This window comes from Lycorma delicatula, chromosome 7 (genome assembly GCF_047948215.1).
Source record: "Lycorma delicatula isolate Av1 chromosome 7, ASM4794821v1, whole genome shotgun sequence".
NCBI classification, from domain to species: domain Eukaryota; kingdom Metazoa; phylum Arthropoda; class Insecta; order Hemiptera; family Fulgoridae; genus Lycorma; species Lycorma delicatula.
Window position 1 is genome coordinate 95,904,772 of NC_134461.1, and position 144,179 is coordinate 96,048,950.

General features: G+C 30.2%; 3 protein-coding genes across 3 annotated transcripts; 2 read left to right on the forward strand and 1 right to left on the reverse strand.

Moving 5' to 3' along the window:
• Positions 1-6,062: 6,062 nt before the first annotated feature.
• LOC142327632 (uncharacterized) lies at positions 6,063-49,529 on the forward strand. Its single transcript, XM_075370840.1, has 4 exons — positions 6,063-6,330; positions 8,624-8,767; positions 12,989-13,082; positions 36,159-49,529. The coding sequence occupies exons 1-4, from the start codon at positions 6,205-6,207 to the stop codon at positions 37,754-37,756; spliced, it is 1,962 nt and encodes a 653-aa protein (XP_075226955.1). The 5' UTR covers positions 6,063-6,204; the 3' UTR covers positions 37,757-49,529.
• Positions 48,482-72,216, forward strand: LOC142328346 (tubulin-folding cofactor B-like). Its single transcript, XM_075372053.1, has 4 exons — positions 48,482-48,506; positions 58,699-58,890; positions 63,023-63,095; positions 72,099-72,216. The coding sequence occupies exons 1-4, from the start codon at positions 48,482-48,484 to the stop codon at positions 72,214-72,216; spliced, it is 408 nt and encodes a 135-aa protein (XP_075228168.1).
• Positions 72,217-73,300: 1,084 nt separating this feature from the next.
• On the reverse strand, positions 73,301-99,719 carry LOC142328347 (adenylate kinase 8-like; the record flags this gene model as incomplete). The annotated part of the gene is made up of 11 exons (XM_075372054.1): positions 73,301-73,552; positions 74,488-74,686; positions 77,253-77,362; positions 83,352-83,464; positions 85,802-85,979; positions 91,827-91,951; positions 92,829-93,128; positions 95,079-95,171; positions 96,305-96,401; positions 97,133-97,227; positions 99,581-99,719. Coding segments are annotated over 11 exons (1,701 nt in total), but the record flags the coding sequence as incomplete, so codon positions are not given.
• Between the last annotated feature and the right edge of the window lie 44,460 nt (positions 99,720-144,179).

Sequence of the window (144,179 nt, forward strand, 5' to 3'; positions counted from 1 at the left end):
ATTACAATCTCTTTCTTTCTTTTTCCTGTGAAGCCTCCGGTAACTACCGTTTAGATAATACTTCAGAGGATGGTGTGAATGAAGTGTAGTCTTGTACATTCTCAGTTCGACCATACCTGAGATGTGTGGTTAATTGAAACCCAACCACCAAAGAACACCGGTATCCACGATCTAGTATTCAAATCCGTGTAAAAAGTGTGTTACAATCTAACTTCACAGTATTATAACTGTGGAATGCCAAATATTTTAGCAGCAAGAATCGCCTTTATTCTAACATACACAGTGGTGAAATAATGTCGAAAAAAAATTCTGCTAAAAAGAGCAGAATATATAATCATTTACTCACACAAACAAGTGACTGTGGACAAATTGCTGTGGAAAAAGGAGTATTGTCAGGTGAAATACTGATGAGTTTTCATTTTATTTAGGTTTCTAATGAGAAGTGATTGAACTGATAGAAAGAAGTATTGAGCTGAGACTGGTAATTTAACTAGGATAACTCTATACATCTGACATCTAGAATGACTGAAGTGGTTGAATTTTACTACATGATTATCAATTTCATTATCATTGTTTAAGCTAATCTTTTGTCAAAATGAAATGATTGATTGGTGTATTATTTTCATACTACAGTCAATAGTCATTAATTTATAACTGATTACAAAAGGAACTGACCATAACATGAATTATTAATACCTCATAATGTTCAATTTAACTACAAATAGTGTTATCATAATGCCATCTTTTCCTCTTTAGAAAATTTATGGCTCAATTATCATTTTCATCAATTACATATAAGAATAAAGTCAGGAATGTTACATCTTTGATGAAGGCTGAAATATGGAAATTCTGGTTTGAGACATTTTTTTCTGTCTTCAGTCATTTGACTGGATTGATGCAGCTCTCCAAGATTCCCTATCTAGTGCTAGTTGTTTCATTTCTGTATACCCCCTACATCCTACATCCCTAACAATTTGTTTTACATATTCCAAATATTGCCTGCCTACACAATTTTTTCCGTCTACCTGTTCCTCCAATATTAAAGCGACTATTCCAGGATGCCTTAATATGTGGCCTATAAGTCTGTCTCTTCTTTTAGCTATATTTTTCCAAATGCTTCTTTCTTCTTCTATTTGCTGTAACACCTCTTCATTTGTCACTTTATCCACCCATCTGATTTTTAACATTCTCCTATAGCACTACATTTCAAAAGCTTCTAATCTTTTCTTCTCAGGTACTCAGATTCAAGTTTCCAAGTTTCACTTCCATATAAAGCGACACTCCAAACGTATACTTTAAAAAATCTTTTCCTGACATTTAAATTAATTTTTTATGTAAACAAATTATATTTTTAACTGAAGACTCGTTTCACCTGTGCTATTCGGCATTTTGTGTCACTCCTGCTTCATCCATCTTTAGTAATTCTACTAACCAAATAACAAAATTCTTCTACCTCCATAATCTTTTCTCCTCCTATTTTCACATTCAGTGGTCCATCTTCGTTATTTCTACTACATTTCATTACTTTCGTTTTGTTCTGTGGTAGTTCTTGTGTAGGACTTCATCCATGCCATTCATTGTTTCTTTTAAATCCTTTTTACTCTCAGCTAGAATTACTATATCATCAGCAAATCATAGCATCTTTTTCTTTTCACCTTGTATTATTACTCCGAATCTAAATTGTTCTTTAACATCATTAACTGCTAGTTCCATGTAAAGATTAAAAAGTAACGGAGACAGGGAACAGCCTTGTCGGACTCCCTTTCTTATTACGGCTTCTTTCTTATGTTCTTCAATTATTACTGTTGCTGTTTGGTTCCTGTACATGTTAGCAATTGTTCTTCTATCTCTGTATTTGAACCCTAATTTTTTTTAAATTCTGAACATTTTATTCCAGTCTACGTTATCGAATGCCTTTTCCAAGTCTATAAATGCCATGTATGCAGGTTTGTTTTTCTTTAATCTTCCTTCTACTGTTAATCTGAATGCTAAAATTGCTTCCCTTGTCCCTATACTTTTCCTGAAACCAAATTGGTCTTCCCCTAACACTTCTTCCACTCTCCTCTCAATTATTCTGTGTAGAATTCTAGTTAAGATTTTTGATGCATGACTAGTTGAACTAATTGTTCTGTATTCTTCACATTTATCTGCCCCAGCTTTCTTTGGTATCATGACTATAACACTTTTTTTGAAGTCTGACGGAAATTCCCCTTTTTCATAAATATTACACACCAGTTTGTATAATCTATCAATCGCTTCCTCACCTGCACTGCGCAGAAATTCTACAGGTATTCCGTCTATTCCAGGAGCCTTTCTGCCATTTAAATCTTTTAATGCTCTCTTAAATTCAGATCTCAGTATTGTTCCTCCCATTTCATCCGCCTCAACTTCCTCTTCTTCCTCTATAACACCATTTTCTAATTCATTTCCTCCGTATAACTCTTCAATATATTCCACCCATCTATCGACTTTACCTTTCGTATTATATATTGGTGTATCATCTTTGTTTAACACATTATTAGATTTTAATTTATGTACCCCAAAATTTTCCTTAACTTTCCTGTATGGTCCATCTATTTTACCAATTTTCATTTCTCTTTCCACTTCTGAACACTTTTCTTTAATCCACTCTTCTTTCGCCAGTTTGCACTTCCTGTTTATAGCATTTCTTAATTGCCGATAGTTCCTTTTACTTTCTTCATCACTAGCATTCTTATATTTTCTACGCTCATCCATCAGCTGCAATATATCGTCTGAAACCCAAGGTTTTCTACCAGTTCTCTTTATTCCGCCTAAGTTTGCTTCTGCTGATTTAAGAATTTCCTTTTTAACATTCTCCCATTCTTCTTCTACATTTTCTACCTTATCTTTTTTACTCAGACCTCTTGCGATGTCCTCCTCAAAAATCTTCTTTACCTCCTCTTCCTCAAGCTTCTCTAAATTCCACAGATTCATCTGACACCTTCTCTTCAGGCTTTTAAACGCCAATCTACATTTCTTATCAATAAATTATGGTTGCTATCAATGTCTGCTCCTGGGTAAGTTTTGCAGTCAACAAGTTAATTTCTAAATCTTTGCTTAACCATGATATAATCTATCTGATACCTTGCAGTATCGCCTGGCTTTTTTCATGTGTATATTCTTCTATTATGATTTTTAAACTTGGTGTTGGCAATTACTAAATTATACTTTGTACAAAAATCTATAAGTCTGTCCCCTTTTTCATTCCTTTTGCCTAGCCCGTATTCACCCACTATATTTCCTTCCTTGTCTTTTCCAATGCTTGTATTCCAATGTCAAACTATTATTAAATTTTCATCTCCTTTTATGTATTTAATTGCTTCGTCAATTTGTTTGTATACACATTCTACCTCATCATCATCATCATGGGTGCTTGTAGGCTTATAGACGTTAACAATCGTTGTCGGTTTAGGTTTTGATTTTATCCTTATTACAATGATTCTATCGCTATACATTTTGAAATACTCTACTCTCGTCCCTATCTTCTTGTTCATTATGAAACCTACTCCTCACCTGACCAAAAGTCGTTTTCCTCTTCCCACCGAACATCACTAATCCCTACTACATCTATATTTATCCTATTCATTTCCCTCTTTAAATTTTCTAACATACCAACCTTTTTTAAACTTCTAACATTCTACGCTCAGACTCGTAGAATGTTATTTTTTAATTTTCTGATGACCCTCTCCTTAGTCCCCACCCGGAGATACGAACGGGGGACTATTTACCTCCAGAAATTTTACCAAGGAAGGCGCCTCCATCATTGCTATATGAAAATGCAGAGCTACATTTTCTTGGAAAAAAACGCAGCTGTAATTTTCCATTGCTTTCAGCTGCGCAGTATCAGTGAACTGAGTGGTGTTGATATGGCTGTTTAAGTCGTCCTGACCTACGCTCTTAACAACTACTGAAAGAGCTGCTGCCCTTTTTCAGGAATAATTCCTTAGTCTGGCTCTCAACAGATACCTCTCCGATATGGTTGCACCCTCAGTCCAGCTACTCTGTGTCACTAAGCACTCAAGCCCCCTTACCAACAGCAAGGTCTCATGATTCATAGAGGGAGAAAATACGAATTAAGTGTTCAATATTGAAGCAAACTCCAGTGCCACAAAATGAGTGGCTGGGAACTAAATAAAATCATTTTATGCTTGTGACTATAATCGTGAATGTAGTGATGTTTATTTTACTCAAGTCAGATAACAAAAAGAACAGTCATTTTTGCATCACAGGCAGAAATTTACAGACAATTGTAGAAAATTTTTATAGAGATCAGAGATGTTCAAAATAAAAAAATCAGAACACTTCTACTAAAACAGTTTTAGACGTGGTTTTATCCCTACTCTTACAACTGGGCATGCGCTGTTTCATTTTATTTAGTTGTACCACTCATTTAGTGGTGCCAGTTTATGCTTCAAATTTTACCAATTCCAATATATGGGATCTCCACAAAGTTATATAGAGATCAATGTACCATCCTGTTGAAATCACATCTCAGTCAAAAAATTTTTCAAACAATATATCACAAGAATCATAAACTTGATAGTGTTCACACCATTTACTATAACAACATCTCCTTGGTCATTTTTGAAAGCAAAGGCCCAATGATGCCACCAGCTCATAATCCATACCAAACAGTGATTTTTTCAGATGTAATTGTCATCTTCAGATGCAAGTGAGTCATTTGTGAATTGGCATCATGCCAAATATGTAAATTTTGCTTGTTTACAAAGCCATCAAGTAAAAAATGATGTTTTTCTTGATGAAAATTTGGGTTCACTGAGCTGCTCTACAGTCCTGTCAACAAATCATCTACTCAAAGAATGGTCACATGAGTTAATTAAATCTTATATTGGTCTGGACCAACATCTTGGTGTAAAATTCACCATGTTGAAGAAAGGCCCAATTCTTGTGAATAATGTGAAGGCTATAAATTTCGATTTTCATGAACACTTGCACTTATATCAGCAATATTCTATTGACTCCTTACATTTCTTTTGTGAACCTACTTTTTTAACATCAAGTAGAGAAAATTCCCTTCAAATTTTTTAACCAAACTATGAAGTGTTTTTATTTGGCCAATTATGAACATCATATCACGAAGCTGTAACAGATTCCATATTTTGATTATAAATTTTTATGATTTATAAACACTGTTGGGGCGTATAGTGTTCCATAATGATTTGTCATTAACTACTGAAAACAAATGATGCTTGAAAAATTAAAAAAATACATCAACGTTCGTTCCACAATCTGTCAATTTTCGCATTTAAGGAATCATTCTTGTAAAGATGAATGTAATAAAATAGAAGTAATGTTTTGCAGTTATCATTATTGTATTTATTTTACACGTGGCTTTTCATTTATTCACGTATGACCTTTTATCTGATATAAGCAGGCTTTGTTATAAATTTATTTTTAAACTGAAAACAATTCATTAATTAATGAAATGTAACTTTAATGTTGTTTATTTACTACTGCCTATTATCCATGTTGATCCGTTGGTACCTTCGTTTTCCATTGCGGATGGACAAACAAACAAAATTTGCAGTGTTTTTCATAAAGTATAATATTAGAAACAAAATACAATTTAATAAGCAGATATGGTTAAATATTGTATTTAATTTATTAATTGAGCGAAGACTAAATTTATTTTGAACTGCGTCATCTGTTACGAAGTAATATAATCTAAAATAATCATTTATTGATTAGCATATTTATGACGGAAAACGTGTGCATTCAAACTACAAAACGCATTAAAAAGGGTTTTGAAATTTGTACGTACGATATTCTTATCATATGATTTTTATTTGTGAAAGATACAAATAAAAAATTATGCAAACAGCAATTAAACTTTAGTGCTACTTCTTATAATTTATGATATAAATATCTCGACTTATACATTTTAATACATTCGTATTTATACATTTCATGTTAATACATTTTTTAAATCAAAATCTTTATGTATTTTTTTATCTATTTTTGTCTTATTATAAAAATAAGAAGTAATTAAAACATCTAAAACAAGATCGAAGAGGCACTGATTTGACATATCGGGAAATTATGCCACTGGAATATTGTGATTCGGCCATATTGTCAATTTTTTCTGCTTTCTGTCGTATCAAAGCTGTGCTGCATATTTAATTAATGTAGACCTTATTTGTTTGTTATAATTTCGCATTGATCATGGCGACTAAGTATAAAGTCAGTACGGGTGACTTACTGTCTCTTTGGATTAGTACATCGAAGGATGAAAAATGTATTCCAGTGGATAAACGCTACAGTAAAGAATTAACTGTTAAGGAAGTAAAGGTTAGGTTTTTCCATTATTGAATATTGTAATTAGTCGTTTTAATCCTTGCTTTTATAATTTGTTTTATCTTTGTAAATCTAATTTTTACTTGATTTTGCCCTTCATGCCGCGTCCCTACTATTTTTAACACACTCGTACTTATGTGAGCTTACACCGAAATCTTGAATTCACTAACAAATTGAACTCTTGTAACGTGTGACTCGGAACTTAGGTAATCGGGACCAATCTTTGGTTTGAATTCTTGAGGGTGTACCAGTCTTCGGTTTTTTGGCGATAGGCGTAATCCTGATTTGACTTGCATGATTTTCCGTAGCGTCCTTTAACGGCAGAATTTTTATTTAATAGTAATTCATGTATGCGTGAAAGTTAGTATGTTATTTTGCGTCCATATGCAGTTATTAAACAATATACATTTTTACGATGAAGTAATACAGCATTAATTTTTATTTACTTAAGCAATAATATTTGAAAGTTAAAAGTAATTAATATGATTAAAAATATTTTACGTATGCAGAGAAGTTGCAAACATGTCTAACAGATATAGAGTCCTGATTGAATTAAAAGTTGCAGTAAGTTTACTTTAAATGGTACTTTTGTATTGGTCTTCCCTTCTTGACACATCTGTTAATTATTTGCTACCATACTTAATATAAATAAAATTATTACACTATAAGTTCCGCACCAGATCTAATTGTTTTATAAAAACAATGAAGTGTAAGTAATTTTGATGTATTTTAAAATAAGAATATGTTGTGATTTATCACATAAAGTGTAATTGTTTTGTCTTATTTTCAATGAGTTATTAGTACTCAATGAACTTTTGAGGAAGTAATAAAATTATAAATAAAAGATATGTTTTGTAGTGATTAAAATAAATGTTCTTACTGAAGAAAAATGCATTTTTGGATTTAAGTTTTTCTTAAACCGCATATCATTTAAGTGACTAAGCACTATTCTGAAAGTCGTTAAATTTGCAGGTATGTTTATTATGAATTGTTTCACCATGTTTTTTTTCTTAAAACTGTACCTCAGTGATATTATTTCACTCTTAATTGCTTCTGTACATTGATTTTAAATTGAAAATGGCCATTCCTTATGAAACCACCTAGTTTAGAAATGACCTGTATGTTTTAATTGATGACCTGTCTTTTGATTTAATCGTAATTTCTAGTATTCTTCAGCAGAGTGAAACCATAAAGAAAAAATGTTCTGTCGGTCATCATAATGGATGTAGATTTATTAACTGCCAATAGATGAAAATTAACATTCTAGATGAATGCTATAATTTTAAAGATATTTTAGTTTTCCTCATAGAAAGACTTTTCCAAAGTTCAGAAAACATTTTTTAAGTAACAGAATTAAATATTCATTTTCATGTATTATGAAATTACAAATGGCTAAAATCAACTTTTTTATCTTTAGAACCATGGTTAGGTATATATAAAAAAAAAGTAAAATCTCCCTTATTTATTTTTTTTTCTATTTATTTAGTTCCTTGAAGTTGCTTGATGGAATTTCAACTGCTGGTTTCAAGGTCTAATTACTTAAAAGGGAGGGAGGGTGATAAAAATTCAATACTATTGTTTTTAGGGGAGGGGGGAGTGCTTGATTTGCACTTTAGTACTGCTCCTTTTCACAGTTTCTGTTGCAATTTTGTATGTTAATTATAGTATTTAGTTAAATATCACTTTTATTATTAATAATCTGTATTTTTAACTTTAATTAGATGAAGTTAGCAAGGAAAATGAGCATAAGTTTTGTTGATACACATATTCATTAATACATAAAAATCAGCATAATCTAAAACATACCTATGCTTGCTAGCCTTGTCTAATTTACATTTTAAATATACAAATTATAAATAACAATAGTAAACTAAATACAATCATTAACACGGATTGTTACTTTCTTAGTAATTAGCTGATTAATATTATAGTATGATTAACATTTTGAGCTAATATCTTTATGATATATAAATGGGTGAATAAGAAAACCAAATATTAATTGGGTAGGGATAAGAGGGATTTTATAGGTTATTGATCTGTATTACTGCAGTTTTATTCATATAAAAATTGGCACAAGTTAATTTTTGAGTTCATTTTTCATTAATATACAGTTTGCTACTCACAGGATTAACTTAAGATACTGCCTGATGGCTTATCATCATATTTCTTTGAATAGAAATATGAATATATATATATATATATATATATATATATATATACATACAAATTTATCAAATCTTGCCTTAAAGAAATATTTTATTTTTGGTATTTGTTTCATGTTTTACAGAATAAATTGGAGATCACTACAGGAGCTAGCTCTGAAACAATGGTTATTAAAGTGTATGATAGTGAAGATAAATTTGTTTGTGTTCTGGACAATGATGAATCTTTATTGGGTTCTTATCATATTGATGATGGAATGCGACTTCACGTGAGTATTGTTCTTGAATTAGTTTATGCTATGTTGTTAGTCTTTAGTTTTCATAAAAACAGCAAAAAGGTTCCAGTTTATGAAAGCTGAATTATTACAGTTATGTGCTTAAAAAGAAACTGTATTGTTTTAACCTTTAACAAATCACTGTAATGAAAACCAGGTTTTATTCTTAATTAAAGTATTACTTTTTTAGGTTTTTTCTTCATATTAAAGATTTAACTAATAATTAATTTAAATTATGAAATAATTTTTAAAAAATACATAAAATACAGATGTAAAAAATATATTAAATTATAGTTTGAAATTGCATCATTATAATATTATTTTAGACAGTTTTTTTTGTTCAAGGGGTCATTCATACTATAATTAATAAAAAAAAAAAAAAATTCTCTTATGGAAAATGTTTATGCACTGAACAATCAGTTGATACTGTTTGTAAATTGTGTCCTATTTAATATTTAGGCTTTGCATTTTATTTCAGTTATTTTTACGGGAAACTGCAAGTGATTAAATAGAAGCTTTTTTTTGGTTTGTAGACTATAATGTTTTTCTTTACTTTATTGGCTTGAATTTCTATTAATGTTTTATGTTGTTTGTCTTTACAATTTTTTTTTATCTGTAGAAAACATTATGTGTTAAAAATGATATTGAATATTGTCTTTTTAAAAGAATTACTTAATTAAATGACTTATTAATCATTAATTCATGTGATTATGTTGTGATAGAAAAGTTTTTATTCAAAAATGACAAAATGTTTGTTAATAGGTAAACACAACACAGGTTGTTTACAAACTCTCACAGATGGTTGCATTTAAACAGAAAATAAAAACAATTATATTTATTTACAGACTATTTAATACAATTAAATTGAAAATAGAAATGAAATAAAATGAGATCGCGTAATAAAAAAAAAAATCATTTTAATAGACTTGAAATAAATTTAATCTGATTAATTATTCTTCGGTTGACTAAGATGTAATGTGATTACTTCTAAGTAATTATATTAAAATCTTTTTAAAATATAATAAGCCTAGCCACATCAATTATTTTATAAGATGTTTCTAAACTTTATTTCTGTGATAATGTAATCCTTTTCTTCAACAGTACAGAACATTGAGACACAAGCCAATATTTGAAATTTTCTTGTATCTTATAAAATTTATTTTTTTGTAGTAATAAATATATCAAAGGAATAAACCCTTGGCAACTATCATTTTCCAAATGGCATGGCATTTTTATCAATTTTGTATTTGACATTAAAAATGTTATAAAAAATTATAATTTTATCTTTGTTAATTATACTTTTAGTCTGTTGTATGATGTGTAGACATAAACATAAAACTTAAGATAAATGATTATTAATTTTTTCCTTTTTTTTTGAATCTGTAGCCGTTAAATGTAATTAAATATAATCTGTTTTATTATTATAAATTTTTAAATGATTACCTGATGATACTATTTTAATGTTATAGCAAAATCTTAAAAAAACAAACTGATGTTTTGTTAAGTTGGTTTTATTATTATTCTTTTCCCTTTTTTATTTTATTTTATTTTACGTTAGTTTGGTTCTATTTATTTATTTGGTTCCATATTTATTTAAAATTTGCAACTAAAAGGTGAGGAACCTGTGTCTTGGTTTTATTAAAAGAAAAGGATTATATATATATATATATATATATATATATATAGAGAGAGAGAGAGAGAGAGAGAGAGACAACTGCTAATTGATTATAACTTTTTAAAGTTTTTAACTTTAGGTTTTTCTGGAAGGTGTATTGTTTTTTAACTCTTAGTTTTCCTTATAACTTTGTTGAATTTTTATTTGAAAATATCAAAAAGATATCAGGCAATTTATCATTATTTTACAATAATCCAATAATGACTGATAAAAATGAAAAATTGTGTAGTTATACTGAAAATCTTATGCAGGGCCACATCACCAGAGAAATGTTCTCTGTAACATTTAAAAATATTATCAATTGGTCCGTTTAAGAAAATAATAATGGTTCCATTTAAAAAATAAATAAAAAATATTGTACGGCGGTAGTCCCTATTTCTTTTGTTGAATCTATAAATTTTTATTATTCTAACCTCTTTATTGTATACATAAATATAAAAATGTGAATATATAAAAATAAAAAAAAAAATTATATGTAAAAATAAATCTAATGTATACATTAAAAAAATTCATAATCTAATTCAATTTCAAAATTAGTGATCATAATATTATTTAAAGAAAATAAACCTTTTAATTTCACAGTCCCTGGAATATGAAGATAAAAATATTTTATCTTATTTTAAAAGTTAGACATTTTAAAACCAATTATAAAGAAGCGATATTACACTACAAACGTAACCAAGAAACTGCATTCACAGAGCACCTTTTTCCCCAGAGGATATTGCAGGAATAAAAAAGGGGATAAAAATATCACATGCATAAAAAAATTTGTATAATACTATGTTAACATAACTTATATTAACATAAAATATATCTTATTTTCTCTAAAACTAACTTACTAACTTATTTGAACTAACATGAGTTAATGGTAAAAATATGATAATGCATTGGAGTCACTCTGATTTATTATTGCTGCCAGTTGAATGTGGAACATCATTTTGGCAAAGGATTAGTATGTGGGAACAATTAGTTTAAAATATACATTTGAAATTTTTCTTTTAGATTTAAAAAAAATGAATTTGCGCCAAATTTAAAATTATTGAGAAATTCATCAAATCAAACTAAAACCAAAACCACAGGAAAATAATAAAACTTATTTAGAAAAGCTACACTGATCTTGTGTAGATGATAATGAATATTACAGAAGAGTGGCAGTAAATCAATTGTAATTCATTTGTGCAACAACAGCTGTAATAACAGTTGAATTGTAATAACATTTGTTATTATTATTATTATGGTCATTGGTATTTCAGAGAGATATAGGTTGGTACTATTTATGTCATTACAATTCCACTCCTAACAGTTAAACATTAACATCATCGCAAATAGTGATTCTCATTTGCCAAACTTGCTATATGATAGTATTGACCAATTGATATGTGATAGAATAAGTTTTGAATACTTATATTTTGTAATCGAGCAGATCTTTCACAAAAATGTGTTTGTGCATTTGTGGATGTCTATTAGTAAAATCATGTTTTGAGATGTAATACATAGTACAAATTTTTGAATACAGTAGATTATTTTTCATATAATAATGCGCGAATACAATTAATGTGGTTAAAAAAACTGGTTTGTAATTTAATGTATACTTTCAGTTACAACTTCCATGGTAATTATATCTTCTTTTTGTGACATATACTTATCATTAAAGCAGAAATAAATTTGCTTTGATTATATTGGTTGAAAAAAAAATAGTTTTACTATGCAATAAAATTTATTTTTATTCTTATTGTATTGTTTTGATTTTAATATCTATCCAGTCTGGTTTTAAGTAACTAGCTTCATGTCACAACAGGAAAGTTTTTTCAGAAAAATTTGTTACATGTAGGTCATTTTTTGGGGAAAATCTTCATTATATGTATGCACTATTCATATGCATTGTATCTTATATATTGCTTACTCTTTATATGAATGTTAGTTTTGCTAGCTAAGTGGGAACACAACTGAGATTCCCACTGATACTGTGTCTGGTTTTATAATACCATTTCACAAAAAAACAAAAACAAAAAAAACATAACCTCTTAATGAAATAAGCTACAAACATGGGCATTGATCTAGTTTTTGAAAGATGGTTTATTGTCTAAAACTTGGGGGATTAGCAGTGGATAAATGACTTGCATAGGCATTTAGGTTAAAACTTAATACAACAGTTATTTAGTGTAATTCATTATATCAAGCATTACAATTTCTTTTCTGTCTGTTAGGGGTTTAGCATTAAAATAGTATTATCATATCTTGCATATCATTGGTGTTTTGTAATTTTTGGAGTAATGAGGATTGTAAATTTACTTTTATGTGTTATTTTACAAGACTGTAAGTTAGGTTCAATGAATTATGATTTGGATGATGTAATAATGCAATTATTAACTGTTTTAACTTTGTTCATTGTTCTGGATGTCAGGTCAGATAAATCACGTCATTTTACTTTATCTTTGAGTAATTCCAAATTATAACTGGTTGAAGTGAGAGTTTAAACTTACTGAATTTATTTTATTATTTATATTAATGAAAATATTTTTTTTTTTTAAACCTTTTAGATTGAAGATTCATTTGAATTTAGGAAGGCTTTGGAAGATGAATCAGATATTGAGAAATACACAATGTCACCTGAAGAGTATGAGAAACGAGATGGTAAGTCTTTTGTATTATGTACTAATTATAGTTAAATATGAAAAGCAATGCGATATAGTTTTTCATTTTAAAATTAAAAAGCTGTACTATTTATTTTTTATGCTTTTTTACTGAGTTTAAGTTTTTTAATTTTACTTTTGTGACGTGTCCTTTTAAGAGTATAAAAGATCAATAATTGATTGTTTTATCTTTGAAATATACTGGGATTTTGAATACTTAAGGTGGCTAGCAGGGATAGCTGAGTAATATAGAATTAGCAACGTCTGAAATATACTTGCTGAACTTTTAATGGGAAAGAAGTTATTGACGATGAAAAAATTTTGTGATAGGAAAAGACCACTGTAGAGAAAAACTGTGCTCAAGATTTAACATAACATCACTTGATAGTTACAAGGTCTTCTCCATACATTAAGCATGCCATCCTTCTCACAAATTTTAGGAGTTATCTGTGATGGGAGCAGCATATTTCTATTTAGTAATTGGGCAACTTAAACAAATAATGAATAAGATTTCTTTTCTTTCATTCGGTGAATAAAATGGCTGTTTAGAAACAGGGTAAGGCTTGCTTGCCCTTCTGTAGAGTTGGGTGGTATCTTAACTTGAAACTTTTCAGCTAGATCCTGCATAAGAGGGATCCTTACTTATGTAGAATAGCAGAGATAGAATAAATGATAATATGGACAGTCCAATATTATTAGAAACAGAAAGTGTTTTTTTCTGTTCTGAAATGTTATGTTGTGAAATATTATTTATTATTCTTTCAAGTAATGGTTAATATATTGTGGACATCAGCGATAGAATTCCAATAAGATGCAGTTATCCCATCTAAACCCAAATATAAACAAATTGTTTAACCTTTGGAATGTATCGAAAATTTTTTATTTATTTGAAAGCTTTTCCATTCTTCTACACTTCTGTTTTCAAGATTCTGCTCCCTGAGATGTTCCAGTTATTGCAGTGGAACTATTAAGTTGTAGGCAATGTTAACATAACCTGTTGTGTGTGTTTACTTTTATACTGTTGTAAGTATTATATCATTTGGTTCCAGCGCTATGGAAATCTGTAATTAAACATGCCTTCGGCTGCTTTCACTTTATCCTTGCTTTATACTCTTAAATTTCCAGGATGCTATTTCATGAGATAAGGTGTTCCTAGGATTTTGGAACTATCATGTTATTATGGATGGTGTATCCTGACTTAACCAGGATCCTCTTAATCTTATTCAGTGGATTTTTGCCCATTAGGTTACAAATACTACCTGACTATTTGAATTTTTTGCTTTCTGTTAATTTTTTTGTGCATCAATTTTATATTTTTTTGAATATGTAAATTGAAAGTGAATAAATTATTCTCTTAAACAGCTTTTACTTTGTACAAGTGGCCTTAATGTTTATAAGATTATGTAATTTGTCACGTGACATAAACCATTGTGTCATCATTCATTACAGGCAGTAGTCATGATTATTTGTGGTAGGGATTATTTTAAAGTGTGTCTTTAGATTTTAGGATTTGAAGTTAAAATTTATTACTGTTTTGATTAATGAGTTGTGTAGATACATATTCATGAGAGTACTGGATATATGAATTTATACATGGGTGGGAGAAGATATTAACTAGAAAGATAGTGCTGGAGATGACCTATGGTAGTAAATGTCGGAAATTGTTGTAAAAGATTTTTTCATCTGAATTCCCTCAGCCTAAGTTTTGCTGCAAGATGACTTTTATAACCTACATTTTGGAATATTTAAAGCTTGCTTACTGCATATCCAATTTGTTAAAATAATCATTAAATTCTTAGTTTTTTCCTTCTGTAACTAACTGTTTGCATATTGTGTTGAATGTAATGAAAGAGGCAACCTTTCTTATTTGCCTGAGTGCATTTCTTAAATGTCTTTATATTGCTTAGTTGACATTAATACAAATATATAAATAAAAAGGATTTGTGAATTTAATTCTTTAGAATTGTTTGAAGCAATGATGTACAAATGCGCAATTGGTATAAAAAATGTTTCATAAGAATTGTGTTAATGTTTCAACAGACTAAATTGTGATTTGTACTAACAACACTTCTTTTTAATGAGAATTTAATGAGAATGAAAACAGAAAAAAATTACTAATTCCATTTTAGCAGTTAGTAATAAAGGGTTGAGAAATAATGTAAAGAATTTATTTGAAAAGGAAAAAAATAGATAAATAGGACATTGAAAAAAATTTACTTTTAAATTTATAAATAAACCTGTTCTGGGTAGAGTCAGTGTTTATTTTGTTATTTTACAGAAGAGATTACATTGATTTGTGTTTACACTATTTCTTTTCCAGTTTTTTGGTAGTGACATGTTAAAACACCAGAGGTACAAAAGGTACCTGTTGATTGTTTTTCAAAGAGTGATTGATGTTCCCTATCAGCACTGAGGTCATTTATAGGGCTGAATATCACATGTTTTTTGGTGGGCTTGATATGTAGCAACTTCTGCGTTGTAGTTTGTACAACTCAGTAAAGGAAGGTAACAGGAACCCACTTCACTCCTCATTTTCCTGGGATGTGTAAAGTGGACAGCTTGTTAATCTGGAGAATGGGTGTGCCATTTTTCATTTCTGACAGGTATTTTTTCAGTGACTTACAATCATCTGGTGTATGATATCTTAAGTTGTAAACAGATCTGTTTTGAAGAATGCTTTCTAAATTTTCTTATTTTGCCAGTAACTTGTTGAATAAAACTTACTTTTTTCAGGAAGTAGAAAGGTTTTTAAGTAGGGATAAAAGTGCCAATGATCTTTTTCAAAATTATTACTTAAATTATGATGTATTTTGCCTTCTGTAGATCATTGAAATTAAAAACTGTGGAGTATGACACAAAATTTATGATTCCCTCACTTAACCTGATGTCTGCTAGGACCTTTTTTCAAGCCTGAATGTGAGTGAAAAAATATATCTTACCTCATAAGGTGCAAGGAGTTTAATTTAACCCTTAAAGAAAAAACTTTTGAAAGAAGTTGAAAATTAGGTACATTGATTATGATTAATAAAGAAATTATTAAACAGAAATGTATAAAAATTCTGCAAATGCTCAACTATGAACTAGATTGGAGGTTCATATATTAAGGCACTAAGAGTTAGTTACTTTAGAAATGAAAAACAGTGTTAAATTACCAAATGATCAACATGGACATTGTTGTGAGTATATGATGTTGCAAATAATTTGAAGTGAAATATTAAGATATTATTAAAAGGATAAAGATGAATTGAACTAATAATAATAACATAACTAATGATAAAAAGTGGCTCAAAAATGGTTTTCAGGCTTGTTATTTTCATGTCACTTCAGACATATATATTACTATTATTGCTGTTATAGGAAAGTTTATCAGAGTTGTTTCAGAACATTTATTTAAAAAAAAATTATTTGTAAAGCATATAATGCCTTTTTAATTTTTATGATGATTAATTGTGACAAATTTTATATTTGAGTTTTGGTTTAATTGTTTGTTTTACATAAAATAAAGAATGTACTGTAGACTTCCTCTTATATTGTTAACTTCCAGCAGGTTGAGATCTTGTGGGATGATTGTTAGTGTTTGAATACTAAAGATTATTTGTAATCTGTAATCAGTTTATTGTCTGTAGGAAGAATGCCAAAGCCATGCATTTGTCTTATATTATAAAAATTATAATTTTGCATGGAGTGTTACCTTTTTCCTAGAGATAAAGTATTTTAACCCATTCCCATGTAAGTTTCTAAAAGTTTCCGGGCCAAAAATTTTTTCTTTCTAGTAACAACAATAAATAAATTAATAATTAATATAATCCACCTTACCAGCGCATTGATACATTCTCTAGATCTTTCGGCTTACTTGTAAGCCATCATCAGGAGTTAAAATTAATGTATTAAAAATCATAGTAAAAATTTAAAAACAGTCATGACTGCCCTGATCCTACTAGTATACTGAAGGCATATACATAACTCTCACCAGAGTTAGGTATATTCCTTCAGTATACTATAAGGACTGGGACAGTCATGACCATTTTTAAATTTTAACTACGATTTTTAAACTTTGACTTTAATGCAGAAATTTTAACTCTTGATTGTGGCTTTCAAGTAAGCCAAAAGATCTAGAGAACATAACAATATCATGGTAGGGTGGATTATATTATTTGTTAATTTGTTTATTGTAACTTATCAGCGGTACCATGTTTGAAAAATTAACTACACAATATAACATTGTAAACTTTCAACCTGAATATAGAAAATATGACTTAACATTAATTTGTAGCACTTAACTTGTTTCCAAACAACTTTATTTACATTATTTACGAAGTATATTTACAGATTTAGTAATTTAATTTTGTATGGTACTCTTCAAAACAAGTTTTCAGTTGCAAAGGGACTTGACATTTTTTTTACACTGGTACACTGTTTCACTTCTTCCTTGAGCACTACGCACTTCACCTTCCTGATTGTCTTGCCTTGCTTGTAGAAGGTATTCTTTTGATTAAAGTAACCCTAATTACTTGTCTGAAAACGAAGTGGATTATCACTGAATGCCGATTATGCAAATTTGTATTCAAAATTGTTCACATCTAACTCTGTTGATTTTTCAGTTAATTCTGTAGAAATTATTGGATTAATACCAGAATTACCTGAAAATGCAATGTTTTTTACCATGGTAATGGGATAATACAGAGTCTGGCTTTATACAAGGGTAGGGTGAAATGTTCTGGGCCTGGATAAGAAAACCAAGATTTTTCTGGGTACAATGATTTATTTTTTAACATAGTCATCATTAAGGTTTATACACTTAGCATTCCACAAGAGCACTTATTCCAGTTTGGCACATCTATTTATCCTATTCCTTAAAGTAACCATCTACGGGGGCTATAATAATTAACTTCATTATTGGTCAAAAAACTCTTCTCTCCGAGCAAGTTTTTTCAGTTAGGAAATATGGTAGTCACTGGGAGCCAGATCAGGTGCTGTAATTCAAACTGTAATTAGTTGATTTTTGCCATTGTAATGATTGAAGTGTGAGCTGGAGTGTTGTCATGGTGGAAAAGTACTTTTTTTTATCCAAATGTGGTTGTTATTCCTTAATTTCATTGCTGAGATGCTGTAATAGGGTTGCATAATATTCGCCATTTATTTCACACTTTTGAAGATAATCAATGAAAATTATTTCACATGCATCTCAAAAAACAGTTGCCATAACTTTTCCATGCATATACTTGTTTTCACTTTTTTGGAGAAAGTTCACCTTTTTCAAAACCCATTCTTTTGACTGCATTTTGTCTCAATAGTGTAGTGTTAAACCCAAGTCTCTTCAGCCATCACAAGTAAATGTAAAAATTCCTCTGGATTACACTAAAAGAGCTTGAGACAATCACTCAAAATGTTTTTTCAGCCCTGTTTTTGGTCTGGCATGAGCAAATGTGGCACCCATCCAGTGCACAGCTTGTTCATGCCGAAATGTTCGTGCAAAATATTTAGCATGTATTCTGTTAACATGTCTACAGACTCTGGTAACTCATTCATTATCACTTGTCTATCTGCCGAAATGATTTTATGCACACTTTTTTTATCATTTCTAGTGTAGTCACTTCAGAAGGGTATTCACTGTGTAGTTCAATACTAGTGCATGTTTGACCCATTTTAAACTCTGTGACCCAGCATTTAACTATTGTATTTGATGGAGAAGTCTCTCAATTTTGTATCATTTTTCTTTAATTTCCTTTGCACTTTCAGAAAAAGTATCACTGTTGGAATTTTCAGATTTTCCATTTTCAAAAAAAAAAAAAAACACCTAATTCTTCATTTTGACAGACTGTAAATACTGTACTAAGTGATGCAGCGACTTGAAACTCTTACAGTAAACTAATAAACGAAATCACGCGATGCCGTCAAGAAATTAAGCATATTAACACCATCTCTGTGTGAGGCTGTTGTATTACAATTTAAATTATAATTTGAAAGTATGTTTATATTTCAGCAAGTACTATCCATCTGGAGAAATCAACCTGTGTGCAGATTCAGTGATGGTTATACAATTTGACTGTAGGGATTTAGATTGAATGACTGTCCCACACTATGGCTTTCTTTCTTATTCACTTTGTTCTTTTTTATTCACAAAATACAATTTACTTGAGCTGTGTTTTATACTACAAATGGATTTATCTTCACTAACAGACTCTTAACCTATGATAGTCCAGACTATTTATCCTTTGATAGTGCTGTATCACAAAGATATTTTCTTCTTTCATCTTTAAAAGGGGTGAAAAGAGAATTTTTTTAAGGATTAGAAAGTCTAAAAGGGAATGATTAATTATTATTTAATGTTGTTAAATTTCCTTTATTTGGTATGTTTTAGGGATGCTTCCCTAAATTGTAATTTTTCTAATTCTATTATAATAGAAACTTAGATTCAGCAATATGTGAACAGATCCTTTGGAAACATATTTTTAGGTTTCTCTTAAATTATATTTGTAGAGTAAAGTAGGTTCAAGGATATATTAATTGGTTTTATAATTACTATAATGTTAAAATGTTTTAATGTAATAAGTTATCATTAAAATAAACATATTCTTATTTCTAAGAGATTGTAAAGCGATTTCTCATTAAGAAGTGTAAGTAGAAGTATATCGTTAGTTCATTAGGTAATTTTAATACTTGGAAATGTCCTAAAAAAAACTTTGAATTTGCTGGGGATTTGTTATCTGAAAACTCAGAAATTCTGTGAGGATTTTTATAACTGGAATTTTATGAAAGTACTGAAGGATTTATTATTCTGAAAAAAATCTGCAGAGGAACATGACTGGTATTACAATGCTTTCTGGATCCTGTTCTGAGAAATTCTGTTGGGGGAGGGGGAGAAACAGACAGAACATAGTAGAGATCCATTTTATATCCAAATTTTGTAATAAAATTATGTTCTTTGTACTATCTTATAATATGATAAGGGTTATTGCAGAATTTCTGTATTTAGCTCTGTTTAATTAAGTTTTTCTAGCTGGATCATTGAGGACATGAATGTTTTCAAATCAATTATTTTTGCTTTATATATTTGAAATATTTGAGAGCTGTATATTATGTAACTGTTTTACGTACACAGTATTCAGGATAAGACATTCTTCCAAATAGATTCTATAAATAAGATTACTTGAAAATGTCAACTCCCCCCCCCCCCCCCCCCCTTCGCCAGTGATCTATTAATGTTGCTAGTTAGTATTTCGACGTTTGTCACAGTTGTAAAAAAAATAAGAAGTAAAGAGAGATGGCTTCTTAAGACAGTTCGAAAACAGTTGTCTTATATTCAAAACTTGGTTTATTCAAATCTGTTGCTTTCGAATCCAGACCAGTTGGCCACTTTTGTCATTTTGGCATTAATTACATTGGAAGATTTGAATATGTGTTGAGTGTCTGTAAAATTCATTCCGAAATTATCACACCAGCAGAAATAACATCGATTATTTCTGCTGGTCTGATGAAGTAACTCAAGAACTGATTAATTGGGCCTAAACTGACCCAGATTTGTTAAATAAGGTAACAGGCAACAAATCATGGGTTTACGAGTGTGACCTGTAAACTCATGAAGCAAAGACACAATCATCGCAGTGGTTGTGCCCAATTTCACCACAATAAAAAAAGCGCGACATAATCAGTTGAATGTTAAGACAATGTAAGTGGATTTCTTTGATTCTATGGATGTTGTGTATCACAAATTTATCCCTATTAGACACTGTCAATCAGGAATACTATAATACTCATTGTTAGTGTGAAAGTGTGCAGAAGAAAAGGCCTGCATTTTGGTTAGACATGAATTGAGTCCAACATGAGAACACTTGATCACATTGACATTGTGTGTTCTTGATCACAGAAATTTTGGCCAAATTCTAAATTCTTGTGCTGCCGCAACCTGCTTATTCCACTGATTTTGCCCCTGCTGACTTCTAGATTTCCTTAATTGAAATTTTTGCTGAAAGAGAACAGATTGACTTAATTGAAGACATCCTGGCAAATACAAAGATTATTCAACACCCTTAAGAAAGAACATTTTCAGGAATGCTTCCAAAAGTGGAAACGCAGTTTAGTCACTGGGTTCAGTCAGAAGGGGACTACTTTAAAGGAGATTCATCACAATATCCTTAGTACTGCCATTTTGAATTACAAGTCCAGTCTTAAAAACTTCCTAATTGATCATGAAGTATTCAACACCATTTTAAGGACTTCTTATGAGATAAATTGTAAAAATTGAACTTATGTCATAACTATTATATATAAATAAAAGAAAAACCCAAAAGGAGCGGTAAATAGGAAGTATTTGTTCGAATTATATTAATAAACAAAAAAACTGGCTTTTTAAAAAGCCAGTTGTACAGAATTACAAGATTACAGTATTCAGAAATTATTTTTTGTCACCAAAAATATATAACACTTTAATTTACCTAGTACCAGAAAAGTTGTTGCTTAACTTCGACTTGCTTCAGCTTTTGTTCAGCCATTAGGAATCTCAGAACCCATCTTGCACAGACCTATCTTATGTACAGGTGATCATGTGGTGGATATATGTAACATATCCACTATTCTATTCATTGTTATTTGTTGATTTTTTTTTTAAAGAAAATGAGCATAGCTATGTTAATCATGATTTCATTCGCTGCAGTGGCTAGTATGTCCAGATTTTGCTGTTTTCTAATCAAAACATGACTGCTGAAACGTTTTAAACCACCAAAATGATTTTTGCTGATGGATGCAAAATTTCAAATCCATGTACTGTTTAATCCTTTCGGTGCCAATGTCCTGAAATAGGATGTTTTTAATTCTTACTAAAAGTGCCAACATCCTGAAAACAGGATGCTATGAAAAATGTTTTTAAAAAGTCAATTCAAATTGTAGTAATATGGAATATTTTTAGTCATATTAGAAATAGCTTTTTCTATGTTTTAAACATGAATACAATGTCATTAGTCAGTTTTGGGTGCAATTAAATGATTTAGGTTTTGTAATAAATTTTTCGTTTGTATGTTGGCCCACATGTTATTTACATTAGTCAACGTCAGGTGTATTGAGATTCAGTTATTTGTTTGTGTTCATTGTATGTATGGTTAAAGTTATTTTTCAGTAGTAAAAGTTATTATTAGTAAAGTTATTTTTCAATACTTAAATAAAATGAAGCGACCCCAATTGCCTATGGGTGATAATACAGTACAGGAAGTTTTAAATGCTTATTTGAGTGATAGTTTTGCTTCTGTTATTGAAATAGAGTGTTAGAGTTCTGAACCTTTTGATATTGATGATACTGATTCTGATTCAACATATGACCCTCATGTTGATACCAGTGTACACACAACATCAGTTAATCACAAAATGTAATTTACAGTGATTCTGACTCTGATGAAGGAAATAGATACAAATGTTACTGACAGGAGTACAGCGAATATATGTCTAACCTGCTCCTAAGTCTAGGGGCCAACCACGGCAATCTTCTGTCCATCAAATAAATAACCCTAGTGAAGAAGATTGTAGTAATGACTGGGTAGATGCTATAGCAGATGAGGTTACTGCTTACAATCGTAATTTTTCGTTTTTGGAATTGCCTGTGTAAAACATAGTCTTCCAGCTGATTCAGCACTAGCAGCATATTTCAGACTATTATGTACCACTACTTGAAGTATTTGTAAAATATGTCAATTTTGTATGCTGAAAAATTTATTACAGCCAATATGGATCAATTGAAAGCATGAAGCTGTGCAAAAACTGGAAACCTGTTACTGCCCTTGATATGCAAGCTTTTGTTGCGGTTATTATAAATATGGATGTAAATAGAAAGCCCACAATTTTCAGTTACTGGTAGACTAGCAGCGGCCATTACATACCTTGGTTTGGAAGTGTTTTCTAGGAATCAGTTTCAAGCTGAGTTATTTCACATGATTGATACAGCTGACGTACCTACTGCAGGGCAAGTAAACTAATAATCCATGTGCACAGTTCCAACCTCTTATAGATCATGTGAATCATATATCCAAACACTATTTTACTCCAGATTAGTATCTTTCTATTGATGAGAGCATGGTTGGGACTAAAACATACAGTCAATTGCTCCAATACCTGCCAAAGAAACACCTCAGATTTGGTATAAAACTTTGGGTAATATGATGCTGTATCACACTATTGCTTACTTTTTTGTCTACAAAGGTGCCAATGTGTCTGGAAAACAAGAAATTCAAGAAAAAGGATTGGCATTTACTGTTGTATTATTGGAATTATTAAACTTTTTAAATAAAGCATATCATGTTTTTGTACATAATTTTTCTAATTCTATCAAATTGGCTAAGTATTTGTACTAAGTCCACTTTTGTAACTGGTACATTGCATTTGAATTGAAAAGGTACTCCACGAGATGTGAATTATTTCCAGTTTGTACAACCAAGTATAAAAGATATCTCTGCTAATGTTGAGATACAGATAGAAAAAACCCAAAAGAAACAAGTACTGTTACTAACAAACTCCATCGCAGCAAACCAGTGTAAAAGTAAGGGAAGGGAAAAACATGTTTATATTAAAAATAAATCTATAGTGATAAATGAATATTATGCTTTTATGGGAGATGTAGATGGAAATGACTAAAATGCTATGTCAGTTCTTAGATCATGAAACATCAAGTTTTGGAAAAAATTAATGTTTAACATATTTGGATGCTTGTTGCTGAATTCATTTATTAATTCTATATGAGTGTAATTCAACAAAACCACTTTCCAGATTGGACTTTAATGTTTTATTAGTTGAGGAATTATCTAAAGAGTGGCTCCAAGAGAAAGAAGAGACAGACCTAATGTATATTTCTCTCCTGCCAACCAAAGAGCTAGAGAACAAGCTGGTGGGGATTTTATAGGAGCAGATAAATTCTTTGAAAAATTCTTCAAAACAAACAGAACTGCTGTGTCTGCAGTGCGGAAAGTACCAACATTATGTGTAAAAATTGCAAAAAAGGGATTCATATCAAATGCTTTGCATACATGTTAGGGAAATTTTGTATTTATTTATTCTGTAAAGTAATATTGTTAGCTTAACAAATTTTCATACAGATTTTGGTGATAATTATTTCTGTTAATATAATTGTGTATATATAAAGATGAAATACCAGAACATTGGACTCATATTGCTTGTAAATAGTGATAACATTTTAAACTGCTCAATTTTAGGAAAATAACTGTAAATTAGTTATTTGTGGGGTAAAAGGACCAAAAATTGGCTTCTTTATAGAAAATTAAATGTAGTTTAGTGCATTGTGATGTAAAAAAAGGTAACTATGTTTTAAATGAATTTTATGACAACTAAGTGGAAAATTTGGAAAAATATTTTTGTAAAGTAAAGTTTTTCGAAATTTTTTTCTCGTAATTGCATGGAAATATATATTTACTTTCCTATATTTTATTATTGATGAAATAAAAAAAATATATGTAATTCAGACAAAGGAAGTTGTAGTGTTTTAAAAAATAGTCAACATATTGTTGAAATATGGGTTGGCATTCTATGCATACCCAGTTGTATAATAGGCACTTTAACGTAGTATATAAGAAAAATATTGTGGCACTGAAAGGGTTAAAATGAATCAACTCTATTTTCCATGTGCAACTGCAACCATTCATATATTGTTAGCTCAATTCTGTTGGATGCATGCACTTCTTAGTATAAAAGTGCGTATAATATGAATTAGTTTTTTTGGTTGTTTTAATTTATGTAAAAATTATTTTATTTTTATTCTTAATATAATGGATTATTTTGGCTTAATTGAAAATTTAAGTAGTGGAATTTTTTTAGGAAATAAAATTAATATTTTTTCCTGATTATTAATTATAAATTACAATTATAATTCCATTTGTATCAGATTAAATTAATTTGATTATGATGAATGATTATTAATGATATAATACTAGTAATATAAATTGAATAAAACTGTTTTTAATCATTAAATTATTAATACTTTTGACAGAAACATGTTCTAGGTTCTGCTTGTGGCATTAATAATGTTGAAATGTAATTTTAGAATAGATATTGATGTTTTGAGTTTTGATTCTTTCATATTATTTTTTGTTCTCTGGCCACCTTTGAAAATAATAACTGTAACCCTCATTGATCAAACTTGACTGAGGTACTTTATTATGTCTGTAGATAGATACTTTAAGCATTTCATTGATATTTAAAGCAAACATCAGACTGTTTTTTCAAAATTTCATTACATTTTCATAGACACTTAACTTGAAAATTCAGTATTCAGTATCAATGATTCAAAATCTTGATTAAATAAAAAAGAAATATCAAAATTTCATTAACATATACCATACAGCTATCTCATACACATATACACAGTATGTCTGTAAAGCTCCCAAACTAAATTAAATAAAAATACAGATTTAAAGATACATCAGCCCTCTACATAGAACCCTTCTCTAGTTATACCCTCGTTACAGTGCTGGTAGAGCCCATCAAACGCTTTGATCGGAGAAATTGTGTTGTGGGATTGCCTTCAACTCCTCGGTACAAGCCCTTTGGAAGGCCAGAATGTCATTGAAAAAGTAGCCTTTCATCTTCAGCTTGATTTTCGGGAACAGAAACAGTCTGCTGGAGCAAAGTCAGGTGGGATAAGATGGTGATTTGATTTGCAGTGTAATAACGTGTTAAAACTGTTGCCATATGTACCAGGGCATTGTTGAGCAAGAGAGTTCAACTGTCCAGATTCCAGTACTTGGGCTGGATTTGACAAATGCGGCGCATCAGGCATTCATTACTTCCACATTGAATTTAGAAATCATGATTTGACCAGTTGGGACAAATTCATGACGATTCAGGCCCTTTGAGTCTAAGAATGCAATTAACATTGTTTTCTCTCTTGTTTTTGCTGGCTGACTTTCGCCGGTCTTTGTGCTCTAGGACTCAATCAAGCAGCAGATTGGCGCGTTTGCAGATCATAAATGAAGCACCAGCTTTCATCTCCAGTTACAATTGTCTGCAAAAAATTTGGATTGCTATCGATAGTTTCAACAAAGTCTTGAGCGCAAGAAAGGTGCACTTGTTTTTGTTCTTAGGTCAAGAAGTGTGGAACGAAACAAGCGCACATGTTTTGGTGGTACATTTTTTCTATTAGAATTGTATTTACTGCTCTTTATCGATGATTAGCTCTTCTGCTATGACTCGAAGGGTAAGATGAGGTTCGAGCAGGAGCGCATGCACTTTTGCAACATTTTCATCGTGAACAGATGTTGATGGCCTCTTGCTTCATTTGTCGTCATCCAAGAACTCTTTACCGTCTTTAAACTGCTTCCACCACATGTATGATGTAGTACGAGATGCGGCTTCATCACTGAATGCTTGCTGTATCATAGAATAAGTTTCAATGAAAGATTTTTGAATTCAAACACAGAATTTTAACGCACTTCTTTGTTCCATGTAGCGAGCTTGCACAAGGTCACATGAACACAATATATGCGGCTGAATATAACTCGAGACTAGAATGATGAAATGTGATAAAATTTTGAACTCACACTCATCAGACATCATACTACATAGTTCCTTGGTTGTTCGAGAGATGGTGCTATTTATATTGACTACAGAAATTTAGTTCGGGAACTTTTCAGACCTAACGTGTATCATAATATAGACCCCTGCACTAATTGCCTAATGCTCTAATTGCTTCCTGAAGAGTGATGTAAATCAAGATCTTAATATTTTATAATCATACTGTGGCAAACTATTGCAAAAAGATGCTTGTTTGTGAAATTTTCATGCAAAATTAAATTATAGAACCTTAATTAATCAAATTATATATTACAAAAAAAAAATTACATTACATTTTGTGACATTGAAACCAAGCATCCTTTTTTTCTTCAGTTATGTATGTCTGTGATATTTTCAGTAGTGATTGTTTTATCAACATTGAATTTCAAAGCTGAATGTTTAATTTCCATTATCTGTTATTATCTTATGTTAAGATGGTCTTCAGTGACTGAAACATCTCCACTTGTATCTTAATGTATTTTTTTTTTTTAATGTTTTAATTCATTTCTATTTTCTATTTCTAATTTGGACACAGAATGCTTTTTGTAAGTTTCACATCACTGTTTTAACATGTGAAGTGGAAAAATATTTTTGTGAAGAGTGTTGCTAGCTGATAGAAATACAAGGTGATTATATTTGGTAGTTTATCCATTCTGTTAAAACATGTATTTACTTCAAATGTGAAACTTTAATGAGTTCTTAATTTCTTCAACAGCATTGATACAGCACTCAGCACCTCTTTCTTACTTCTTTCAAATATTTCTCCCTAAGTTAGTAATATTTGCAGCTGAAATACTTGTTTTATTATACTACTTGCAGTTGAATGTGGTAATTTCTATTTTGAACTTTCATTAAGTATCTTATAATATATTTTTTATTCTCAGTATTTTGTGATTTTTTCTTAGTAAATCTACCGTTTGTATGGTTTTTTGAAGAGATTGTTTATATGCTTTGTAACCTATATGCCCGTGAAGATTATGGTTATGTTGATAAGTTAACAAAAATAATTGAATGAATATAAAGTAATGTAGAAATATGAAATAATTGCACTCTATTGAAGGCAATGCGAGTGGACAGTAGCAGAAATCTTCAACTAAAATGTTCAGATAGATTAAAGTACTGTAAACAATGATTTTCTTAGCAGGTTAAGCAACATAGAGATTTAAACGATTTTAAATACCTTTGAGACACTACTGTATTCATGTCAGGAAATGTTAGTTATACGTATAAAAATAAAGTAAATGTGAAATGATTAAAACAGTGTTCTAGTGCAAGAGGATTCGTTCATATGGAAGGAGTGTGTGGTTTTTGATCAAGAGAACAATTTTTTAAATATTTTTGCAAGGATACATGTATAGGCAATATTAATTATCCTATTCTTTGTGCAAGCCATCAGTTGCTAAATTTGATCATTTTAGGGGGTAGTGAGTGGTTGTAAATCAAGGATTATTGGTTTACTGTATAAGTAGACATAATAAAAATATAGAAATAGTATTGAAGCAAGATAAGTTTTTTAAGTATTTTTCATAAAAAAAATGAAACTTTAAAAGTAAAAAAATCCTGACTGATTGAGCACAGAAGACAAATAAGTTGTGATAGTGTTACATATCAGTGGAGGTTGTGGTTGTAATGTTTGGTAGTTCCTTCTGAAAATTTGTTCCCATTGTACTTAAAAACATTGGTGAATGTTTTTTTAGAGATGTTTTTATATATAAAATGATTCTGCCACCACATAATTTTCTTGAAAAAATTCATTTAAATCACGTTCAATTGATAAATATATTATGCACATAATTATTTCCATTGGGTGTTAGATATGTGTTTTATTATTTGAATTCAACTGTATTTTGTCTCCTTTTTTTTATTAAGTAAGGCAATTAACATCATTTGTTTTTACAAATTGGAAAATCATATCTCATTCAGTAAAGGGCACTTTGTGTATTGTCTCATTCCTCCATTGTATTCTCTAATGTCTTTTTAACCAATCTTTCTTGTCTTTAGGATATGACTCAATAAACCTGTCCTTTTGTTTTTATACTCCTCTAATTATTATTACATTCTATAAAGTTTTTTATTCATAATTTGTCTTATTATTGACTGTTTTTTTGCAACTGGTGGTGTTGTACAATAGTATTGTACATATTTTGTGACTAGTTGTTATTGAACAAGCAACAGCAGCACAGATATCTTCTTTCCTACTACTATTATACTGCTGTGCTAATGTGTGTTGTCATTACGATTGGGTAAAATAAAAAATTATTGAAGACTAACCAAGATTTAAATATGACTCATTTTTCATAGTTTTTAACTTCCATGATGCTTCAGAATTTGATTAACACGAATTCCAGAAATCTGAATTTTCTCACGATTTTAGGTTATTTTCAAATATTTTGAAAAAATATGTATATCTCGGTCACTAAAGTTAAGTTATTAAAAAAAATTACTGGTTTTGTGAAATAATAATTATTATTTTAAGTGAAAAATTCATAAGTTGCGCTTAATGAATTTATGTTTTTATAGTTTAAATGTTTGAAAGGTAATGAGTATGATCTTTAAATCTTCTGGATTTTGTTTTGTAAACAAATTAAATTCAATAAATGGTTAATTCTATTAATATGTGGTAAGTAGTTTTAAAAGTAATATAAATGAATGAATTTCATTTTATATTCTGATATGTAATTTATATATTAAGTCCTCACTTAAGTGTTATCATTTAGTAAAATTTTTTTTATTAAGTTAGTGGAATTTTTAACATTATTTGATGTATCGAATCTAGTTTATTTAGTATAGTTAACAATTTTTAGGACAACCATTGTTAAAATGTATCATATAAATTGCTGACCATTTTTCTTGGTTTAATGTTTCTCTGTCTCACTGTGACAGTTATAAAATTTAGCTTTGTCACTGATGGAAGATAACATAATCATTTCTTGGGTATTTACAGTAGCTTATATATAAGACTATAATGAATGTTTTGATGAAAAAACCGTATATAGAGAAGTATTTTCAGAAATTTTAATGAATTTTTTATGTTTTTTATGAAGACTGATAGGTTTACTGGCTGTGGGTTTGATTTCTAGCAAGGAGTGGATGTTTTTCATTATTCATTACCATCTTTCTAAAACAAAAGACAGAATTTTGAAGAAAAATAAAACTTAAAAATTTAAATGAATAATGACTGTCAATCTAGTCTGAAGCTGGTAGATATAATTTTACTGTGACGTAAAATATGTCATAATTGCGTAACTAGAACTGTAGATTGTGATATAAGTTTATCTACCTGACAGGTACTTCAGTTTCTAGTTAACTCATCTGTACAAACAGATGAATGAGGTTTCAGTATAAGGCCACAGGTAACCTATCATGCATAGAACCAACAACCATTCAATGCAAAGTTGTTTTAGTGGTTGTTCCTTTAAGAAATACTAAGGTTTTCATTTGAATTTAAATAGCAGTTGTGTTAATTAAATATTAAATGTATGGTATTAATATCTTTTGGATTTGAACAAATTTTCCTTATTTCTAAAGGTCTTTTAGTTCCTGTGTGGTACTCTTTCATTTTTCACTATCTTTCCTATCTGTATCCTTAATCTCTTTCCAGGTTACTCTGGGAATTGAGTGTGATATTCCTTGGGTCACCAAACTTCTTAATAAAGCAAAGTGTGTTGGTGACTACAAACGAACTGGGACTGCAATCCCATTTTCTTCGTTCATACAAAGGGGATATATTAGAAAGTTATTGAGGCTGATTTTACTTAGTAAGCATATCAGCTTCTGTGAAATGGCATTTTGTGTAATCCACAGATAGGACTAAAGAGTTTACAGGTATATAGGCATCGATGAAGTCCCCATAGCCATAGCATAGATCCAATATAACATTTAGTCAGAATCCACAGACCCCCAAAGAGAAAAAAGGATCAAAGATAAGTGATTGTTTATTAATGAAAAATGGACAAGCCATAGAGAGGGACACTCTATATAGATGTTATATCATGGGAAGTGACTCCCTACCACTATCCTAAGGATTGCTTCAAGATCCATGCATTGGTGACTGTGCATCTTCCCTCCCTAATCTCATGGGAGATATACTTTGTTTCAGAACAGCATATTATGATTGACTATTTGACAATTAGTAGCCAAAACAAATGTTATCAGAAATTGCTTTTAACAACAAAGATTAAAAAGCTGACTAAGAACGGAATTATACTTATTTAAGGAAAATCTTCATTCATCTCCCAAGATTGTGTGACGTTTCGAAGTATCGGATTGAACAGGTAAATCATTTAGTTTGATTTCTGTTGAAGAAATTGTGTTGCGCAAAGGGCCCAGTTATTGGCTGAGGTACAATCAGGTAAAGGTGAATTCTAACATAAGTTATAAGTCATTGTTAGGAAAAATTTTATGTTAAATATCTTTAATGATTTTAAGGAAAAGTTATTATCATAGGTTATTATTAGTATTGATTGCAGTTGGATTTGATTTATTTTATTAATGTACTGGAAGTTAATGCATTTATTACATTTTCACTTGCAGATGTATGTAATTCAAATGTATGTATGTACATTAATGAAGTACATTTCCATTTCCATTTAGTTTTATCGTGTAGCTTGCTAAATAATGTTAAATGTATTGTCATTTCTTATTTTGTGGAATCTAAATGTAACCTAAAGTGAGGACTTGTTGTACATGTGTATTTATTACATTTAATGAACAGAGCAGTCAAATAGTTTGTTGATTTTATTTAGGTATTATTATGTATTTCAGTTATTCACAGTATAATTTGGTAAATAATTGATATCTATTTGAAAACTTGTAAAAATTTAAACGATTTGATTTCATTTTAGTTTTTTTGTTTATAAAATATTCAATAATGTGAAGTTAACCTTTTTGTAGATGAAACATTTCTGATATTAGTTTTCTGTGAATTATATTTTATAGATTTGGACCATATTTTTGTATATTTGCAGTATTGTTTGATTTGTTGTATTATATAGAGATTTAAATATAAATATTTTAATAAAATATCTAAATATAGATTTTTTTGAAAAAATTATGGTTTTCGTTAAATTGAAACCATTAAATTAATTAAGTATTATCATTTAAAAAATTACATTATTATTGCAATGGTTATTATCTTTCTCACCTTGACAGCTTCATAGATATATCTGCTCTCTAGGCATATATGACAGACGTAGTATATAGATATTAAATACAGGTGTTTATAAAAGAAGTTTACAAAAAGAGATTTATTACAAAATTATTTTTTTTTATTACTTTCAATGTAATGAATTTATTATATATTTTTTTGTGAATGTAATAATTTTGCCAGATTAACATAGTTGTACAAGTTTTTCTTGGTGTACTGGAATATTAATTACTGGACATGTGCTCCATTGGTAGCATATATATTTATATATAATATATCTAAGCGGTATTGCAACTCTTGCCGATTATGATGGCAGCATGTCACCATTAACACTGGCAAATCCAGTAATTATTTTCACCTTGAAATCTTGGTTAGCTATCCAAGTTGATATATAGACTGCAACAAAAACTTACACAAGTAAATCACAAGGTATTAAGTTTAGTGTCCTTGGTGATTACCTTGATCAAGTCAGGAATCTACCAGGTGGCACACAATGCCAGGTGGCTCATACCGTAATTCTTGAAGTGTGATGCACCTTTTCATGAGGCATATGTGGATTTTCAGAAGCCCAAAACACATTTTGTTTATTAACAACCCCGTCTAGGTGAAAATGTGCTTCATCTTAAAAACCAGACATTGTTCAACAATACGTCTTGGTTAACCAGCCCGTTCAGGGGTAACAAGGGTTCAGTGAATGCCATTCTTTGATGTTTGTTGCCAACCATTAATTTAGGCCACACTGTTATTTTGTATAGATTCAAATGCAAATCAGTTTTTAAAATTTGCTGCACAGATTGTCTAGAAATCCCAGATTGTGCTGATGTTGATTTGCCTGGCTCCTCAGTAACGCTGCTCTGAGAGCTTTGACATTCTGTGGAGAATAGACATTGGTAGGCCATTCATGCTTACTCTCAAGTACTGAATTAATTTACTCATCACTACAAAATTTTTTGTAAAGTCTAGACGTATTGTTTTAAATAAGGGTGATCACCGAGTTTGAAAATGTGCAAGAAACTAATATTCATGAACTGCTATCTCTTTTGCCAACATAAAACACATTAACCTAAACAATTGTTGGGGTCATTAACCCAAATAAATGTTGAATCATTTTGTGTGCCACTCTGTATATAAAAGGTAAGTGGCTTTGACTAGGAAATATTTATTCTAATCTTCTGGATTATTTCAACGAAAATGCATAGTGTGCAAAGTGTTGCTCTGATGAAGCTTGCAGTTTGATAGTTTCTTACCAAAAGGTAAATTTTAAGGTTGAAGCATTAGCTTAATTTAATTTTTATATGTTTAACTGTTGAAAAGTTATTTAAGGGTTCCCATACTTTATTAACATTTATTGCCATGGATCAATATCAATTGGATCATTTCATGCGCCACCTGTATATAACATTAAATCCCAATGTGGTAAAGTTTCATCTTGCAGAAACATAAAATCAGTTAGTAATTTTTGTTGCTGAGGGTATTAAAGTTTCCCAGCACAATGAGGTGATTGTTAGCATTCACAGTGTGTTAGTAAAAAAAAAAAGGGGTTGGACAGTGTCAGTTGTTATAACATTAGAGATGTTAACGTAGGACTGATTTATGTATTTAGCTGTGAAATGCATTTTTTAAACCTCAAATTGTGACAATTTTTTATTTGCCACGCTTAAGATATGAAAAGTAATCATATCAGAAAATGTTATTTTTCTAAGAAACTTTTAATCTTTAAATAGTAATGAATGGTAAGCTAAGTAATTTGGCCATTTTGTCTGATTTCTTATATAATTTGAAGTTTATAAGAATACATTTTTAATGTTACAAATTGTTGTTTTTCTTTTTATAAATTTTGTAGAGTGTTGTTTGAGGTTCCTTTAATTATGTACAGAAGAAAAATGTAGTGGCACCTGTATGCTATTACACAAAATTATTGCTGGACAATTGACAGTCTGTATGAGGTTACAAAAACCATCTATGCTTACTAGTTCTGTGTTCTACCAAGTTTTACCAATCGCATTAAAAGTTTTTTTTTCCAAAAAAAAAAAGAATAAATAAATAAAAAATATAAGATTCATTTTGAACAAATGACATGATTTGTTAGCCACTTCTGTATGTCTTCTTTTTTAGCAGATGAATTTAGGCCTTGTCTACTTGAACATTATGAGTTATTGCTTACTACCAAAACACTTTGCTAGCAAATTTGGCATTAACTCCTTAATGACTATTTTGTATGATTTTGTTAATTCATTTCTTCATTTTAATCGCCAATCATTGAGTTTGATTTCTAAATTATCAAGCAGCTAAGAATGAATCTCACATTTCACAATAGCTTGTACTATTATCCTAGTACTTTTTGAGTAGGGAGCTTTCTAATACAGTAGAGTGACTATTTCCTTACATATTTCTTATTGTCTAAAAGTTTTAACTGCTTATATTATGTATTGTGTTTTGTCATGAACATAGATTGATTCAGTTTTATCTTTTCACACTTTGAACTGATTGATCTAAAACTTCTTTTACTGTCTTTTCCACCATGAAATCAGAACTCTGACTTTTAACTTCTTCAATCCCTTCATGTTTAACTCTAATGTACTTATCTAAGTTGTGATTGATACATTAAAGAATTTTTACTTCTGGAGTTATATAATTAACATTTTTACAGTTAATTTTTTTTTTTACCTAATTTAGATGTTATATTATTTATTTGATCATGTATCTAATTAAAAATGAAATTGTCGACCAGTGCATATAAAATCTAAAAAAAAATTAAAAACAGTTGACCTAAAAGATCATAATAATACAGATTTATAATTTACTCAAAATTACTGATTAGCAATGTTACGTGTATTGATTGATATAAATAATTTCTGAGCAGGTAATATACTAATCAGTAATGTACTTAGTAGCCAAATTTTCTGTTTCAATACTGCAAGAGCCATGAGTAACTTGGCAGTTTAGAGTGAATAATAACCTAAATTAAATTAAATTATAACCTAAATTTAAAAGAGATTAAAATCATTTTTTTATTTCTTTATTTGATGACAGTTTTATATTCTAGTATAGATGAAACTTAAAAAAAAAAAAATTAATTAAATGTTTACAGATTTATAAGATACCTGATGTGGCACATAGATAATGCATAATAAAAGAAAAAAAACAATTTGTCATAATTAACCCCTCTATTAGTTGAAAAAATTCACTGTTCACTACGAATTTTTCCACTTAATCTGTTACACTTCTTGATTTTTCAAAATTTGTTGATGAAACTCACTGAGTGATGTGCTTTAACTAAATTTCTCTAAAATTATTAAATATTTTTCCTAAAAATCTACAGCAGTGATTGACCTTTGTTACAAAAGTCCCAGTGCATTAGGGTTAATAGTGTTTTCTTTAATATGATAATACAGGACAGTGTAGTACTAGATTATTTAAAAAAAAAATATTTCATTAGTGATAATATTGTTTAAATATTGATGCTATTTTCTGTTTTATACCAAACTTAACATTATGTTGTATTCTTTTTCATTCTAACATTTCCAATTTTCTGAATTTGCAGTATTTTTATGTATGAAAATATTTACTCCATAAGGGGATCCTTTTTTAATCATTTTTATCATTATATTCCATTTAATTGTGTATATCATTTTATAAATGACAGATTTAATAGATGAATATTATATTTTGTTTGCATTAACATTTATGTAATTTCTTTTTCTATCTAGACTGTTAAATAATAGAATAGTCTAGTAGTTGTTTCTAATGTATGTTTTTTGTGTCTTTTTCCCCCCCTGTTATTTCTTTTGTGTAGCTTATGTTACTTTTTATATTGCCATGCTAATATTTTGAATTTTGTCATAATTAAATGAAAAAGTTATAATTAATTAATATATATATATATATATATATATATATATATATATATACATACACAACACAGTTAAAAAATAAAAATATGATTAGAAAGGAATGAACGATAATTCAAATTGTGTTATTGTATAAGAATAGTTATGTTTGATTTAGTTAATATTTTTGCAATATTATCATCTTGTAAGTATTAGTTTTTGTGACATTTTATACATTTTATTTATTTATTTTTTTGAATTTACGGTGGTAATAATTATTGACCAATAAATGCCAAGTTTCCCATTTGAAGGAATACACCCAATACAGTTAAATTTTATTTGAATATATGTACCTTTTCATATAACCTAGATTTGATGTTTATTCATCCTTATTTTATCATTTTCTCTTTTATGTTAGAATAAATAAATAAAATATTAAAAAAATGCAATTTTTTATATCATGTTGAGATTTGACAAACATAATTTGACTGCTCAGTTGTTGATTGTAATACTGTTAGGTGTACTGTAAATAAATTGATTAAATTAAATTTTTTAGAAAATGCCGTCAATAGAAAGATACAGTCATCAGCAAGTAAGGAATCCTTGAGTGGAGTATCTAGAGGTCGTGGACATAAAAATAATGTAGAACGATTGAATTCCTTAGATATAAAACCTCCAAGAAGACCTACAGTACAGCTGAATGTGTTAATGCAGGGTGATTGTATAAAACAGAATGATGACGCCGCAGCTATATCATCATCATCATCATCTACTGTTTGTCAGAATATTCAAAATGTCAGTGATAGTTTGTCTTCATTATTGTTAAAGACTGATAAAGAAAATAATGATGTAAACAATGAAATTACTGTAGATATTAATGGCAAAGAGAATAATTTAAATACAAATTTAAATCCCGATGCTAAAGAATTTGTTCCATATTCGTTGAAACAGGATGACCAGCAGATTACTCCTAGGAAATCTGAAATTGAAATAATAGATCCAAATACAGGAGAACATGTTACACTTACAGATTTGATGTCACGAGATGATGCTATTTATGGTACAGATGAATTCAGTGACGATAGTGAATTTCAAGTTGATAAATTGATAGAAGAGGTGTCATATACAGCACTTTTAACTGATAATTCTGAGGGTCATGATGTTAGGTATAAGCAAGAAGTTTCTGATGTTTTAAGTAGTGTTGAAAATCTCTTAACACATAATCCTGGCCTCTTTTCCAGTATTATATCTGCATTAAACAGAATATTTTACCGTTGGGCAGGTTTCAGTAATACTTTGGAGGTGGTTGCTAGTAAAATATTATGTCAGTCGATATCAACAAATACATTTACATATTTTGGTGCAAAAATTTGTACTGCATTGGATAAAATAACAGTAACTACTGGTCGTTGTCCACCGTTTAGAAGTTTCATTTTAGATGAATGTGAATCTGTATTTGAAATTTTACAAGATTCACTGATAAACAATAAGCAGAAAGCATATAATATTATCATGTTTTTTGCCGAATTATACATACAGCTTGAAGTTAAAGGTCAAAGGATTCAGTCATTAGGTGCAGGTTTAATCAGCAGTCTTAATTATTTATTAGATGATCCAAATACAATGAATATCTGTTGTTTGTGTAAAATATTAAAATTAAGCGGATGGGCACTGAGTGAAGATCAGTATGAATGTGTTAAACCATTGGTAGATAAATTAATTGAATTAAAAAGTATGGGTGGACATGATAGTCAGACATTTAATATGATGAATGGCGTTATTAATTTAGCTTCGTCATCTTGGGGTCGCAGTGCAAGTAGTAATAATAACAATAACAGCATGACAGCTACTCCTGGGATCGTTTCATCACATCATGGATCTAATCTATTCAGTAATTACAGTCATACATATGATAAAGATTTTGGTAAAGTATATGGGCCAGACGGAGCAGTTTTAACAGAAGAAGAAAATCAGTTTTTAAATGACAGTTGTAAGCTACAGATGGAATATGATGATCAAGAAGAATATAATGGTATTGATTTTGAAGATGGTGGTGTAAGTGATGATATGGATGAAGAAGCTTGCGAAGCTTACGAAGAATTTTTGTCAATGGTTCCAAATTCTAATCATATTTTAAATGATATTAAAAAATAAATATGTGGCTTTTAGTTAGATTTTTTCCTCAAAATACAGTTTAATGAATGTATCATTATGAACAATTACTTATTAGTTAGGTCATATTAAATGTACATTCTTCTTGTATACTTCTGTAGGAGCATGAATTAAGTATTTTTATCATCTTATGTTTGGTCATAATAGACTACGCATTCTTCTCTTGGTGGTCATTTTTATTTATTTTATTATTTATTGTTGTAATTAAATAATGATAATAAACTAATATTTTTTAAACCTTATTTTTTTTAGCTATCTTTTGTTATTTTATTTATGGTAGAACCCTGATTTTATTTATTGAAGCTATAACAAATTTAATTACAATATTTTTATAAAACACATGTGGTTTTATTATTTTATACAATTAAAATTTTTTTTTTTTTTATTAAAAAATATATGAACATGCACAATATGTATTTTTTACAAAGATATACATAGTGAAAAATATCAGGGTTCTACATAAATTATTAACATTTGACTGAACAATTTTAAAAATGAATTTATGACAAATTTTTCTTCTAATTTTTTTATTTTTTATTTATGCAAGTAGAATTAGAAGTTAATAGTTATGAAAAATTGGTGTTGACAAACTATGTACTTCCAACACATGTTCTCTAAAAATTAAATTTATTGTAAAATTTCTATAATTCATTTATGTTAACAAAATGGGGAACATGACAAATTGTGAAATTCTTGAATGTATTGAATAAATGTGCACTATAACTGTAAGTATAGTAAACTTAGAAAAAGAATGCAAATGTAATCAAATTATGATTTTACTGAAAAATAAAGTTAGTGTGTAATTATTTTATTGTAATATATTAGTAGATCAGTGTGTTACATGATTTTTTTTTCAACTGAAGATCACAACATACAAATAGCTACTGTAAGAAAATTTAAATATGTTGCAGAATATATGAAACTAAAAATATAAGAACACTAACTTTAGCACGATTGTATAAAAGCTTGTATAAAAGTACTGCTATATATATTATCATCATTGTCGTCGTCATCATCTGCTCATTGTCAGAATATGCAAAATATCAATAACATTTTCTTTATTATCAATTAAGACTGACAAATTACATGAACAATGAAATTACTCTTAATATTAACAGCAAAGGGAATAATTTAAATCCTCGTGCTAAAGATTTGTTCTAGATTCAGTGAAACATGATTATAATAAAAATACTTTTTTTTCTGTAATTTATCAGTTATATTTTTTGAGAGTAATTTTCTTTTGTATTAAAGAGACTTAGTGGCAAGCAGACTAATATGTTTTAATTTGTTGTAAATTGGTTACTTCATCTTCTTTTGCTGTTACCGTTCTTATATTTTGTGAGAAATTTCTTTTCTTTAACATTTTACAGTCAAAATTTACAGTTTTCCCTTAAGAGTGTGTCATCATTTCATTTATTCTGTTGACTTTGTTTTCTTTTCATATGTATGTGCAAGCATGGTTAAAAAAATGATTTATACATGTTGAAATGGGTGATGAGTTATGAAAGGTGAGATATATATATATAATTATTATTAGTTTTGTTAACATGATCATACTGATATAGGATGATTAAAAAAAGGTCAGTGAAGATAGATGTAAAAATGGTTTTATTCTTTGTCTATTTGCAATTTTCTTATAAGAAAAAACTTCTCTACTAGTTAAAATATTGAACATGATTTGCTTTACACATTTTGTACATAATCTTTTAACAGTATAAAAAAAAGGATTTTTCCTCCCAAAATGGTGGCCATTTAATATTTAAATGCCAGATTTCTTAAAAGTGAACTAATTAAAAAAAAGTAATTACAAAGTCTCATGCTAAAAAATTTGTTTGTTATTTATTGAAAACATGACCAGCATATTGTTGCACGTAGCTTAACTCTAGAAGATACAAGTTGAGCTAGTTATCCAAATACAGGAGAACCTGTTACAGTTACATATTTCATGTCATGAGATGATGATATTTATCGTACAGATTAATCATTATCTAACTTCACACTTGACAAAATTTCATAATTTTTACTTTTCATATATTACCTAAAAAGTCACATGCAAAATGTGTTAACAAATTTGGATTCAATGTCATGTTTAGAAGGTGAGTTAATTATTTTTCCGGAAAAATTATATAGACTGAGACTAAAAACAAAGGCTTTTATATCTGTGTTTGCTGAACAGTTGTACTTCAGTTTGATATGTCGAATCATTAATTGAAGTTTGGTTTAAGTTTTTGTAAACACTCTTGCGAGTGTGATTTTGTAATAGTAGTGCTAAATCACTAGTTAGCAGTGACTTCAGTAAAGTCACTACTTGTCACTGGTTTCTATGGCAGTTCATTTATTGTATTTAAGGTGATATTGGTTTATTGACTTTACTCTTGCCACCACCTCATTTGATCGCCCTAAAGCATAAGACCAAGTGTCTGTGCTACAAAGGACTACTGTGCCTCAAATGGTTTATGCCACCAGTTTCTTGATGACTAGCTCCTGGAGCTAACCTAATAGTATGAATGGTATAAGCATGGTACAATACACCACCACTTGCTTTTGTGTCCAGCCAATTCACTTGTCATATAGTAAACTAAATGGGTAGGTGAACCCCTCTATACTATAATATATGACTAGGTGCAACTTTGAAATTTAGATCCGGTGCATTAGGCCAATCAAATTAGATTTTTATGTGTCAAAATTAACTTCCGTTAGGCAAGACGTAAAAATAGGAAAAAAATTTGTATAATTGAATGAACTATTTTTCCACTCTCTCAATTTTTTTACATAATTTTCAAAATGGTGTCCATAGTTGGTGAAAAACATTTTTTTTTCGTTTTATAGAAAAACTAGAAGTGTTACAAAAAAAAGTAAACAAAAATTGTAGAACGTTTTGAAACAAAAATTTTATCCCTGCCCAGTGTCAGTTGATCTGCAAATAAATTAGTTATTGCAAAAAAAAGTGCTAAATAATGTTTTCTTCAATTATTAATGTATTTAAAAAGAAAAAAGGTTTTGGACGAAATTTCCTGAATAATGTAGTCATTGGTGAGAAGAATAAGTACCTTTTTTGACTTTAGCAAAATATTCAATAATTTTTATAAAAATCTGAGTTTTTTGAAAAAAATACGTTTTCTTAAAGCTCGAATAACTTAATACTGTAATGCACCTACATGGCCCATCTGGGGTTTAAAATTTTCTTTATGAATTGTACTAACCTGTGCAAATAGTGCGCTTCGTGCAAATACGCGAAAAATCGACCAAAACATCGACTTCGATAGCTGCCAATTTTCTACGAATTTAAAAAAAATCCTTGTATGACTTAACGGAGCCAAGATAGTTTTTTTTTCAAAAAATTTATACGACCTCATTTGTCAATATTAAGGTCTGAAATTTGTACACGTTGTACTCAATACTTGTACTTAAATATAAAAATTTTATTCCGCAGCGATCAATTTAGTTTTCTTCACTGTAAGCTAAATTATATTGGACCCCGTAAAATACTTATTCCATTCAGCACGTTCATGCGTGTGGTGGGTGGAGTGAGACTTCGACTCATTGGTTGCACTTAGGGGCCCTACGTAATGAACTCTGTCTTACATTTTACATTTCAGAAGTTTAATAATTTAAACATAATTAATGATAAGTAGATTAATCATATTAATAATGATAAAAATAAAATTGGTTGGGTCAATAAATAAAAGAGAAATAGATCGAAAAAATGTTAAATTTATTAAAAATACATATATAAATACAAGAAACAGTGCAAGAGGTTTCCCTACCTCTTTGCAATTTCCACGGCAACCTGAACTTTCACCACTAAGTCGATTGGCAGAGCCTTTCCCAATACAGTGGTAGCATTGTAGGAGGTTGTTTTAAAAACACCTAGTGCATACTATCAAGGCTACTTAAATTTAGAATAATATTTTATGCTGGGCACTCCTTAAATTTAGAATAATTGCTCTGTTCCTGTCCAACCTATGCGCCCAAATGGGCGCCGCATAAGTGGTCATACTCTCTTAAGTCACCTGTGTATACCATATACAATTGATGGCCTGACAGCCCTTAGTCCTTCCAAGCAATCCTCCTAAGCTTGTGCATGACAGAGACGGCATCCGCTGCTACTTGTTTAATATGGTTGCTAAACAGCAATTTTTCATCGAACAAAACACGTAGGTACTTATGAATCCTAATTTGGCTGATTACAGAGCCTTTATATTTAATGTGGTGGTTTGGACTCTGGTAAAAAAAATTTGAAGAGATAAATTAATTTGCTACTTAATACTCTCTACTCACTGCAGTCTTAAGATTGTGGTACCTCTCTCTTAAGGTATGTAAAATACTCAAGGTACAAAAGTTACTAGACTTTCCTTGTCAGAGAAAATAGTGTTTGTTATAAGGCATTCTCTGTGGTAAACAGAGTGAAGGTGTTTGGGGTGAATATCACCTATACTCCGTGGATTTTGCTTGCTAATATGCATCAATGCCCATGAGAATTTCATTCCTCATTTCCTCCTGTAAGTCTGGTATGGGATGCTTATTGATAATGGTTGTTATTTTCAAGAGTGACTTTTGATAGATGTTAGATCACCTACAACTTATATGGTGGCATTTAATATATGTACAATGTTATCCAATTTAATTTTTCACTCTTTTTAACTCTAGTAAAAGTTATTGGTATTATCCATGAGTGGTTAAAAAAGATGGTTTCCTGCTAAAGGTAAATCTAATTTTAATAATAAACCTCCCATAAAATTGTTTTTTAGATAGAGTTCAGTAGTAAATTGAAAAAGTTTAAGTAATTAATATTGTATTGATACAATAAATAGTGTGTTGAGTACTTTGGAGAAACTGCAGATTGTTTTTACTAGGCTGATTATGTAGACCTATCAGTCACTTTGTTTTTTGATTTAATTCTTTCATAAATTCATTAGTGGAACTAACCCTAATTTTTTGTATTTTTCGAGTCTGGTTTATTAGTACTCACTCACCTTATTCATACATATATATATATATTAAGTGAAAAAATGCAGAATAAACATTTTATTAATGATTTAACATCTGTTTTGATAATAATAATCTTTAAAAAATTCCTTAGATTCCTACTCTCACTAATTTAACAAAAAAAAAATCTTACCAGTAGCAAAGATATTTATTTATGAAGGAAATGATTAAATTAAATTACTGTTACCAACATAAAAAGGTGGACTAACATTTATGTATAAGTAAACTTAAAAAACTTCCTGCTTGTAATTTTATTGAACTGTTGCAAAGAACCATTTTATTTAATATTGCGATACTTGTAGGTTAACTCTTTTGGGTCTTTTTATGATTAATAAACTATAACCTTTGAAGCTTGTGTATGAAAATATGGAATGTAAATTTTTATAGCATATTAAAAATACTATGCCGAATGTTACAGTAAGTAGATTTTTACACTTATTTAAATGATTGCTTGAAATTTTTTAATGTGTATTGTTTCTACTTTCCTCTTGCCTTAACCAGTGACTTGGTGATAAATTTGTATTTTATATTTGATGAGGAAGAAAAGTCAGTTTTTTATTTTTATTAATATGTAACTCATAATAGGTAGATTTTAGTATATTATTGTATTAAATTATTGAATAAATAATATATGTATAACCTTAAAAATTCTTCACTATCTGTGGGTGATGATTGTTTGCCTGTATGATGATGGAGGTGATTGGGTATATTAAGGCTATAAGCTACTTTTTTATGAGAAAAACTGAAGGCAAATGACAAAACAATTTGTAAAATCTGCAGAAAAATAGAGGCAAGGTTTGATTATGAATTATTCTTTTCTTTTTTTTAATAGCCCTATCATTAGTTTACTAAAGAAAATGAATCATTTGCCCAGTTTTATTTAAAATGTTAATTTTGTTAAATAAAATAGTATTGTAATAGTGTTATTTATGTTTTCTTAACTTAAGGTATTGGATGAGGTTGTGATAAAATTTATATATATGTATTCTTGGTTGTTATGCTGGTGAAATATTGCACCTGTTTTTATCTCAGGTTATTGTTGAGTTTGAAACCATCTCTTCTTTTTGTGTTCGTACTGCAAGGAATTAACCTTGCACACTCGCATTGGTAAATTTGAGATGATCTTTTAGTATTTTTTCTACACTCACAATACTTAAAGTTTTTGTTGAATAAGTTGTCTACTTTGGACTCATGAGCACAATATGAAAATTTTATTTAAATTGAATCTCCATCTTATATGATTAAAAAAAAAATGATTTTCTAGCTTTCTTTTTCTGTCAGAGAATTACATTTATTGTAATATTGGAGGTGTGGGTATAAAAACATTTTGTATCATTTTCAATTTGCAATCGATTAAATTATGCGTGTAAAAATGTCTTATATCATTTTCAATCTGCACATAACTGATTCTTAAAAATATGTGTCATGAATTTTCAGTCCTTGAACTGTTTCTTGTGCATAATTTTTCAGTTTTTATATTTTGTTTACAAATAATTATTTTTATTTATAAACTACTTGATTGTCAATATCCACAGTCATCATAGTTGTGTATTTTATTCAATTTTCATTTTATTTAAATACTGTGGACTTGACCTAGCACTTAATTTTTTTTGATGGTAAGATATGGTTGATGATGGCTATGATAAAATATTGATAATAAATGAAGTGTTTAAATATTAAATAATTGATTTGCTTATAATATCTGTTTTAATTAACCTTTATAGTGTTTTAACTTTATTAAATTTTCATCATATAAAAACTATTGCAATAATTATTTGATTAAAAGAAAGATTTAATTACTACAATTTTTGTTTGGCCTACATAATCAAACCATGTGTATAATGCATTTACCATATTAAGGGGTGCATTAATTTGTTGCTGTGAACTGTCTGCTTTGTTCCTTCAATGGTTCTGATGCATACAAAGCATCTAATGTACCATTGGCTCTAGTCAGAGTTTCTATCTTTTAAAGTATCTTTTAAAGTCTTTTAATCTTTTAAAGTCTGAGGAGCTTATGAACATGAGGTACTTCTTATTCTTGAAGATGACCAGTTGGGTTACCTAGAATCATTACAGTTGAGGCATCTAATGTACATATTATGTATGAGGTGTTCACAACCATAGTGGGCCAAATTCACTTTCAGAAATTTCCCAGAAACTCAGATTAAAGTTTTCTGTAAAAAAATAATTTCTTGTAATTACAGTTATTTTATTATGTTTATCGTAAATCATATATTTGTACTTAAATATATATTTAATATATATATATATTAATATATATATAATATTTTTACTAAGATTAAAAAAAATACACAAAATCTTTTGTAGAAAATAAAAATATTTAATTATAATTAAGCATAATTTCATCATTATCAACTTCTATATCCTCTTCATTAGACTGGTGGTTCATTCTAGTTCCTATTTCTACTGGAAGATTTTTATAGTAGGATTGATAAACTGGAGATTGGACAAAAGATCCACTCACATCCCTTTTGTATTCAAACTCACCCTGCAACAACTTGAATACAGAGGCTGTTGAATAACATTTCCTAAAAAAAAAAGCCTCTCTAGCCATTTTTTTAAATTTATTTTATGGAAAGGTATATTCTCATAGAATGTTTTTTGCAAAACAAACTAAATGGAGAATTTCTGACAGCTCTTATCCATCTTATTTTTAACCAATTTAATTCTTCATTATTTGTATCTTTTTTTTATTGTAATGGACTCAATTTTGATTTAGTTGAAAGGAATTGGTTATGTTTAATTTCGTACTTTAAAATGTGGCTGCTTTCTTTTAGCATTTTTTATAAGATTAATCCAATCATCAAGGGTGAAAATATGCTCCCATAGTCGCAGGTATGTCTGTACTGGTGTTTCAAATGCAAATTAAATTTGGTGGTAAAACATTAAATTTTTTCTTTAGTGGAACTTTATTTCCTGAAACAGATTTTTCCATGTACATTTTACAATTTGAGAGATCTGGGTGTAGCTATTTTCTTTCAGGATTATCCTTCCTGGAATAGTGACTTTGTAAGGACGGGAAAGACCTGATACTGTTGAAGGATATAAGTCGTGTCCAGCTTGTTCGCTGAGTATGTCTTCCTCAGAAGTCTGTCACCCCAAAAACTTTCTCTTTCCTCAAGCATCTATAAAGTCAACCCCTTGCTTATTTGCAAAATACTAAATATATATTTCTTGCACAACACATTACTTTCACTTAATGTAAAATTGTAATTAAAACAGATTTTTTTGTCCCTTCTCCATTTTAGCAGCGAGATGTTGCTGAGTTTTTTTTTACTTTATGTAGGCCTTAGAGGTAAACATTCTGTTAGGAATAATTGCCTAATGTCAAAGAAGATTAAAAAAATATCTTATCAGCAATATTGCCTATCTTGTCAGAGGAGTGTTTCTTACACTAAAATCAAAATTTAACAGGAAAGTCTTAGCAGATTACATTACTTATATATACATTATTATTTGTGGTATTTTTTATAGCTGTTACCTCTGTTTCTAAGGTGCATATAGTATTTTTTGTCCAGTTACTTTCATTTCTCACCCTCTTCTTTTCCCTCTCAGGTTCGTAGGTTTGTGGAACCTTCTCCCTCAAGTTCACTATTACTGGGACCTGCTCTCCGGTTCAGTATTATTGTTACCTTCCCTTTTCGCTTCAGTATTACTGTGGTCTTTCTGTATTAATCAAAACAGCGTCACTTTTATTATTTTCTGAAATAAACGAAAACCCCTCTATTAATGGTATATCTTATTAAATAGAAAATAAACAACTGATCAAGTCACCTACCCACACTTAATTCCCAAGAAAAAAATTACAAGAATGTTAGAGTATGGTTACTAATGGTATTGACACACCAAACCAAACCTAAAAACAATGTTGTGTAACTCATAAGAACCTACACATTTTATTTTAACATTACTGTACTATATTATGAAGAATAATAGACTAGATCTTAAATCCAGAATAAAAAAATAATGAAAAATGAGGTAGCCTCAGTTTTTCATTTTCATTTTTTTGGAAAAGCTTAAACTGCTCTCAAACAATCCTGCTGAATTTTTGAGATTGATTAATCTTACAATTTAGTAATTTATCTACTTTATAGTAACTTTTGAACTGTTACTCAAAATCAGTTTAAATTAGTGTATATTTACAGTTAAAGTAATATTGTTACTTTGAGGTATACTACAATTTCTTAATGTAAAAATTAGTATAAAAAAATAATGGGAAAACATTATTTACCAGAATAGATTTCATCCGATTGTTTAGAAAAAAAATCAGGAACATATTTCTTTTCTAGTTCTAAAAATAAAAAGTTACTTTTTATTTGGTTTGTTATGGCTGGGAATAAAACTAACATTTATCTGTATTAGGAAGCAATAATATAAATATTTTTTTTAAATGGACTTTGTTCACTCTGGTTCTGAATACCACATATTATTACTTAGTTTTTATGAGTTATTTATAATACATTGGATAAGTGGTAAAACAACTGTTATCTAATCATAATCCTTATTTAACATTCACTCCTTGTTAATTTATCCTTAATCTAATTTGACTATATGTTTTTTAAAAATCATCACTTCAGTACTCCCAATTGATGGATGACGACTATTTTGTGATTATTCAGCAGTCATTAACCTGTTTTATATAAGTTTGATGTATCCATCAGTTTAAATTGTTTGAAAAGTGCTATACATATTTAAAAGTAATGGATTTTTATGAATTTTAAGTGTGATTTTTATTCAGGTAATATTTTCAACATTTATTTACAAAACAATTGTGAAGTTGAAGAAAAATTTTAATTGGGGTATTATTAAATTTTACTTTCTTTAATAACACGCATAATGAATTTTTGTGAGGTTGTCACTGTGTTATCATTAGAAATATCATATAAAATTTAGGCTGTGTTGAAATATTTTCAGTGTTGTGAGATAGTGGCTGGGATTTTTGCCTACTTGTATTCAGGTAATTTTAAATCATCTCAAATTTACCTCTTTGTGTAGTCAGTTGTATGTACATTTTTTTAAAAATTTATTACATTAATATTGTAACTTTTTCATCCATAATAACATGTTATGATAATGATACTTTATGATCTTTTGTCTGTAAATTTTAATTTTATAATTGCAGCATAATATTAATTATTATGCACGGTATTTAACAATCATTTGATTTAGATGTTAATACAAATGTTAGTTTATTAATAAAATTAAAAAGAAATTAGTGAATCTGGGTAAAACAAGAATGAGTGGATTCAGATCATTTATGTATTTATTAATACTTAAAACAACTGATTTATGCCCAATTACAGTTGCTGGATGAGGTAGATTAATTTTGTAGCACATGAAAAATGTCAAGCTAACAAGGATTCAAATCCAGAACCATCACTCTGCCATAGAGATTGGCTATTGTCGGTATAATGAGAGCACTTAATTTATTTAACTTTCATCACATAATGTTTTACCCTTGTTACAGGACATATCAATTTATGTGCTGGCTAGTCTTCATGTACAGTATACAGTGATAATCATTAAACTCATGTGTTATAGATCTGTTTTTAAATGATTTTTTTAATATTAAAAGAAATGACAATTTTTTATATTTAGTTAAAGAATTTTATAATTACAAACTTCAACTGATTTATTTATCTCTGTTTATATTTTCCTGTTTAAATATGTAACTAAATGAAGATTTTTGTAGTGTCAATGGCATTGCAGAATGCAAATGAGAGTGAGTGAGAACCATAAAAAAATGTGTTTTGAATATATGCCACCATTTTTTTATATGTTCTATTTTTTAAATTCAGAAGCCAACATTAAGTGCAAAACAAAAAATTGCCCTTTGCCATTCCAGTTCTTCCGGCAAATGGAATAAAATAATAAAATATAAATGCACATACTAAATATGTGCCATAAATTTCATTAAGAACAGATAGAGGAAAAAGAATTCCTATATTTGCTCAATTATTACAGTTGTTGAAAGCGTTTAAATAAAAGTTTTTGATTACTTTCATTACATAATCTGTTCACCATAAGATAATAATCATTTTGTGCTATTAAGTTTTGAAAATAGTCACAGATGGTGATGTGCAGAAGCATTATTTTATCTTATTTTTCTTCAGCTCTACACACCTATTCCAAGAAACTTTAGTTAACTCTTATTCTCTTCGAAAAATGGACTAGGAATAATACCCAATTTATTTGTTGTAATTCCTTATTCAGTAAGAGTTCTGTGTGGTACATAGGATTTTTTTTTATACAGTGAGTCATCTTATGTTAAGTTCTGTTCAGTATTTGTAAAAAATACGATTTATAATATGTAGATATCATATCACAATGTAATTTTTATAAAAAGGTGGTAGAAAGATTTGAGTAAGTTAATGTCAAGCAATATGTTTATTATTATGGCTTATTTCATTTAATCATTTTTAATTTTTTCATTAATTTGCCTACTCATTTGCATTTTAACCAGTATGTATGAAAATATTTTTTAGTGTAAATAGAATTTATGTTAACATAAAATATCTAATTTCTATTAACTTGGGTGTATTATATACATATGTGTGTGTGTATTTAGTTTAATAGTGCAATTTGTTTATTTTACTATTACTACTTATTTTAAATTTATATTTCTTTTGTTATAATTATAATAATAATTATTTATGATTTGGTTTTTAATGTAAATAATTTGATGTTATATTTTATATTATTTTTATTTTCAGTAAAAATAAACATTTATTTATTTATTTATCAACAGTGTTCATGTCTGTTTTTTTTAATATTAAATAACCCATTTATTCTTTAATTATTTTATTATTTTTTTTTTAGTACCCCTGTTTTGTATATATAATAGTGTAAAAAATTATTTGGTTTATATCAGGTAATTTTCTAAAACTGTATATATAAATTAAAAACATTAAACGTAATATTACAGAAAAAAGTTTGTTTAAAGAGGGTAAGAAAGTAAAAGTAAAAACCATTTTTTGGTGTGTTGAGTGGTTTGTCAATCAAATAAGCGAAAGAACTATATAACTTGTTAATTGCATTTGAGTGATGTTGAAGATTCAATCATATCTAATCTTACTGAATTTTTAGATAGTTAAAATTCATAGCTGAAATAAACGAACAAAATTAAGTTTATCTTTAATTTTTGGTTAATCATATAAAAAAAAAAAAAATTAGTAATGGATGATTGTAAAATTTGGTGATATTTGCTTGTAAACCTTATAATTTATAGTTTGACATTGAAAATCTTCTGAAGTATTATAAATATTTTTAATTTAAAACTTAACACACAATTACTCTTTATTTTTTTCATTTGATCACTGTTAGACTATTACTTTATTATTTTTTCAAGTGAGAATTAATACATTAATTACGAGAAGTTTGTAATTTAAAAATTATTTTAAAATAACACAACTTAAATTTTAATTTATTTTACGAATAACTGATTATTTAGTTACAAAATATTTTGTTTCTAATATTGTGTTTTATATTTAATAAACATTATTTTTATAAAATTACTATAAATATTGAATGAATTTACTAAATTAACCATGTAATATTTATAATTGAATAGTCAATTTGCTAATTGTAGCAAATTAATTTTTTCAAATGTATGGAATTTTAGATTAAAAAAAATGTTTAATTTTTGCTTGGCTCTGTGGATTTTACTTTTCATTAAAGGTTTTTTTTTTATACTGTCATTGCTATTTTAAATTCCCTCCTACATGTTAAATTTCATTCTATGGGTACATGTAATACAGAAACTTTGCCAAATGGCTGTTTTGTTAATGTAAACTATAATTTAACCAAATCATAAAATTAAGTTTAAATTTGTTATCATTGTAAAATGGGGATTTGGTTTGTTGAATTTATGAACATTTATATGTTTTTTGTAATGTGACCCGTATTATTATTACATATTTTTTCATATGTATAACCTTGGATAAGAAAAAAATGCAAGCCTAATTTTTGTAAAATTGCTGACATTCTTGACAATCTGAAAAAAAAGATATGCAGTTTATTCATGTTAGTGTAAAACATACCTTGCAGACCTTATATTGTGTGCAGATCTTTTTGCTTATTGTAATTTATTTAATAATTTTCCTTTTTCCATAATTGTTGGTCTGATGAATGGTTCGATGCTATTCTCCATTCCTTTTTTTTGCATTATTCTTTTAGTCTTGGATAATATTATCCTATCTCCTCAGTTGTCTTGTTTCATGTATTTATAATCTTTATCAATATCTACAATCTTTACTTTCTCCAATCTTACAAAGTTCATCTCTTTACAAGGTTTTCTGAATTTTTCTTTTCTGTTTGTTTAAAGGCTATATTATTTCAAATTTCAACTCTTTTAATTTTTAAAAACTTCCTGTAACACCCCACTTCAAAGGCTTATATTCCTTTTTTTTTGTTTTTATTACAGTCCTTGTTTCACTCTTCCAAAGAGTTATGCTCTACGTAAATATTTTTATAAATTTCTTTCAAATTCTTAGTCAACATTTGATTGTATAGATTTCTTTTTGCTTGCACCAGTCTGCATTATTTTGTCCATTATTATAATTTTATTTATTAACTAGAAAGATTCTGTAACTTCTGATAAATCATGTTCAAATTAATTCCTCTTTATTCTCTTTTCAATTACATTTCATTAACTTTATTTTACTTTTATACATATTGTATATGTATTGGTGTGGTGTTGAATCATATAATTCAATGCAATAAAAAATGTTCAGTGATAAATACCATTGATGAAGTGAAAGTGCCAGCTCTGTAATTTATGGCAAGCAGCAGTTTGTTGAAGTTAAGGTGGATTTGGCTGTTGGTAGTTTATCCTTACTTTACGCTCCAATCTTGTTATTGTCTTTAAAATAAGAAATTTTTTATATTTCATAATAGCTGACACTGTTATTAGCATCTGTACAAATATTATTACTTTTTAAGTTTAATTTTAATAATTGTTTACAGTGAAAAGTTGTATAAAAGTGCAAATAATTTTTGAAAACTGTCAGCATTAATATTGTTGTGTGACTGCTAATGAATCAACAAACCTATGATTGTTTATAATTTTACATTGCTCTCATTCCAGTTTTATATCTTCATTACTTATAATAAAGATATTATGTATACATGATATTATAATAAGATATCATTATTATTATGATATTTTATAATGAAGATATTATAAAGCAATGTATACATTGCTTTGAACTATATAGTAAGAATTACTTTAGTGCTGTTGTCATCACAACATATGTAGCTGAGGAATGAATGGTATGATACTTCCATCATGTAGCTTATGCCATAGAAACACCATAGCACAGCATATGAAGGCTAACCCATTCATTTGCTATTAATTTTACTAATTTAGTAAAATTAATTTTTCATCTTTGGAGGATAAGCATTAATTCATGTTGGTGCAAGAAATCTATTATATTGTAGTATCAGAATTGTCAAAATCTATGAATAAGTAGAACATAATCTATTACCATAGTGTACTATAACAATTGCTATATTATTAGTAAAATATCATGGAATGTAAGATAACAAAAAATCCCTTGTTTTTATTAAGTGCTAAAAAGATAGTTATCTTGTTTATAACAGAAATTTTTAAGTTTTGCTTGGTTCTTAGGATTTTAGTTTTTGTTAGTTTGTTTTATATTCAATAACTGTTACTTCAGAATTGCTTTGAACATTTTAAGCTTCATTCTATGGGTGGATTTAATTCAGACACTTTTGTCAGATGGCTGCTTTGTTTAATGTAAATTATAAGTTAACTGAATTTTCTTTTTAACAGCTCTTGTATATGATATTCTACAAACTATTAGGCTGCAGAATAAAGAAATTATAGGCAAAATTTCCTATTTTCTTTCATAGGCAAAATTTTTCAATTATTTATACTTTTTTTCTTGTAGCAGACAGAATAACTGAACCTGGAAATAATTAATTGTACAAAATTATTTTTATAATATATTATTTATAAAAAACTTTTAAATTGTGTGTGCTTTTAATTAACATCTCTGAAAATAACATCTTTAAAAATATAAATGATATATATATATATATATATATATATATATATATTCTATATAATATTGCATCACATATATATATAATGTATACAGGAGTGAACATAAATTATTCAGTGCATTTTAAGAGGTTAATAAAAAATGAAAAAAGCAATTTAGCATGTGTTGTTTTTTTTCAAACATTAGATGAAAATAAGGTAATATAGTTACTGATTACTTTGAATGAAAATGGCAGCACAGTGCAATAACATAGTAGATTATCAGTTGAACAATGGCTACCATGCAGGAAAAAGCAGTGTGTTTACTATGATTTCATGAAAGTGGATCTGTTATTATTGTTTGTAGACATTTTCATTTACAGTAAGGCTGTGATTCTCCTAATAAAACTATTAAACAATGGTATCACAGCAGCTTAATGATACAGGAAGCATAGCACACAAAAAAGGTGCTGGCTGACCTCCTACTGTCTTCGAGGAAGTTGTGGGTTGAGTAAAATAAACTTTTCAGAAAAGCCTGAGTAAACTAACTTGTTGTGCAAGTTCAGAACTGGGAATATTACAATTGACCATTGTGAAGGTTCTACAGAAGCACCTAAAACTTCATGCATACAGAATTCAGTTAGTGCACGCAATTCAAGGTTATAATAAACCACGCTATTATGATTTTGCCTGTACTTTCTTGATAAAGTGAATGAAGATAATGTGTTTTTAGAAAAAGTAAATTTTTGATGAAGTACCTTCCAGGTTTCTGGTCACATTGTCAGATTTGGGATAGCAAGAATCCTGATATCATTCGGCAAACACAACATGATAGCCTGAAAATTAATGTTTGCTGTGCATTGACTGCTCATGAAGTGATGGATCATTCTTCTTTGCTGAGCCAATGGTTATTAACTAATTAGTAGATATGTTACAGGAGTATGCAATACAAATTGAACATCGACAAACCAAGATTTACTTGTTTACATGTTAGGGACTGCCTACATGAACAACTTCCTCAACGTTGGATTGGCTGTGATGGTTAACTTTCCTGGCCACCTTGATCCCATGAAGTTTACACTACTCGATTTCTTTCTTTGGGGGTTTGTCAAAGATAGGATGTATGTAATGAACATTGTCAACATCAGTGAACTAAAAAGAAGAATCGAAGGTGTAATTAATGGAATAACAACAGATATTCTTTGTAATGTGTGGTGTGAAATTGAATATCATCTAGACATTTTATGCTCCAAAAAAGGTGCTTATATTTAATGTATTTGAAGTTAATTTGTTATAAACAAACATTGAAACAGCAGTTTAATAATGAACAGGCCATTTGAAATGCCCTGTTCAACAATAAAATATGCATGTAAGTGCATTGCTTTATTTTTTTATTAATACCTAAAATGCGCTGAATAATTTATGATCACCCTGTAAATTGGAAATTGAAGTAATAAACATTGAAAGCATATAAATTTTTAACTGCTGGTCTCTTGATTTTTTGTCAGTCGCTCAAGCAGTGTTCAATTCAACTCTTGATTCTTTTTTATTCTACACTAATTGGTCAACCTGTCCAGTTATTTTAAATATAATTTTTCTCTTTAGTGTTGATACCTTCCTTAGACATAAAACTTCCTTTCTTTATAATTGCCACTAAATCAATTTATACTTTGTGATGTTCTTAATTATCTAAAATCTACTTTCATTTACCTAATTGATTTTTTATGCATATACAGTATTCTGTACTACCTAAATTATCATAAATCCTTTTTATGTTCATTTTGAGTTCAATCAACCCACCTAGTTTTAATGTTTCTTTTGTAATGTGCATCAAAACCTCTCTATTCATGTGATATTTTTCAGATTTATATGGTCCATGTTTTATTGTCATAAAATCCAAATATTTTAAAGAATTTTTTCTGGATTTCTATTTATTATATTTTTTTATTAATCAATATTTTATTCAAAATCTATCTGTGATAAACTTTTTATGTCTTCTTTACTTAATTTTTCTTTAGTAATCCATTTTTCTTTTTCCTTGAAGTCTGTGAAGTATTCTTCCAACTCAATTTTATTTTCAAGCGGTATTGTTTCTCTCTCCCGACCATTTTTTTCATTGATCCTTAAATCTTACACCTTCTTTCTGAATGTTTTTGTTTTCTTTGTATGCTTTGTACCTGCAATTCTGATTTTTTCTTTGATTTGTTTGAAACATCTCATGTTAGTTTTGTCTCCATTACATTTATCAAAAATTCTCTTGGTTGGGGCTCACTTTTGTTAATCCATAAAAGACAAGCTTTTGTTTTTATATGGCGTCATAGTCTGCTTTGAGGTAGAGTCATTGTTCTTTCATATACTCCAATGCTTATCTGTTTTCCTTGGCCTGACTAAACTTTATTTTTAATAAATCTACATTATGGTCATTACTCAGTAAAAAATTCCAGTAATGCTCTCTGAAACTGCACCCGACGTTGTTTTCTTCAGTGATCTGCAGAAACTGATTTATTAAAAGTGATTCTGGTTGTTGGCATTTTGACTACACAATACTTCAGACTTTTGTATTTTCTGGATGCTACTCTTTGATCTTCGATGTTCTAGGTGTTGGGAAACATTAGATTGTAAGGAATGCGTTTATCCATGACCTCTACTATTAGGTTATTTTATCATTGTTGAATACTGTAATGCTAAATTAAAAATTTAAAAACTTCATTTTCATTATTAGAATTTTTATATTTGTTAATGTTGACCCAAGAAATTTGTATATAATAAATCATACATACTGCAGTACACAAACAAACACAATACTATAAATTCGTCATACAATCTACTATGAATAATATTATTATTATTTCAACTTCAGACCTGCCAGTCAAAAAATTCCCCAGCATTATTAAAACAATTTTGAACCAACCATTTGAATTTTAATAGCTTCAAGCAGTCTATTAAAATTATGAATTATAGAAGAAATTTTTTGGACAATTATTCTTAAAAACTTATTTCCCAAATATGAAGGTTTCTTGAAAAGATCAACCTCTGTGCTTGAGAATAGCAAAACCTCTATGGCAAGTATTGTACTCATGTTTACTTGAATCTGTAATTAAATTATTTTTTACAATAAATAAAGTGATTTTTTTATATAAAGAGGGATGAAATTGTCTATATACTGTGATTAATAAAAGATTCACAGCAGGAACCGATTTAGGTCTTATAAAAATATGTATCTACTAGCTCTTTTTTGAAGGAGAAAAATCCTTTCCACATTTTTTGTAAGATGAGCCTCATAAAAGAATAGAATATGCTACATGTATTACAATATTGTAGTACATATAGATACAATAAAAAAATATATATATATCCAGTAAGATAAGCAACATATGAAAGTAAGGTGTATATCTTCACTACATATCTTATTTTGCAGATCTTAATCACCACAATCGCAATCCTAATCACTGGTTATTTCATGCACACCATTTATGTATTCAAACTATGTAATAGTGAAAGCACAAACTAAATAAACCACACTATGTGAGTGTATATAGCTTTTTATTATTGGAATAGACTACTGATTTTTTTAGAGTACGTATTATTGTTTTTTTATATTTGCATATTTGTGTGCATCTTTAATTGAAAATTACTGTTATTACCACTCCATTGACCTTGAAGGCCTTTCATCCAGAAGACTGTCTTCCAGATTTCAATTCCAGTTGCAAATGAAGAGTCAAAAACTCTTTATTGTATATAATATTTTATCTGAACATAATTTATTGGTTTTAGTTAATCTTTGGTTCTAATGAAGTTATCTTAATAAATGACGTGATATCTCTGTTTTGGCTAATTTGTCAATGTAACATTGTTTTTGTACTTTGTACTTTCCTTTCCCCTTATTTCATTTTATATTAAAAATTTGAAACAAATTCCCATGAAAGTTAATATTATACTAAAAAAAAAAAATACATAAATAAAAGTTTTATAATGATGTTCGCTGGAAATAGATTTGAATTTCAAAGCCTGATTATTTCATAATTAAATCATTTTGATCTCACAAAAATATATAGTACAAAAACTCATCTCTCAAAATTGAGATTGTTTATTTTATAAGTTAATTCAGAGGTATTAAAGTCTAGAAAATGTGTTTCTACTTACAGCACTTGATGGAAACATATTGATGACATTTATGTTTTACATGTTCATTTTGCACTTACAAATATACAACTGAAGAAATGTTGTTTTAAAAATTATTATTTTTATTTTAAATACTTTCATTCCTAGAATACTGTTTCTGAAATTAAATAATGTAACATTGTATGTAAGCCACACCTTGTATGAAACAAGGGCTGTAAATTAAATCATTAATTGTATTCAGAAACATTCCATTTATATCAGTAATTTATAGAATTTATTTAAGACAAGTTTTACATGACCATTTTATATAATTACATTATTTTCCAATTGAAGTGCAGTTATGTTTAAAAAGTACACTCGTTTAAAATTTGAAGTGAATAGTAAACAATATTGTCTACTGAATAGCAATAACAAATGACCAGTGGTGTGAATGATTTAGAATTTCAGCTCTAACAAATTGTTAACAGCAGCACAAAAGGGGTCAGTTTCATTAATTTAGTTGTTGTTAGCCACGTGACCAAAAGATGGCATCATATTAGTTTTTCTTCTTAATTTTTTTATGTGTGTATGTTTAAAATGTTAGGATTTTTTTTTTATTAACTTTAAAGTGAACTAGAAACAGTATACACATCTGAATGGAAACTATAAGTTAATGGGTTGCTTAGGAAGCAGTTGTTTTACTGTTCGAAAATATTTGTTGATTGTTTTCATAAATAATTGTGTATAGACAGTTGTTAATGTCCTATTAGACCTGACCACTGTTTTTAGTGGATAATCATACAAATACTAATAAGATGTTTTTTAAGAAATTTAAAATGAAAACTTTTGGTGGAGTCTGTGTCTTTTATTAATTACTCGTTAAGTTATACTGTTATTGCCATTATTTGCCTGAAGTACGTGATGCATCATCTTCCTATTTTCTTGGAAGACTGTAGATGATCTTGTTCTCTGTTAAGAGCCATTTAAAAAAAATAATTATAAAATGATATGGTATATTTAAAGAATTCATGAAAATCTACTTCTTGCATAACAACTGGAACATCTCTGAAAGTAGGCATCTATGAAAATTAATAATGTAAAGTGAGGATTAAATGCTAACAGTCAGTGCCACATTAATAATTTGGTTTCCAAAAATCATGATGAAGCAAATTTGATGAGGTAGGCAATTGACAAAACTCCTGTACACTATGTTTCAGATATTATTCAGGTATATTTTTATATTATTTGATATAATTATTTTATTATATAATATTTCCATTTATTTTAATAAAAATATTAGTATTTATTTTAATATTAAAAGATTGATCAAAGGTCATTTTTAAATACAAACTAAACATAAGTTTGTATCTTTTACACTGGTGATGATGAATTGAATTTTGAATGAAATGATATATTAATATGATATGACCAATATCTCTTTTAAGTAACAGTAAATATTTAAAATAGCTTCTATTCAGCTAAGGTAGTAAAGTGGTCTCAGTTATTGTAATTTTTTTATTATAAATAGCTTTAGTATATTGTAACATTACAATGAATGTATTCTGTTAAGACTTATTTTCATGACATGGATAACATTTTTACTGATATTTGCAGTATTTTATTCATTTTTGTGATGAAAATGTATTTTTACATTTTTTTCTTGCTTTACAATTTGTATTGTGAAATTAGCTAAAGGCATTTAATTTTTGAGCTTAATAAAATCAATCGCTCTTTGAATAATGTTGTTTTATTAAGTTGTGTATTAAAGTGAATGCGTGAATGAATAAATGAGTAAAAATTATTTGGACAGATACACTGAAAGCTTATTTAGAAAGGAATAAGCTAGGTAAATATAATCCTGAAGAATTAGCAAAACGTGAGGCAGAAAAGAAACGTGAACAGGAAGCTGAAGAACAAGCAGTAAAAAATATTAAACTTGGTGATCGTTGTGAAGTTTCTGTTCCTGGACAGCCAACTAGAAGAGCAGAAGTCATGTTTATTGGTAAGTAAAAATTTAGTTATCGATGAAAGTTTTTAATGAAGTTAATATTAAATAAGTTTATTGGTAATAATTCATGTATTTCACTTAGTGAAGAAATCAACAAAAAGGTTTATACTAAAATTACAGTTTTGAAGATTCTATTTGTTTCATAATGGTTCATCTTATAACAACAGTTTGTTTCTTGTTAAAATTTTGAGGGGAGTTTTGGTAACAGTTTTAACAGTATCCTAATAAGGGAGGTCTAGTAATTTAAGAATTTCAAAGGTTTAAATAGTAACAACCATGTTGTGTACTAATGTAACTTATTTATGTATTAATGATGGAATTCACTGCCAAGATACTTCTTCTGGCTAAGTATTGTCCAAAGATTGAGTTTTATGTAATGATTGGATTCATAATTTATTCACATTATATCTTTTGAATTATACATTATATGATAAAAATGCAATTATTTTAAGAGCATCCAGTTTTTTGTTTTTGTGTGTTTTTTACTATAAAATGGTTATAAAAGAAGATAATCAGAAAAAAATAGTGACTTATGTTTTAGACTCATGGTTTTCAATATGACAAGCCAATTTTTGATTATTCTCTGTCTCATCTTAATTACTTTAACTTAATAGGGCAGTTGGTCTGCTTACAATATAGTTCATTGATGCTCTTTTGCTGGCTGGTGGTGGGGTCCATATTTTAAATAAAAAATTGTACAGGGTTATCATAAAAGAATGGTGCGGTTTCAGTAATTCATAGGAAGATTGTAGGGAAATTTCTAGATGTTATATTGATATCTCTGAAAGCCTCCAACCCAAAAGTTTGTTTATCAGCAGTTGTAACCACAACGTCAGTTCTTGTATTGTTGCAGTGAGTTTAATGAGTTTACTATGTTCTCTGATAAAGACAAAGCAAAGTGTGTTTTATTGATGGCTGAATTAAAATCTGTAATTTCAGCTCAACGTGCGTTTCGACCTGAATTCGGAAGAGATCCACCACACAAAAATAACATGAACACATTGGTTCAAACAATTTGAAGAAACTGGATCAGTTAAGAAACAGAAATCAACCGGCAGACCAAGTGTACCAGACGAAACAGTTGAACTAATTAGACAATCAGCAATTATAAGTCCAGGGAAGTCCATCCCCCGTCGAAGCGTTGAATTAGGTATTCAAAATCAACAGTTCACAAAGTTTTACATAAAAAACTGAAATTACACGCTTCCAGATACTGCAGGAATTGAAACCTGATGATGGTGTGAAACGTTACGATTTTGCTGTTGAAATGTTGGACAGAATAAGTGAAAACGAATCATTTTTAGATGATATAATGTTTACAGACGAAGCTACATTCCATGTGAATGGATGTGTTAACGGACACAATTCACAAATATGGGGCTCTGAAAACCCACATGCAATTATTGAGAAACAACGCGATTCGCCTAAAGTTAATGTTTGGTGTGGTTTGATGAAAAATCATGTAATAGGGCTTTTCTTCTTTGCTGAAAAAACAATTAATGGAGTTGTGTATCTATGTCAATCAATTATTGCTTTCCTCAGCTGGATGAACTGGAAAACATTCATCAACTTCATGTCTAACAAGATGGTGCTCCACCGCACTTCAATGCATTGGTCACGGACGCTTTGAACGAAAAATTTGGAGATTGATGGATAGGCCGGCAAGGACCCCATACTTTGACCTCCAAGGAGTCTAGACCTGACACCTTGTGATTTTTTTATTGTGGGGGTACATCAAATGCATTGTTTATATACAAAAAATTCACGACCTAAACCACTTAAAAAACAGGATTAATGAAGAAATGTTAACTAACGTTTGGAGAGAAGTTGAGTATCGTTTAGACATTTGTCGAGCGACTAAGGGCGCACATATTGAAATTTATTAATTATCTAAAAAAATGTTGGAGACTACAAATTTGAAAAATAAAAAACATAAACTGTAAGTAATTCTGTTTTAATTTAAACCATGTTCAAAACCGCACCACTCTTTTATGATAACCCTCTATTTTGAACTAGGCTCCATTTTCAGCCAAATTCATTTAAAGATTTCTGAGTAGATCAAGTAATTTTTATATACGACCAGTCACAGCAAGCAGCAGCAGTAACCGAGTGGAAAATTTTACTGTCTCATAATCAAACCAGTCAAATGACTGAAGACACAAAAAAAAAATCAAACAAATCATGGGTTCAAGTCTCCTTCCCTTTTTTAACTTTTACTTTTTTTGAACATGTGGCATTAAAGGTCACATGTAAGAATTTAAGATTAACTAATAAACAACAAACAGATTCTGTTTTATAAAAGTTAAACAAATAAAAAAAATTTATAGTATTTTAGTTTTATTTACATTGCTTTTACTTTACAATCCATGGGACAGTTATTATAAAAAATTCAAACAAAATCGAAATATTTTTGGGTTGTAACTGGTAAGCTGAAAATCAAAATAGTTGATTTATTAAATTTTTTCGAGTTCTGCAAAACAGAATTTGTTTGTTAGGTTAATAATTGTTATATTCAGATAAAAGAATAAACAGCAAAAATGAAATTCTGAGTATTTTCCAGATTCTTATAAATATTACTGAAAACTTACCTGTATAATAGAATTTACAGAAGAAGAAGGATGAGGAAATGTAGGCAATTGAAAAAAAAGAATTTGTATTGGCTAATCTGTAGTAGACTGCTTTGAAATAAAAGAATATACATCTACATGCCCTTGTTAGTATTTTCAAGGTACTAAATTATCAAATACCAAATGCTTGTTGTTGATATGAGGTATTAAATCATAAAAACTACTCATTCCCTTTTAATTATATGTTGTTATTCATTATTCCTTGAAGGAGGACAATAATAGTTTGATTTCATCTGTGGCTTAATCGTAATGTCTCCTAGTCACTGGCAGAGCAGCAACTGCTTCTCTATTTGAGTTTAATGAGGTGATGGCTCTGTCACTATTGAAATACATTAGTTAACATTATGGAGTTCAAGAAGTCTGTTTTCCTGGATGGGATTGAAAAAAGCCAATCTCTCATCTGAAGTATCCATTGGGTAACGCCAAGCTAATAAAATTTAATCTAATACATTCAAGGAACAAGCTTTGATGTTTTGTCTCTTTTGCTCTATGCATGTTACTATTGCATACAAAAACTAAGGTGAAGTAGTATCAGACTCTATAAACGGCAAACCAATCCCTTGTAATCAGAACGTAATCAATTGTATTTATAATAAGAGAGAACTACATCTTTCATAGAAAACAACTGATCTGCAAGGTTATTTATCATAATACAATCCTGGTTGGGTAAATGAGATTTCTGGAAAAGCTTGTATGGAATAGCCCATGCCCACCATTCCTAATGTAAACTACATAATTTATAAGTTATGTTTTCTAATCTGAATGGAGTAAATTATATTGGTGGTACAAAGAAGAAAATAAGTTAAGAAATTAAAAATATTATTCATAGTAATGAAATGGAGATATTTTTCCATTTTTTTCCATTTTTTTTTCTAGAGGATGTTTTCAGAACTGTTCTGGAAATCCCATCAGTGGTTTTGCAGGCATACTCTCATTAATTTCATCTATTTTGGAGTACTTAGGAAATCCCTTTTAATATCTAGTCAAAAGTATTTTAGATCCATGTTGTTACATTTTTTATTTAATATATTATTTTTCAAATTCAATGTATTTATATATTAATATTGTTAATCGTATAATAACCAAAGATTGTTTGGAGGTATCAAGAAAGTCACAAGTATCTAGAAAGTCATTAATTTGTTAAAAAATTGTTTTTATAAAAAGTTAAATTATATTTACAAACAATTTAAAAGATTAATTAAAATAATATATCAAATTGTCTCTGTCTGAGCTGGAGAAAGTTGCTTTATTCTTGTTCAGATATATATTTTCAATATGCAGTCATTCACATTTACCTGTGTACATGTTTTTTAACAGTAGATCTATTAATATACCCAACTAATAGGTGCATCATTGAATAATAAATTATTCTTTCAAAAGAAGATCTCATATCGAAATCTTTACATTTCCTTTGTCAACAGTTGAAAATGAACTATTTTAAATTACATAATAAAAGCATCATGTAGTGCGTATGTAATAACATATTTCTATTTGTTCAGGTAAAACTCAGTTCAAGCCAGGCTGGTGGGTCGGTGTTAAATATGATGAACCTATGGGAAAGAATGATGGATCGTAAGTTAACTCATTAATTTTTATTTTTTTATTTAGAAGTTTTACATTTGTTGTTAACAAATCAGGTTTGAAATATAAATTTAAATTTAATATTTGTTAAACTGGCTCAGAGGGTTAGAGCTTGCCATTTCCTGTAAGAGATATACATACAGTTCAAAACTTAGCCAGTCTAGGTATATTTTTTTACTTATGGCTCTTTGATTCTGCCTCCCACCACTCTTTTATTGGAATCTAATTAACAATACATTTGACCTGACAGTATGGAAATGTAACAAGGTCTAGTAGGATAGAATAAAGCTGCCAGATAGCCGTAAATCAAGCAACTTTTAAGAGATATGTGAAGAGTATTGAAATGTCATGTAAATCAGTCAAAATTTACATTCATAAGTTATGTTTCTACTTTGTTAACAGTTTGCTTTAACAATTAATTAATAGTGATATATATCTTGGGATTTCTCAAGATATAAATAATGGATTAGCTTTGGTCACCATTATACTGGGCCTTAATTTAACCTTTTGCGTATTTTGATATATTTGCATTTGTACGCACAAGCTAACATACAAATATGTCAGTATAAGATCATAATCATATTGGACTGAAAAATTGGGAGAGTCTGTTTTTCTCTTTACCCTTCAGTGAGAACAGATTTTTTTTGATTAACAAGTATTAAAATTGAAATTTTAATTTAACATCGCTAGAATTTGTTTCTGGGATTTTTGCTAGTCATTGTGACATCTGCTAGTCACCTTGAAATTACCTTTCCTTAGCTCTCACTACCAATTTTTAGTAGTACGGCTTTTAAGGTGTGTGAGAAAAGTAATGATATTGGTAACACTGCGAGTGATCTGGCAACGATATGTCTTGCGGTCTGTGCTAGACCGGTTTGTTCATCCCTTCCACATGCTCAGTACAAGTTTCAGCTCTGTTCAGCCAACACATTATTTTTGACAGCGCCATCAGTGAAGTTGTGTGTTTCAAAAATGGAGGATCGGAATATAGAGCAACGTTATGCAATCAAGTTTTGTGTTGAAACAGGCCTATAGGGAACATTGCTTATCAAGAGCACACCTTTTTTGCTGGTATAAGTCATTTTTGGAAGGCCAAGAACACATAGAAGATCAACCTCGCTAAGGGAGACCTTCAACTTCAAAATCTGATGAAAACGTTGAGCATGTGAGGGTTCTTGTGAGATAAAACACAGTTAAATTTAAACACTTTCACTGTACATCAAATTTTGACAGACGATTTGGACATGTGAAAGGTTTGTGGGAAATTGGTGCCGAAAAACCTCACAACAGAACAGAAGGATAATTGAAGAATCGATTGCGTTGATCTACTTGAGAGGATTGACAATGACCAAGAATTCTCTAATCGTGTGATCCCAGGTGATGAATCCTGGATATTTGAGTACGATCTTGAAACAAAGCGGCAAAGCAAAGAGTGGCACACTTAGTCATATCCTCAACTGAAAAAATGTAGAATGAGAAAATCAAAGATCAAAACCATGCTGATATGCTTTTATGACTGTAGGAGTATCGTGCATAAAAAATTTGTTCCTCCAGGACAAACTGTCAACCAAGTGTTTTATAAAGGTGTCCTTGAAAGGCTCAGGAAAAAGAGTGATTCACGTGACCAGACATTGCAGACAAGTGGATACTTCATCATGACAATGCTCCGTGTTACACGGCCATTTCCATCACGGAATTTTTTTGAACTCAAAACGCATTCCTATGGTTCCTCAACCCCCCTATTCACCTGATTTGAGTCCTTGTGACTTTTTCCTTTTCCCGAAATTGAAACTTTGTCTTAAAAGGATGTCATTTTGGAACTCTGGAGAACATTCAATAGACTGTCACCAACCAGTTAAAAGCCCTACCAGTTGAAGCCTTCCAGCGCTGCTACCAGGAGTGGGAACAATGACTCTGCCGGTGTATAGCTGCCCAAGGGAACTACTTTGAAGGGGATAATATTATTGTTTGAAAAAAATAAAAACTCTGGTAAGTAAAAAGTCATTCTTGTTACTTTTCTCACACACCTCGTATGATTATTTCCAATTTTGTTATCAAGATATTCCAAGCATTGTCTTTTTTTAATGCATAAAAACATTTAATGTTTTTAATGAATCTGTTCTTCCTATTGCTTATGGATGCTTCCACTTACTGTTATTTCATTAGCATGCCACTTATGAATCTGTTGAATTTAAATTTAAATTTAAAAAATCTAACCATTAAGTTAAATTTTATTATTGTAGCTATTAACTTCCAACTACTTATAATTGAAAAAAATGTTCTTAATGAGAGGTTCATCTTTAATTATATAATGAGTTTTTTAGCTGTACAGTAAAAATGGTTTATTAAAAATAAATACAACTTTTTTGCCTGCTTTTTCATGTAATCCCCACCAACTTCTCTCCACTTGTACCATCTTTTTACGAGTCTTTATTCCTTCAGCGAAGAATTCTTTACCTTGATCTCGAAGCCAGTTTTGTACTTTTTTCTTTAACTCTTCATTGTCGTTGAACTTGATGTCAAGCAAAGACCTTCTTTCATCAGACCAAACAGATAAAAGTATGAAGAAGCATGGCAGGGTTGTAAGGAGGATTAGGTAGAAGCTCCCAACCCACTTTTCTAATAGTTTCCAGCGTCAATTGTGCCGTATGAGGTCGATAATTGTATTAAAGAAGAAAGCAAGCCTTTCCTCTGCCATCCTGGTCATGGCTGAATAGTATAGGCTGTTGATAGTGTGTTAGTCCTCCAAATAATCACAGAAAATCAGACTTTGGGCATTCCAAAAGATTGTTAACATAATCTTACTAGCTGTTGATTGTGTTTTGCATTTCTTATGTACAGGTGGTTCAAGGTGTTTCAACTGCATGCTTTGACACTTGGACTCCGGCTCAGAATGATTTATCTAGGTTTCATTACACGTTAAAATCCCCCCCTCTTTCTCTCTCTCTAAAATAAAATCAGATGAAGTAGATAATTTCTTTGAGTTTTGATTATTACTGTAAAAATGAATGTTACTTATCAGTTACTTATGAATGTTAATGAAAACCTTTCATTACCTTTCAAACCATTCATTTTGAGTGTATTAGTAACCTTCGTTTCATTGGAAATTAACCGACAGTGTTCTTAAACATAACAGTCGAGTAGGACTACCAGTACAGTAACTGTTAACATAATTAATATGTATATAACTCATTTGGGAAATAATATGACATTATTCTCTTACTCTACCTAACAAACTAATTGGCAATGATTCTCGACATTTTTATCTCCCCAACCCCAAAAAGTAAGAAAAAATATATAATGAGTATTTTGCGATCCTCCAACTTAGCCGCATTGATAGCATAAGGTATGAACATGCGTGTATGTATGAAGAGTACAAACATAAACTCCCCCGATTTATAGGTTCCAAATGTGTATGTGCTCATTTATTGACAATAATTGGAATTTCGGTTTTTTATAGTGTGCGGGGTCAAACAGCGTAACTGTTTTTTTTTTCAATTAGATTCTTATGCAAAATGGATAAATTTGTGAAAAAAGTGAACCATCTACATCCAGTTAATAGATTAGTAAAAAGACAAGATTGTACACTGACAGTTATTTGAATTATGGTTTTACCTCATTGAATAGAAACCCACGATGCTTGTTTGGTTTTAAGTCTTCTCTGATGAAAGCATGAAGCCATCAAAATTAATTCAACACTTGGAAAATAAATATCCCGATCACTATTCGCATTCAGATAATTCAACAAGAGAGTTCAAGTGAAGTTTTTAGTATTCTGTTTTATGAATCAACAAATTGGCAGATGTTAGCCACATGCCACATGAACTGAGACAAATGTCTCAGTTCTTATGTTTTGTGAGATATGAATGCAGATCAGTCAAAGAAAATAGGTTGTTTTGCAAATCAATACCTGGTCATACAACAGGACAATGTCTTCATGATGATGTTCTTTATGAAGCTGAAAACTATTACGTAGATTGGGCAAAATATATTGCAATATGTAATGATTGTGCAAAGGTGATAACAGAATAGTAGATTTCTGAAGTATAAGACTGTCTTAGATCGAGTGCAGAATGGATGCACTGCTTCCTTCACAGTCAAACTCTTGCCAAAAAAAGCTTGAAAATCTACAAAGTCTTTGTAAAGTTGTAAAAATGGTTAATTTTTATTAAAAGGGGACCATTAGAAAATAAGCTGTTTGCTAAACTTTGAGCAAAAAGAAGAATCTCTTCTGTTCCATACAGAAGTCATACTGTTGTTGTAGGGGAAAGTGTTAACCCAATTATTGAAATTGCAAGATGAATTAATATATTTTTTAATAACAAATGTATTTCTCAATGTTTTTACACAATAATTAGTATATGTTGGGTTTACATAGCTGGTTTATTTTTGCTGTTAAATAACTTGAATGTAAATTTACAAGGATACTATAAAAACATTAATTTATGACAGGCAAAGTTCATGCTTTCATTAAGAAGCTTTTGATGTCTGGATTATTTGCCATCAAAGCAAACATTTTGATAAGGTTCCACTCCCGATCATATTGAGAATAATTTGGATGAAGACACTATTGTTCACCACAGTTTAGATAACATGAAGATGCATTTGTGTGAGCTGAAATTCAGTTGAGTATTTCCTGGAAGATAAAATTGATCTCTCAAAGAGATGGGTACTAATCCATTTAGTGAAAATGCAGCTGTAAGTTACCAGATGAGATTCACGATCAGCTCATTGAAATGTCTGTTGATTACAACTACAACACATCTGAAGATTTAGATACTTTTTGCACTGAAAGTATAAATCACTTTCATCTTGTCTTACTTCTTTGAAAAGGGTTTATGGTTGTGCTAAAAACTAAATATAGGAGTCATCTTTTATTGCTTGAAATTAATTTTCTTTTGTTTGTTTTAACAAGTCCCTTGTATGGAGAAACTTTTAATTTATTTTCTTTATATGTGTATTTATAAGTAAATGTAAGTAAATTATTTAAAATAAATGATGTTTTTTTTTCATAAAATGATTTCATTACTGTTTACCATTTCACCCCAGGTTGAGAAATGCTGGTGGATGGTCTAAAAACCAAGAATGCTGGTCGATGGTCACATTGATTTACATCAAAATTACTAATGGACTTTAATCATAACATAACTACCATATTATGTTACGCTAGCATTTTAGTAATGTGTGCCTAGCAACAAAATAATACAAGCGTGAAATATTATTTTTTTTATTAATTTTTAAAAAATACAACCTATTTGTATGTTCCCCATAGAATTTGGTTCAGTTTGTATAAATAAGACTGTAAAAATATGTTTATACGAGGGTTATTTTTTTTTCAAGGTCCGATCGGTCACGAAATAAAAACCCGCCCAAAAATCGGATGAACCTTTGCACATATGTGTTGCGCAGCATCTCTAGTATGGCCTTCAATCACGCCGCATCACTTCGTTTAGTTCTGAACATGCAGCTAGTGCGTGTGGTAATTCGATTTCTTCAGGCTGAGGGGTGTAATGCAGCTGAAATTCATAGATGAATAAGTAATGTGTACGGTGAAGTGAAACTTCAATTAATGACAGCAAAGTGTGACAATGGTGCAGGAACTTTAAAGTAGGACGTACAGATGTTCATGATGCAGGCGGTCAGGGAAGGAAGCGAGTGTCAACCGATGATCTCGTGAGCGAGTGGGTGAGGCAATTCGAAAAAATCGTCGATTCACAATTTCTGTCGTTTCCTGAAATTTCAAGGTCAGCTCTGTGTGCAAAATGGGTTCCCAAGATGCTGTCCGACCATCACAAAACAATGAGAATGGACGCCTCCCTAGCGTTTCTCCAGCGCTACCACAATGAAGGAGAAGATTTTTTGAACAAAATTGTCATAGGGGACGAGACATGGGTCCATTTTGAAACTGAAGAAACAAAAGAACAATCCAAACAGTGGATGCATTCTCATTCTCCCAGTAAACCAAAGAAGTTCAAGCAAACCTTCTCCGAAAGTGTGGCTACTGTGTGACCTGAATGGAGTCTTGGTGGAATTCATGGAACGTGGCATGACCATCACTGCAGCCTCTACTGCGTGACTCTTCAACATCTATGAAGGGCTCAGAATAAGCAGAGAGGAATGTTGTCGTCAGGCATTGTCTTTCTCCATGTTCAGCCACACACTGCAGCTGTAACAAAGAAGCTCCTGCAGCGTTTTCGTTGGAAAGTGTTTGATCACTCACCATACAGCCCGGACTTGGTGGCTCCATCTGATTTTCACCTCTTTGCTCACACGAAACGCTGGCTAGGAGGACAGCATTTTGGCACAGACATCGAGCTGCAACCAGCGTAGAAACATGGCTGAAAACACAGGCGGCTCCGTTCTATGACGAGGGTATTTGGAAAATTGGTGTCACGCTACGAAATAACGACTATGTAGAGAAATAACGTAAATAACGTAATAATGTAAGTACTTGTTACAAATTTTCACTGTGGTTTTAATTTTGTGACCGATCGAACCTTAAAAAAAAATAACCCTCATATTAGTGTGGTATTACAATTTTTTTTAATTTCAGACCAAAAGAGAACTTTTTGACTCGAAAAAAATCTCTGTTCCCATGTTTTTATTAAACTTTTTTAATCATTTAGCTAATGAAATACACCTGTAAAGTCTAAAAGGTGTATGAACTTACATTTCACCTTAGAAAAGAAACCAGCTCTATTCTACTTTTCTCTACCTTGATATCATTATACTAAATAATAAGTGCACATGCGCGCGCACACATACACACACACAGTACTGCGGTGTATTCCCGCAGTACTGTGTGTGTGTATGTGTGCGCGCGCATGTGCACTTATTATTTAGTATAATGATATCAAGGTAGAGAAAAGTAGAATAGAGCTGGTTTCTTTTCTAAGGTGAAATGTAAGTTCATAATCAGTTGTGGTTGGTTCTCGTCTTTCTTAATATACAGTGAAATTCCTATATCTCAAATATTCAGGGGAAGAAAAAAAAAAATTGACTTTTGGAAAATTTGAGTTAGTGAAACGTTTATGTTAACGAAATTACTACCCACCGTAATAAATTCACTCACGTAAAATGTGCAGCACTATTAAGAAAATATTGCGTTTTTTCCATATACTGTCTTATTATATCACAGCAATATTATTGCATGACTTGATTCAGCATTATAAATACAGTATACAGTACATACCAATACAGTATACAGTATACTGGTTAGTATGTATTCATTCATTTTGCTACCACGGAAGACACTAAACAGTAGGCTAATAAATACACATGAAAACACTGTATATTAAACACAGTTTATTGCACAAATCGTTAATGAATGGGCTGTAAAACATGGTTTTGTTTTAAATTAAAGGATTGTGTTTTTAAAAATTTTTCAGATAAAAGTAAAGTAAAAATTGGCTCTCTTAAAGTAAAAAAAATTATATTGTTGGTAATTTTACAACCATTTTTCTATATCTGCCATAACGGAAAAAACAGATTCTGGTACATCATCTTTCAATAGAATTGTAAACAAAGATAACGCAAAGGTAAATGAGAATGACCACCATTAACGACAGTGATTTACTACTACCCTGCGTACTGCCCCCAATTTTAATGGAAGTTACAATAATACTCTCATTTACCGGAAAAAACAGATTCTGGTACATCATCTTTCAATAGAATTGTAAACAAAGATAACGCAAAGGTAAATGAGAATGACCACCATTAACGACAGTGATTTACTACTACCCTGCGTACTGCCCCCAATTTTAATGGAAGTTACAATAATACTCTCATTTACCTTTGCGTTATCTTTGTCATGTCAGTAGGGTATTCGGCTAATACCAAATCTTCGTCTATAGAAACATAATCCCAAAAGTTATGTCACTGGGTAGTCTACCATTATAGTCGCTAGAACAAAATAAAGGGTTGTGGGTTTTTAAATCCAGCTTTTTTATTTTTTTAAATTCAGGAAAAATTTGACAGTGAAAAACAGCATGGATTTTTTGATTTACTACTTAAGAGAGGTTTCAACAAGTTTCTCACCTAAAAGGTGATGCGGTTTACTCTTCATTTCCCACCATGGCAATTATCACCTTTCACCTTTAAAAGTTAACAATTTGTAATAGTACAAGTTTCATCAGTGTTAAAAATGTCCAGTTCATTGTATTTGCTCATAATTTCTTTTAACGAGTGTACTGTTTATCCGTGTATTTTTAACATTTAAAAAAATTATTCCATGCTTACCTAAACTTATTAAGCCAATTTAAAAATTATTCCATGCTTACCTAAACTTATTAAGCCAATTTATACTAGCTTTGAAATCCATACAGTTTAACTGTCTCACAAAGTACTCATAAATTTGGTTCACTGATAGGTGTGGTAAATTTTGATCACAACTGTTCTGTTTTTAAACCTCTCTAAAACGGAATAAGAACAAGCACAGACATGCATACAAGCTGAGATGGTTATAACAACACATTGACACTTACATCAAACAAGTCAGTAAATATTGACGTCTGATGTATCTTCCTTTTTTGTTACTGGTAAATATTGACATCTGATGTATCTTCCTTTTTTGTTACTGCATAGTAATGACGGAAGTGAATCATGCTTTTTTCATATTTGACTGAACTAAACTGAAAATAGGATCAGTATTATTATAGGCCTAGGGTTTCTCTATTTGTAAATTTGAAATAAACTAATCAATTTTTTATTTTACCTTATAGGATTTTTTTTTGTTCGAATTAAAGGAATTATATTTCCATATAATGTAATACAATATTGATTGGGAATTTTTTGTTCGAATTAAAAGAATTATATTTCCATATAATGTAATACAATATTGATTGGGAATTTTGAGCTACAGGAATTTTGACTGTAAATTACATTTATGAAAATATCCCTTCCCTGCTCTGAAGTATAACAATAGTGTGGTACTATTTCTATTTATTATGGTAGATTTTTATTACTTTTTTAATTATTTATATTTGCTTTTTACAGGGTAAATGGTGTGAAATATTTTGAATGTCTGCCAAAATATGGTGGATTTATTAAACCTAATTACATAAAGGTTGGTGATTTTCCTACAGAAGACTTAGGACTGGATGATGAACTTTAAATGATTAAAATTATTTTTTATAATTAATTGAATTTTTTGTTATAAAATTTCATGCAGCAAGCAACAAACATTCCATAATTAAAATCGCTTATTAAATAATAGCAGCAAATACAATTCACTATCATTGTGCATATATAATGTGCATTATTATATTCACGTAGAAGTTTTATTTATTTATTTATTACTAAATACATGTAATATTTTAAATAAAAATTCATCTGATGTAGCAGTTTTACTAATACAATTTGATTTGGAATTACTAATTATTGATAGTTATTATATTACTAATACAATTTGATTTGGAATTACTAATTATTGATAGTTATTATAACTCAGACATAATTTACATGCAAGTAGTTGGTTCTTTAGTTATGGTATTGCATGCACTGAGTTATGGCCATGCCATAACTCAGAAGAACCGAGAAGTCAGTCACCTCACCAACTGAAGGTTAATTAAACATGCTTTAAATGATTAATTTTATGTTTTACTTTTATGTTTTACTTTTAGTTTTTTTTACAGTATTAAATAATTTAAATAATTATTATTTTTATTTTTATTTTTATTCTTACATTTTTATTTTTACATGTAGTTGCTGCAGTTGCTATTACATGTCATCATGTCACGTAACATTCATGATGACATGTCATCATGAATGTCACTTATTTTATCTATGCCATCAAATATGCTCAAAACTACTTATTATTATTAATAAGTGAAAGTTATTTAATAAGTTTTTATTTTTATTTTTATTCTTACATTTTTATTTTTACATGTAGTTGCTGCAGTTGCTATTACATGTCATCATGTCACGTAACATTCATGATGACATGTCATCATGAATGTCACTTATTTTATCTATGCCATCAAATATGCTCAAAACTACTTATTATTAATTTGTGAAAGTTCATTCAGTTTCTACATTTTTAATTTTTACGATGAATGTACAAAAAAATACTACATTACAAAATGAATTAAATTTCAGGAGTCAAATTTACATTACAAAAAAAATACATCATTACAAAAAAAAATCTTGATTGATGAATTCAGAAATAATTTCAGGAGTCAAATTTACATTACAAAAACTTATAAAATTTCAGAAATTTCAGGAGTCATAACTTCAGGAGTAATTTCAAACAAGTCTGAAGGAGATCTTAAATTCATTATAGAAGACATTTGGAGGAAATCATTATAAAGACTTTGTGAATGTTCAAGGGCAGGTTTTTTCTTTGCTGCTAGTCTGTTTACAACCACATTCTCAACCCTTTCAAATACTTCATTAATTGATCCAGTTGCATTTACAATTTCACCTCTATCTCCACTACAATCTAACATGTCCTGTAATCAGATTAAAAGAAATAAAATAATTTTATTTCTTATACTTATATTTTATTTTATACTTTGTTTTAATTTAAAATTAGTTTAAAATATGAAATTTCATAATGATATGCTTTAACCTTGGGCAAGGCTGGTTAGTAGTAGTAAGGCAAGGCTAGTAGTTTTGTAGTATTTGTTAAGAGCCACCAAAAATTACAAATATTTTTACAAAACTTTTTTCAAGATTTTAAATGTCCACCACTCTGTACGTCAAGTATGTACTTGACTCTTAGTACATTCTATTCTTGGAACTCATTAAAACTTAAGAATTCCTGTGAAGATGTACACTCCTGTGAGTGACAGACAACTGAAGAACAGACACTGCACTCCTAAATGGACTGTATCCTAAAGGATACAGTAGATTTATTTATACGTGATCCATACTGTCTTTAATTTAAGATTACAAAATGTTCCCAAAAAGCTGATGATGCATTTTAATATTAAAATGCTGACTGATATTAGCAAGAGCAAAATATTAGATTACTTGGCTGATAACTATAAATAAATGCAATCTGCATTTAAATAAACTTATGTTAAACCAAAAACTGCCATATTTCAGTCTTCATGAAGGTGTATGTATGTAACATTCCTGACTTAACTGTATTATTGTATGTAATGGTTGAAAATGATAACTGCACCATACATTTTCTGAAGAGGAAAAGGGTAGCATTAACACAACACTATTCATAGTTAAATTATACATAATAAGGTATTAATAATTCAATTTATGGTCAGTCCTTTTGTAATCAGAAACATAAATTAATAACAGTTCAATGTATAAAACAATTAGATTAAACAATGATAAAAACTGTTAAAAACAATAAAAATTAACCTAATCTATGTCCGATTTATAGAAATACCCTAGTTTGATTATTAGTGTTAAAATGAAAACTCACCTGGATTTCAGATGACAATATTTCTTGTTCCATAGCAACTTTATAATAACAGTCACTAGGATGTGTGAGTAACTGATTATATATTCTTCTCTTTTCAGCAAGAGTTTTCTTTGACATTATTTCACCACTGTACATGTTTATGCCACGATCTAAAAGGCGATCCATGCATGATTTTCTATCTGCTTGTAAAAATATGATCCTGCAAAAACACAGGATAAAATTAGATAAAATATCATTAAACTAAATTCAGGATCAAAACTAAACTGAAACAGCAGATTCTTAAAATTTTAAATTAAAATTTTGAAATCCTTAAAGTAATAATTTCCCCTTAATCCTAGCTAACATGAAAATAAAAAGAAAATCTTCCAAGTTAACAAGATTTTTTGTCAAGCATGCAATTTAAAAAAAAAATTACTTAAATATTTCATTTATGTCAAATGAATAAAAATCTTTTTTAATGCTCCATTTACCTACAGTTTAAGTTATGAAGCATAATAAACAAAAAAAACATTGTCAACCAGTAGAGATTCAATTTAGTATAAATGTGTTAAGATTAAAAGATTAAGATTATCATGAAAATAAAATGAGAAACATAAAAGATTTAATTTAAGGAAACAGCATTACACAGTAACATGGGAATTTTTAAAAGCCTTGAATCTAGAGCAGCAAAAATGAAAGTGGCGAGATCAATTGTAACATATGGTTCAAAAACATGGGACTGATTATGGCAGATAAAGAAAGCATGAGATTTGAGAGGAAGGTGTTGTAAAGAATATCTGGACCAGTGAAGGTCAATGAAGAGTGCAAACTACTGACAAATGCTTAACTTGAGACCTTAATCAATGGTAGGAACATAATCTCAAAGAAGTAGATGGATGGGGTATTGTATGTAGTGGGAAATTCAGTAATGTCTAAAATAATATAAGAAATACTTATTAAGGGAGGCAGATCAAGTAAGTTGTAATAAGGATGAGGATGTGATATCAATGAGGTACTAGTAGATGAAAAAGATGGTTGATAGAAAAACCTGGAGGAGGCCAAAGCTCACAAATGACCGTAACACATCATATAAAAAAGAATTGCTTGACTTTTATTAGTTAGTATCTAATTACACAATTATTTATTAATTATTATACGTATTTAGTCAGTAACAAATGACCGTAACACATCATATAAAAAAGAATTGCTTGACTTTTATTAGTTAGTATCTAATTACACAATTATTTATTAATTATTATACGTATTTAGTCAGTAATGAAAATGAGAAATAATTTCTATTACTGTAGTAATGAAAACTAAAATCAGTCTTCTTATTTTGAGAATGATATTGAAACTCACTTCACGTAGAATAAATCTGTATGTGAACTGATGTGTGAGAGATCTCATTATATGAAGAACAATTTACTACAGGTATATTGGACTGCCCAGTATTTTATAAATCAACATTCAAATTATTGATAATTATTTATGTTATCCACTACTAAATTATTGCTTGAATAATTTGCCATCATTTGATAAAGGAGAAAGAAAAAAGAAATTATTCTGTAAAATTACTAATACATTTTTTTATGAAATATTTTAAGGCAAACCATAAGTTTATAATTAGCAGCACATAGTTCAGTAGATTACTTGAATAATTTGCCATCATTTGATAAAGGAGAAAGAAATTATTCTGTAAAATTACTAATACATTTTTTTATGAAATATTTTAAGGCAAACCATAAGTTTATAATTAGCAGCACATAGTTCAGTAGGGCAGTGAAAGTGAATTATTAAATATTTAATAATTGTAAAGTGTTATTAGATGAACGTCATGCTTTTCAACAAATTGAGGGAAAATTCCGCTACTGAGAACTTAATTTTGAAGATTTTATACACAACTGCTTTTTTCTTTCTAAAATATACAACTAATACATACATTCAAAACATAGATATATGTAGATATATGTTTGATATACACATTTAGTGATATAAGAATAATCATACTGATTATGGATAAGTATGGATAATTTGTTTCACTTTTTGCATAAAGCACTTATGTTTTACTCTTTGTGAATTTTAACCAGGGTATTGACCAAATATGTAACAAAATGAACTGAAAAGAGAGAGCACTTCATATTTTTAAAAATCAGCAATCACAAAGAGTAAAACATAAGTGCTTTATGCAAAAGGTGAAACAAATTATCCATACTTATCCATAATCAGTATGATTATTCTTATATCACTAAATGTGTATATCAAACATATATCTATGTTTTGAATGTATGTATGTATTAGTTGTAAATTTTAGAAAGAAAAAAGCAGTTGTGTATAAAATCTTCAAAATTAAGTTCTCAGTAGCGGAATTTTCCCTCAATTTGTTGAAAAGCATGACAAACATCTAATAACACTTTACAATTATTAAATATTTAATAATTCACTTTCACTGCCCTACTGAACTATGTGCTGCTAATTTATAAACTTATGGTTTGCCTTAAAATGATTCCCATAAATGTTAATTATAGCCTTAACAGATGGATGGTGTATGTTTAATCATAAGGTGCTATTTGAAGTCAGTAATATATACTTCTTAAAACTAAACTAAGTAAAATTTTACTACAATAGTTACTGCTCATACCATTATCAGTTGCAGTTTTTTTTTTGTTGTAATATTTATAGTTATAAAATGACATAATATCTATAGGAGTGACAGATATGTAAAGTACTTTGAAATCAGTTTCATCAAAGATAAATTGTAAAATTTTAGGCAGATGTGATGCAAATACCTATTAGGAGGCGTTTTAATAGTGTCAAGTCCTTGGAAATCAGTTTCATCATTAGGAAATCCAGTTAACACCCATCCATGTCTCATACAGTCACTTTCTAATAAACGGGCCTGAATAAAAAAAATAATTTAAATTTTGCAGTTTCACAAGCTACAAAAAAACTGAATATTTTATAGCTAATATAATATTTTCTATATCATGTAAAGCATTTCAGACACCAAATTAAAAAAAATAAAAGATCCAAGTTTTTTAGATCTGTATAACCTGGCAAGAGCAGAAACTTATGGTTTGGATAATGGTGAGGAACTTAAAACCAAACCACTACAGACTCAGTTGAGATATACTCATATATATATATATATATATATATATATATATATATATATATATAATTAAAATTTTATAAATGAAATGAAAAAAAAAAATTAGATTAAATTCTGTATTTACATTAACAAAAGTGTACATATTTACCATATTTTTACAAGGATAATGGTGAGGAACTTAAAACCAAACCATTACAGACTCAGTTTATATATATATATATATATATATATTAAAATTTTATAAATGAAATGAAAAAACAAAAAATTAGATTAAATTCTGTATTTACATTTACAAAAGTGTACATATTTACCATATTTTTTTACAAAGATGTTCTAAGTGAGCACCTCGCAAGTTTTGTGATCATAATGATCATAAGTGAGTGATCAACCATATTTTTACAAGGATAATGGTGAGGAACTTAAAACCAAACCATTACAGACTCAGTTTATATATATATATATATATATATATATATATTAAAATTTTATAAATGAAATGAAAAAACAAAAAATTAGATTAAATTCTGTATTTACATTTACAAAAGTGTACATATTTACCATATTTTTTTACAAAGATGTTCTAAGTGAGCACCTCGCAAGTTTTGTGATCATAATGATCATAAGTGAGTGATCATAATGAGGATTTACCCAAAACAAAAATGTTGCCAATAACCAACAATTTCTTGATGAATTTATGTATTTCTTTTCACGATCTAACTGATAAATGATTAACTGAACATAGAATTCTTTAAAAGCTTTCAATATTGTTAGTTCAGTCACAAAATATTAGCCCCACTCTAGCATTACCAGAAACAGTAAACCGTACACAGACATAAATGATAGCATCGGGTTAATCTGTTCATTGACAATGTTTTTGAGTAGCCAGTTGCAACAGTTAACACATTTTGGTTTGGCTGTTGTCTTAAGATATTGCAGTTATTGCACAATATGGCTTCAAATTTAAATGAAAATTTTACAGCAAGATGTGTATATATTTACCTCTTTGTTTTGATAACTTGCGTACATATTTTTTTGGACCAGCAGAAATTCTTTGTATACTGGCTATGGGGTCCATTGTGCATGCTATTCTTTGCTGGAATATAGGCATTTGGAAATTTTCTGGGAATATTTGATGAGTTTCTGAATGGATCCAGAACATGCATGTGCTTCTACTATAAAAACTCTTTCCTTGATCGAATAGGCCTTTTAGAAAAAGACAACTGCAAGAACAAAACTATGATGCACTGCAGCATGAACAGCTTACAACTGAGGACAAGAGACATAACATAAATAACCAATCATGGTACTAGTAATAGCAGCAACAGTAGCACCGTTAAAGATGGCACTCAAATAACTGCAGTTTGAGCTGGCTTGGTTTGATTTTAAGTTGCTCATCCATATGTATTCAAGAAGACAGCTTACATGTATAAGTTTGTACCATTTAAAAATGCTTATATAAAATTTAAATATATCTCAAGAGTAATGTGCAGTTCATTCTAGCCTTACTATTGAAAGTAGAGCTGCAAAGGGATTTTCATAACCTTCTTCACAGAGGTGAAAATGTATTTAACCATTAGCATGCCAAACTCAATAAAATACAGATGATGTTCAGTCTAATTCTGCTCTGTGCAGTTTCCTCTGTTTGTAATGAAAGTCAGACCGTGTGAATATGAAATCCATGTTTCATCACCAGTAACAATTGAATTAAGGAACTCGGCACCTTTTTCTGTTTTGCATCAAAAATTACAAAGCAGATCCCATTCGGTTTTTTTTTGTGACGTTTCGTTAAGACGTGTGGCACGCGAAGTGCAACAAACCTTTCATAAGCCTAAATGGTCATGAACAGTGCAACCGATGACAGCTCTTGAAACATCAAGAAAAAGAAGGGCCAGGTCAGTGATTGTGATGATCTTTTCTGATTTCATCAAAAACACGTTTTCCCAAACATTCTTCATCATTTTAGCATTATAGCATACATAGTCTTCTTCTGTTAGATTTTCTGCGGTAAAAATCACTTCCCATTTAGATCTCTGGTATAAAAGATGTTATGACATTAGTTAGTAAACTGAAGTAAGCAAGACATAGAATGAAGATACAAAGAGATATCTGATATAAGAGGACATGTCTGCAAGCAGGAAAATTTGTTGTATGTGAAACATGGACTCTAAGAAAAAGAGAAAAATAAAGGCTGTAGGCATTTTTGTTTTGTAATTTTAACACTTAAATTAATTTAAAAAATTTTAAAGGCAGCAAAGAAGTGGTACATAAATTTGATTACTATCTACTTGAATTTTTGCTACTGACAATGCACTGAATTAAGTAGAACAAAATAGAGTGTTTAACATTAAAAAAAAAAGGCAAGTATAAAGAAAAATGCAACTTAGGTATAGTTTTACTAGAATCAGACAAATTTATAACATAAGAAAAAATGAAAAAAAACTAGCTCAGCATGTAATGAGTAGATAATGAACTTAATCTATTGCTTATAAATTATACATTATGTATCACAAAGCTCTCATGGGATTTTAATTACCTGTTCTACGAAAATAATTGAAAAAGTTCATGTAAACATTTATCTTAACATGCTTTCTATGGCTAGTGAAGGATTTTACTTTGATTTCAGCTACCCGCGTGAAACAAGGTCATACTGAAAGTTGTAGGTCATTAATTAAGAGGCAGAATTAGTGGTTTCTTATGGTTTTTAACCTGAATCAAATAAAATAAAATAGGTTTTTAATCAAATAAAATAGGTTCCAGAACTGTATATGCAATAGTCTTTGAGAAATATGGGAAGAAAACCATTTAATAGGGATAAAAACTTATTTTATGTTTAACGACGTTACATCAAAGTGCTAATAGACACTTAGAATTTTTAAGCAAAACTTTTAGATAATTTACAAATCTGTACAAAACTGTGTAAGATAAGTTGAATATAACATAGAAAGTTAGAAAAATCTGAATTTTGTTTAAATTGGTGTAAATACGTACCAGTTTATAATAAATTTTCAAAAATGAGCCGCCATTTTCAATATATTTCTTGGTACGCTTTTATTGCTCTTTCTTTAGAACTGTTTATAAGTTGCTCAGACGCATCCATAATGCGGACAATTAATTCCTTATGAGAATACATTTTTGTTTTGTATACAATAATGTTCATCCCCCAGACTTCCACAACAGGTAAGTGATGATTTAAGTGGAAATGGCACAAGAGAAGTGGGGAGGCGTGTCACTTTGCTGGAAGTATACTTTGCATCTCAGGCTAGAGGGGCATTTTCAAACAGCTGCGACAATTGTTGAACAAAGTGCAAGTAGACCTAAACATTAAAGCAGCCAGGTAATGTAAAGGTCCAAACAGGTATTGTTTGGGTATCTGGAATCCTGCAATTTGGAAAATGTATTTCATATTCTACTGCTGTAGCTGTAGCTGTAGCATTACCATTAGAGACACCCAAAATGAATATCTTAATGTATTCCTGTGTTGTAAATAAGTTTGGCATTACTTCAATGGCAAACCGATCACGATAAAACTAAAATTCACAGAAAACCTTCACTAATGACAGCACATTTCACAGTACCCAATATACTTGATGTACCTTACGGAATGATTTAAACACTAATACAGTATTGGGCATTGTTGATTAGCTGTTCGTTATTTTATTTCAAACTTAGAAATAATGATTTTCTCAAATAATTGATTGTATTTCTGTCATTAATAAAAAAGTTATATATAAGTAATTTTTATTTATTTAATTTTATTTTACAATTGTGTAATTTCCATTTGTTAAAGTTTCTTAACAGTAAATTTTATTTTACATCACCAAAAAAGAATTTTGTGTTTGTTTTCATGAAATAAGTATTTTTCTGACATACGAGTATGTAGTTATGTATTGCTTCTAACTGCTTGTTTCTAAATAAAATTATAATTTTTTTAACTTTTCTTTGTTTTATTCAACTTATCTGATACAGTTTTATTCAGAATTAAATTCTCTGAGTTTTGCCAAACCATTTTATGTGTTTATTACCCATTTAATAAAGTTATTGTATGTCAAACATAAAAAAAAAAACAGTACTTTTACCCCGTTCTATTGTTTTTACTCGCAGATTTCTCAAAAACTACTGCAACTACAGTTCTGGGACCTATTTTATTCAATTATTCAGATCAAAAACTAAAAGACTAATTCCACTCGTAATTAAAGTCCTACAAATTTCAGTATGATCTCATTTCACTGGGGTTGCTGACTACCTGAACTCGCCAGTGAAGCATTTTATGAACTTTTCCATTATTTCCACGAGTATCATAGGTTATACATGAAAGAAGTGAATTAGATTAAAGATACAAAAAAATGTAACTTGAAATTAAAATTTTTGTAATGATACACTAAACCAAATTATTTAAATAAAATGAAGTTTTAATAATAAACTAAATGCACAATCACATAGTTAATAATGAAAACATTTTGTTTAATGAATCACACAGTTTTTCAATCAAATTCTTAATCAGCATCCACCTTATTAAGAAAAACCTCACGTGGCAGTAACATCAACCAATACCAGTGTGAAGACAAAAACCAATCACAGAGCACGGTCTTAAAGATAACTGAAAATATTTTGAAGTATGTTCTTTAAAAATGTTTTATAATTTAATATGGTTTCGTTTGTTATTATAAAAGTTTAAATTTCAAATTAATATAACATGGATAAAGTTGGTATATATCATAAATATTTATGAAATGTGCAAAAAACATAAAATGACCTCTTCTAAATATAATTTTAACGGTATATTTAATGTATAAAAACAATAATATGATTTCTAATATAATAGGTGAAAACTATCCAAATCTAACAGACAATGCTGTAAAAAGCTTTCATTCGTAGAAGTAATAGGTAGAGAATAAGGTCTGTTTTTTTAAATTCTTATAAACATTCTGAAAGTCACCTATTGAAGATGTTTTGTGATTGTTGCAAAGATACACATGAACATTGAATTGTTAACATAACTTGTAGAATTGCAGACAACTTGTAGAAAATGTATTCAAATTTGTAGAATATTTGCAGAATATTCAAATATTTGTAGAAAATATTCAAATTAATATTTACCTATTGTGAGTATATCATTAATCCAATTCATTAATATTTTTATTAAGGTTGAAAATGGAATTTTACAAAATTAACCTCTTCTTTTTTATAGGTTAGAATTTTGTTTATACATACACCTAAAAGACAATTAAAAAGGACCTTACATTTTTTTATAGTTTGCATTTAAACAACTTAATTAACAATATAGATTAATCAAACATTCGGAAATGTTAAGTCTCTGTGGTATTTATTACGGAGAGATTTAAATGTGTTTAATAAGCCTAATTATCATAGAAGCTTTTTTATATAGTATTCTTAGTTTTCAAGTAAATTGATAAAATATTGCACTAACTGCTGGTTTCCATAAAACTGTGACAACACATTTCTTAAAATACTTCATATTCAATCTGACCAAATTAGTGTAACTGCCTCAAAGATTGCTGAAATTTTGTGAAATTTACATTTGTATCTTTTGTATTAAAAAAGGAAAAAAAATAGTTATAATATTTCTTGGCAATGTTTAGGGGCTAGATATAGTACAATAGTACAAACAACTGTTATCATTCCAGCAATAAAAACTTATTGCTGGATAGTACTTCCATTCTAAACCTCAATTTCAGCTAATTTTACTGGCTAAAAAAATAATAAATTAATTATTTCCGATTTGTTGTGTATGTTTTAGCTAATAAATATTTTTTACCTCCAACAAGTTCAATCCTAAATCTATGTCAATATTACCAGCTGCAAGTCTAATCTTTTCAGCCACACTTTCGTCCGTAGTACTTGCACCTTGTAACAGTGTCCAGAAGTGAACTGGAAAAAAAATATATTTCCACTGTTTCACTATATTTTTTAATATTTTACATTAAAGTACCTGTTACAGTAACAACAAATGGTAAAGAAAATATTAATGCAATTTTAAAAAGGTTTTGAAGATTCTCTAGAGTAATTTTTAATAAATACTAAATACCAAATATAAATAATTAGGATTTCACACTAATCCCCACACACTGTATTGAAATCTTTAGTAATAAATCTTTACATTTAATTAATCTCTCCGAAGTTACCCTAGGCAAATACATTGTGGACTTATTTTGTACATTTATATATATTTGTACTAATAAATTATTTGTCCTATATATGTGTATATAACTGTACTGAATTTACACAACTATGTATCTTCCATCCTCCTAATCTGAAGCATCTTCAGAGTTATGGTTTAAATGCTTCCAATATACTGTTATGCAGTTCTTAATTTGTTGTGTATTCATGTTGAGCTATATAAATCTTATTTACTTCTCACAATGAGTCACTGGGTATGATAAGGTTGGAGTTTCTTTGTTGCCATTGCTGTAGGGCTTGAAATATTAATATATATAGTGAACCATGGCCAATCTAGCAGCCTAGAAATTGTTAATTTAAGTAATTGTGAACTCAAGAGCAAAATGAGCTGGAGATCTGTCTTGCTAAAAACACTATGATACCCTTCCTTCTCTTGAAGTTGAGGTATTAACCAGCTTCTCAATATTTGCAAATAAAAGATAAAATCCATTTAATACTAAAAAAAATGTCTGAAACTAGTATTGCAATATCATCCTGGCCCATACATAACATGACGTGTAGTGGATTCCAATTCATGCAAAAAGTGAAAATTCTCCTTAGTCCAAAAACCACATTTTTGACTACTTGTGAATTGTGATAGTTGCATATTCATCAGAAAATAACACTGGAAATCATGCTAATAAAGCATAGCAAATGCAATATGCTGTTTCATGTCTCCAGCCATGATTCATTTGCAAAAGCTGGTCAAAATAGTCTCATATTTAAGTCTTTTTTAATACAACCATGCATGGTTGATCTAGGTGTATTAAATTTAACTGCTTGATTACCATTAGATTTGACTGGAGACTGCATAGTCTAATTGCCAATAATGATTGATTTCCCAATTGTCTTTTTCCTAAAGCTACGGTCTCTCGTGATGAACAACATCTTTTAGTCAACAAACAGTTATGTAGTACTTTTTATTAACAGTTCATCCTTGAGGAGCATATTTGTGATGAACCATGCCTTGATAAACAAAAAATACTGTCAGCATGAACTTCATCATGCTGTCAAGAGAATTCATTATGACATACTCCAGCTCATGCATCACAACTTATCCAGCAATTCTTGGCAAAACATAAGGTCAAACAACTTCAGCATGCTCCTTACTCACCAGACGTGACTCCCTGTGATTTTTTGTTCTTTCTTAAGTTAAAAATTTGCTTAAAAGAAAGAAAACTCAAGGGATGTAACAAAAGAACTTAAAGTGCATACTAAATATGAATTTGACATATGCTTTCAACTATGAAGTATGCTTGGATAAGTATGAAACAATTAATTTAATTTAATAATTAATTAGTTTTGTTTTAATGTGCCATGGCAGGATTAATTTTGATTAATCCTGTAAATTGTAAACTAGATTGCTCTTCCTTCATAAGATCTGTCCTGGATAAATAAGACATCTTTAAAGATACTATCAATATATTAAATGTTCTAAATAAGAAAAGAATCGACATTTAACAAGATTCTCATGGATAAGAATAGCAAAATCAACACTGACAAACTAGGTATTCTAGACCTGCATATTATATTCTTGCTACAGTTGAATTTTATGAAATGTATGAACAAAAAAAGGACACAGTATTGTACTTAATAAACAGACAGTTTCAAATCTAATACACTTTTTAACCACACCCTAAATATATGTATTTTTGAGTATGAATACTCAAAAAGTAAGTGATAACATTTCTTTGTGATGCCACAAAGAAAAACAGCACAATGAAACAAGATGGTTTTAAGGGCAACTAAAGTGTCTGCATGTGTCTTACCTTTTGGCTTAATGAAGATTGGTTTAATTTGTCATTAAAGATTAGTAGTTCGTATCATCTTCATCACTAATTATGATTGACAAAAAAGTACTAGAAAAAAATGTTTTCACCAACTGAAACTGAATAATTGAACAAAAGATTGATCATAGCAATAATGTTCATTAGGCTGAACTACAACATTAGTGCACAATACATAATTTATACTCACTTTCTTAAATATATGCAATTGCCAATAAAAAATATTAAGGTAACCTGTTATCACTTGCTGCCTAATATTTACCATGAACAATTTTATATTGTTTGCTGAGCATGCTAGCAATAGTCCTTCTTTTGGAACCTCTTAAGCCAATTAATACGATTCTAAAAAGCATTGGAAGTCCAATAATTGGTAATCTATTTAATGTTATTTTACAGTCGCTTACAATTTTTTCTAATGTTCTGCCTCGAATTATTATTGTCTGTAAAAATAAAAATTCATATATATATCATTAAATTAAACAAAATAGATGGTATAGATTTTTGTAAGGTTATGGCATCAATTTGCATTAAAAAAAATTGTTATTTTAATTTAAGCAATTTTTTGTGACTTATAATAATTTATAGAATGTGAAGATATATTAATTTCAGGAAAGAATTATTATTAAATTAACGACAAGTGCTCCTGCTGTTATAACGCTTCAGTTTCTAACTAGTTTACTCCAACAGGGGGTACTTAGAAAAACTTATATAATTTAAAAGCATGTAAATATAATCATTATAATTTGCCTGACAAATTAGAAATGATCACACTATAGAGACATGAATATAAAAGCAATAAAAGTAAATTAAAACTAAAAAGTATTATATTTTTAATATTAGATTTGCCGGCACAGGGACTAGCGTAAGGGCCAGTACAAGGATGTACAGGGAGGTACTAGCATTTTGCATGCATTGGCATCTGTCACAAGCGAAGTAAAAACATTGTCATTTTCTACATGTCGGGTATGGTAATACAAAAAAAAGGTTTCATAAACTTACTGTAGCCTATGTAATCGTTGAGTTTTATTCTAAATTATATATTGATGTTGTGATCTAGGCCTACTTCCTGTTGTTTAGCACCTAATAATTATATAATCATTCATGAATCATACATGACAATGTGCTATTTATGAATTGTTGTAAACATAACATGCAATTCTAAGAATTTCATTTTCTATTTTTAATCTACCCCTTGTTCTGTGAAGAATCATACGTCACACATCGCTTGCAATTATGTTCTAGAAGTGGTTATTAAAGAAATATTTATTGCGGTATATTTTGTTTGATGAAGTGAATAGCTGTTAGTGATTTAGTTTTATTATTTGTTGTGTTGTTTTCATTTAAGGCTTTGTCATAAAATCAGTTAAGTAAATTTTTAATATTTCAATACAGTTATTTTCTTTTAAAATGCCTACTTCAGATGAAAAGGAACAATAGTTCATAGTCAGACGAGGAAAATTGTATTCAATGTTTACAGTTTCTTTTTACAAAACAATATCGGAACCGGAATATTGAGGGAACTGACTTGCTGAATACGTATCAAAACGAACGGTCCAAAGAGTTATAGCAGAAGGGAAATGAAATGAAACTGAAAAGCTATCCTTGCTCAAAAATGTGTAAATCGTTGCAATGATGTGTGCAGTTTAGATTCATTGACACGATGCTTTGAGTTGTTTAATAAATAAATTTTATGTAACCGAAAAATGCGTTCCTACTGTGAAGAGAATAATGGAAAAAAAATTGTGCGAAGGTGAAATTAATTTCAAAATGAGTAAAACGATCTTTAAGGAAAATATTATGTATAATCGGATTTAGATAGAAGACAACGGAAAATACTTGATAGAACGGCATGACATTAAAATGCATAGAATGAAAGTTCTGTTTCGCGAAGAAGTAAGACCGATTGTATACACGCATGAAATCTACATCCACAGTAGTCATGCGACACCAAAGTAGTGGGTAGAGACAAACCTTCATGAGCGACTGAAAACATCAGTATTCAATGGATCCTGCAAAGTTTTTCAGAGTGATTTTGTCATTAAAATAATGAAAAAAGTTCATACAGAGTCCAGTAATGCTTTGTTTTTGAGTAGTAAATCTTGCCTACTATTTTGCAGCCAAAGGTAAAAACAGGTACCGCTACAAGAAATTTTATTTTTTTCTAAAATAAAATTTCAATAAATAGTCAAGAATTATTTCAATAAATATAGACGTAGCTGTTAGTCTTTTTGAAAATTAATTTTGTGTGTACAGTATCACCTCTTTATTTAAGAACTGAATTGAATAAGTAATTAATTTCTCAAAAATAATAATTCTTCGTTCCATAACACAGAGACATAATATTTTCAGTCATTGAACAGACAACACATCATTCCTTTAGTAGTTGTCTAAATTTGTTTAATGCGTAAACCTAACAAACTGATATTCTTATATACAGTGAAACTTCCTTTAACGAACGCTTCCAACAATGGACTTCCGACTTCCCTTAATTACGGACACTTTTTGATTACCCGGCAGTTTTGTAGTGGTATTAATTGATACAATACTTATCAATAACAGACGCGGAAAATGATCCACAAAAACTGTTCAATCAATTCTGAAAAACGGAGAGCAGGAATAAAAATTCAATTTTTTTAATTTTATTTCATACTCATATTTAAACTTTTATTTTATACACGTTTCCGCCTAGACGATGATGTTTCGATTTCAATCAGTTTATCATCCAGCGTGATTCGTCATCAGTTACTGTGCAAGTGTGTATTGTACATCGAACATGTACATCATTTTTTGTTACGGTATAGTACTGTATTTTTTTTACATTTTCTTTAGATACGTTTACTGTGCGTTCTTGAACGTAATTTGTGTGTTTTATAAACGTCGTTACAACAAATTAAAATGTCTCAAAAATTCAGTTAAGCGATATATTAAAAATCAAACTGCAAATACTAAAGTTGTGAACTTTATAATCAGTTAAGCAAACGTGCATTTCCTATAACGCCAGACCTCTTGTTTGACAAATTGACTTAGGAGTCGTTTTTTAGGGCTAGTATTAATAAAATTCCGGTCTCTGAAAATTTGATACGTGAAAAAAGACCTAGAAATTGCTTAAGAACTCTATTACAATGAGTTTAAAGCATCATGGGTTTGAAGATAAGTTCCGAATTGGACATAACGTTTCATTTAAAAATGTTTGGAATGAATTATCCGGGGCTGTAGATAAGAATTTTGTAACAAAGTGGAAAGAAAAGTTAAATGAAATAGGTGTAAGTTATAATGAAAGAAACATTTTTAATTGTGATGAGATTGGTCTTTTTCCAGTCTTTTTACCCAGTAAAACAATGTCATGAAGAGGAAAAATGTACATGGGGGAAGAAATAAAAAAAAAACTTACTGTTATGTTGGCTGTGAATAAGTCAAGTGAATTTGAAAAACAATTAATAATTGGCTAAGCTACAAAGCCACACTGTTTTAAGGTCGTAAACATAAATTCATTAAAGGTCGTAAACATAAATTCATTAGAAACTGAATGGTATTCAAATAAAAAATCTTGGATGACAACAGACAAATGATAAAGTTTTGATCGTAGAATGGGTGGTAAAATAGGAAAGTCATTCTATTCTAGGACAATGAAAAATCCTACCCTAATGTTAGCTTAGTAAATGTAAAACTGATTTTTGTTCTCCCAAATACTACCGTAGAATGTCAACCGCTTGATCAGGGGATCATTCATAAGTTTTAAATTCAGTACAGAAAAAAGATGTTAAGGTACTTATTGTCAACAATGAATGAAGTTACGGATGCTGATGAGCTTTCTAAAAGCATTTGTGCATTGGATGCAGTTTTTATGGATTCGTATGGCAATAAAGCAGGTTACTACTGCGACAGTGACAAACTGTTTCATAAAAGCCGGTATTAAATCGAACAAAACTAACTTCAATTCCGACATTGAAAATCTTACAGAACCAAATGAAAATTCTGTGGAACAGTGAATTACAAGAACTTATTGGACTGTTTGGAAATACAATGAGTACCCGAATATTGAAAATGTGCTCAACACACAGAATGTATCAATTGACATTCGTGATGTTGCTGCCTCAGACTTGATTACTTCCAAATTACTTCCAAAACGAATGATAATAACTCTGACGAAGATGATAATGATGGTGAACTTGAATTTATAATCATGAGAAAGGAAGCGATATAAGAGATTAGAAAATTGAACTAATATTTCTTTCAAAAAGGATTACCAGAATGCGTTATTTTAATAACAGAAGTGCAGTTGCTTATTGAGAAAAATATGTACTAGGACTTATGTCAAACTAAAATAGACAGCTAGTATAAAGCATCTACAATTAAGTGAATTGTACATATATGTATTTGAATTTTTTATTTTGATTTTTACATTATTTTTTGTACACATGTTTTGATTAATATTCTTGTATACTGTAACTTCTTTGATTAATATTTTTGTAGCATACATTTTTTTTTAATTCCATTTTAGTATAGTGCAGTATATTTTTTATTCTAGTATGAGCATAGAGGACTAGGTTTTATTTTCAGAAAAACAAAGTTTTTAACAATGTTTACAAAGTCGTTTTAATTAGTAGCTATTTTTTTGTTAAATTTTAATTTATATGAAATAAATATGCAATGCTGTTCTATTCAAAATGTTTGTTTTCTGTACATTAACTGTATAAAATACTGTATTCACATTTTTCTTTTAGTTTTGAAATAGTGAATGCCTCTAAATAATGGACAGATTGCTGTTCCTGAGCCATGTACAATGTTGAGAAATTTTACCAAATTCTTTGCAAAATATACCCTACAAAGATACAGAATTATTACATTGTAATAGCATTTTAATTTTACAACAATTAAATAAACAAAGCAATTATTAGGGGATTTAAATTATTTTAACAATGACATTCCATTGCAATAATTTCAGCTATAAAAATATAGTAAAAATTATAAAATAAAATATAAATATAAAACTAATTCTGATAATTCAGTGTTAAGATTCTCAATCACATAATAGTCAATTATTCATAATAATAATAATAATAATAATAATAATTTAATCTAAAAAAACTGTATAAATAATATCAAATTTTCAGTTAACTTGTTTACTTGAATCATTTTCATTACAATTTCATTGTAACATGAATGTATTTTCTGTTATGTGTGTATGTTAAGTGTTGGAAATTAATGTAATTGCTTTGAAAAATATATGATCATGTCCAGTAATTTTTCTATAGTCTGCTCAAAATTTAATTCTGCAGTTATTTTATTCTTTCCCCCCATGATTTGTACATTATGTTTTTGCATTTCAAGATATCTGTTTTTCGGTAAAATTCTTTCTGCACAGTAATGATTTATATATCAGTATTTGTCCACTTTTTCAATGTTCACACATTCACATTCAATGTTCGTGTTATTCAGATTTCTTTTTTGATGCTACAGCATCAGGTATTCCTTCTCTAAACCATAATTACAATGATTATAATTTGAATGGTCTCTTTTTTCAGTAATTAAAAGTATGCTTGGTTGTGTCATCATAAGTTATCATCAGTTATCAACTTAAATGACTGCAAATTGTATGCATGTTATTTAACAGTTGTAAAATTCACATTTGTGAATCTTTACTCTCACCAAGTTTCATTACAGATTCTTTATTATTCTTTCTGGAGTAGAGTTCAATTAGTTTTAAGAGAATCAGAAAAAAATTGTAATTTAATTATTGGATATTGTAATCATTTATTTTTTCATATACTTTATCTTTTGAATGTACCACCAACTGATATAAACCCGGAATAGGCATAGTCTTGATGTTTTTACACCGCATTTTATATATAATATTATATATATATATATATATATATCTTTATCCAACTTTATGTTTGTACTTTTAAATTCAATTTTCACACAGTTTTCTTTGGGCACCATCAATGGACCAGTGGGCAGAATGATGAAGGTAAGATGCCCCTTAAGAGCATTATTGCACTGCCCTTTATCTAGAAGGATAAAAAGTTGCCTGAGGAAGACATGATTGCTGGGATGAAGGATCTTGTAGAGGCTATGTCATGCCAATGTCTTTTCCTGGAAGAAAAAAACATTGATGGTGTCTAGAAAGTAGTAAGCAGAGAAATTTGTAAGAACACCATAAAAAATAAAATAGTTAAATATGATATTCTATGTAACATTTTTTGTAAAAAATTTGATTCACAGAAATAGTACTAAAGATATTCTTTACCAGTCATGTAAAGTTTAATATTATGAACATTATTTACCTTTAGTGAATTTTTATATACTTCTCTCAAATCATTGGCCCTTCGTCTATAATCAATCATCATTGATCGAAACTTTTCATAAGACCAATTGGTTAATGTTTTATTCCACAGATCATCAATAGTATCTGTAAAATCATTTTTTTGCCAACAGAAAATTATGTAATGTAAAAAAAAAACAAACTATGATTAATAGAAACTGTCAAGATATCATGCAAATATTACAATTTATTACTCATACTGGTGTAATCTATTTCAAGTGAAAGAATAACCAACTACTGAATGAATATTATTATTAATTAGATTTTTCTTTTATAATCTTCTTAAGATGCTTTCATTTTAAAATAAACTAATAAATGATCATTTAACAGTCACATGGGTGTTGGTATCAGCCATTTAAGGTGTACAATAAAAGATATTTAATTTAACTGTTTTAGATTTTATTTAATCAAGACATTATTATGAAATAAAAAAATACATAACATTACAAACTAATGAAGGTTCAGTAACATAACATGTTTTCAGAAATCATAATTATTGTATTTGGAATAGCTCAAATTTATATACTAGGTCTGGATGTGCATCTGTAACAATTAATCGTAACAAACAGAAGTGTTCAATTTTTCAATGTCTTCAATTTATATGTGAATGCTGCAGAAGGTGGGATCATAAATTAGTCATTAAAACTTTAAATTGGCATCTATAACGTTAATGTTTATGAAATAGATTTTATTTTAATTATTTTTGACAAAAAATTATTTTGGACCTAAGTCGCATCAGAAAAATTGCTTGTGCAAAGGTTTATTTATCATCAGATATTTAGCTCCTGATTACCATGTGCCAGGGGCTATATTAGTGTTTTATTACTTCCATACAGCAAACAGAAACTGTACGGTAATAAATCAAATGAGGGTATTCATAGAATTACATTTTATAATATATTCTGTGTCGCAACTCAGACATTTCTTCTCGGTTCTACATTAGACCATCTAAAATTGGATTTACCCAGATATACGTACTCATCTACTTCACCATTTTTATCAATCCCTACATTTTTACCTCCTCCTGAAACGTCGACCTCAGAATCTGTGTCATGTTCACTGACAATACAGTCATTCCAATCAACAGCCTGATCCTCATTTTGTACAGCAACCAGCTCTCGATTTCCATCTATAGCCCATTCTTGATTACCATTTGTACCTTGATCTCTATTTTGTGCTGTAATTGGTTCATCAATATTCGAATCTTCGTTTTCCCATCCATCCAGTTCACGAAGAATTGCTTCTTCGAAATGCTGATCAATCACTTTCATTTTTACACTGGAAATAATTAATATGATTTGCTAATAAAACTGAAACAACTAGATGCAAAGAAATTAATATTTAACCAAAAATCTGCATTATTTGATCATTTTACAAAAGGAAATTGTACTTATATAAATGGTGAGCACACGTCAGTTTGACGTCAGAAACTCAATTAAAAAAAATCAGACATTATAAAAATGTCACCGCAAAATAACCAGCTACTGAAAGTACATTTCATTATGTGATCTAGAGTGGGTGTAATCACATAGTGACCAGATACGCGCCGTCATTTTGACGTCACCACACCAGTTGAAGGTTAGTCATAACTTCAATACCAGTGAACCAGTGTTTATTTTATATGAACCAAATTACTTGTCATTCAAAGGGCCTTCCAATGAGTTGTCACAAGCTACATCATCTCATTTAAAAGAAATAAGTTTTTAACCCTTGAAAAATTAGGAAACATTAAGGGCGAAAGTTTATTTTGGTAATTTAAAAAATAATTTTCACAGTTTTAATTGCAGATATGATTATTTTAATTTTATAGTTATTTTTGTTGGACTGAAATTTAAAAATAAGAACTGCCCGAAAAGGTTTTTTGTGCCTACCAAGCAAAGGGATGGGAATTTTAATTTTCTTTTCATCAAATTTTATTATCTTTTTTGGGTTGCCAATTAATGTAATTAAATGTTACCATTGCCATTTAAGACTTTTGTGTTGGAGTGGGTGTAGCAGAGAGGGTTGGTTTTCCCCCCTTTGAAAATGGTTTTAAAAAGGTTCCCTCCAAGAATGATGTACATTCAAGCCAAGAGTGCCAAGAATTGCTGCAAACAGAAATATGATGGGACTGATTGCTGTTGAATAATAAATGTGGTAACTTTTCTAATGATCACCCAGTATTTATGTAATAATTGTTTCCTAAATTAATTGCAACGATCAAGTGATCACAAGTTATTCTCATTTTGTTTTATTTTTTTTATTTTTTGCCAATGATTTCAGAATTATTCTTTTGTTTTTGTTAATGTCTATTTATTTTTTATCTACATCTCTGTATTCATAATCTGAAAAGTAGAAATGTTGTTTTTGGAAAGTAGCATATAACAACCATCTTAGTTGTTTAGTCCCCAAAAAGCTGTAGCAATGATTAAATTCTGCCTGCCAATAATATTTGGCTGTTGCTGTTAGTAATAAAAATTGATCCCATTATTTTCTTCCATGAAGTTATAAAAAATTTTGATGTGTGATTTTTCTTTTTTTTATCTTCCATGAATGTAATGAACGTGTGGCTTCTCTGCTGGATCATTCTCTGTTGTTCTGGTTGCATAGCCATTTAGGTGAGACCACACTTCATCAGTAAAGTAAACAATAAACACCTGAATACTGGTAAGAAAAAACATGAAACATTGGCAACAGGGTGCCATGTTTTATGCAAAATATTTTACTGCACATACATTTTTGTTTTTAATACTTCTCAACGTAAACAAGAAAAAGCTAATATAACTGTTTTTGTAAAATCAAACAATACTAAAGAAATTTTATTTAAAGTTAATTGTATTTAACTGGAAATTAAGAAAAGAATTCAACAGACTTTGTGTGTGCATTCCACACACTAATAATATTACGCCACTAGTAAATATTATATGCACACTTACAGGCCTACAAATTCAAGTTCACATTTTCATCTGTTCATGGTGGTTGTAAAGTTTATTAGTTGATCAGAAAAAGGCTGTTTATTCCAGAACGTGGAATAAACATCTAAAAAAAAGAAAACTTCTGTTTTTTAACAGATTCAACTATTTGTGTTCTCAAAAATATTTGTTCCCTAATTTATAAGCATAAGCAGACTGCTTTAAAAGAGATTAAGATTAAATGTAAACAGCCAATCAAAACTTGACATTCAGACTTAATATGGTTGATAGAAATAGAGAAAATAAATGTTATTTTTCCTTACAGTCTTTTGGATCATGAACAAATTCTAAAGTGTGTGTTGGAAGGATACCACACCTCTGCAATGCCTTTGCTTCAGCCCTTGTTCTTGGAAAATCTGTAATGAATTTATAATTAAATGCAACTCTTATACTGGTTCATAACACTAAGAAGTTGATAAAAAAACAAAGTATTTGTTTATATTCAACATTAAAAAACATATTACACTATAAGATATGATTTGCATAACATTAAAAAACATATTACACTATAAGATATGATTTGCATAACAGATTGATGTTTAAAGCATTTCTGTGTCCTAGTTAAGACAGGAAATCCCTCCATGTAATTGAAACAATTACAATGCTCAGATCAATCTGTGAACCAAATTACACCTTTCTTTTTAGTGAACTGTCCCAGAACATGCATTATATTTCAAGCATATAAGGGAAGGATGGGTGTGAAATGATTTTTCTGTAGGGAATGCCTAAATTCTCCAAATACATATTGAGATAACAATAACTGTACTGAAGAAAAATATACTGATTAACCATGAGAAAAATATTTAAACATTAATTCATAAACTAAACTTTATAAAAGTGATCTAGATATAAGTTACATAATTTTTTTTTTGTTACTCAAGCAGATATTAGTCACACAGCGTTCTCAGTGGACTTATATTAATAACTTTCTTTTCATAAAGAATTAATCATATTGAGGTTAGTTAAAAATAATTGTAACTAATTAGGATATAAAATAATTTTACTTATTTCAAGCATTTTAACATGTAAATATTAAGATGGATGAAAACTAAGCTCAACCCTGCAATTACAGTAACATTACAGCTCAAAATATTCTAGTACAGAGTTTATGCTGTTACAATGCAATAATTTCAACAAACAGTGAACTTATGCTATAGAATGTTACACACAAACATCATCACTCAAACTTCATATGAAGCTTTTTTTTAATTTTTGAAATAAAGTAAACATAAAATGATATTTCTAATTGATTTTTTTAAAAATTTTAAATAAAATAATCCAAAAACTAGTATAAAAAAATATTCTCACCGAAATAAATGATTGGTTAGGTTGTCAGTTTTTAAAGTATCAATACCTTATTAATATAATGATAACTATTACATAAGTCTTTCATATATTATCCAGTTCACATCACACAGTACTACTACGTTAAATAAAAATCAGATTTTACTAAAATACAAGTAATAGTTTAAAGAATGGATTTAATTACCAACAAGAATCCAGCCCTTTGTTCGGCATTTTTTGCTGATATATTTTGAGGTCGCTTTGGCCAAATCTTCAGGATTATACAGTGGTTCTGTGTCATTCTGTAACATTTAAACAAACATTGTAATTTATTATAGATTAAAAATATTTTACTTCCAAAAATATAAAATGTATTGCAAAAAGTTTTTATAGAATTTAACTTTAATAGAAGAGAACTTGTGTGGAATATCCCTCATAATTATCTTTCTGTTAATATATCCATTAAAATTAGTCACTCTATTTAAACTGAAAGGTGATTGTCAATTAAAACATTATTATTTCTTACAAAAGTTGCTTGTATAATTTATTTACAGGTTTTATCAGTACTAAATTTTTAAATAGACCTATTGAATCATAACACAAGATTTCACTTACAGAAAATTAATTTATTCATAAGCCCTGGATTGAACAAAGACTTTATCTTTCAATCTTTTTAATCACAGATTTTTTTATGATCTTTTAATTACAGTATCTGTATGATGCAACATGGTTATATCATACAGATGCTGTGGTTATCCACTAATCCTCACAGTATTAGACAAATAAAAGGTCAGAGCCTGAAATTAGATAAGTAAAGTAAGTTATATTGTATTTGTAATATTTTAGCTTTGCCCTTTTATATATCTATCACTGAGAATGGATTTGAAGAAGTTAAGGTTATATAAGTAAGTGAAATCTCGAGTCAAGATAAGTAAAGTACAACTGTAGGTTACCTACATTGATCAATTAATAAAAGTATATCATTAAATAAAGTAGAATAAACAGAATTCTTTTTATAATACATTATTTTTACCTTCTGAACAGCATATTCTGAAACAATTTCTGATAATGGGATTACAATTATATCAGCTGCTGCTGCTGCTAAATGATTAGCAAGCTGTTTAAGAGCTGTAAATCATTAAAAAAAAATGGATAAATGCATTTTATTCAGTAATGAGAAACACTCATTGTTGTTTGCCATTAGGAAACTGACAACTCATCAGTTGTAAAATCAGCAAAGCTCAATTGTTTACTCTGCAACAAAAATTCTTCTTCTTAATCTCTCAAAGTTAAAATATAATGGATGTGAACTCCTTGGTTTATGAATATATTCTGATAGAAAAAATCTTAGAAAATTTGTAGATATTATGCAATAAAAATTTCAATAGTATATCAGAAATAAAATATGTATTCCATTACACCTTTTTTATTTATAAAATATCTTTTATACTACTGATGTAGGCATTAAAAGAAACAAATAATTTTTACATTTTAATTGTAGGTGCGTAGAAAATAAAGTAACAATTTTCTTTGGCTCTACTAGCCTGATATTTGAAAATAAATAACTATGTAGATTATAATAAAAATTTCTACACATTATAAACATGAAGTGTTAAAGGAGGTTAAATGGTTAGTTATGTTATATCGAAACATTCCCCTTAAACAGGAGAATGAAAGTTTGAGGCACAGTAAAACCAATTATATTTCTCTCTCCAGCCACCATTTTATTGGACAGTAAGATCACATCTAACAATTAAAAAAAATTCTTTTTAATATCTACATTTTACTTTTTTTTATTAATGACTACAGAAATAGGACTTTTTATAAATACAAGAGTAAACTCAAATTCAAATGAGGAACTGCCAGTTTCCTCCTACAATGAGTGTACTTATTTTTAATGAAAAATGTGACTATGCCACTACCACTAGTCTATAAACATTTAATTAATATGATAATTAATTATATAAAACACTGTGATTTATTTTACATGAAAGTAAAAAACTATTAATATATCTGTTCAATTGAAACTATTGTTTTATTACTTTCTTAAACAGAAAAAATAAAGCATAGTCTAAAATTCCTCCTCTATAAATTACGTTTTATTTATTAATTTAAATTTTAAACAACATATTACATTTTGATGATCTAACAATATGTTCTTGTAACAAAAAGCAATGTGTGAGGAATATCATATGATTGATAAGCACTATCACACAATATTTCCAATCATTTCTACAGTTCTCTGCTTAGTAAATATATTCTTTTACGCTTTAAAACATCCATCTAAAAAATACAACCAATTTCACATTCCAGTTCATGTCTAGTTTTCCTATTAGACAGGCTTCATGTGTGATGCTGATGCTGTATCATTTAAAATTTTAGTACTCATAAATACTTGGTCATAAAGTATTTGGTGTAAAATGATTAAAAGTTAAATGTAGTAATTTGTACTCAGCAAAATCAAAGAACTTACAAAACTTAAGTCATACTGATATATGTTAAATAAATTTAATTGTATAACATTCCCCCATAGTATTTAATTTATATTGGCACCATATATTTCAGTCTAGTAATGTTCTCAATGTTATTAAGCAACAAAAGAAATGTAAGGAGTCCAAAAAAACTGAATCAGACAAACAATAATCTGAAATAAGGTGAATTCAAATAAAATATTTTTGCAGTATTTAAATGCAGGAACAAGAAAACAATCTTGTTAACTTAATGATTTTTAAAAAGGCAAATTCTCTTACATCAAACCATCAATACATGAATATAATTTTCTTCAGTAGATTGTTTATTACACCACAATAAATTTTAGTGTAATATTTGATTATGTTAAAAATGAACCAAAATAAATAAAGTTTATGTTTAAAAAGCCAGTAGTACTTCTCCACTCAGAATAAATCATCTTCGTTGAATTAAAACACAATTCTGTCAGATCTGGACAAAATCATAATCATGTTCGTTATAATTATAATTACAATTTATAATTTTCATTATAATTATAATGAAAATATTAATTTAATAGATCAAGTCAGTATGAATTAGCAGTTATTTAAAAATTGATTATAAATAAAATAGGGTCAGTTTATTCTGCTTTGCAGTATTTGACAACCACTAAGTACTGAAAAGCAGAATAGATGCTTTATGCAAATAGCAAAGATTAACAAGTAAATTGATAGCTAAATAGCGTAGTGAAATGGAAATGACATAAATTCTCTACTGAATGTAAATGAGTGATATTGGATGCTACTAGCAACTTAAATAGAATTTAACAATCAGCTTAAACTCTATCAAACAATCCACTTTGCTACAGAATGCCATTAATTGACATCTTAGTTTTTTTGTACTAAATTAGTTGTACCAGTATTGTTTTATACAAAGATAATACAAAGTAAGCAGCTGTACAGTTGGGCATTACAAGGAAAATTCTATTGTTTGCATACCGGTTAAAATTTAAAAACTCTATATATGTTTTTACCCATATGTGCAGGAGCAATAAATATAATTTTTCTTGGAACAATTTTCACGTTCACATGATTATTCAATAATTCATTTTTCAAAAATGTTATTGTATCATCAGGCCGTTCTTTTATTAAAGCTACACATAGTTCCTGAAAAATAAAAATTCATAACTTGTTAAACACATAACCTTCTTTACATATGAGCGAGGGCTCAGAAAGTTCTCTGCCTAACAAAGAAAACAAATGATTTTTCTGAAAATTTTATTTATTTATTAATTTAGTCACTTTCGATCCAATACTTTTAGGACAAGGACTTTCAAACTTCTTTAATATAATCCTTTAAAGTAGAATATAACTCTTTGTAGGTACATTGGAGATAGATGAACTACTATTTGAATGAATAGTACAACATATATAATATATATATGAGGTGTGTGAGAAAAGTAATGAGATTGGTAACACTGCAAGCGATCTGGCAACGCTGTGTCTACCGGTCTGTACTAGACCGGTTTGTTCATCCCTTCCACATGCTCAGTACGAGTTTCAACTTTGATCATCCAACACATTATTTTTGACAGCGCCATCAGTGAAGTTGTGTTTTTGTTGGGTGTTTACGAAAATAGAACATCGTAATTTAGAGCAACGTTGTACAATCAAGTTTTGTGTTAAACTTGGGGAATATCTGCGAGTGTGACCTTTGAAAAGTTGAAACCGGCCTATGGGGAACATTGCTTATCAAGAACACAAGTTTTCCGCTGGCACAAATCATTTTTGGAAGGCCGAGAACACGTTGAAGATCAAACTTGATCAGGGAGACCTTCAACTTTAAAATCTGACGAAAACGTTGAGCGTGTGATGGTTCTTGTGAGATCAGATCGTCGTTTAACAATAAGGATGATGAGTGAACAGTTAAATTTAAACACTTTCACCGTACATCAAATTTTGACAGACGATTTGGACATGTGAAAGGTTTATGGGAAATTGGTGCTGAAAAACCTCACAACAGAACAGAAGGTTAACTGAAGAAACGTGTGCGTTGATCTACTTGAAAGGATTGACAATGACCAAGAATTCTTCAATCATGTGATCACAGGTGATGAATCCTGGACATTTGAGTACGATCTTGAAACAAAGCGGTAAAGCGAAGGAAGAGTGACACACTCTGTCATCTCCTCAACCGAAAAAATGTTGAATGAGCAAATCAAAGATCAAAACCATGCTGATTTGATTTTTTGACAGTAGGAGTATCGTGCATAAAGAATTTGTTCCTCCAGGACAAACTATCAACAAAGTGTTTTACAAAGGTGTCCTTGAAAGGCTCAGGAAAAGAGTAATTCCAGAGTGAGACCAGACATTGCAAACAAGTGGATGCTTCATCATGACAATGCCCCGTGTCACACGGCCATTTCCATCGCGTAATTTTTGACCTCAAAACGCATTCCTACGGTTCCTCAACCCCACTGTTCACCTGATTTGAGTCCTTGTGACTTTTCCTTTTCCCGAAATTGAAACTTGTCTTAAAAGGACGTCATTTTGGAACTCTGGAGAACATTCAAAAGACTGTCACCAACCAGTAAAAGTCCTACCAGTTGAAGCCTTCCAGCGCTGCTACCAGGAGTGGGAACAACGACTCTGCCGGTGTATAGCAGCCCAAGGGAACTACTTTGAAGACGATAATATTGCTGTTTGAAAAAAGTAAAAACTTTAGTAAGTAAAAAGTCAGTCTCATTACTTTTCTCTAACACCTCGTATGGCAATAGTAGAACAGGTGGATGAACGCACACAGTGTGGACATGTATTTCATTTGCTCGGCGATTTTATCTTTTTGGTTGATTTTTTCGGTACGTACGATTGAGATTGATTGGTTGAATTTTTACGGAAGTGTCTTGTGAATTTTTTGATTATCGATTAACGGGCTTACTTTTTTATTCTACCTTTTATGAGATCGGCTTCATTGCCTCTGACAATAAGAGGCTATTTTCGTTATTTATATTGACTGAACTTTTGTCATCTATCAATAACATTATCTTTTTATTAGTTAATGGAAAATACTTAATAATATTATGTTGTTATCTCGTGATATAATAATAAATAGAATATTATTTCTCAGTACTGATAATTTGATATTATATACTGGCGTCTTCATTTTAAGCGATAGCTTGGTTAGTAGCTTCAATACACAAGCTACATTATTGATATTTAATTTATTGTTTATCTTACCGGCCCCTCCATAATAATGGAAAGGAAGCCGGCAGAAGAATTGGAGGTCGCCCCTGAGCCTACGACGTTGAGACAGGAGGCAATGGAGGATCTGCCCATCCCGGTTGCCACCAATGCTGCAACATCTGACTCGCTGGTGGAGGACTTGGAGTGGTGGCGACCTGACGCAAGAACTATTTGACGCTATCGATAAAGTAAGAACAATAATGATGGATACCTGGGGATCGATGCAGGCCGAGGTGTATGTTAGGAAAATATTGGAGTGTGAGGGGAGGAAATCTGGGCAGACATATCATCTACTCACGGCTGCTGGCAGACTCCCACAGGCTTGGAAAAGTGATGACCGTGTCGACCAACTACACAAGACAGAGACGCTTGTCATTAAGGCAGCTCCGACTACAACATATGCGGACTTGCTGAGATCCATTAAAACAGATGTGGCAGTACCAGTTACGTCTGAGATATTATCGATACCTAAAGCTGGTAGCAGTATGGAGATTACAGTTAAGGAAAACAGAAATGCGGCGGGTGAGTTTAAGAGGGTGGTCCCACGGCTCTCAAAAAGGGAATCGTCTCAACTAAAACTAGTATGACTACACTACGGATACGTGACTTGGATCAAGACGCCACCTCTGAAGATGTTCTTCGGGGACTGGGGCAGGTTGCTGAGCCAGTCTATTTAGATGGAATACGACTGTCCTTCAGAGACGGCTTTGGGGAGGCTCGGATTGCCACATGCCGATCCCTGAGGTTATGGCTGCGGATATCACCCGGAAAGGAAGGGTGAAGATTGAACTGGTGTCCTGTCTTTTTTGCATCAGTGGCATCTCTCCCGACGCCGGACTGAACACTGTGAAATCTGATCAGTAGTACGAGGACAAGAAGATGACCTCCGTTAAAGCCACTACTGGCAAGAAACGGAGGGCATGGTGTAGCGACCGAACACGCTACGTTGGCGAGATCTTCTCCCCTCGGGGGGGAATCGAGATGGTGTCCTGTCGGGCTGACGTTGTTGAGGTGCCTTTGAAGTGTTATCGTTGTTTTGAACTCGGGCATGTGGCGAGCAACTGCCATGGAGAATGCAAAGGAAATACCTGCTTTAATTGTGGAGAAGAGGGGCATCATGCTGTTGAGTGTGTTGAAAAACCAAGGTGTTTAACATCCAAAAAGGAAGGACATCGTACTGGAGCTACTTTATGCCCACAGGGAGTTGCAATGCAAAAGAAAACCGTGACCCAGAGGAGGACAACCCTTCAATGAAGCTGATTCAATTGAATCTGAACCATGCGGCTTTGGCACAGAACATTTTGGTGCGTAGTGCTTCAGAAATGGGTGCTGATATAACACTCGTCTCCGAGCCTTATCGACCCCACTCTCGAACATGCTGGATAGTATCGTTGGATGGAACTTCTGCTATTTGGGTATGTACACCTTTATTGAAAAGGGACTTTCTGTGTGATCGTATGTTTGCAAGAATGAAGATCGCCGACACCTATTTCTACAGCATATATATTTCGCCTTACATAAGCATGGACAGATGCTGTGCATCTGTCCATGCCAGTCGATGCTGTGCATCGCCCGGCATTAGTTGCGGGTGATTTTAATGTATGGTCTGCATCGTGGGGCTCTGCCTACACTGATGCACGGGGTGGACTGCTTCTTGAGGCGGCAGCAATTTTGGACCTGGTGTGTCTTAACACTGCGAATGAATTTACTTACCGGAGAGGCATATATGGGTCTATAGTGGACGTCACCGTTGCCACCCCCGACCTGGCGGTTAAAATTCGAGACTGGCGGTTATGAGAAGGTTATACAGGAAGCGACCACCAGGCTGTCGTTATGACGATTGACCATGGTAGACATCGTGAGATAGGGCAACCCCTGACTCGAGGATGGAGTGTGAAGGGAATGGACCCCCAGTTATTCGTGGAGGGCCTTGATTTGAGGAAGGTTATCGAGATTACAGTGACAGAAGGAAAGGTTCAATTATTAGTGGATGAATTGTTGTGGGCTTGTGATGGTCCCCTTCCTCGAAAGTGTTATAGGGCCAGAAGGGAAATTCAGCGGACTTATTTCCACTCAGCTAGGGGACATTGTAAAATACTTAACAAACAGAGAAGGAGGGATATACAGAAGCTCATAAGGGAATCCAAGAAGGCTTGCTGGTGCAAACTTGTTGAAGAAATTGAAAAGGATCCATGGGGGAGACCATACAAGATTATTGTTAAGTATGCTGTGAGACCTAGAGTACCCACTGCTATGGATGTGGAGGCAGCCCAGCACATCATTGATGGATTATTTTCGCATGGAGATGGGGTTCCGGCGACTACCTAACGTGAGATACTGGATCTACCAATGTTCACGAAGGAAGAATTGATCACGGCGATGGAGCGCGTCCCTCGTGACAAAGCCCTTGGTCCTGATGGGTTACCAAACCTTGTGATTAAATTGACAGTCCGTGCTAATATAGATGTATTTCTCGACGTTTATAATACCTGTCTGTGAGAGGGGGTTCCCCGAAGCGTGGAAGGCACAGCGTCTTGTATTGTTACCGAAACCTGGACGTGATCTGGCACTTCCATCGTCTTATCATCCACTGGCGATGATTAATACACTGGGGAAAATCATTGAGCGTATGCTCCAACAAAGGCTGATTCGTGCAGTGGAGGATACATGCGGCGTCTAGGGGAGACAATATGGTCTTCAAGCTGGTAGGTCTGCACTTGATGCGGCGGAGGAGGTAATAGACACGGCTCGGATGTAGCTTGCAGAGCGTAAAATGTGTGCGTTGGTGGACTTGGACGTGAGAAACGCATTGAATTGCGTTTCTCACGTCGCCATTGCAAATGCTCTCTGGAATCTGCAGGTTCCTGCATATCTGTTAAAATTATTATTGTCTTACTTAAGAGACAGGCAATTGACGTATACGACGGAGAATGGCACGATTGTTAGGACCGTTGATCGGAATGTGCCGCAGGGGTCGGTCCTTGGACCGATCTTATGGAATACGGTATATGATGGAGTATGAAGTTTTAGAAGAACTCGGTAAAACAGAAAAAACTCATAGGAGATGGCGAACATTGGCGCAGCCTGCAAGGGAATGAGGCGTCGGAAGATGCCGGGTTGGGCAGGTCTACGGCTGAGTGCCTTGGGGCCTTCTCGAACATAAGGGGGGTCGCTTTGGTGCAGTGAGGCCATGGACACTTTACTCCCGGTGCCTGAGGGCATTGCTCATGTTTTTAATGATTATGGCTGATGGTTGCCTGGGTAAGTGATAAGTAGTTGAGTTTGTGTGTGTTAGTTGGTGAGTGTGTGTTTTGTGTACTCTGGGTGAGATTGTGGAAATTTAATTAACTTTTGAGTGTACTTTGGTGGATAACTTATCCACCACTTGTGATAAATGAATCCACTTGTGGCCATGTCTTCTTGATTGAGGTGCACTTGTCTTATGTTGGCTTGATTGTATGTATGTATAATGTGTGTGGTACGTCTTAGTATCTGTTAGGTGTTCTGTTTTTCTGATGTTTTTTCTTTAGGTGGTTTGATATAGATGATGTTTGCTAGTGGAGACCGAATGTGTGTGTGGGCCCTTATCTCCCTCCTGAAGTAATGCTTTATTAGCAGTTTCCCAGGAGGTGGGATCGCCAGCGATGGAGGTTTAGTTAGTAGTGCGCAGGAATACATACGCATTTTCTGTAACAGCCGCCAGCTGTTACAGAACCTGTTAGCAAGTCTGATACTGCTTCGGCACCTGTAAATGGGGTTCCTCCACCTCAAACAAGCAAGTGATGCTCATCTGAAACTTTGTAGCATGTCATCTAAAGGATCATACTTTACAGATATAAAAGTAATGGGTAACATCTTCACCATGTTCTCCACAGACTAAACATTATGATTTTCATTGTAAATAATTCTAACAAAAGCTCATCTCAAATGCTTTTTATATTACAACACAGCCGTAAAAAAAAATTGAGGTGCAAAGTGTAAAGCAATTAACAAACTAATTAATGCAAGCTTTCTATCAATAAACAACATATTATATGTATATTGTTCCTTACACAATATGAGTACTTAATTATAACTCACTGGAGAAATGTGTACAGGAATTTTTAGCCTAATAATATGAACAACACTTATCTAGATAATTCCCTTTGTTTTTTAATTTTTGTATTCTACTGAGAAATAAGACTTCTATCACTTCACTAATAACCAATACTGCTTTGAGAAATTTTTTTATTTTAATGAAGATGTGCAACCAAACTACTACAGTTCTGCAGTGGAAATTATTCTGCCATGAGTATGTGGTACGTAGTAACATGAGCATGATGAGCAGTGGACTCAAAATAAAAGGGGAACTGCAATAAGTAGTTCATCAGACTAATATACATAAACCAACATTCAGGGAAAAAATTGCCTTAGATTGAAAATATCCTAATAGTCAAATATGAGTTTTGCGTGATTATTACTGCCATATAAACTAGGTTTGAGGTCTTATAGGAGATGTAAGATGTTATTTTACAATGAATTTGATTCATTTATAATGTGGAAGTAAAACCTTTAGATACATAATTTTCTTGATGTGTATTTTTCTGTACCAAAGTTTTTTTTTACTTGTTCTTGACTTAATTCGTTTTTAGCTCTAGTTCTTAATTCGTTTTTTGTTAGTTTCTCTTTATCCAGTAATTTACATATTTCTTTAAGATTCACATAAAAACTGGCATCAATCACAAATTTTTAAGTACAAAAGAGTGTGAAATGTGTACTCAGTACATGGTCCATTATTTGTGTCCTATGTTTTACTCTTTTGGAATGGCCCATGCTTTTCTTGTAAAATGTTTTTAGAACTATTGAGTCAAACCAGCTTTTGTGCTGGCCCACATTTTTTCATGAGATGCAGGAGCATATAACCTTCTTTGGCTCATTTCATAACATTAAACAAATACCTATCAAAATTTTAAAAACTCAGATCAAATACTTATGGTATTTATCGGTATGGTAAAAAATGAATCAAATTTCTTTGTTAATTAATTAGAAAGATGACAGGCATTCAAAAGTCAATAATCTTGGCATATGTTGTTATTTTCATCACACTGATATTGTAAATATACAAACAAAGGTCGCTGTACTGTAGTTTTTGACTTATAAACAATTTAAAATGAATAATCTAACAATTACTTATTCCCGTAACGGCGAGGGTAATGTTTTCAGTTTGTATTTATACTCTTCTGTTTAAATTTCTTTCTCTTTTGTATAATATGCAATTTTATTATTCGTTCTTAAATATAATTCATTGAAATTTGTTTAAACTGATTTCAGTTAGTGATAGATTTTAATGAAACGTTAACACGAATAAATTACAAATGAAATTAAACTAGTTTCTGACTTTTAGCGATCGTTAGACTATGTTTGCTGATATCGTACGAAGTCAGAAACTAGATATCAGCAAACATAGTCTAACGATAGCTAAACTTGTCTAATTAACCTTAAATATTAAAGTGAGCGACTGGTAGGCGAGTCAATAATTCTGTACAATAACCAATTATTTGGTCCAAAAATATTGAGTATATAAAAATACAGTGATTTAAATTCGAATTTTTGTGCCATAATTGATTTTATTCCGGTATAAGAATTTAAGTAAAAACGAAAATCAATCATCATCATTATTATACGGGGGCTGTACAGAAACTAATTTTTGAAATAATAAACCAACCAAATAAAAAAAAAAAATATTATATACATTTCAAAGGGACAATCTTAAACTTTTTTTCTAACAGTTGCCATTTATATTGAGCCACTTATTATAACCATGCACAAGCTTTTCATTTTCCTTCTCAGAAATCTGCCGTTTTAGATTTTAGGCACCCATCTTGCACAAAACTTGTGATAACCAAGCTTTCTCAATACAATTTCATGCAGTAAACATCGTGAAATTTTGAGGAAATGAAGCGAGAGTTCCGTAATCGTAATGCGGCGATTTTCACGAATATTATCGTTGATTTTCATTGTCGGTTCATCAGTCACAAAGTTAGGCCGACCACTGCGGTCCTCATCATGAACATCGGTGCGTTAATTTTTAAATTGAATGCACCACTGCCTCACTCCACCACAACTCATTATTCCATCTCCGTACACCTCACAAAGTTGGCGATGAATTTAAATTGGTTTGAGGTTTTTTGTCAGTATTATTAATCACTGAACGCACCTCACAACTCGATTTTTTTATTGAAGCTCACATTTCAATAATTCACAACGAACAAAATAGAGAAATCAATCACAGTCCTCACCTACGACAGCTTGATGCATACTGAGTGTAGAAACGTTTTGACACCAAGATGGCGGCTCTACCCCTACTCGTGTCTATGCTAGACACAAACGTAAGTTACGTTCTGGACCACTCTCGTAACAAAAAGATGGTAAAATTTAAAATCTGTGGTGAGCGATACGTTTGTTTAATGATGATTACCACAATCATCATAACAACGTATGCCATCAATGACTTTTGAATACACGTCATTTTTCTAAATAATTACAAATTCTTGAAATATATTTTTGCCATCAGGTTTAAGTTATTTTCATTTCAAACAGAGCTAACAATCTCTGTAAACGTTAATCTAGTACATAAAAAAGTAATTAGTAAAATACTACATTAAACATTTTTTCATGAAGGCGTAATCAATAAAACAAAATAACAAACTTCTTAATAACACTTACATAAAATAAATCATAAATTCTATGAGTTTCTAAATATGGTACATATTTTGATGGAAGTTTTAATGGTCTCATTGTAGCATCAATAGCTCCAGCCATGATTAATTTTTATTTAACCCTTAAAAATATACAATTATACCCGATATTCTATAAAAATACAGGAAAGAAAACAACAGCTCACAACAGAAAAGCAATTTAATCAGCAAACAAACAGCTGACTGACGAAACAGTATCTTTTTTCAGAAAACTAGAATTATTATCTTCTTCATAAGAACACCACCAATATTTGAATATATTTTAGTTTTTGGAAGTTAAGAATGTGGATTAAAATATTACAATATATTTATGCTGATCGTCGTCTGTATTTGTTTAGTAAAATTAGTGAAATGTTTGGAACATATATTTAACCTTTTTCTCGTTATTGAAAAATAAAAATTTCCTTACACAAATTTTTAAAAAATCACTGCTGTCAACTATAAACAAAAATATAAGTAGCAGATTGATGATTTATGTGACGTTCTTATTACATTGTTACTAATGAGTTTATCTTACACGCTGGATTGTACCTAATGCTGTGACAAGTATATGTTTGACTAAAATTCTAACTGTTAATATTAAGTACATGTAAAATTTTTATTAAATCGCGAAAATCAAGATAAATTTTCATTACTTCCAATTACGAGTTGCTCGTAACGGGTAGAACTGAAAATATCGATGTAAACAATAAACCGATCGACAATCGAATATTGATTTATTCATATATTGAGATGCGTACTGTAAGATGGTGAATCTAATATTGATAGTCTTAAGTTGACAACTATAAATAATCCATTTATTTATGTGTAATGTGTTTGTAAACAGACCTTACAGATAAGAACATTTGAAGGTGAAATTAAAATTATATTTTATGATCGGTATATAATAAACTGGATTCTCATTATTTTAATTATTGTATTATCTTACTATTATTCTTATATTTAAAAGTGAAAAAAAGATGATTATCTTTGAAATATTATACTATTACAAAGATATTGCACATTTTTTGGATGTTACTCAGGGATTTGATTTCATTTATGTAGAAGAGCTAGTGGAAAAGATATTATTTCTTTTAAAATTATTCATTAATGTTAACAGAAAAAGTACAAATGGACAATATTGGAAGGTAAATGACAGAAATCTAAATTGTCGAAAACATAGGAATACCATAGGTTGTTATTAGGATCTCTTTTGTTCTTACTAAAGTTTTAAGCTTAGTATGCACACAATCGTACTAATCTGCAAAGATTATTATGTAAAACTTTGTGTGTTTTGTTTCTAATTAAAGTTGAATTTCTCAAATTTGTGTTTAATTTTAATAGACCTTATTTACATCAATCTTCTCAACATTAAATTCTCTGCAAAGTTAACTAGAAATTTTTGATTGTTTATTGGTAAATTAACAAAGTGATTGTACTCCAAACCTAAAAAAGTACTTTCTGAAAAAACCTATTAAGATAGCTGTCTGGGACCACTTTTATTTAATTTCTTACATCAAAAGCCATATGGAAGAATCGAAATCACCACTACACCCAAGAATTTTAGTAATTGTTTAATTTCACAAAGGGACTAGAAAGCAGCGCTAACTATTTCGCAAGTCGAACTCGCAAACGAACCGTTTTCTGATCTAGGTTTATATGAAATTTTTTATTATTTTTGGCTATTGAATCATCTCCTGAGATATAGCTGGAAATTTGGAATCACTCTGCATCCCTATATTCTGTTTAAAAACACATGTTTAGCTGCTTGGTTGAGGTTGTTAGTAGATAAAGCAATAAACACTTGACTTTTTTTCCTAATTCTTGAAATTATTTTCTTACAATATTAATAAGAAAATTTCAGAATTTTAACAGTTAAAATTCTCATCCACTTAGTTTAATTAATCTTTCATCTCAGTTACTGCTAACAGAAAAAATTACTGTATCAGAACATTTTATAAAATGGGGCAACCAGAGTTTTGAATGAAAAGGAGGGGGTTTCAAAGAAATCTTTGAGACCAATAGGCCATTTGTATCAGAATGGAAATATGACTTCAATAGAGGAAATTGTTAATAACTCTTGGGATTATTACAAGAGAGAGAAAGAACCATTTTGTACTGCTGTCACAAAGAAACAGTTTTATATGTACTGATGAATTAGTGATTGATTTGAGTTCTTCAATATATATAGAAATGCTGGTAAATCTTGTTATCTGTAGTGCCAATGATATAGCAAAAACCTTTTCAAAATCTAATTTCTGTTACTCTTCCTTGTATTCTGAACTTGGCCAATTTAAATAATTCTTAACACCTTTGCCATCATATTATTTCTACATTACCTCTCATGATCAGAGGCATTAACTTTTTAACTAGATGATTTGATGAGTTGGTTAATACTGATATGAAATAAGTTTCATTTAGCTCTTTATTAACCTGTTTTTGTCACAAAAGGCATAATAATATTGATGATTATTATCTTTCTCTTTCCCAACATTTCAATGAATAACTTGGCTTCCAACTACTTATTGAAAAAAATGTTCTTAATGAGTAGATTCTTTTTTAGTTTTTTAAAAAAATAAATTTTTTTTGTTCATAATTATGTGCCCAACAATTCTTTATTTGTAACGTAACTTCAATTATTTGAGTAATTGTTTCTTTTACAGTTAGATAATAATGTAAAGCAAGCCTTTTATAAACTTATTAGTTGTGTAAGTCTTTTCAATTTATCAATTCATCATCAGTTACAAAATATTCAAAAAGCTTACAAATTGGTAAGTTTGGTATTTTATATTATCCATAAGAGGTTATTATTAATTACTGCTCTCTCTCTCTCTCTCTCTCACTCTCACTCTCACTCTCACTCTCACTCTCTGATGTATATATGTTGTCATTAATATATGTCATAAATTTTCTTCCTTTATGTTCTAAAAGGTAAAATAATGCACTACTGCATTATATGAATAAATTTTTACAGTTTTATATGCAAATTTCTTAAAGAATTTCAACAAAATTGGTCCAAATGTCATAAATTAAATATTTTTTTGAGAAATATAAAAAAATTGAAATTAAAAAAAAATTGTAAAAAAAGATTCCAAAAACTGCAGAAAAATAAAATCAGATGAAAGAGATAATTTCTTTGTGTTTTGATTGTTATGTAAAAATGATCCTATTCCTTATCAGTTGCTTATGAGTGTTAATGAAAATCTGTCATTTAGTTATCTTTCATTGGGAATTAACCGACTATATTCTTCAACAGTTGAGTAGCACTATCAGTAGAGTAACAGTTAAAGTAGTTAATATCTGGATATAGCTCATTTGTGAAATAATATGGCATTGTTCTTTTACTGCACTTAACAAATTATTATTGTTTATGGCAATGTTTCTAGCTCTCAAACTCCCAAAAAGTAAAAAAAAAATATATATATATAATGAATATTTTGTGATTCCCCAACCTCATCTCAATGAAACCTATTTAAAACTATTTAGCTTCATTGATAGTATCAAGTATGAACATGCGTGCATGTATGATGAGTACAAACATGAGCAATTTAAAGGTTTCAACTAAATGTGTACGTGCTCCTTGTTGTTTGGTCTGCTTGCATGATGTCCTTTGTGAGAGTGTAATGTTCATCCGTATGTGTAACATCCGTATGATACGTTTGGATACATTGTGCTTTCAGCAGTATAAGAGAGGCATTTGGAAATGCAGAATGTCAGTTAAGTTTTGAATGTGAAGCCTAGTGTCTTTATTTAAGTTTCTAAAAGCATAGTTTCATTGAAAATAATAATAATTGAGGTTTCACTTTTTTCATGTAACTGTTTTTTTTTCAATTAGATTCTTATGCTGAAGGATAATATTGTGAAAAAATGAAGTCAGTCAGATGACTGACTAGATGTAGATACATCTAGTGAATCAATTGGTAAAAAGACAATATTGTACGTTGAAAGTTATTTGAATGAATGGAAAGCCACAGTGCTTGTTTGCTTTTAGTCTTCTCTGATGAAAGGATGAAACCATCAAAATTAATTTGACATTTGGAAACTTAAGTCTGATCATAAAACCAAACCCTTGGAATTTTTAAAAATAAAATTACATACTTTGAAAAACCAACAAGCTTCTATTTGTAAATCAAGCCATACTGATAAAAGTACATTTGATGCATATTATCTCATAGCATTAAAACTAGCTAAGATGTCCATACCCTAAACAATCGTAGATAACATCACCATAATCATATAACCATATCAGTGATATGGTTAACATATCAACTGATATGGTTCAAACATAGGTGGTTTAGTTTTTAAACATGGCACAGTTGGTATATAACAAACGATTACGATTACAATTATTACCAATGATTTGAATCATTGGTATGGTTGTATTTCATTTATTTATATATAAATAATAGATGGTTTAATAGATGTGAAAGAATCAAAAACACTGAAAAAAATTCAGGGACACAGTAATGACACAGTATCAAGGAGATTGATGACATAGCTGCCAGTGTTCGTGATCATATAATTCAGCAAGAGAGTTCATGTGAATTTTTTTGTTTATTCAATTTGTTGAATCATGAAATGTGGCAGATATTTCTCAGTTCTAATGTTTTGTGAGTTATGAATGCGAGAGGCACATCAGTCAAGCAAAATATTTTATTTTGCAAATCAATATCTGGTCATGCAACGAGGCATTTTCTTGATGTTCGAATAACTGTGCCTAAATGCACCTTCCAGTATTCAGAACATTTTATTTATCTGTAATTTATATCAGATTTGGATACATTTCATTTATTTTAATATTATATTATTAGTAACTTATTTCTCATTATTGAGGTTAATTATGTTATGATGTACATGTACAGTATTTCTTTTTAATAAGTATTATTGAAGTATTTTATTTGGATTCACATCTTAAGTTACATCTTTAACTGAACTGAATTAACTTTTAATACATGTTTAACTGAACTAAATTAACTAAACATAGTATAATAAAAGACAAAATGTATATTATAAAACAACTGTTGCACACAACTTAGATTAACGTATTTATATGCCTTACATAAGTAAGAAAAAAAGAGTTACATAGTTGTTTATCATTAATAAGGAGGAGATGAAATTGAACATAACTGCCCATCAAAAATCCCAAGGATTTTTCTGTTATAATGCAATGAAATATTACACCTGGTAACATGAAATAATATTAATAATCATTTTTTGGTATCTCGACAAGTTTAACAATATGATTATACATATGTATTATACAAAGAAAGATAATCTAAGATGCTGTATAATAACATGATTATTCAAGAAAAGTTACAGCTAATAACATGAAATAAATGATTTTAAATGTATATTGTACAATATGATATAAATATTAGAGAAAAAATTAATTATACATATCACTAACAGTTAAATTATTGAATCAATAGTTTCAAATTATGTTCACATCGGTTGTACATAATGCAATAATAAATAATAATGATCATAGACCTTGGATATTTAATAAGTTGCTTATCAGCAATATTTCCTTTGTAACAAGTAAGTGGATATATATCTTAATAAATCATTTTTCTAGTAAATCAGGTAACCTGTACTGCTTATTGTACCTAACTCATGAAGATATTACGATTTATTTATAAGTGTTGTTTGTGAGTCTTTATGACATTCAGGTGTATTCAGGTCTAGTGTAAATAATGCATAAATATCGGAAATCTATTCCCACTGGGATCGATAATCCGCTAAAAAAGTAATACATAAATATTGTAATATATTCTGATTGGGAGTGATAATCCACTTCAGTGAGCATATGCATATGTTGTATGTATGCATGTTGTGCATGTTTGTAAATGTATGTAGTATATTAGCCAGTCTGTAAATCATTTAAAAGTGTAGAGAAATATGAACATGATGTAATAATTACATTGATATGCAACAATAATACATTAATCAACAGATTAAATCATAACATGAGATTACAATTATAATATGAAATCATAATAATAACATAATGTATTAAATCATACAATAATGTTGTTTATGAAGCTGCTGAAATCTATAACATGGATTGTACAGAATGTATTTCAGTATGTAGTGATTGTGCAAAGGCGATAACGGGCCAAAATAATTGATTTTAAAAAAAATTAAAAGATTTTCTTATACCAAGAACAGAATGGACATACTGCTTCCTTCAGTCAAGATCTTGCCATAAAAATATATACTGTTAAATTTTGAACAAATTCTTTGTAAAGCTGTAAAAATAGTTAATTTGATTAAAAGTCGACCATTATAGAATATGCTGTTTGCTATACTATGGGTGAAAAGAAAAAATCTCTTTCGTTACATACAGAAATCATATTGAGGTTGCTGCAGGGGAAAGTGTTAACCTGGTTATTAGAATTGTGAGGTGAATTAATATTTTTCATGATAAACAAACGCCAATCTCAATGATTTTACAGAATAATGAGTATATGTTGGTTTACTTTGTCGATTCATTTTCGCATTTATATGATTTGAATGTGAATTTACAAGGACGTGATAAAAACATTAATTAATGACAAAGTTCATGCTTTCATTAAGAGGTTTGATATCTGGATTATTCACCTTCAAAGCAAAATTTTGTTAAGTTTCCACTCACTTCTGATTATATTAAGAAAAAATCTGTATGAAGAAACTATCATTCACCTCAGTCTAGATAGCACGAAGATGAATTTCCATGTGAAAAATTAGTTGGAGGAGTATTTCCTGGAAGATAAAAATGATTTCTTGAAGAGATGGGTACTGAATCCATTTTGTGAAAACATTGTTGCAGCTCTAAGTTACCAGTTGAGATTCACGACCAGCTCATGGAAATGTCTGTTGATAGAATACTACAGCTATAATTCACATCTGAAGATTTAGATATGTTTTGGCTTGCTGGTTTAAGTGAATATAGAAATTTAATCACAGAAGCACTGTAAACATTAGTCCCTTTCATCAAAAGGGTTATTCCATTTATGATTGTGCTAAAAACTAAATATAGGAATCATCTTTTATTACTTGAAAACAATTTACTTTTGTGTGTTTTTAACATAGATCCATGTATGGAGAAACTTTTAAATGAAAAACAAATACAACCATCTCATTAATTTATTTTCTTTACATGTGTACTTATAAAAGTAAGTAAAATATTTATATAATAAATGTTTTTTTTCTCCTCGTAAAATGATTTCGTTATTATTTTTGTGCAAAGTTGTAGCATAATTTCCCGACTCCCAGGTTGAGAAATGCTGGTCAATGGTCTAAAAACCAAGAAACTGTTTACATCAAAATTACTAATGGACTTAAAAACTGTTTTTCATTCACATTCAATTTTATATTGAAACTTAATAAACACCAGTACAGTATAATCAATACAACAATGAATAAAAATTGTACGTCATGAGAAGAAACAACTACAAATATTATGTTACACTAGTAGCATAGTAGTGTGCTCCTAGCAACAAAACAATAGTTTGGTCTGATTTGCTAATTTTAACAGAACAGTGGTTTTTTTTTTATTTACTTATAATATTTTATCTCATTTATAATTTATTATTTAACCCACTTATTTGTTTTTTTAAGGGTAAATGGTGTGAAATATTCTGAATGCCTGCCAAAATATGGTGGATTTCTTAAACCTAATTAAATAAAGGTTGGTGATTTTCCAACCTTTTTTCTTCTCAGGTTTGTAGAAGAAATAAGTTAGATAAGAAATAAGTCTGTTGAACATGCTTGACTAAAATTTTATAATATATATTGCTCTGTATTATAGAAGAGAATTTAATTATATTTTTTGAAATTACTTTCATGTTCTTATGATTAATTTTACTTTCATGTCTGTTCAAATGAGCTTCAGTTAATTTATAACCATATTAAGGTGGGATAGTTTGTTTTATTTGAATAAAATACTCTGTATTAAATAAACATCGTCATTTAAATTATTTTACATGGAGTTGAAGTACAAATTTTACATTGAGTTGTAGTGATGTTGCAATAGATGTGCAGAAGACTTGCTATACTTTTAGTCTAAATTTGTTACACAAATTATTAATTATTAATTTATTATACTTCTGGCTACTATTCTTTACAGTTATGGAAGCAAATATTTCATATAAACATGTATATAAAAATTTCTTCACCTTCTAACTGCAAAGTGAATTTCCTAAGGTAGAAAATGTTGTATCTGATTTGATGAACCTGTTTTGCCAAAAATGATGTATCTGTTTTGCCAGAAAACCTTGGTAAATCTACACAAAGACTGGTTAAGAAATATTGTTTTAAGTTAATCTCAATCAGTTAAATATACAAATGCAGTTCATTTTTATTCCAAAAATTTTAATAAACTATATTTTTTTACCTTTGAATCACTGTAAAACATTTTACTACTAGCTACAGCTGAAAAACAAATCTGAAAAAAAAACAAATCTGAAAAAAAAAACAAATTTCCTGGTAAATGTTTTAACATTTTACTTCAAATAACTCCAAGGAATGCAATCCTGGGTTCAGGGATAAAACTTTGGGAATCATATATGGGTAAAATATTTTGTGTAGATTATTTGTATATTATTACTAATAATATTCAAACATTTTTCTCTTGGATTCTGAGGCACATGCATCAGAGGAGTTGAGTTATATTTCCCGTTAATTAATGTTCATTATTCCTGACAATTTAAAAATTTCTAATCTTTTAATTGATAATTAAAAATGTAATTTTCTTTTAATTGGTAATTTTTAAGTCGCTAATTTTAAGTTTTTCTCTTCCTTATAACATTTTAAGGAATGTTAAAATGATTTGAAAAAATCATTTTTTATCGGCGTGATGATAAAGTAAAAATTTAAATAAAGTAAAAATAAATGGATGTATCTTCATATCTCCTCAATTTTCCTAGATCATCTTCTGTTAACATTATGAACATCATACTTCATAGATACATTGTTAATTCATTTTATTACTTGTTAATAATAATATTCATACACATGCCACCACTTTGTATGTTCGAATACAAAATCCATGTTTCATCCATCCCTTATGACAGCAGATAGTACTGCAGCAAGACATTTTTCAATCAATCAATCAACATTTATCACTGATAACTATCATGAATGATGACTTCAGCATGATTGTCACTTACTTTGTCTGTTTTTTACAATCAAAAATCTGATTATTCCTCATATTTCATACTGATGGGATCACTTGTAATAGCAACTAATAACATAATTAACTTTTATTCTTCATACTTTATATTTGGTGGAATCACTTGTATTTGCACGTTTGAATACAAAATCCATGTTTCATCTCCAGTGCTATCTCTGGCACTGCCATCCTTTATGATAGCAGATAGCACTGCAGTCCTTTTTCTTATTTCGATTACTCAAATTTTTTTAAGTAATCCAAAATAAGATTAACAGTAATTGTTAATTATTACAGTAACAATTTTATTCATCTTATTCATCAAAACTGCAATTAATTAAAATAAAATTAGAAAGAAAATTTATTTGAGAAGATTTATTTATATAAAGTTATTATTACAATAAAAATTTAACTTTAAATGCTGTTTTATTAAATTATTTATCAAATGTACAATTAATTGAAGCCTTGTGGAGTTTCAATGGAAGTTTTTTCCCTAACATTTTAAATGATGTTACTAATATATATTTATCTGAGAAAAACATTTATTTCTATAAGTATAAAATAAAGTTAATTATTACAATAAAAAATTTAAATGCTGCTTTATTCATCAAAAGTAAAGTTAATTATGTGATGAATAAATTTCAGAAGTCGTTCCAGAAGTCACTTGGAGGAACTGATTATAAAGACTTTGTGAAAGTTCAAGGGTAGGCTTTCTCCTTGCTGCTAGTCTGTTTACAACAACATTCTCAACCCTTTCAAATACTACATTAATTGATCCAGTTGCATTTACAATTTCAATTCCACTAAAATCTAATACGTCCTGCAATCAGATTTACACATTTATTAAAAGAAATAAAATTAAAATTTTACTACTTAAACCAAGAAACTTGGTTTAAGTTTTATTTTATTTTATTTATTTTATTTTATTCATTAATAAGCATGGTAAAATGATGCTAATCATTTAAAAAATTCATAAATAGTGTATATATGAAATTAGATATTTTTCAAAATTAAGCTAGGGAGGCTGTGCTACAACCTTGGCAAGGTTGGTTTGTTAAATGTAGTATTTGTTATCTTTTGTTAAGAGCCACCAAAAATTATCATTGCAATGTAATGTAAAGGACATGCTACACAATATTTTTACAAAACTTAGATTTTAAATGTCCCCCATGTACTCCCTATTTGAATCTTAGCACATTCCGCTGCAACTCATTAAAACTTAAGCCTGTGAAGATGTTCACTGCTATTGAGTGACAAATAATTGAAGAAACCAAACACTGCACTCCTAAATGGACTGGTGGTGGTGGGTAAGAAAAACATTTTAGAAGTAAAACGTATTATACAGGAATTTTGTTAACGTGATACATACTGTCCTAACATTAATTTAAAATTATATGTTGATCTACTATAGATTACCCACTCTATGGTGTATTAATTGTATTTTTATGTGTATCTTGTATTTTTTTTTTTGATTGACTGATTGACCTATCATTGGTCCATAAATAAAGTAACCTTCTGAGGAAGAAAGTAATAAAAATGTTCCCATAAAGCTGATGATTCATTTTAATATGAGCAAGACATAACAGCTGATATTAGCAAGAGCAAGATATTACATATTGGTTTGGCTAGGTCACACCAATTTCAGCTGATAACTATAAATAAATGCAATCCTCATTTAAATAAACTTATGCCATAAGTTTTTATTTAAAAACTGCCATATTTCAGTCTTCATAAAGGTGTGTAACATTCTTCATTTGACTCTATTCTTATATGTAATGGATGAAAATAATAACCGAGCCATAGATTTTCTGAAGAGGAAAATGTAGCATTAAGACAACACAACTTATAGTTAAATTATACAATTTAATAAGGTATTAATAATTCAATTTAAGGTCAGTTCCTTTTGTATTCAGAAACATAAATTAATAACAATTCAATGTACAAAAGTGATTCTGGAAAAAACTTCATCAGGGTAAGATGTATAGAGATACTCTAGTTTGATTACTAGTGTTAGCTCAGCTCTTCTTTCTTCTGTTTGGAATGATGAATCGTCACACTTCTGGGAAGGTTTGGCTGGTTAGTGGTGTGCATTCTCCCCACCACTGGTCTCATTGTTGTTGTGTAATAGTTTTTTTATATTTATTTGTCAGTTGCGAAGTTATGTTCGTATTGAATGAACATGTGATCGAAATATTAAGGCGGGTCTACTTACATGAACGTATAAGTTAATTATTATGGTTGTTTTCCGTATTTTGTTATTAATCTGCAATAAATTTAGTGTGTTTTGTTCTTACTCGTTTTGTTTATGTCAGTCACAATAGCGGCGCAGGGATTGAACTCCACAAATTATCAACAGTTTTTTTACGCATTAAATACTATCAATTCAATCACTTCTCATTAGAAACCTTTTCTTTCTTTTTCCTGTTTAGCCTCCGGTAACTACCGTTAAGATAATACTTCAGAGGATGAATGAGGATGATATGTATGAGTGTGAATGAAGTGTAGTCTTGTACATTCTCAGTTCGACCATACCTGAGATGTGTAGTTAATTGAAACCCAACCACCAAAGAACACCGGTATCCACGATCTAGTATTCAAGTCTGTGTAAAAATAGCTGGCTTTACTAGGACTTGAACGCTGTAACTCTCGACTTCCAAATCAGCTGGTTTGGGAAGACGCGTTAACCACTAGACCAACCCGGTGGGTCGCTCATTAGAAACCTAGATAATATGAAAACTCACCTGCATTTCACCTGACAATATTTCTTGTTCCACAGCAACTTTACTGTAATTGTCACTAGGATGTGTGAGTAATTGATTATATATTCTTCTCTTTTCAGCAGAATTTTTCTTTGACATTATTTCACCACTGTGCATGTTTATGCCACGATCTAAAAGACGATTCATGCATGATTTTCTATCTGCTTGTAAAAATATGACCCTGCAAACACAGAGGATATCTAGATAAAATTAGATTTGATACATCAATATTTTTTGATTATTAAATTAATAATAATTTAATCCCAAATCAAGAAGCTTTGGCTTTAAACCATTGAAATCATTAAACTGAACTGAACTGAAACAGCAGATTCTTAAAATTCAAATTTTGAAATCCTTAAAGTAATGATTTTCCCTTAATACTAACAAAAAGGAAACAACAGGAAACAAAAAGGAAATCTCCCAAATTAAGAAGAATTTTTTTGTCAAGGATGCAATTAAAAAAAAAAAATCAATATTTCATAAATGCAAGTAAATACAAATCTTTTTTTTAATTTTCTATTTATCTACAATTTAAATTATGCAACGTAAAGTTTGATTAATTAATTTGCGGTAAGTGAAGGAAAAATATAGTACATTAATATTCATGATATGCTCACACAAGTAGAGATCCATATGATCTTTGATTTAATATAAAGGTGTTTCAGGAGTTAAAAGATGTTAGTTATCTTAAAAATGAAATGACATACAGCATCAAGGAATGGATACAATAAGGAAATACAGATTATATACAGTAACATGGGAATTTTTATTAAAAAAGAAAAAAAACAGCCTTGAATCTAAGGCAGCAAAAATGAAAATGTATGAAAGTGGTGAGACTGGTGGTAACGTACAGTTCAGAAACATGGAACTGATTATGGCAGATAAAGAAAGCATGAGGAGATATGAGAGGAACGTGCTGTGAAGTATATTTGGGCCAATGAAGGTCAATGAAGAGTGCAGACACTGACACAAATGCTTAACTTGAGACCTTAATTAATGGTAGGAACATAAGCTAAATAATTAGATGAGGTATGCACGTAGAGTAGGAAATTCAAGAATATCAAAAATAATATTAAAAGAAAGACTTTATAAGGAAAAAAGAAGCAAGGAAGAGACAGAAAGTTTTGAATCTGGTGTTAGTTAGGTACAAGTAGTAGAAAAAGATTTGCTGACGATAGAGAAACCTGAAAGAGGCCAAAGGTCACTAATTTCCTTAACATGAAAAAAAATTGCTTTTGCTTAACTTTATATTATAGATTTTTATCATATATAAATCATCTGGAGAGAAAATCCAAGTAGTTGATAATATGTGAAATGAGTTTCAATATTATTCTCAAAGTATGAAATTTTAGTTTTCATTACTGCAGTAAAATTAATGAATATCTACTTCTGGTTTTGGTTCCTGACTATGTGTAATAATTTAATAAATAACTATGTACAATTACTTGTTAACTAAAAATATGATGAAAATGTATAATATAATGTTAAGCAAAAGAAAATTTTTTTTAATGTTAGGGCGATTATTAGTGAGCTTTCCCCTTTTCCATGTTTCTCTATAGTCAGCAAATCTTTTTCAGAAGTAGAAAAAACTTCTGATTTTTCAGCAAAACCGGAAGTAGATTTCTATTATTTTTACTGTAGTTATGAAAACTTAAATAAAATAGTCTTCATATTTTGAGAATAATATTGAAACTCACTTCACATAATATCAAATATTAGGCTTTTCTCTCTAGATGATTTTTTTTGTGTTTGTTAAAGTAATTTTTATTGTCACTGCAGTCCAAACAATGGGAATCATGTCACTGGACTAGACCAGTATTTTATCAATCAACATTCAAATTACAGATGGTTATTTGTGTTATCCACCATACTTAATTTGGAGAATTTTCTTAAAAAATTATTGCCAGAGAAATTTTACCATCATTTGAAAAGAAAAAAGAAAAAAAATATTCACAATTGCTAATAAACTTTTTAAAACTATTTCAAAGGAGTACCATTAAGTTAAGAATTAACAGCACATTATTGGCTTATGAAAGTGAGTCGTTAAATACTTAATAATTGTGTTATGTTATTAAATGTGTCATGCTTTTCAACAAATTGAAGGAAAATTCTTCTGCAACTGAGAAATTATTTCTTAAATATCTTGGAACAAATGTAATCTAAATTTATTTTTAAAGTTGAAGATTTAATACACAATTGGCTTTTTTTTTCTAAATATGCACATTCAAAACATATATATATATATATTAAACATATATAAATTTAGTGATATAAGAATTTGTCAGTATGGATACTTTTATTTCACTTTTTTTCATAAAACACTTATATTTTACAAATTCTTTGTGAATTATAACCAGTAAATTTACATCTATTCAAACTTATATGTAATAAAATGAACTGAAGAGAGAGATCACTTCATTTTTTAAAAAATAAGCAATAAAACGAGAGGAATCACAGAAATGTTAATAATAGCATTAACAGATGAATGGTGTATGTTTAATCATAAAGAACTTTATTTTGAAGTCAAGTAATTTATATTTCTTTAAACTAAGTAAAATTTTATTAAATAGCTAGGCTACAATAATTTCTGTTCATACCATTATCAACTGCAATTTTTTTTCTCTTTTTTTTGTGAAATTCAGTGAAGATATTTATTAATTGTTAAATTTTAGAAAGATGATGCAAATACCTGTAGGAGGAGTTTCAATAGTGTCAAGTGCTTTGAAATCAGTTTTATCATTAGGAAATCCAGTTAACACCCATTCATGTCTCATGCAGTTGCTCTGTAATAAACGATTCTGAATAAAAACAACAAAAAATTTAATTTCACAGTTTCACAAAGCTAAAAAATTATTGAATGTTTTCTAATTAATATTGGTGTCTTCTAAATCATATGAAGCATCTTCAGATAAAAAGGTTTTGCTTGAAATCACACCAAATTCAATTTTCAAACATATAGTTTTTTAGATCTGTAAAATGATAAACTGGTAAGAACGTTATGGATGCTGGTTGGAGTTACCCAAAACAAAAATGTTTTTGTCAATGTCACAATTTTTTATTGAATGTACTACTCTTTCATGATTTTAACATAAAATTCTTTCATAATTATCAGTATTGACAGTTCAGTCCCAAAATATTGGGCCCCACTATAAGATTACCAGAAACAGTAAACCATACACTGATTTTCTCATTGTGAAGTGGATGCTCAAACATCTGGTGAGGATTTAAGTCATCCAGTACCTGGTTTGTATGAATCTATATTATGCACAGCTAAATGTTACCATGCCTTGTTTCACATAAAACATAGCATTTTTGCAATTTTTAAGACATTTTGGTTTGCCTGTTCTCTTAAGATGTTGTATAGTTTTTACATAGCATGGCATCAAATTTAAATCATGAGAGACCTTACAGCAAGATGTGTATTTACAACATTTTGTTTTAATTATTTATGAACAGGTTTTTTTGGACTAGGAGAAATTCTTTGTACATTGACTATGGCCTACTGTGCATGCTACTCTTTGCTGGCATATTGGCATTAGAAATTTTTCTGGGAATATTTGATACATTTCCGAATGGATCCAGAACATGCATATGCTTCTACTACTCATAACAATTCTTTCCTTGATCGAATAGACAGTTTAGAAAAAGACAACTGCAAGAAAAACTATGATGCACTGCAACAAAACTATGATGCATTGAAGCGTGAAACAGTTTACACCTGAGAACAAAAGACAAAAGAAGTAACATACACAACCAATCATGGTACTAGTAATAGCAATGACAGTAGCGCTGTTAAAGATGGCACTCAAATAACTGCATTTCAAGCTAGCTTGATTTGGTTTTAAGTTGTTCACTCATATAATGATTGATGTTTAAAATGCTTAATGTTTAATGTTGTAAAAATGCTTATATAAAATTAAATATATCTCTCAAGAATAATTTGCAGTCCATTCTAGCCTTACTATTGAAAAGTTACAACAAAAAACGTTTTTCATTGCCTTCTTCACTGAGGTAAAAACATATCTAACCATTAATAATATGCCAAACCCAATAAAATACAGATGATGTTCAGTCTAACTCTGCTTTGACCAGTTTCTAATAAGACAGACCATATGTATATGATTTTCTAGTGAACATCATTTATTCTTGAACAAAGCAACCGTGACTGGTGCCCTTATACCTTGCACATGTTACTAATAACAAAGCCAAAAGAAAAACTGCAAACAAATAAAAAAATCTAGTAGAAAGAATTGCACAAAATTTTAAAAAGCTATATTATTGAAAAATACACCAATTATAGCACTATATAGTTATATATATATATATATATATATATATATATATATATATATATATATATATATATATAAAGCATTATAGCACACACAGTTTTCTTCTGTTAGATTTTCTGAGGTAAAAATCACTTCCCATTTGGATCTCTGGGATAAGAAAAAAAGATGTTATAACATCAGTTACTAAACAGAAGTCAGCAAGAAATAGAATGAAGATACAAGGAGGTATCTGAAACGAGAGGACATGTCCACAAACAGGAAAATTTGTTGTATGTGAAACATGGACAAGAAAAGAGAAAAATAAAGTCTGGAGGCAATTTTGCTTTGAGAATGTTGGAAGTTGAATTTTTTTAATGTAATGTATTTTTTTTTTTAAGTAACTGAATACAGAGGAATAGTATTGTATTTTTTTAATAATAGAATACATTTTAACAAAAATTATGCACTGTAAATTAGTTAACTATCAATCCAAAATGTTGGGTAAATTGTTGCAATTTGAGTGAACTGGTATGAAAACTTTACAAAACTGGAGGAATATACTCTGATTTCAAGATAAAAAGATGTAAGAGCAATATCATTAAAAGGTTTAAGTCTTGAATTACCAAAGAGAAAGAAAAATTTTATGTATTAGATCAGGCAATCTTGATGGCCAGGAATATGGACCTACACGACTGAAAGAGGGCAAAAAACAGTGCAAGAGAAGTGGAAAACCCACCTTTCTGGAAGTATACTTTGCATCTCAGGCTAGAGGAAAATTTTCAAACAGCTGCAACAATTTTTGAAGGAAGTGCAAGTAGACCTCAGTATTAAAGCAGCCAGGTAATATAACAGTCCAAACAGATGATTGCTTGGTATCTGGAATCCTGACATGATAGGTATTTCATATTCTACTATAGCTGTAGCTGTTACATTACCATTAGAGACCCAAAATGAATATCTTATCAGCGTATTCCTCTGTTGTATGGCATTATTTCAATGGCAAATCGATCATGATAAAACTAAAATTCACAGAAAACCTTCACTAATGACAGCACATTTCACAGTACCCAATATACTTAATGTACCTTACAGAATGATTTTTTGGGAATTGTTGATCATCTGTTATTTTATTTACAACTTTGAAATAATGATTTTTTAAAAATAATTTATTGTATTTCTGTCATTAATAAATTTTTATTTATTTACTTTTATTTTTAAATTGTGGCATAATTTCCAGTTAAAGTTTTTTAACAGTAAATTTTATTTTTACAGATTTTTTACATCACTAAAAAAAAGAATTTGGTTTCTTTATATTAACTAAGTATTTTTTGATAAATGTAGTACTGTATTTTTTCTAAATAAAATTAGAATTTTTTAACTTTTCTTTGTTTTATTCATCTTATCTGATATCATTTTTTCAGAATCAAATTATCTATAAGTTTTGCTGAAATGTTTTTATGTGTTTACTGCCCATTTAGTAAAGTTATTGAACATAAAAAACAGTGTTTTTACCCCAATTTATTGTTTTTACTCCAGATTTTTCAAAAACTACTGCAAATACGGTTCTGGGATCTATTTTATTCGATTATTCAGGTCAAATATCAAATGAAATCACTAATCCTGCTCCTTAATTAAAGTCCTACAAAATTTCAGTATGACCTCATTTCACTGGGGGTTGCTGAAATTTTAACGCAATTTTTCACTAGCTGGAACTCGCCAATGAAGCAGTTTATGGTTATATTAACTTTTTCCATTATTTCCACGAGTATAATAGGTTATACATGAAAGAAGTAAAAAACAAATATTAAAAAAAAAAAAAATTTCAGGCTGAATTAGATTAAAGATACAAAATGATAACTTGAAATTTCAATTTTTTTAACAACACACTAAAGCAAATTATTTAAATAAAATGTACAGTTTTAATAATAAACTAAATACACAGTCACATAGTTAATAATGAATACATTTTGTTTAATGAATCAGATAGTTTTTTCAATCGGATTCCTAATTTGCATCCAACTGATTAAGAAAAAAACCCACGTGGCAGTAACATCAAGTGATACCAGTGTGAAGACAAAAACCAATCACAGAGTATGGTCTTAAAGATGACTGAAAATATTTAGTAGTATGTTGTTCAAAGATGTTAATGTGATTTGGTTTGGTTTGTTTTTACAAAAGTTTAAATTTCAAATTAATATCATCGCAAACAATCATGTTTTTGAATGCAGAAAAAATTAATACATTAATATTTGCTGAGCATATTGGTATTATTTAAATTAAGTCATCCATTTACAAACTAATCATTGTTATTGTTATTCACATGAGAATTGATGTATTACTAATTCTCAAGTATAACATTGATAAAGTTGGTATACAACAACATAAATATTTACAAAATATGCAAGAAATATAAATTAAAAAATATGCAAGACCTCTTTTAAATATCATTTTATTAAAACAATAATACGATTCCTAATATAATAAGAGAAAACTATGCAAATTAACAGACAATGCTGTAAAATGTTTTCAGTCAGATAAGTAAAAGGAAGAATAGTCTTAAAAAAAAAAAATCATAAATATTCTGAAAGTCACCTATTGAAGATGTTTCATGATGGTTGCAAAGATACACATGAACATTAAATTGTAAACATATATGAAAGTAAACTACAGCACAGAGCTTGTACAAAATGTGAAATATTTCAAATTAATATTTGCCTATTGTGAATATTTCATTAATCCAATTCATTAATATTTTTAAGGTTGAAAATGTAATTTTACAAAATTAAGGTTTTATGGTTTAAATAACTAACATACTTGGTATTTTGCTAAAATTTCACCAAAAGTATTTTTATTTTCGGAAATAACTTTAACAATGAAAAATTGTAATGAAAAGTCTACTTTTTTATAGGTTAAAATTTTTTTTTTACATACACCTCTAGCTAGTCAGCTGAAAGACAATTAATCACGACTGTATATTTTTTTTATAGTTTGCATTTAAACAAGTTAATTAACAGTATAGATTAATCAAACATTCAGGATTTTTTCATTTCTATGGTGATTTATTACAGAGGGATTTAAATGTGTTTAATAAGCCTTATTCATATAGTATTCTTAGTTTTCAAGTTAATTGATAAAATATTACACAAACTGCTGGATTCCACAAAACTGTGAAAAACACATTTCTCAAAATACTTTTTTTCAATTTCATCAAATGATATGTAACTGCCTCTAGATTGCTAAAATTTTGTGTAATTTAAATTTGTACTTTTTGTATTAAAAAAGAAAAAAATAGTTTTAATATTTTTTGGGAATGTTTAGGGGCTAGATATAATACAATAGTCTAAACAACTGTAATCACTCCAGCAATAAGAACTTATTGCAGGATAGTACTTCCATTCTAAACCTCAACTTCAGCTAATTTTACTGGCTAAAAAAATAATAAATTAATTATTTCTGATTTTTTATATATGTTTTAGCTAATAAATACTTTTTACCTCCAACAAGTTCAATCCTAAATCTATGTCAATATTACCAGCTGCATGACTAATCTTTTCAGCCACACTGTCGTCCACAGTACTAACACCTTGTAACAGTGTCCAGAAATGAACTGCGAAAAAGAAAATACTCCACTGTTTCACTATTTTTTCACAGTTTTTTATATTTTATATTAATATTAAAATACCTGTTACAGTAACAAAAAATAGTAACGAAAATATTACTGCAATTTCAAGAAGGATTTTAAAGATTCTCTAGACTAATTTTTAATAATTACTAAATACCAAATATAAATAATAAAGATTTCACACTAACCCCCAAACACTGTATTGAAATCTTTAATAATAAATCTTTACATATAACTAATATCTCAGAAGTTAATCTATGCAAATACATTGTGGACTTATTTTGAATGAACACATATATATATATATATATATATATATATATGTATATATATTTATTCCAATAAATTATTTATCCAGTGGACAATTGTGTACACAACTATGCTGAATTTATAGGGCTATGTACGACGAACAACATCTCTTAGCGGACAAACTGTTATGTAGGAACTCTTTATAGACAGTTTATCCTTGAGGAGCATATTTGTGATGAACCATGCCTTGATAAACAAAAAATACTGTCAGCATGAACTTCATCATGCTGTCAAGAGAATTCATTATGACATACTCCAGCTCATGCATCACAACTTATCCAGCGATTCTTGGCAAAACATAAGGTCAAACAACTTCAGCATGCTCCTTACTCACCAGACGTGACTCCCTGTGATTTTTTGTTCTTTCTTAAGTTAAAAATTTGCTTAAAAGAAAGAAAACTCAAGGGATGTAACAAAAGAACTTAAAGTGCGTACTAAATATGAATTTGACATATGCTTTCAACTATGAAGTATACTTGGATAAGTATGATGTTAAATCAGAAAGAGTTTACTTTGAAAGAGACAAACAATTCATTTAATTTAATAATTAATTAGTTTTGTTTTAATGAGCCAAGATTGATCATGTCTTGTAAACAAAAAGCTCCTATAAATTGTAAACTAAACGGCTCTACCTTCAAAAGATCTGTTCTGGATAAATAAGCCACATCTTAAAAGATATCAATATAGTAAATGTACTAAATAAGAAAAGAATCAGCACTTACATATATATGTATATATATATATATATCAGCATTTTCATATATACCAATCATAAAATTAACACTGATAAACTAGGTATTCTAAATATGGATATTAAATTCTTGACACACTTGAATTTTATGAAATATGAACATAAAAAAGGTCACAGTATTACTCTAAGTAAACAGACAGTTTCATATCTAATACACTTTTTAACCACACTCTAAATACATATATTTTTGACTATAAAATAAGTGATAACATCAATGGATGCCACAAAGAAAAACAGCAGTGACAATGAAACAGTATGATTTTAAGAGCAACTTGAGTGTTTACATGTGTCTTACCTTTTGGCTTAAAAAAGATTGGTTTAATTTGTCATTAAAGATTAATAGTTTCATATCATCTATCACTAATTATCATGGACAATAAATTACCAGAAAAAAGTTTTTACCAATTCAAACTGAAATAAATGAAAAAAATTGAACAAAAAATTTGATCATAGCAATAATGTTCATTAGGTTGAAGTACAATACTAATGTACAATACATAATTTATACTCACTTTCTTAAACATATGTAATTGTAAATAAAAAATATTAAGATAACCTGCTATCACTTACTGCCTAATATTTACCATGAACAAGTTTAAATCGTTTGCTGAGCATGCTGGCAATAGTCCTTCTTTTGGAACCTCGTGTGCCGATTAATACAAGTCTAAAAAGCTTTGGAAATCCAATACATGGTAATTTATTTAATGTTATTTTACAATCGCTTACAATTTTTTCTAATGGTCTTCCTCGAATTATTATTGTTTATAAAAATGAAAAAATAAATATTTATTATCTATACCATTAAATTGAAGAAAATAGATGTGTAGATTTTTGTAAAGTTGACACCAAATCGAATTAAAAAAAAAAAATTGTTATTTTAATTTAAGCAATTTATGTGTAAATTATAATAATTTATAGAATGTGAAGATATGTTAATTTCAGGAAAGTATTACTATTGAATTACTGAGAAATGTTCCTGCTGGTATAACTCTTAAGTGGTTTCAATTCAGTTTCTAACTAATTTACACCTCTTGGGGGATGCTTATAAAGATTTACATAATATAAATGCATGCAAATGTAATATTAAAAACAGTGTATATAAAATAATTATTTTATCATTTATATAATCATTATAATTTGTCTGACAAATTAGAAGTGATCACACTGTAGAAACATATGAAGATAAAAACAATAAAAGTGAATTAAAACTAAATCTATTATATTTTTAATATTAGACCTGCTGGCACATATTTTGGCACAGGGACTACCATAGGGACTAGTACAAGGATGTACAGGATGTACTAGCATTTTGTATGCACTGGCCTCTGTTACAAACTAAAAACATTGTCATTTTCTACAAGTCTGTGGTATGTTAATATATAAAAAAATAGGTTTCATAAACTTTCTGTGGCATATGCAATTATTGAGTTTTATTCTAAATTATATATTGACGTTGTGATAAGGCCTACTTCCTATTGTATAGCAACTAATAATAATAGAATCATACATGACTAATGTGCTATTTATGAATTGTTGTAAACATAACATGCAATTCTAAGAATCTTATTTACTTATTTTTAATCTATTCTAACCATTGAACAGTGAAGAATCATATGTCACACATCTATTGTAATTATTTTATAGAAGTGGTTATTACAGAAATATTTATTGCGGTATGTTTTACTTGATGAAGCGAATAGCTGTTAGTGGTCTATTTTTTCTATTTGCTGTGTTGTTTTCATTTAAGAGTTTGTCATAAATTCAATCATGTAAATTATTAATATTTCAATAAAGTTAGGAGGTGAAGGAACAGTAATTCATAGTCAGGCAAGGGAAATTGTATTCAATGTTTACAATTTCGTTTTACAAAACAATGCCGAAACTGGAATAGTGAGGAAAACTGAATTGTTGAATACGGTTGTTTAAGCGATGAAAATATAAAAAATGGTTCTAAGAATTATAGTAAAAGGGAAATTAAATGAAACTGAAAAGCCATCCGTTTGTTTTGCCAAGAAAACGTGTAAATTGCCCCAGTGCTCTGTCCAATTTAGACTCATTAACATGGATGCTTTGAGGCATTTAATAAATAAATTTTATGTTACTGAAAAATGTGTTCCTACTGTTAAGAGAGTTTTGTTAAATGCCCGCATAAGTGAATTTAATTTCAAAGAGAATAAAATATCTTTAAGGAGAATATTATGTAAAATGGTATTTAGATGGAAAAAATAGAAGACAACTGAAAAATACTGATAGAACGGCATGACATTAAAATGCAAAGAATGATATTTCTATGTTTCATGAAGAAGGAAGACTGATTGTTCACACAGATGAAACCTACATACAGTATTCATGCGACTGATCAATGATCTGGTAGAGCTATGCAAATTAGTACCCAGTGCCAAGAAGAAGATCAGGGAAGCCTCGCAGGGCTTGGAACGGAGGTGGTGGTTTGGAGGTCTTCCATAAGGTGGGTGTCTTCTTCCTATGGGGTTGGGGAATGTGATTGCAGATAAGGGCTCTTTAAGGACAACAGCCACACATATTAAAAACCTTGATGTCGAGCCACAGGAGAAGATGTTCTCTGAGCGGTCAATAAGGCTCTCGGGGAAAACATTAGAAGCTAAGGTGACCTCTATCAGGCCTGCGTATACGGTTGCAACGTAATGGTCATGCTGCCCACCAGGGATGCCCAGCGAAGAAGAGGATCCTGGATTCTGGATTGGGGTGGCAATCATGCTGTGTCGAAGTGCGCAAAACAGATGATAAGTATTTCCGGTATTGAATGCGCAGGCGAACAGAATGTGATGAGCTACAGAAATGTACCGAATGTGGGAAGCAGGGCCATCGGGACAGTTGTGCGAGTTAGCAACTGATTGACTTCTAAGGGAATGTGCCTTGCCCCTAATAAGACGGCCACCCTCAAGCTCGTGATCATAAAAGTAATTATTTTCTCAATAAAATAATAATTCTACGTTCGATAACACAAGAGACATAATATTTTAAGTCATTGATCAGGCAACATCATTCCTTTAGTAGTTGTCTAAATTAAGTATACCTAACCAACTGATATTCTTATATACAGTGAAGCTTCCTTTAACGAACGCTTCCCAACAATGGTCTTCCCTGTGTCCGGTATTAACCGGACACTTTTTAATTCCCTGGCAGTTTTATATTGGTATTAATTGATACTATACTTCTCAATAATGGAACTTCTTAATAACAGCCGTAGAAAATGAATTTACCTACAAAAACTGTTCAATCGCTTCTGAAAAACGACAGCAGCAATAAAAGTTGAATTTTTTAAATTTTATTTTATACTCGCTTTTATACTTTTATTTTATACTCGTTTCCGCCTAGACGATGATATGATTTCAATCAGTTTATCATATAGCGTGATTCGTCAGCAGTTACTATGAAAGTGTGTATTGTACATTGAACACGTATAACATTTTTGTTACGGTACAGTACTGTATTTTTTTATTGTAGTACATTATCTGTAGATAGTTTACAGTACGTTCATGAACGTATTTTGAGTGTTTTATAAACATACTTACAGCAAATTAAAATATAATAACCAAATAATATAATAAAATTTAATAACCAAATTAAAATATCTCAAAAACGTAAATGATTGACATTAAAGAAAGAGTAGCAAAAATAAAAATAAAGAAAGAGTAACAGTTATAAATGTCTATGAAAAAGAAAAACTCAGTCTGGGTGATATGGTAAAACCCCTTAATGTGGGGAAAACTCAGTTAAGCGATATCTTAAAAAGAAAACTTGATATTCTAAAGTCGCACACTGAAAATGATAAATCAGTTAAGCAAACATGCATTTCCTATAACGCCAGACATCTCAGTTAACAATTTGACTTAGTAGTGGTTTTTTAGGGCTCGTATTAATAAAATTCCGGTCTCTATTAATTTGATACGTGAAAATGCCCTGCAAATTACTTAATAACTCTGTTACGATGAGTTTAAAGCATCATGGATTTGGAGATCAGTTATGAATTAGACATAACGTTTCATTTAAAAATTTTTGGAGTGATATGTCCGAGGGGCTGTTGATGAGAATTTGGTTAATTGAGTGGAAGGAAAAGTTAAATGAAATAGGTGTAAATTATAATGAAAGAAACATTTTTAATTGTGATGAGAGTGGTCTTTTTGCCCAGTAAAACAATGTCATGAACGAGGAAAAATGTACATGGGGGAAGAAATCAAAAGAAAAACTGACTGTTATATTGGCTGTGAAGATGTAAAGTGAATATGAAAAACAATTAATAATTGGCTAAGCTGCAAAGTCATGATGCTTGAAAGTTGTAAACATAAATTCAATATAAACTGAATGGTATTCAAATAAAAAATCTTGGATGACAAGGTACAAATGATGAAGTTTTGATCATAGAATGGAATGGTAAAATAGGAAAGTCATCCTATTCTTAGACAATGAAAAATCTCACCCTAATGTTAACTTAGTAAATGTATATTTCTTCCCCCCAAATACTAACGCAGTATGTCAACCACTTCATCAGGAATCATTCATAAATTTTAAATTCAGTACAGAAAAAAGATGTTAAGGTACTTATTGTCAACAATGAATGAAGTTACGGATGCTGATGAGCTTTCTAAAAGCATTTGTGCATTGGAAGCAGTTTTTATGGATTCATATGGCAATAACGCAGGTTACTACTACTACAACAGTGACAAACTGTTTCATAAAAGCCGGTATTAAACCTAACAAAACTAACTTCAATTCTGACATTGAAAATCTTACAGAACCAAATGAAAATTCTGTGGAACAGAGTGAATTACAAGAACTTATTGGACTGTTTGGAAATTACAATGAGTAACCGAATATTGACGATGCACTCAACACACAGGATGTATCAACTGACATCCTTGATATTGTTGCTGCCTCAGACTTGATTACTTCCAAAACAAATAACAACTCATCAATCTTCATCATCTTCATCAATCACGAGAAAGGAAGCGATATAAGAGATTAGAAAATTGAAGCAATATTTCTTTCAAAAAGGATTACCAAGGTGTTATTTTAATAACAGAAGTGCAGTTGCGTATTGAAAAAAAATATGTACTAGGACTTATGTCAAACTAAAATAGACAGCTAGTATAAAGCATCTACATTTAAGTGAATTGTACATATATGTATTTGAATTTTTTATTTTGATTTTTACATTATTTTTTGTACACATGTTTTGATTAATATTCTTGTATACTGTAACTTCTTTGATTAATATTTTTGTAGCATACATTTTTTTTAAATTCCATTTTAGTATAGTACAGTATATTTTTTATTCTAGTATGAGCATAGAGGATAGTGTTTTATTTTCAGAAAAACAATAAAAGATAACTTGGATGTTTACAAAGTCGTTTTAATTAGTAACTATTTTTTTGTTAAATTTTAATTTATATGAAATAAATATGCAGTACTGTTCTATTCAAAATGATTGTTTTCTATACATTAACTGTATAAAATACGGTATTCACATTTTTCTTTTATTTTTGAAATAGTGGATGCCTCTAGATAAAGGACAAGATTTCTGTTTTTGAGCCGTGTCCAACGTTGAGAAATTTTACTAAATTTATTACAAAATATACCCTACAAAGATACAGAATTATTACATTGAAATAGCATTTTGATGAAGAAAGTGAAGAAATTTTTGGAAGTTGTTAAATTTGAAAAGTGAAAAATTTAAAGCTGTGATAAAAGAATCTCTAAGAGGTATTTCATTTAAATATGGAAGTCTCGATGCGTGGCACGTGTAGTGACGGGAGGTAGCCCTCTTGCCTAGGCCATCCTGGCTCGTCTGCATTCAAGAACAGTGAGTCGGGGTGATGATGGCATGGGGGACCCTAAACGGTGGATTGAGGGCGCGAGGCTATGGGTGTGCGCGATGCATGCCTGTAGCCTGTTTATAAGGAGAAGTCAACTGTCACGGCACCCTGGCGCGACTAATATACTGCTTCACGGCGGTTCTTGTCGCCCCGAGGGTGCTTAAACAAACTACAAACGAGACAGGTAGAAGAAGGAAATGGTATTGCAGATATATAATTTTATTTTCATGTTCATTGAGAATTTTATCTCAATTTTTAATATCGGGGCCCCTTACACTCCGTAAGTGTTGTGTTTGTCTTTGTTGTTTTTGTCTTAATGTATTTTGTGAAGTTTGTGCTTTTAAATAAAATGTAAGGGCCCTTTACACCCTTATATATGACGATCCAGATGGTGATACTAATTTCTTTTAAAGAATGTGACGAGGGCTAATGACCCTAGCAGTCGATGCCCGTAAAAATCCAAGAAAAAAAAAAATAATAATTACATCTAAAAACTTATAAAAAATATCAAATTTTCAGTTAACTTGTTTACTTTAATGATTTTAATTACAATCTTCATTGTAATATGAATGTATTGTCTGTTATGTATGTATGTTAAGTATTGGAAATTAATGTAGTTGTTTTAAAAAAATATATGATCATGTCCAGTATTTAATCGATTTAATCTGGTTGTGTTAATTTGGATGTGTTAAATTGGATAATTGGATGTGCGGGCATTTATCCCGCAGCCAATGAGATGCTTCAAATGCCAACGATTTGGCCACACCGCTATGAAATGTGAGGGAACGCAAATATGCGTGTGCGGCGAAGAGGTGCATGAGGGAAAGCCTTGTAAAGAGCTCCCTACTTGTATTAACTGCAGAGGACAACATTCCTGTAGATCCAGGAACTGTCCTGTATACAAAGACGAAGTAGCTGTGCAGGAAGTAAAAACCCTGCAAAAGGTCAGCTACTTCGAAGCAAAGAAGTTCGTTAACGCCCGCAGACCTAGAGCAACAACAACCTATGCTCAGGCTGCGGCTACTGTTCCTGCTCCTGCTCCAGTTGCTGTTGATGAGAGTGCAATCATCAACAAACTTGCACCTACCTTGGCTGGCTTAATTGAGAGGATAATTGAAAATAAAATGAAGCCTCTCAGAACTAAAGAACCTGTTAAGCCAAAAATAATTGTACAGCCTCCTGAAGACACATCTCCAAAAGAGAAAGTCGCTCCAGTACAAAAGAAAACGGACACTAAACCTGAAATCCAAGTCCGTCTTAGTGAGATTTTAGTGGATGAAAAGAAAGTAAAAGCTACAGAGTCTGTTATGGAGGCTCCCAAGCCTCCTGTAACTGAAGTGGTCTCTAAGCCTCAGAGGCCACAAAAAATTCCACAGAGGGGACGCTTGTGCTCCCTTCCACAGGCGGTGGTGACCGGTGCGACCCACGTGTCTGGGGTCGGCCAAATTGCCGCCCCACAATCGGCGCCTGTAACCGGTGTCGATCCATGCCCGTCGCCGTCGTGGGCGGCTTCGGTGGTCTCCGATTCGGAGACCGGAAGCTTTACGGGCGACGACCTTCTCCACGAACACGATGCTGTTCGTAAGATGGAGAAAAAAAAGGAAAAAAGGGTGCCGAAAGGCAAACCCAGACAATAATTTAATTAAAAATTAGCGAGTCGATTGTACAATGGAACATCAATGTATGTTTTTCAAACACCCATGAGCTCCAACGCTTGGTACATGATGTAGACCCGATTTGTATATGTCTGCAAGAAACGCATTTCAGCCGAAATGAAAATTTTAAATTAAAAGGATTCGATATATTTCGGCGAGATCAACCGCCAAATGTAAGAGTTAGAGGTGGAGTAGTTATATTAACATCGACTAGAGCTACCGCCGAAGCTGTTGATCTAAATACAAACCTACAAGCGGTCGCCATTAGAATGAAGCGTCCGTTGCAGGCACTGTCTGCAGCATATATTTGCTGAATTTTGATTGGAATGAGGATGACATAGCACGGTTAATTTCTGAGCTTCCCCCACCTGTTTTGCTGGTGGGTGATTTTAATCCTCAAATTCTCTGTGGGGATCGGATCGAGTAGATCCCCGCGGAAGAGAATTGGAAAGGTTCCTGATGAATTCCGAACTTATTCTTTTAAACGATGGGTCAGAAACCTTTTTCAATGCCAGAGATGGATCGACGTCCTGTATAGATCTTCCACTTATTAGCGGATCAATAGCACTGAGGTACACCTTCCATGTTTTAGACGATCTACATGGAAGCGATCATTTCCCGGTGCAAATTGTAACTGATGTTACAAGAAAATCATACCCCATCTCTAAAAGATGGTTGTTTGATACGGCAGATTGGACGAGCTTCACAGCTATGACGATACTCCCCGAAACAACTGGAGTTATCTGAGCCGATGTCGACGCTATAACCAAAGCGATATTTGACTCGGCATCGAGATGTATTCCCAAAACATATGGGAAACTTACTAAGCGACCCGTTCCGTGGTGGAAAGAAGAAATAAGTGAAGCTATAAAAAGGAGTTAAAAGAGCGTATAACGCCTTTAAGAAACGCCCTACAATAGTCTTATTGCCTTTAAAAAATACAGGGTGTATGCAAAACGACTCATGACGGATTCAAAGAAACGATCCTGGCAGCAATACGTGTCGTCCATTGACAGAACTACTACTGCATCAGACGTTTGGAGTAAAGTGAAGGCGATTGTCGATTTGCCCTTAATGAAATTAAGGGCACTCCCAACGAAATTGCGTTCACTTCGAGAACGCCAGCAAACGGCTAACTACGAGGAAGATTTTCGGACGAAAAAAGCAGAACTTGAAGGTCTATTAAATTTCAGAACCGAGCATAATTACTCATACAATGTACCTTTTAAATGGAAGAATTCGTGAAAGCGTTGGAGAAAGCAGGTAACACAGCTGCTAGTCCGGATGAAATCCATTATAATATGATCAGGCAGCTGAATACCACTGCAAAACGAAGATTACTATAACTATATAATCAAATATGGCGGGATGGACTGTACCCGCAGCAGTGGAAAAAAGCACATGATCCAGTACCAAAGAAAAAAAAAATGTAACATCCCAATAGATTGGGATAAATTATAGAAGCGAGATCCTTTTGCTAAGATATGCAGCAAACATATGGGCTTTTCCTGCTCATATAAACAAATTTTTAACAACCATCCTTTGGCAGCATTATATGAACATCGTGCTACCTATTCCAGACCAACCGGAATTAGGTACCACGAATTAGAAGAAAACACGAATTGCTATTCCAGAGACATTAGCAATTTCTATAAAGAAATACCGCCATGGCTCTTGCCAGCGGTAAATACAAGGATGGATCTCTCTCAGGAAGAAATAAAAAAGCCAGCAGTGTTCATCCACAGGAATTTTTATCAACCGTCAGTAGTTACGAAGAATATATTAGAATTTATACTGACGGTTCTAAAACCGATCATGGTGTTGGATGCTCCATATATGTAAATGGAGGAGCCCTCTTTTGGAAACTACCAGATATGGCCAGTGTCTATAAGGGCAGAACTTACTGCCATACAGCAAGCTCTTCGGTACACACAACACTATTGCGAAGAGAGAGTGCTGATATGTTCCGATTCTATAAGTGCACTTGTTGCAATTCGGAACAATAACATTAAGGATGTCCTAATTGAAAACATCCTGTCCATTTTATACGTTCTAATCAACGAGGACAGCGATGCATATTTATAGGGACTCCAAGGCGAAGCTGCCAGAAAGGCAGCTGCGATGTTTTGGATGCAATTCCTGTAAGGGTGGCAGATGTTAAAAACTGTCTAACCAACACAATAAGAAACAAGTGGAATACTGATTGGAGGAGTTTAAATACAAAATTAAATTCAGTCAAAGCTTCTCTGTATAAATGGAAAAGTGGCTGTGACCAGACTTAGAATCGGTCACATGCGAATAACAAATTCATACATATTTGTTAACCAGCGAAGAGAGACCAGTGTGCGGTGTTTGTAATAAAACAATTAAGCATCTAATGGAAGAATGTACCATAATATATGAGGACCTCAGAATGAGGTTCCTACTAAGAACTAAGAAATGATATTGCTGCTGATCTGGATAATGGAAATGAAAAAAGATAGTTGCTTATTTACACGCCAGTGGACTTCTTAGAAGTCTAAAAAGTGAAAAATTGAAAGCTTTGTTAAACAAACTCTGAGAGGTATATATATATATATATATATAGGTAGCCCTCTTGCCTAGGCCATCCTGGCTCACCTGCATTCAAAAGTTGTGAGTCAGGGTGTGTCCAATGATGGCATGGGGGACCCTCAAGGGTGGACTGAGGGCGCAAGGCTATGGGTAAGCGCAATGCATGCCTGTAGCCAAGTGGGTCAGGACCGGGAAGGGTAGCCTCCCCGCCGAGGGGCTTTTTGGCCGTCCTGAACAGGTGGTCAGATTGCTCTTATGACGCTGGGAGGATCCTGATGGGTTACGTCCTACGGGACTGTTTATAGGGGGGGAGTCAACTGCCACGCATGCTGGGGCGACTGATATACTGCTTAACGACGGTTCTGGTTGCCCCGAGGGTGCTAAAATTAATAAATAAATGAGACAGGTAGAAGGAGATAATGGTATTGTATAAACATATTTTTACTTTCATGTTCTTTGAGAATTTCTCAAATTTTAAGATCGGGGCCCTTTACACCCCATAAATGTTGTTTTTTGTTGTTGTGTCTTAATGTGATTGTCCAGTTTGTGCTTTTAAATAAAATGTAAAAGCCCTTTACACCCTTACATATGACGACCCTGATGGTGATACTAACCTCTTTTTAAGAATGTGACGAGGGCTAATGACCTTAGCAGTCTATGCCTGTAAAATACAAAAAAAATAATGAGTGGTTCTACAAGTGATCCCACCAAGTATGAAGTATGAGGAATAATTCGACTTTTGATGGCAAAAAACAATTCTGTACCTGAAACATAGGCAGATTTGTGAAGTAAGACAGTGATGCCGTCCTTTCGAAAAGGGTGGGTGGGCAAACAAACGTTTCATGGTGAAGACTGTAGTGGCTGGCTATTGGTGATAAGGGATGATTTGATTGATAAGGTGAAAATTTGTCACAGTTTGTGTAAGAGGAAAAATGTTTGCAGTACTATCTGCTATCAAGGGATGATTGACTAAAAAGCTGTTGGGAAAAAATTGAGAAAACTGGTGTTTCATATCCCACAGCTGTTTGATATTTCACAATCCTTGATTTATGAAATTTTGAGTGCCAGAGATGGGTGCTGAAGATGTTAACAGACATGTTTTCTGCCACAAGTTGTGCCATTGTTTCATCAACAACTGTTTCTTATTCGAACATAAAAAGAAAACAGCAGTCACGTCAATGCAGTGTATACAATGCAGTGGCAACATTCATCATATTATATTAAGACTGGTATGACGAGCCTGAGTAACATATTCCTATCAATAAGGTAACAGGTCCATTTAACAATCATTTTTTGTTATACTGCTCGTTGACACACAATGAACACCTGTTGTACTGTGTGAGTAAAGCTACCAGACCAGGTAATTGAATTCTTGGAAATTAAAGTCTCTTATCATTAGTTCTCATGCTTCAAGTTGTGTTCGATCCAGCAGGTAGAAGTATAAGTAGTAGAGATAAACCATTTAGAAATGAGTTCAGTGAGGAGAAGTTGTGAGATGAGACATTACAATGTCAGTCAGTCCATCAAGACATTATGATGTCAGTTCCTTGAGAAGAGTGTGGTGTGAGTCAGAGACAAGAGTGCAAGACTCAGATAGTGAGACATTCTATGGGGTGGACAGATGAAGGAGCAAAATTCCAGTGTAAATTAAATTCGATATGATTAAGTTGATGCCATGAGTAATTGCAATAAACAAGAAATACTATTGGCGAGTTTCTGTAAAACAGTAAGTGAAAGAAATTATATTCTGAATTCCATTCATAAACTGTTAGGGTAGTTTTATTTAGGAACGACAGCAAAAGTATTTGCAGTGAACTTTATACTTTTCTTATCTATTATTGTTTGATAATACAAGATTAGTGGTTAAAAAGGGTTAAGACTAGCGGCTTCTGTTAGTGGGTCAGAATTCTGGTTTTCTATTCATCTACCTGGAATAATTTCAGATGATGATTATTTTAAACTCTGTCTTGTGTGTAATCTTTGTTTATTATTACTATTGACATTTATGGCTATTTGATGGGTAATATGATTGTTATTCTTTGTTGACTATAATATATTATGCTCTGTTTTTATATGTCATTTATTAATTGTTTGATTTGTTTGTTATTGACAGGTTTACTACTATTACTAGTACTATTATCCTGATTATTATTGTGGTTGTATTACTATAATTAATATTTGTATATTTACTATTGTTCAATAATTGCTTTATTATTGTCACTTTTTATATACATTATTATTATATTATATTATTATAAACATTCTAAATTGTCAATCTCCCAATATCCTGATCGAGCAGTAAACATGCAACAATACCTTCTCTTTAGACTGTCAGACATTCAGTAAAGAAGTTTATGGCTAAAAAGGGTGTCTTGCTTGTCAAATTCAGTGATCGCAGAACTTCTGTGAATGCTGAGCTATAAAAAACAAGTGATATGGGATGCTATCCTGCAGGATTTTATTTTTAATAAAATTAGAAAGAATATTAATTAAAAAGAATATTTATTGCTTAAGGATATTTATTTCTATAAAGGCAGCAGTATAAAATAAATGTAATTATTACAATAAAAATTTTAAATGCTGTTACTAATATATTACAGTTTGAAAATATTTATTTCTATAAAGATAAAGAGTATAAAAGTTAATATATAATGAAAAATATTCAAACAATAAATAAGAATATTTTTTTCCTATAAGTATAAAATAAAGTTAATTATTACAATCAGAATTTTAAATGCAGTTTTATTCATCAAAACTACGATTCAGTTAAATAAATTTCAGAAGACTTTAAAATTACAGAAGAGATTCGGATGAACTGATTATAAAGACTTTGTGAATGTTCAATGGCAGGTTTTTTCTTTACTGTTCGCCTGCTTACAACTATATTCTCAACCCTTTCAAATACTTCATTAACTGATCCAGTTGCATCTACAATTTCAGATTTATGTCCACTATAATCTAACATGTACTGTAATCAGATTTAATAAAAAGAATAAAATAAAACTTTACACCTTAAACCATGAAACTTTTATATGAAATATTTTATTTTATTCATAAATTAGCAGGATAAAATGGTGCTATCATTAAAAAGATTTCATAAATAGTACATATCACATAGAATCAACACAGATCAAATATATACACCCCTGCAATTTATGTTAGTATAGTTGAATATAGTATTTATTTTTTAATTGCTATGATTAGTTATAGTCATTATTTCAGATATTTATTTTAATGATGTGTTTATGTTGATCCATACTTGCAGCCATACAGCTTACATGTAAGAGAACCACCAAAATATTTACAAAAAATGCATCATTGATGACCAGGAAATACAAAACAATAACTATTCTGAACCAACCCTTCTTACATGTAAGAGCCACCAAACAGATTATCCATTCTTAGTCCTGAAATAATCTTACATCTACCATGAATGGAGAAAATTATTATTGTGTTGATGAACACGTAAAGACAATGTTACACAATCTTTTTACAAAACTTTTCAAGATTTTAAACATCCTCATCATTTTTTCATGATCATCATTTAGTACATCCTACTTGAATCTTAACCGCTTTTACTTTTCTGCAACTCATTAACACTGAAGAATTCTTGAGAAGATCTACACTGCTGTGAATGACCAAGAACTGAACTGAAGAAAGCAGACACTGCATTCCTAAATTGATTGATGGTGGTGGGCAACTTGCCCAAACAAAACTTGTCAAAACATTCCTGATTTGACTCTTATTCTTATATGTAATGGATGAAAATGATAATTGAGCTATAGATTTTCTGAAGAGGAAGAGGTAGCATTAAGACAACACTACTTATAGTTAAAATACAATATAAGGTAAGAGGGTTATTTTTTTAAGGTCCGATCGGTCACGAAATTAAAACCACAGTGAAAATAAATTTTTTATTTGTAACAAGTACTTACATAGTTACGCTATTTCTCTACATAGTCGCCACGCTGATTTAGACATTTGTCGTAGCGTGGAACCAAACTTTCCAATACCCTCATCATAGAACGGAGCCGCCTGTGTTTTCAGCAATGTTTCTATGCTGGTCTGTAGCTCGATGTCTGTGGCAAATTGTTGTCCTCCTAGCCAGCGTTTCATGTGAGCAAAGAGGTGAAAATCGAATGGCGTCAAGTCCGGGCTGTATGGTGGGTGATCAAACACTTTCCAACGAAAACACTGCAGGAGCTTCTTTGTTACAGCTGCAGTGTGTGGCTAAGCATTTACATGGAGAAAGACAATGCCGGATGACAACATTCCTCTCCGCTTATTCTGACTTGCCCTTCGTGTAGACATTGAAGAGTCATGCAGTAGAGGCTGCAGTGATGGTCGTGCCACGTTCCATGAATTCCACCAAGAGAACTCCATTCCGGTCCCAGAACACAGTAGCCATACACTTTCTGTTGGAGAAGGTTTGCTTGAACTTCTTTGGTTTACTGGGAGAATGAGAATGCATCCACTGTTTGGATTGCTCTTTTGTTTCCTCAGTTTCGAAATGGACCCATGTCTCGTCCCCTATGACAATTTTGTTCAAAAAATCTTCATCTTGTCCCCTATGACAATTTTGTTCAAAAAATCTTCATCTCGTCCCCTATGACAATTTTGTTCAAAAAATCTTCATTGTGGTAGCACTGGAGAAACGTTAGGAAGGCGTCCATTCTCATTGTTTTGTGATGGTCGGACAGCATCTTGGGAACCCATCTCGCACACAGTTTGCGACACTGAAGTCTCTCATT

What these genes read in the sequence shown, in the direction of transcription:
- LOC142327632 (XM_075370840.1), top strand. Translation starts at nt 6,205, where the DNA reads ATGGCGACTAAGTATAAAGTCAGTACGGGTGACTTACTGTCTCTTTGG. An exon ending in TAACTGTTAAGGAAGTAAAG is followed by an intron (nt 6,331 to 8,623) that starts GTTAGGTTTTTC and finishes CATGTTTTACAG; the next exon opens with AATAAATTGGAGATCACTAC. An exon ending in ATGATGGAATGCGACTTCAC is followed by an intron (nt 8,768 to 12,988) that starts GTGAGTATTGTT and finishes TAAACCTTTTAG; the next exon opens with ATTGAAGATTCATTTGAATT.
- LOC142328346 (XM_075372053.1), top strand. Translation starts at nt 48,482, where the DNA reads ATGGCATTGCAGAATGCAAATGAGA. An exon ending in ATTGCAGAATGCAAATGAGA is followed by an intron (nt 48,507 to 58,698) that starts GTGAGTGAGAAC and finishes TTATTTGGACAG; the next exon opens with ATACACTGAAAGCTTATTTA. An exon ending in AGCAGAAGTCATGTTTATTG is followed by an intron (nt 58,891 to 63,022) that starts GTAAGTAAAAAT and finishes CTATTTGTTCAG; the next exon opens with GTAAAACTCAGTTCAAGCCA.